Genomic DNA, 144,179 nt, shown 5'->3' with positions numbered 1-144,179 from the left:
ATTTACTGATCCTAGTATTGTATGTGGCAAGGTTTTAAGCTGATTTTATATCAAAATAAACAGAATTGAACTGAACAGTGCAATGCTCCCATCTTTATTTTATTTTGTTCTGTTCAGTTAATGTATTTCTGCATTGATCTTTCAGTACCCCTAGACATGGTTTAAATTTTCCTTTGATTTCTTGGATCTAATGAAATAGATTTTTTTTTTGTTCTTTTTGTTCTCTCTTCTTTCTCTACACTGGTTATTATAATAGTTCTGTTTGTTTCTGTGTGCAAGTTGCTGAGACTCTGCTTCTAGACCTGATTCTATTTCTGTCACTTTTTACTTTTGCTTCTCATCTATCTTTAGTTATTTTAAGAGTTTCATCAGTCATCTATTAAGGCTCCATCTAGCTTCTGATAACATCCAAACTGTGGCATTCTGCACCAATTGGAGTTTCCAAACCGATTTTAAGGGGAGACCAATGTACATTGCATCACAGTAGTCTAGTCATGATGTTATTGTAGCAGATGTGAGGACGATCTGGCTGCAACATCTGTCACCCCATTGATGAACTGAACAGTGTAATCAACCCATCGATCAACCGACCATCGTCAGGGTTGATTTGGCTGATCTGGCTAGCTAGGCAGGTGTCCCTTACCTCCCTCAGCACTCCATGTGCATCCCTCTCAAAGCTGCACACTCGGTGGAAGAGGATAACCATCCCAGATAGAAGGAGTGTACCATCTTCGGTCAAGGGTATATGATATTATTGTGGCATAGATCCAGTCAGATCAATGGTGTGAAGTTAAAGGGCAATATTTCAGGCTAGGCTGATTTGGAGGAGAGAACATAAGAGAAGCCATGCTGGATCAGGCAATGGCCCATCCAGTCCAACACTCTGTGTCACACAGTGGCCAAAAAACCAGGTGCCATCAAGAGGTCCATCAGTGGGGCCAGGACACTAGAAGCCCTCCCATTGTGCCCCCTCCAAGGACCAAGAATACAGAGCATCACTGCCCCAGACAGAGTTCCAACAATATGCTGTGGCTAATATATTTACATCGGTTCCATATGCTTATCCATTCCCCTCTTGAAGCTGTCTATGCTTGCAGCTGCCACCACCTCATGTGGCAGTGAATTCCATGTGTTAATCACCCTTTGAGTGAAGAAGTACTTCCTTTTATCAGTTCTAACCCAACTGCTCAGCAATTTAATTGAATGTCCATGAGTTCTCGTATTGTGAGAAAGGGAGAAAAGTACTTATTTCTCTGTCTTCTCTATCCCATGCATCTTTAGCTATTTTAAAAAAGCCTTTTTTGCAGCTTCTTTAACTTGCTTCTCTGGGTCCAGTATAACCCCATGGCTTTTAACTGGGTCAGCAAGGGTTAGCTGAACCCCATCAAAATTGGGGAGTACAATGCCCTTCAAGATCTCTGGCTTCCCAATCAGCATTATCTCTGTCTTTTCAAGTTGTTTCAATTTGTTCACCCTTAGCCAATTTACTACAGCAGCCAGGCAGTGATTTAGGACAAGAGAATTCAGATAAGCACAGGGCTTTTTTTTGAGCAGAAACTCACAGAAACACAGTTCCAGCCGGCTTGCCGTCAGAGGTTTGTCCTAATATGCAAATAAATTCCTGGATAACCATATCGAGAGCTGGGTGTCAGCTTGATATTGATGACAATAAATGCCAAAGCTACAAATTATTTGTCCTAAGGTCTTTACACAGAGATTGAAAAGCATGGAGGATAGAATTGCACTCTATGGAACTTCACAGGATAGACTCCACACTTATGACAATCAGGATCCAACACCAACCCTTTGAGTCTGATCCATGAGGAATGATTAGAACCAGTTCAGTGCTTTTCCCCTGATAACTATGCCCGCCTTTAAACACCTCAACAAGGTTATATGATCTACTTATCAAACACTGCAGATAAATCCAATAAGAGTCACAAAGAGGCATGGCCTCTGCCTACACTCAGATGAAGGTTATCAACTAAAGGTCGCAGAGCCATCTCATAGTCCAGCCTGAAGCCAGAATGGAAAGGGTCTAGAATTATGAGTTGTCCGAGAAGACCTAGAGTTGGCCCACTACTGCTCTCTCAATCACTTTGCCAAGAAAGGGCAGATTAGAAACCAGGTGATAATTGGCAGCATTATTTTTCTGTAAGGATGGTTTTTAAAGTTGCAGACAGATAACTGTCTCTTTGAGTGGCCAAGGGAAGGTGCCCTGAGCTAGTGACCGATTTATAATAGATTAGGAATAAGACCTGTTGTGAAGAAAAATACAATAGGCTCTAGAAAGAGGCTCTGGGCAACTCCCCCACCCCACCCATGCTGTCTTCCCACCCACACAAGTGAGGGCAGTCACTCACCCCCACCTCAAGGGGAGCTGATCTCTGCCATCTGGTTGCAGTTAAGTTGGCTGAAGCTTAATCCAACTAAAATGGAGGTCCTGTACTTGAGCCATGGGGGGTTAGACTCAGGCATCTGGCTCCCAACCCTGGACGGTGCACCTCTTATGCCGGTCTAGAAGGTGAAGAGCCTGGGAGTGATACTGGATGCCTCACTTTCCATGGAGGCCCAGATCACAGCAGTTGCTCAATCCACCTTTTACTATCTTCGGCAGATAAGACCACTAGCGCCCTACCTGTCCTCCCAGGACTTAGCTACAGCAATCCATGCAACAGTCACTTCCAGGTTGGACTACTGTAACTTGCTCTATGCAGGCTTGCCCTTGAGGCTGACCTGGAAACTCCAGCTGATGCAAAATGTGGCAGCATGGCTGGTAACTGCATTGCCTTTACGGGCAAGCATCCAGCCAGTGCTGCACCAACTGCACCGACTACCAATAGAGTACCAGATCCATTACAAGATTCTGGTCTTAACATTTAAAGCCTTACGTGGCCTGGGACCGACATACCTGCGGGACCACCTCTCCTCATATGCACCCCAGAGATCACTGTGTTCCGCTTCACAGCATCTTCTGATTGTCCCTGGCCTGAAGGATGTTCGACTTGCCTTGACCAGGGCCAGGGCCTTTTCAGCCTTGGCCCTGGCCTGGTGAAATCAGCTCCCTGTGGAGATCCAGGCCCTACCTGATTTGATGCCATTTTGTAGGGCCTGCAAGACGGAGCTATTCTGCCGGGCCTTTGGTTGAGGCAGCAGATGTCCTTATTTCCATCTGCATGGCATCCCTTACCTGCCATGATGCTATATTATCTTATCTATTATCTATATTATCTTAATCTATTATTCCATCTCTGGGCCCACTGCTGAACTGATATATAGAATGCGCCCAAAGTAAACTGCTGCTTGTGACATATATGTTATTTGTTTTATTGTATTTTATGGTTTTAGCTTGTAGTTTTAATTATTTTAACTTTTGTTGTTATCCGCCTTGAGCCCGCTCATGGGAAATGGTGGAATACAAATTAACAAAAATAAATAAATAAATCTGAAGAGCAGTTGTAATTCTGAGTGATCTCCAATCTTCACCTGGAGATTGGCAACAATGGTTCCCCAGGAGGAAATGGCTGGTTTGGAGGGTGGAGTCTATGGTATTGTGCCCATCTGAGGTCCCACTCCTCCTCAAACCCACCCTCTCCAGGCTCCACCCATAAAATCTCTAGAAATTTCCCAACCTGGAGTTGGCAACTGCTAAGTCACACTGGCTGTCATAGGGTGGCTGCTGCTGAACAGGAGCAAGCAGCCAGGCCTAGTTAAGTCATGCCAGTCAGGTGGCATCAAGTCACCCAGAGGGTGCTGCCAGGCCTAGGGTAGCCAACCTCCCAGTGGAACCTGACGATCTCCTGAGATCACAACTGAACTCCAGATAACAGATTTCTCTCCCCCTAATGAAAATAACTGCTTTGGAGGGTGGACTCTATGGCATTATATTCAGTTGAGGGCTCTCCCTTTACTGACCAAAGCAACTTTGTTTGCCTAGCAACAGCCACTGGCTAGCAGTTTTCCCAGTGGTCCTTGTCTGTTCTGGGGCTAGGCTTAGGGGAGGAGGAAGGGAAGGAGTGACAGGAAAGCTCCCACCACCATGGGCTCCACCAAGGGGATTGATCAGTCCTTAGTTTTTATGTAAGGACCATACAGTCAATGCCAGCAATAGTAAGCACTGAAAATCTCCAGAAGTTAAAGGACTCATGGATAATAATAGCCACACCGCCCCCTCAGCCTAGTACAGAGCTAGTGGAGGGCTGCGTAACCAGGGAGTGTTAACTGGGACATAATAAATAAAAAAAAATATTTAATAAAATTTTTATTTATATCCCGCCCTCCCCGCCGAAGCGGGCTCAGAGTGGCTAGCAGCATATTCATATAATTATACAAAGGTTTAAAATCACATTAATTTTAAAACATTTCAATTTAAACCGAATACAAATACAAATAAATACAAATAAATTCCAGGTGCTAGTTCTGTTCATAAGATAATGGTGACAGAAGTCACCCAACATCAGTCACCCAGCCGGCAAAGGCCATCCTGAAAAGGCTCCGCAGGGCTCGCACTTCTTCCGGGAGCTGGTTCCATGTAGGGTTGTCAACTTCCAGGTGGCATCTGGAGATCTCTTGCTATTATAATTGTTCTCCAGATGACAAAGATCAGTTCCCCTGGAGAAAATGGCTGCTTTGGAGGATGGATTCTATGGCATTATATCCTTCTGAGGTCTCCTCTCCAGACCCCTCCCTCTTCAGGTTCCGCCCCCAAAATCTCCAGATATTTCCTAATCCAGAGCTGGCAATTCTATGGGACAGCTGCACCACATCATTTTCTTGCAGCCATGGTGTCCTATGTGAGCCATGTCATTTCCAAAAAATGCTTAGGAAAAACAAAAGCCACATCCTTCTGACTGTGTTTTGAGTGGGTGGGGAGAGGCTATGGAGGGTTAAATATATATCTTTCTAGATCTTGGCTTCATTGTAGCAAGAGGAGGAAAATTCTGGACAGAAAAACAATAACAGGGAGGTAGGAAGGGATTTTCAAACCTCTGCCCAGAAAATCATTCACTTCTTGCTTCCCACTGAGTGACATGTTATTTGGCTTTTGTCTTCTTCTAGGGAGTGCAATGTTTCCTTTTTAAATTCATCATTGGTTTAAGAGAATAAGCCAGATCACGTCTTGTCTTTTACAGTCATTGATAATCGCCATTAAAATGGCTTCCACAAACAAGAATTCTTCAATTCCTGTCCTTGAAGAAAAAGCCCACAGTAGCCTTAATGAGTTGTATTTGTTTAACCTGCCGTACTTTTCCCTGTCTGTGACCTTTTTCAGATTTTGGCTGGTCATTACTGGCACAAGTTTTAGCCCACATCAGCCTGTATTGATCATTAAACTGAATTTCTCAGAAGTTCTTCAGGTGTCTGAGATGCAGCCAACAGCTTTGACAATGCTAGAGCTCTGGATTTCTTCTCAAAACAGTTACTCATTCCCCTTTACTTTTTCAGACCATGTTGCCAGCATCCCCATACTTTCCTCTCTGGTAACTGACAGGTAATTGCCCCCCCATTCGGAATAAAGAGACATACAACAAGATTGGTATAAAGGGCCACTTTATTAAATGCTGGCAAGGGGTGAAAAACGTGGGGCCAGGATGGGCCAGGGGTCAAAACCAAGACCACCTCCCCAACCTGAAACCGGGCGAGCCACAGGCCCCGGGATTGAGCCGACCCAACGGCTCAAAACCGGCCGGCCAGGCACAGATCCAGTCCACCTGAGCTCCACCCTCCCCGTGCCGTACAGCCTGGGCTGTGGACCACTCCCTAATGACTGGATCACCAGGCTTCCCTGGAGCCAACCTTGCGCCGTACAGCATAGGTTCCCCAGGTAGGCCCTGCACCCCCAAAGGTGCGTTGCCATGTGCGCTCACCGAAATGCCCCCAATAGAACATGTCCCCAAGGGTAAACCTGCCAGTGACCTAATTATAGCACCGCCAAAACCAATTGCCAGCGCACCTCCCGCAGTGTAAGGTAGGCAAAAACACTCCCAAACCGGCCAATCGCTTGGAGGCGAAAAATTCCTACCTGGCCCCGCAATGGCGACCAGCCTGTGCCTACACTGCATGAAGGGCGGGCGGGCGGGCCAACAAAACCTTTTCAAACTGCGCCACAAGGGGACGGGCCAGCCTATAAAAGGCTGCCCGCCCCCCAGCAGCTGGGTAAAACCATTGTCTCCCATCCTGCAGGGGAGGCAATGGACGGCCCCCAGCCTAAGGCGGCTGATGGGCCGCTCGGCTGGGCAGTGCCGAATTGCCCCCCCATTCGGAATAAAGAGACATACAACAAGATTGGTATAAAGGGCCACTTTATTAAATGCTGGCAAGGGGTGAAAAACGTGGGGCCAGGATGGGCCAGGGGTCAAAACCAAGACCACCTCCCCAACCTGAAACCGGGCGAGCCACAGGCCCCGGGATTGAGCCGACCCAACGGCTCAAAACCGGCCGGCCAGGCACAGATCCAGTCCACCTGAGCTCCACCCTCCCCGTGCCGTACAGCCTGGGCTGTGGACCACTCCCTAATGACTGGATCACCAGGCTTCCCTGGAGCCAACCTTGCGCCGTACAGCATAGGTTCCCCAGGTAGGCCCTGCACCCCCAAAGGTGCGTTGCCATGTGCGCTCACCGAAATGCCCCCAATAGAACATGTCCCCAAGGGTAAACCTGCCAAGGACAGCGCCAAGCCTCTGCTTAGGCGACTGACCCCCCACAAGCCAGGACATGCTCTAACCCTCGCCTGAGGTCGGCCAAAAAGACCTCATTGCCCTTCTTAGACAAGTGGACCCCATCCGGCCTGTACAGTTCGGCACGTTTGGCCTTGATATAAGGATGCGTGACGTACTTTCCCAAACCCGCCTCCATGGCGACACGCAAGGCTCTGTTAGCCTTCATCCTAGCCCGCTCCAGGCCCTCCGGGTCCCATGCCGCCCGCCACACCCGGCGCGGCAACATGGCCGACCACAGGACGAGGACGCCAGGCCACCTGCGTTTTATCAAGGTGATATCATCCCGGGCCTGAATTGATAGGGCCTTACCCTTTACTAGGCCCAGATCATTCTCCCCCAGGTGAATCACCAAGATATGGGGGGGCAGGCCCCTCCTCTCCTTGAACAAAAGTGAGAGGAGTCCTGACCACCTCATTCCACGCCGGCCTTGCCACTCAATCGTGGCCTGCTCACTCAGGCCCAACTGAGGTCCTCCTGGCATCCGACGTGCCTGATGTGCCACCCAGAAGACAATACTATGGCCGCAAATGAGGATCCTCCTCCTTTCCCGGCCAGCCACAGCACCTAAGAAGAAACAGTAAATTCAACAATATTAATAACCAACATAACTAAAAAACGCTAAGAATACTTACGGAACCAGGGGACGAATGTAAGACTTGAAGGCCCGGGACCTCCAACGGCCCACCCGGCGAATAGCATCGCCCTCATATCCCATAGCCGCGGCGGTAGAAGCCGCACCTATGCGGAAGGAGTGGGTACCAAACCGCACCCCCCCAAGTCCTAGCTGCTTTAACGCCCGTGAAGTGACGGCCCAAAACTGAAACCGGGAAAGCGGGGTGAAGTCTTCATGGCAGAATAACAAGCCGTTAGACCTCCCCCTCCTGTCCAAATATAACTCCAGAGCCCGGACGGGGCATAACTCCTCATCCACACAAGGGCCCAAGGTGATAACGTTCCCCCTCTGTTTCTGGTCTGTTTTGGACATACGAACCCGGATGACAGCCTGCCCCCCAACCAAACTAACATCGCCCACCATCAGGGCCTTACCGGAAACGTCGTTGCGCGAGCAGGCCACCAACTCTGAGACCCTCAATGCTCCGAAAAATGCGGTTAACGCCGCTGCATGAAAAAGTGCCTGCTCGAAATTGGACCCACAAATTGCTGGCCATGTGGCCTGCAGACCCCGCAAGATCGATGGGGATATTGGGACCCGATTGTCAACCTGACGGCCCGCCTCGCGGGCCCACCCCTCTAACATTTTGGCAATACGAAAGTCCTTGGTAAACTCAGGGTGCCCCCTGGACCTGCTAGCAAATGCCAATCCAGCCAATTGGCCCTTGATAGACTTAACAGACAGGCCACGTTCCTTCTGAAACACACAATATTGTAGCAACTGCTCAACTGGGGCCGGCCAACACGCCTCTAGCCCGGCACCTGCTCTGAACATGGAAAACTGCTTCGCCGCCCGGTCATATGCCCTCCTTGTACTGGGTGCAACCGAGAGTTGAATGGCCCGTGTCACTTCTTCCCTCCAATTCGCCACAGCTCCACGGGCATTGGCACAGGACAACTGTCGGCCTCCGGGGCGAGTTGGCGGAACCGCTCCATCTGTTGGCGAGACAGGGCGTCCGCCACTCCGTTATTAGACCCGGGAACGTGCCGGGCGGCAAAAAGCACATTCAGTTCAAGGCAGCGCAACGTGAAACGCCTAACCAAACCCATAACAGGGGGGGACCTAGACGTGAGGTTATTGACAACATGCACCACCGCCATGTTGTCGCACCAGAAGTGCACTGTATGGTTCGCCAAGTCCCTACCCCAGATGAAAACAGCTACAACGATCGGAAAAAACTCCAAAAAAGCTAGGTTGCGGATCAGATCGGAGGAACGCCATTCAGCCGGCCACGGTTCTGCACACCACTGGCCCCGGAAATAAACTCCAAACCCAGTGGAGCCCGCAGCGTCCGAAACAATCTGCAGTTCGGCTTCAAGCAACAAGACCTCGCGCCAGAAAGATGTCCCGTTGTAGCGGAGAAGGAAAGACTCCCACACCTCCAGATCCTCGCGCATGCGCCTAGTTACGCGCGTAACATGGTGAGGCGAGCGCAACGCGGTCATGCCTTCGCAAAATTGCCTCAAAAAGGCTCGACCGGGGGCAACCACCTTACATGCAAAGTTCAAGTGGCCAACCAGCTGCTGCAGCTCGACCAATGAAACTTTCCTCCTGCCCTTCATGGCAGTCACCATTTTCCGCATGTTACTCAGCTTGTCCGGGGGGAGTCTCGACGCCTGTTGCCTGGTGTCCAATTCTATACCTAAAAAGGTTAACACCGTCGAAGGGCCCTCTGTTTTCTCCGGAGCCAAGGGCACGCCCAAGTCCGCCGCTAACCGCTCAAACGACCGCAACAAGTAGGCGCATTGGCCTGAACCCGCGGGGCCCACAAACAAAAAATCATCAAGATAATGCGCCGTGTCGCGCAAGCCCGTCCTGAATTGCAGTGCCCACTCCAAAAATGAACTAAAACGCTCGAAGGCGGAACAAGATACGGAACATCCCATGGGGAGGGCCCTATCCATATAAAAACTACCCTCGAAACAAAAACCCAACAATTCAAAGTCCTCAGGGTGCACAGGCAGCAAGCGGAAGGCAGACTTAATGTCACATTTGGCAACCTCCGCGCCAGGCCCACAATGCCGCACTATACGAACTGCCCGATCGAAGGATGTGTACCTAACGGAACACAGCTCGTCGGGGATGGCATCATTAACCGACTGGCCTCTCGGGTATGACAAATGATGTATCAGCCGGTACTCCCCCTTAGCCTTCTTGGGTACCACCCCTAACGGGGAAACCCTCAAATTAGGCACTGGTGGCTCGGCAAAGGGGCCCAGGACCCGGCCCTCTGCACATTCCTTCTGAATCTTGTTCCGCACCACGTGTTCCAAACCCCTAATTGACCTTAAATTGGAACACATAAAGGGGGTGCGAGGACCTTGGTATGGGATCCGAAAACCGAATTCAAAACCTTCCAACAAATAACGCTTATCCTCCAAACTTGGATAACAACGCAAAAGTTCAGTGAGAACCGCTATCCTGATGGGGCTGGGGCCCTTTTCCAGGCGGCTGATTGGGGCCCCCAGGTCTCTTGAAGCCCCCCCTCTGCTTTGACTTGCTACATGCCGTGAAGGCATGCGGACCTCCGCACACTGGGCATTCGTGCCGGTACCTACAGAACTTCCGAGAGCACGCCCCCTGGGAGGTAAACTCCCAACAAAGCAGCCGAGGTTGAACCGACTGCCCCGCGGGCGCGCGGGTACCGGCAGGGTGACTGGATTTCTGGACGATGTGGCCGCTGTCAGATCTCTCACCTGCGTTAGGCTTAGCAGGAGCCATAAGCTGTAACCAGAGCTGTTGGCTGATCTGATCCCACGGTAGATTGGGATTCACAGCGGCCCTCATCCGGAAGGCCTCGTCATACTGGAGCCATGCCCCACCCACAAAATCACTGTAGGCGCGATAAATAATATCGCAGTATTGAAACAGCGGGGCCGCACGCCAGGGCTGAGCCCTGGCAATCACTCCCGCGTAAATCAAAAACCCTGGCAACCAATTAGACCAGGTCCGATCAATTTTTCTTTTTCTAAGCTTCTCTTTGTCCTTTTCGTCCATTTCCTCCTTCGGTTTTTTCTCCAACTCCCTAAAAAGTAGACTAAAAACGTCCACGTACTCGCCTTTCAGTATCTTCTCTCTAGTCGCCGCCGTAAGGTGATCACCTAGCGGTAAGGCCGAGTCGCCAAAGGGAATGGCATGGAAAGGAACTGAAGCGTAGGCCGAAGATGGATGGGCGGGAAACCCCAACCCTCCCCACTGTTGAGCGTGCCACGGGAATGCGGGTGACCAAACCGTCGTGGAGCCCCAGGGAAGGGCGCCACCGCCTGGGGGGGCCAAAACACCCCCAGCAACATTGGGTTGGCCCCCAACTGTGGCTGACGATGCGCCAGCAGACACAGAACCTGTTTGTCCCGGCATTCCGGGCAGGAGGGGAGGCCACACCACCTGCGACTGTTGACCCAAAGGGGGACCCCCCACAGGGCATTGGAAGGCCGGCGCTTGGGCTGCCACAGTTGAACCCATCCCTGGTCCTACCACCGGGCCCCAAGGGCCCCAGGGCCACCCTCCACCCCGAGGCTGCAATGAACACCTACCTTCCTGCTGATGTGGGACAACCGCCACCTCCTCGGGCTCCTGCCCTTGTTCCTCTTCCGGTGTCACCTGGTCTGACGTCTCACTGCTCCCGGCACCCTGTAGGGCAGATAAACGAGCCAGGACCTCCTTTTGAAATGCAATGGTCGCCGCTCTGCCGCCGCCCGTTAAGCCTGACACACGCCTTGATGGGCCCGCAACGCCCCTCTCACCCTCCAATGCCGCCAAACTCTCCAGAATAGCCAGGCGCGTGCTGGCATCATCCCAATCCTCACTAGGGGGCTCAGCCGGAACTGGCCGCTTTGCAGGCTTTTTAGCCGGCTGCTTCCCCTTTGAGGGGCCCTGGCCCTTCTTTGGCGCCATCTCTCAAAAACAAATCACTACCCCGCCCCAACTTCGTTTAACGTGGGGCTGTGAAACTCCCTTGGATCAAGCAATCTGACCCCCCAAACTCCTCCAGTTGAAAGCCCAAAGCCCTAAAGGCAGTCTTATATATTCAGACTGCAGCAGCTCTCCAGGGTCTCGAACTGAGGCTCTTTAAAAATTTTTTTTTTTTTTATATGCCTACCCTTCAAAGCCAGAGACACCGGGGACCAAACTGTAACCCTCTGACCTCAGGCAATGCTCTACTTTGAGCCCCCGTCCCTCCCTTCCAGTCAAGCCCAACAATAGCAGCCCACTGCCTCTTCCCAGACCGTGCTTAACCCGGCTGCTACAGGTGGCGGGGGGGGGGGGGGAGTGAAGCAGGGTAAAAACAAGAGGCCTCCAAATAAGAGGGGGGGGGCGCCAAGGCCGACAAAGCCCCGAATCCGCACCGCCCGGCCCCAATACTCCCTGGACAGATCCGCGCGGCGCTCCCGCAGCCGCCGAAGGCAACGCCGCCGATCAGCTGGCTTCCCCTTCTGCTCCCGGCCCGCCGCGTCACTCAGGGCCGCGCCCAGTAACACACGCCGCAGGCCCAGGAGGCGAGCGCTGCGCCGCTCCGAGCCTCGTCCACCCCGAAAACGTCGCGGCAGGCTCCTCGAGCGATCCACCGACGTCCCAGGCCTATGCTGCCGCTTAGGAAGCTGCCCGCTCTCCGTCAGCCGGCAAGGCCCCGACTACAGACGCGCCCAGCCACGCACGCTCGTGGCTGCACCAACAAAACCTTTTCAAACTGCGCCACAAGGGGACGGGCCAGCCTATAAAAGGCTGCCCGCCCCCCAGCAGCTGGGTAAAACCATTGTCTCCCATCCTGCAGGGGAGGCAATGGACGGCCCCCAGCCTAAGGCGGCTGATGGGCCGCTCGGCTGGGCAGTGCCGAATTGTTTTAAAAACTGATTTATACAATCAAAGCCTATTGTTATTCATTTACATCCTGTCTTTTTTCACCACTGAAAGCAAGGCAGAATACTTACAGTTTTTCAAGGGCTCCTATCCAGATAGGAGCAGAAGCAGATCTGCTTAATTTCAAGCAAGGCAGCACCATATCATAAATATGGCCTATCCCTAATTACAACAGGATCAACATGCCTCCCCCCCACACACACACACAAAAAATGTGCTGTTGACCTAGGATTTCTTTTTGCGGGGGGTGAAATTCTCAACAAGTTCAAATGTTTGCTCTTGAACATATTTAAAGTTGATTTTTGAAAAAATTAAGAGTACTGGTTTTAGTTACCTTTAAATACTGCAATGTTATTGATGCAGGTAATCTAATCATCCATTTTTACAGGGAAGGGATTTGTGCCTGAAGGACTACCTTCTTTTGTGCTAATCCTATCACTACCCTTCCTCAGCTATGCAGCCTCACCCCAAATCAGAGGTGGTGGCTGCTATTAAAATTGAAGGTGTCTAGTGTTCTAATCCCAGATCTCCAGTGACTCATTTCATTTCTCCCTCTGAGAGTACAACCAATGTTGGCCAGAACAATGCAGATTTACAAGTATAGGTGAACCATCCCTAAATACCTAGTCTGGTCTTAAACTGAATAAACAGATTACAAACTGAATGGTAACAGTACATCCCTTCATCTCTGGCTATAGAAAGCTAGTAGTAAGTATAACTCCTAGACCAAAGGTGTCAAACTCATTTGTTATGAGGGCTGGATCTGGCATAAATGACACCTTGTTGGGCCAGGCCATGTGAGTCATAAAATGTAATACTAGCTAGTGGTGATATAAACTTTATAAAGAACCCAGACAAACACAACTCCAATGTTAGAATGGGTTCGAAGACACAGTAGAAGCAGTCAAAAGAGAGGAAACAAAGATAGGGTTAGTGGAGGTTAGTAGAGGATGGGTTCTGGAGAACTGGGGAGAGAACAAGACCTCCTAAACTCATCATGTCACTGCCATATTAGTTCACCCACATTAGCATACCCAGGGCTTTTTTGGTAGAAAAAGCCCAACTGGAACTCATTTGCATATTAGGTCACACACACCCTGATGGCAACATTGTTGCAGGAATTCATTTGCATATTAGGCCACCACCATCACCCCCGACACCAAGCCAGCTGGAATTGCATTCCTGTGCGTTCCTGCTCGAAAAAGCCTTGAGCATACCATCAGGATACATTTTGGGGTGTTTATATACCTAGTTTTGCCCATGCTCCATGTGTCTTGCTGGGCACTCAGAAGCTGCACCCCTGGTTTATACCAGGTCCTTTGCACAGGGTAGCCTAACTGGTTGTTCTCCATGTGTCTCCTTATCCCAATTTCAGGCTTGACCAAGCCTCCAGATAGGTAACATATCACCCATACCTCCCTTCCCACTCTCTCTCACCCACTAACTACTTCTATTCCAATATCTTGTGAGTATGTGAATCAATCTGTGTGTATATTTAAATTGTATTATTTTTCTACAATAAACTCTATTCTGTTTTATAATTGGTCTGGTTATTGACTCCAATAAAGGGTCCAGCAGGGATAAATCTCTGTAAATAGAGATAACAGGTCCCGCTCTATCTCACCTCTTGTTCAAGTTCTGCCTTTGTCACTAAATTCCCCACTCAAAGATCAAAGGCAATATATAATAATTCTGTCATGGATAACACTTCTACCAACTATCCATCTCCCCACTGACTTCCATTTTAAAATTTGCCATTGGCCCTCAATAATTTACCATTAGCCCAATGGCAGGCCTTTTTCAAGCTGTGAAGAGAGATTCAGATAGAACTCAGTTTACAGTTGTGAATTCAGCTGCTGAGGCTCAAGATTATTTGTACAGCTCTGTTTCCCTGAAGCATTCTGATGCTGGCATTGTAACATCAGCATCTGGTAGGGCTGCCAAGCCCCTGGGTCAGGCGGAGTTTCCCCTGCTCTGGAGGTTCCCAACCCGCCAGCCCACTTTGGGCCGACGGGGAAGCTCCCCCAACATCGCTGGCACAATGACATCCCCCAGAAGTGACTTCATCACGCTGGCGATACCACACATTGGCCGCTCTAGGCGTTTCCAGGAAAACTCTATAATTTCCCCGGAACAATAGGTACCATAGAGTTTTAACTTCCCAAATTGCTAGAGCATCCAGGAAAACCATAGAGTTTTCCCAGAAATGCCTAGAACAGCCAGCGCACGGCAGCGACATGATGATGTCACTTCCGGGTGATATCATTGCATCGCGCGCACGTCCCCCAACGGAGGCCGCAGGGAACTTGGCAACCCTAGCATTGGAAAAACTGGGACCAATCTCTGGTCAGTATGGCAGATATTCTGAAGAGATGTCCACTTCCCATCCACATGTACCTAAATGTTTCCTCCCCCCCCCACCCACCCCAGGATGGAAGACTTTCCAGGGACACTTCATCAAAAGTATTGGAAACCAAGTCACCATTCAGTTTTTCTATGACTTATTATTTCATAGCCCATTCATACTGGGCCCCAATTAACTGTATGGTGAGCTTCCAGGGCAAGAGGGCCACCAGTGACCAGGGAGCATATACTCTTTTAACCCTAAAACATAATAGTTTAGACCTGGATCCTCCTCCACATTCTCCTAACTAGACCATGGCTCCTTGGGGCTTTCATCAAGGCTCACTTCTAAGAAAGGTCTCTGCAATTCCCAGGTGTATAGAACAAGGGTTTGTGCCAACCTGAGGTGGCTTTGGCATATCTAGATGACAACAGCAGAAAGCTTTTACTATAGAAGCCACCATCAGAGCAGGCACTGTCAAAGGAGAAGGACACATGATCTGGAACAATAAATCTACAGATAACAAAGCAAAAAATCATGTTAGATTAATTGACTTTATACATTTGATACTGTTTTGTTCCCAGTTTTAATCACGTTGGTGAGGAAATGCCACAAATATTAAAATAAAATAACTTTTCAAGTGGCAGACGGTTTCACTCAGAACAATAAATCATTTAACACAATTATGATTGACAGCCTGATGGTGTGTGGTGGTCCAAACTTGTTGGGGTGCAGAGGGCATACAGTTTTACCAGTTCCTTATTCAAATCTGCTTTGAAATTCACTTTTGAGCAGTTGGCACAAGAACTACAGTTTGGACCAGAACATAGCATATGTCCTGGAAAAAACAGTCCCATGAACATGGAGGTATATGATGTGATGGTCCAACCCTAATCTCAGTGTGCACAGGGCATGCAATTGTTCCAGTTTCTTATTCAAATCTGCTTTGAAATAAAGGTATTTTGGTGGTACCCCAAACAGAAGCTTGTGGTGCCAGAACCAGTATTTGGACAGGGCACCATTGTATGTCTTCTTACAGGGGACAAACTCTGGAGTGCGGGGATGTGTCATTTGGGATGGTCGTGGTTTATAGATTGTTTTGGGATGCAGCCTGGCACTCGCGTCTGTGATTGTCCTGGGGCACCCCACTTTAGAGCAGCTGCCATGAGAACTGCAGTTTAGACCAGAAAACACCATATCTCCCCTAAAAGGGGAGAGTCTCCTGAATGTGGGGGTGTATGATTTATAGTGGTCCAGAACTTATTTTGAGATTCAGAGCTTTTTAAACTCTCAATTTATTTTGGCAGCATTCATGAATAAATCACGAATAAGGAACTGAGAAACAATTTCATCCTCCGGTCAAAACACCACATTTTCTTTGTTCTTAAGCCTCAAGTAGAACTGCAGTGGTTTCTATCCCTTGGCAGATAAAACAGATAAAAGAAGCAGATAAAAGGAAGAACTCTTCATCCAAAGAGTAATTAACTTGTGAAATTCACTGCCGCAGGAAACAGTGGTGGCTACAAGCATAGACAGTTTCAAGAGAGGATTGGAGAAACATATGGCGCAGATGTCCATTCATTTATATTACCCACAAGATATAAATGGAATATAATGTCTGGGGCAGTGATGCTCTGTATTCTTGGTGACTGGGGGGGGGCAACAGTGGGAGGACTTCTGGAATTCTGGCCCCACTGGCGGTCCTCCTGATGGCACCTGGTTTTTGGCCACTGCAACTAACATGTTGGACTGGATGGGCCTTTGGCCAACATGGCTTCGCTTACATTCTTATGTTTATATTATCTCTTATTCCCACAAAGGGCAAATTAATGTTCAGTTCACATGATCTATTGGAAGGAAGCTGTGGACAGGACATCTCTTTCTTCTTCTGATTCTTCCTTAACTAATTCCAATGGATTTCCTGCTGGACAATGGGAAGGATATCAGCTCCTTTTGTTTGCAAAGAAGCCAGTCTTCCTTTCCTTCCCTGACATATCCATTTCCAATTCTTGAAAGCAAGAACTGCAGAATGAAAACCAACTGGAACAAGCAGAAGTAAGTCTCATGGATGCCTGGCTGTCCTCTTGGTAAGAACTAGGATAGGGCAAATAAACCTTAAGTGAACCCTCTGTCTGTGCAACATGGGACTACCCTGTTTCAAGCTGGCTCTGACCTGTGGTTTAGTTTATCCAGAGGAACTGTTGCTGTATGGAGATCAGTTGTAATCTCAGGAGATTACAACTGGAGATTGGCAACCCCAATATTCACTATTGTTCTCTTCAGCATTTGAAGAATCTGCTCAGCCCTCCAGGAGAATTTAGCCCTGGCAATTCTGGTGAATTTAGTCCCTCTGTTATTGCAGTCAGTTTGGCAAATCACAGGTCAGGCCCTAACTCCCTTTCCCTTTCCAGGCACCTGGGCTTTTCTTCTCACCATAACAGCAGCAGCAGCAGTGCACAAGTACCTGTTTTTTCCAGACTACAAGTCCCACAATTCTTGGGACTGTATTCCTAAAAACTAACAGTAATACTTCATCTCCTGCAGGTTATTTATCTCAAAATAATAATGCTTTCCTAGAACTCACCCTCAAAGAGTTCCAGTACCCCACTCTCAAATTTCAGTGAGTCTTTCTACTCTAATATATACATCAGAATTTACCATTAACAATTATAAAAGCTGAGTGAAGCAGTGTAGGAAAAAGCTGGCTTTAAAAGCATTCTATCAAAAGTACCCAATACATATGAAGGAAAATATATATGTCCAGGGCTTTTTTGGTAGAAAAAAAGGCCAACAGGAATTCATTTGTATATTAGGCCACACACCCTGAGATCACCATTGTTTCACATAGGGCTTTTTTGTAGAAAAAGGCCAACAGGAATTCATTTGCATATTAGGCCAAACCGCACCCCCCCCCCCCCCGATGCCAAGCCAGCCGGAACTGCATTCCTGTGCGTTCCTGCTCAAAAAAAGCCCTGTATATGTCAAAATAGCCATCCTAATTTTAAAATGTGCTGGAATCATTTATACCTTGTGGATCTTAATATCTCCTCAAAAGTTAAAAATATGTTTGTTTTCTGCTGCTTTGAATAGCATCGAAAGGAGATGACCCACAATTATGTTATGACTCTGAAAGCAGGTTACAGATAACAGCCATCCAGCCAAGTTTTTAGGTGCCCCTGTAATTTATTTGCCTGACTACTCAGCCAAAAAAAAAGGAGATAAAAAGAGACAAGATACTGCACATCAGCAGAAGCAGAAACAAACAACAGGACTAAGGAAAAGAGAGGAGGTCTAGAATGAGAGACGGAACTCTTCCAAGGTAAATAGAAATTATTTTGTGCCAGACATAGAAATGCTAGGTTTGACTAGTAATCTCAACAATGTTTAACACATTCCAATGACTCTGCCTCCTCTTTATTAACATGCCCCATCACATACATGTCCTGGTGAAAATAGAGATGTGTTTGTAATACCCCAGTTATCATACTAGGAAGCAAACCTCCCAGCATAAACACTATTATACCTGGTCAAAGACCACACTGACAAAATTTTAACAAGGCATCCTCAAAAGGTAAAAATAGGGACAGTTTGGACACATTATGGAAAGAGCAAGTATCCTTGGTAAATAGGCACCACATGGGAGGTATGCTATCACGAATCCTTACAGGTGGCCAATAAGGCCCCATTAATTGTACCATCAAGTCCACACAACAAAATAATGGTACATCCATTGTGGTGATTAAAGTTTTAGAAGAAGGTGATGGTGGTGGTGGTGATGGTGGTGGTGGTGATGGTGGTGGTGGTGATGGTGATGATGACATTGGATTTATATCCCGCCCTCCACTCCGAATCTCAGAGTGGTTCACAATCTCCTTCATCTTCCTCCCCCACAACAGACACCCTGTGAGGTGGGTGGGGCTGAGAGGACTCTCACAGCAGCTGCCCTTTCAAGGACAGTCTCTGCCAGAACTATGGCTGACCCAAGGCCATTCCAGCAGGTGCAAGTGGAGGAGTGGGGAATCAAATCTGGTTCTCCCACATAAGAGTTCGCACACTTAACCACTACACCAAACTGGCTCTCTTAGAATGTGTTGACTATCCCGGGAAGCAGAATTATATAAACAAAGGTACATTTATTTTACTTACTTCATCTATAGTCCGGTTTTCTCACTGAGGCTCATAATATTTTTAAAAATCAAACAGCATAAGACATCCAATAAAAATGCGACTGAACTTGTACCCAGTCAACTAGTGCTAGTACCTTTTTGAACCTGTGGATACCTTTGGAATTCTGATGTAGCATGGTGGGCACAGCTACAAAATGGTTGCCATAGGAGGCTGCTGCAGCATCATACAGTGAAGATCCTTGTGCCATGGAGGCAACTGCTGTCAAAGCAACATTTAAAAAAAAATCTACACAGCCAACCATATCTTCAAAGGCCTGTCAGAAGCCTTGCTAATCAGAAACCTTTACTTGGCCCCACCCACTTTCTGAAAACACTTGATGGGTGCCAGAAAAGCTGTCGAAGGGCATCACATTGTCAATGGGCACCACATTGGAGACCCCTAATTTAGGAAATCAATTGATAAAGTTTTTTTTTCCTGGACTATACCTCTTCAGAGCATGTGGGAGAAAGAAACTCATTACTGAATGTGAAACAATTCACTGCACACTGAAAAATAACATGCAAAAAACCCACACTGAATATCTTTACAAGCAAAGATTTTTTTTTTTCCCTGGAGGAAGCATTCAAACACATGACACCTTACTGGCTCCCTAAATGCTCAGGTCAAGAATAAGCCCCCTCCCCTTGATTGTGTTGATTGTATGCATTATCCCACAGGATGTATGAGAATTCCCATGCCAGCATGGAAGGCCCCTTGTCGGAGACCTTTTGTATAGGGCACAGTGATTCAGGAAACAGCTGACACAGAGACCCAGGCATTTCCTTGTAATGAATTTGCTTATGTGAGAAAAATAGGATTGAATGAGGAGGCTAAGATGAGAGTTTCTCTCCCTACCCTCACGTGAGACTCTTGATTTAAAGGTGACAACGCGGGCTGTAGAACAATGATTCAGAATTGATAATTTCTGCCATTTAGTGGCCAGACTGTAGGAGCGCTTTTAAAGAAGATGATTCATATTCTGATATGGGTAGTTTTAATGATGATTTCATTTTTATTTGGGTTCTGCTTCTTGGTTGTTTTGAACTTGCTCTGGAACATCTCAATCAATTATTCCATCAGTCAATAAAGTCAATAAAGTGAACCTTGCATGACAGACTTCCAAATTGCCAAGTGGTGTCTTGCAAACAGTAATATGTTCCTTGAATCCCAACCAGCTGCTTCCAAATCCTAACCTGTAGCCAAGCAGGTGGCTCAATCCAAAGTGATGCCAAAACCATTTGGTGTGATATCTCTGGCTCAATCACCTTTCCACCCTTCCCTTCACACCTGTTCTACTGCACAAAGTGAATCACAGAGATAGTCCTGTCCTGGAAACTGTGTCATATGGATTTGATGTTATTTTTCCTGGTGCCCCTTGGCATAGTAAAATCAGGAATTTAATTCTTTACTGAGTACAAACCTTGAGTGAACATGATTCATTCCACTTCTTTTTTCTTTGTAGCACTGATTGATCAGAAGACCATATTTTAAATCCAAATTACATACGTTCAAGAAAACCAGATAACACCACCATGTGAAACAGCATCCTCAGTACACTAGCCTGGTCTGAAATGGAACTAAGTATAACAGAAAAAGAGCACCTTTCTCTCCCAGGATATTCAAAAAGGTTGCCTGTTCATCCAACCCAAAGGATTGAATGAGGTGAGGTCCTCCTTCCTCCATTCAGTCTTTTGGGGGGTTTTGGTTTTGTTCTGTGCCGGCCAGAGACTTTTTTTCTTACCACCAAGTCACAGCCAACTTATGATGTGTCCATAGGATTTTCAAGGCAAGAGATGTTCAGAGGTGGTTTACCATTGCTTGTCTCTGCTTTCAAACCCTGGACTTCCTTGCTGGTGTCCCATCCAAATATTGACCAGGGCTAACCCTGCTAAGCTTCGGAGATCTGACAAGCTCAGGCTAGCCTGGACTATCCAGGTAAGGGAAGAGACTTGTTTACTCAGTTGTAATGCAAAACCATGGAGGGAAATAGTCCTCAGACATCAAGAGTGGAGAGGGAAGTGACAGGGCAAAATGGAGGCAGTGTAGTAATATGGTACTCAAGAGAAGCACATCACATAACTTAAGGCAGCAACTTAAGTAAGGATACAGGACACACACCATGCTACCTCCTATGCAAAGACACAAAAATCTAATGTTACGATCTGACCGATGTAATTTTAAATGAGTATTTCATTTGCATACTACAAATAATAAGTTTTATCAAATCAAAGTACTAACAATAACCCCTATAAAGAAAATGAAAAATGAAAACAAATGTTTAGTTATCATTGTGACTGAAGGAGAATCTAGCACATTACCTGACACATAACCAAGAAAAGCCTCAAAATATTCAGGCTGAGCCACAGTCTCCCTTTTGGCAATTGCTGCTTCTTTTGGCAAGCTCAGCTAGCTGTGCTCACTGAGCAGGAAGTCCTCCCCTTTTAAAGCAGCAGTGCAACTTGGGTGGCTACAGCTATCCATCTAGAAAGGGGAGGTGGCTCTTGACAACATGGGAGGTGGGTCTTGACTTTCAGAGGGATAATGCACTTTATTGAGGCCTGTTTGTTTGTTTATGTGATCTGCTTAATTACCCTGTTTCAGCTTAGGTCAGGCTTTGGGTGATATACATCAGTTATGTATGGAGTTGGCCCATAATTGAAGCATCTTTTTGCCAATATAGGGAGCTCTCGCAGATTTTCAAATGATTTTTTTTGTGGCAAAGTGCTGCTTAGCACTAGCCAATCACAGCTTGTCTACCACATCTGTCAAGACAGAGTATCTTGGCAGTCCCCAGTGGTACAAGCAGTGGTGAAAGTCTAGAACTAGAGAGAGAGAGCAGGACAGTTTCTGGTCATTCTGCTGAAGCTTCATGACTGCTACAGTCATTCCTCCCTGTCCAACTTCATGCTTCTCTAGGTAGAAAAGCCAGATGCATTGTGTCTGTTTAGCATTTTTGTCTTCTGTTCCTATGCTGGTTATAGTCAACGCTCCCAACTAGGTACTAATAGCCTCATGTGCCTCTGTAGGGTCAGCTAGTGGTAGTACAGGCCACCTGCCATCTTCACAGTTGAGATAATTCTCCCTCTTCAGAAACTACACATAGTCCCATTGGTAAAAAAAAAAAAAAAACCAATAGTAGTACCTATTATTAGGACCCACCAAAAATATTGCAAACACAAGATCTCAGATCAGGGATACCTTCTATTCCCTCCACAGTGTATTTGTTTTCCCTTTTAATGCATTGAATCAACTCATGTAGAGCTGGGTACACAATATTAAGCCTGATGTTCTGTCCAAATTGATATATCTATAACAAAAGTTATCACACTGGCCAGACAGCAGCTTTGCAGAAACAAGCTGTAAAACTTTCCTAATGAAACTAACTTTCAAAAGCAAAACAAAATGAACCAGCATATCAAAATGGCTATTTACGAAGAAGGGAGAAGATCTATCCCTTTCTAGTGCACATTGCTTGCCCTTTCCTGCCCACTGCAAGCTTAATTTAACCAGACTGCTACTTAATCAAGCACTCGATTTTTGGTGATGTCTATCTCAAACACAAGAGCCTGTTGCCAAAAGATTATCGATCATAGCAACACTTGTCAGTCATCCTTTACCAATGAAGTGAATATTGATCAGAACCTCGCTAATTCACACCCCCACTGGACTGTGCATTGGTAATCACATTTAAATTGCTCCCCAACTGTCAGCAGATATTTTAAAATGAGACTTTTGCTGTCAGTTGCAGATAAGAGTCAAAGGAAGATGAAGGGGTATTTGTTTTTATAAAATACATTGCTGCCATATTAATTCATTCATTAGATTTTCAATCTACCTTTTCTCAAGGAGCTCAGGGTATAGCATACAGGGTTTCCCTATCCTCTGTCATTATCCTTACAGCAACCCTATGAGGTATACTTTGCCTGAAAGATTACCTATTAAAATTTGCCTTATGATCACTATAGGCATAAGACATTCTTGGCTTCTCCCTGCCAAAATGGCTTAGTGTTTCCTTTGCCTATACCATAGGGCAGGGCTGTACCACAAATGCCACCAACAGTTAATGCTGGAGGCTGCTTTCTTATTTTGCCAAATCCCCATATAGATAGTTGCGGAGGCAAGTGGGGAGACCTAAGCCCAGCAGTTTATTGACTGAGCACGAGTACATGTTATCCTAACCCCATGTATGCAGAAGAGCAGTTTCTTCTCGCTTTTCATTCAGACTCCAATTTCCAAAGCCTTCACAGATTATTTTACATAAATCCCAAACTAACTGGCATGGTGCCAATAACTGTTCCTGTTTAGAACTCTGGCCCAAACAAATTCCTTGTTAAATTCCTTCACCACTGCAGCCCCAAAAGGGCTTTTGCCAGTGAAGTGCTGTCCAGCAGCCCAGCCTTATGCACGGAATCTCCATTCCCTGCTTTCTCCAAACCACCTACCAACAGCATTCTTCAAAGGAGATATAATATGATCTCACATTCCAATTGTTCTTTTTCCAATTCTTATTTTCCTTGCCTCCAGTACTTCTATTTCTGACCTCTTTTTCTCTCCCTTCTGGCATTTGTTCCTGATGCTGCTGAATTCAGTCCTGGATGTATCCCAACAGTCAAAAAGCCATTGGAGGTGATTTCCTGGGATGCGGCCAAACCTTCTGGGCATAACCAGAAATTTTTATTTTATAGAATGCAATGCAATAAGATTGCATGGGCTTCATATTTAGCAGAACAAGATCACATTGAACATCTACGGGTAAAAATAGTTTTCAAATTAAATTTTACTTGTTAAACAATCTAGCACACTACATGTCATGACTCTTTGCTTCTTTTTCACATGGAATTCTTCCTGGCTAAACTAAATATTATCACTGTATATCTTTCATAAAACACTTAAGGTTGATACCCAACGACCCTATGAGGCTAGGTCAGCATCATTCCTGATTTACTAATGGGGGACTATGAACTGTACAGAACCAATAGAACAACGTGACTAACGTGCTGATTATAAACCAGAGAGCCTGAGGTTCAAAACAAATTAACCTCACTTTGTAACCTTGCTGCAGTCTCTCTCTCAGGCTTGTTGTGAAGATAAAATTGGAACAAGGAGACTCTCAAACAAGATTCTTCAGCTAGTGGACCATGGTGGGGGATAGCTAGGAAAGTAGAGAACAATCCAATGAAAGAATTGTCATGAAGAGTTTTCTTGGCACCTAAAATTTCTATAAGTCTATCTGCATCAGCTTCCTCTCTTTTCTCATGAATCTTTTATCCTCTGATATTGGACAAAAGGATACATATGCAGCTTGGCCGTACTCGGAGGTAAACTTTACTGAGTTCAATAGTCATTACTCCCAAGTAGGTATATATAGGATTGCAGTCTATGTTTGCATCCACATTATGGTGTTAAATATATATTGTATGTATCTGTAACTCATTTAGTTCATGCCAGGCAAGGTCATTATTTATTTACATCATTTATGTCCTGCATTTCCCCCCAATGGGGTCCAAATGCATCTTGCACTATTCTCCTCTCCTCCATTTTAACCTATGGAGGTAGTTTAGGCTGAAAGTGCATGACTAGCCCATGGCAAAGTGGGGGTTTGAACCAAGGTCTTCTAGATCTGACCTGGCCCTCGAATCATTATACCTGTAGAACCAGTTCCTTCTCATGTAATCTGCACATTGCATTAAATATATTATTTACTATCATAAATAAGAATAGGTCACAGTTGCTTATATAAGGAAACTAAAAAGGCCAAACCCACATCATCAGCAGTAAAAATTATCTCAGTCACCTTCACCCACACGTAAACCAGCCCTATTTCTTTGTCAAGAGATAATTTTGATTGGTTTGATTTAGTAAAAAAGTGCTGAACAGAGAATGTGAGCAGCAGCCATGCAAACAGACTGTGAATTGCATAGGATTTACAATGCAGATTTAAAATGCTTTCTGTGTTCGTTTAGCATGGGGAGATGTGGCTTTTCCTGGACTAGGATAATTTCCAGTTCTAAATGCTGTGGTAAAAGCAGGATGAAAACTTCATGTAAAAGTCATCTCTAACATTATCCAAAGGAATGGATGGCACATCTGTACTAAATCTGATTTCTTCCTTGGTTGCCAAGCACCTTGGTTGGATGCAGTTGCTTCTAATGTTCCATCTGGAGCCTGAGCCAGAACTTTTGTTTCCTGAATTATAATTACAGAGTCTTGAAAGTTCACCTAAAAGGAAGAATGGCAGAGAAATCTTAATGTAATGCCAGGGATGAGTTAGAGTGCCCTGAAACTTAAAAGTTCATTTATCCTAGCCAGGGTAGAGGAGTTCTTCGGAAGGTGAAGATTTCATCCAAACTCAAGTCATTGCTGATGTGAAGAGAGCAGCAGGAAATATTTATGACACTTTATTAAACCTTGGCTTGAACACTCATTTGAATGAGAAAAGCAACAAAAACAGCTGCCAAAATCCCTGTACCTCAGACTTATACAAACAGCTTCATGATTTTAAAAACATCCAGCTGCATCTCAGGAATGCCAACAAAAGCCTATGCCATTTCATAGAATATTAAAAGGTTTGCCACAAAATTACCTAGAGAATTTCTAGATGGTTACCGTGGCTCCCCATCACTAGCAGCAGCAAAATGCTTGCAAAAGATCACTTTTGGTGGCATGTTGCCTGGAGCAGGATGTAAGTGGAACTGTTGACTTTCCAGTTCTGTCGTATTTCATTGCTTTTTTCATGACATCACCAGGTACTATGTGTAGGGCCTGATTCCCCAGCAAGAAGTTGTAGTCTTCCACTTAGATACAGACTAACCGGTTCAGTAGATCAGTACAAATGGGACTTTATCTTTCCCCTGCTCGACACAGGACATAGTGATACTAATCCAGATTTCTATAAAGCGGTTCAAATTGCAAAATTAGGCATTGGCTTGCATCATCAGTATCCATAGATTTGTTCAGAATTGTTATTCTCCCCACGAAGTAGCTGGCAGACAATGGATTGGCATGAAAATGTCTTTGGCAGAAGCCCATGAGAACACAGTCTGCTTTCTGCAATTTAAATGCTGAGCTGGTGTTCATCAAAGGGGATTTAGTATTTGAAAAGCAAAAAATGCTTTCAATGATTAATTGTGACAGTTGTTGGAATTAGAAATACAAAGTTAATAATTTGGTTGGTGACCCCACACAAAAAGTTACTTTTCTCTGGATCCACAAGCCTATTTGCATGGGTGCACCAGCTGTTTCTCTGTTCACTATGGTGTAAAATAAAATGAATCACACACCCCCAAAAAATCCACTTGCCAATCTTGATTGTGGCCTTTATGGTGCTGCTTCGGTGCAATTTTAAAAACCTTGGCAATTTTATTCCTGGGAATAGTGATTGTAGCCATGATCCCACACAGCCAAAGAAAACTGGTTGTGAGACAATATCTGCTCTTGCCAGAAGGCAACATTATTGCTGAAGCTGTCAGGTCACCCATGTCTTGTCATCTGGCTACAGTTTCATTTCCTGCACTTATTGCAAGTTCTCTGGGGAAAGCAACCAAGTCAGTGCTTGTGGGCCCAGGGGGAAGAGGAGAGTAAAGTTGAGGACGGAAGAACACAGAAATACAGTAAAACAGGTTTTGGAGAAAATTTGTCCACCACTTTTATTGAGTTCAATTGCAGGAACACTGGTGCAGCATGGGGATGGATCCTGCATTGGCCGACCTGCCTGCCACCTAATATGCCCCCACTGGCCTGCCTGCTGGGGAAAACCATGGAGTGGCAAGCCCCAGGATCCACGAGGGCACAGGCCACTCACGGCTTCTGGATCTCTAAAAAACAACAGGAAGCCACAGGGGAAATTGGAGGGAGCTGAAGGTCAAAATGTACCCGCATAACAACTGTTGGGGAATCGATTGCTTGAGCCAGGAAAAAAACAGAAGCCTAGGGGTGGAGCAACTGCTAGTGAGGAATCACTCTATGCTTAGAATATACTGGACATTCCAGCAACTCTTTAGCAAAGGACTGAGTAAAATGTCTAATTGTTTGTGTTGTAACTTACTGGATGAATCCCTTAAACATAAGCTTTGGGCATGTTCAATCATTTGGTCTTTCTGGGGAGGAAATTAATACTCATTAATTTTGTATTAGAATGTTTGTTGCTTTTTGAGGATTCTTATGTATTTTTAAACATTCTGCCTATCTCTTGGAGCCTAACTGATGGTCAATGAAAATGGACAATACGTGCCCTTATGTGACATCCCTTCTGCACTCACACAGAGTGCCTGCCATCCATGCAAACCTCCCTCTCAGGTTATTGGTTACAAGTAGATCAGAACATCACTAGCTGCCCTCCTTGTCTCTTTTGAAATACAGAGCAGAGGGCACAAACCTAAAAAAATCCAGTTTAGTTTGGGGTGGTCATTTTTCTCTCTGGGCCGAGAACAGGCAGGTAGGGGAAGTCAGCTTAATCGCTTTTAAGCCTCACCTCAGCTACCAGAAATGCTAATAGGTCTAGCTAGAGACAATAGAATGGGTCAGTCCTCCCACCCGCAGCAGGAAACAGAGATTTGGAAGTATTAAGTACTAGAAGGACTTCGGGAAGGGTCTGCCCTGCTGTTTAAAACCAGCCTTTTCCCACACAGATTTTGATGGGTAGGGTAAAGCAGAATCAGTTTTTAAGGGGGATTTATAAAGAAGTTTTTGATGGAATTAATGGGATCACAGAGAGTACACAAAAACACCTTTTGGGGAGAACCCCATGAAGTTGGAGCCAGTGTTATCTTGTCAGTATCAGGGTAGGGACATAAGAACTATAAAAATTTAATGAAAAAATGATCTTAAGAGGACCTGAAAGCCATTTTTAAAACTTCAAATCCATGTCCTTTGGAAAACAATCAAGCAAATATTCCAGGTATTCCTTAATGCACCAATTCCTCCTCCAATCAATGGTATAAACCAATGGTCAGTGAAATTTTATTTGGCTCCAGAAGCAAAAAAAAGACTTTGATTTAGAAGTTCCATATAAAGGATTTTTTTATTTTATTTTTATTTATTTTATTCGATTTATATCCCGCCCTACCCCACCGAGGTGGGCTCAGGGCGGCTTACAACAGTAAAAGCTAACACAAATTGGTTTAAATATGATTAAAATTATACAATAAAAACATAAAAACCTAAAAATACATAAAACTCACATCGGTATACACTATGCTACATTTTCCTTAAATCAGTCCTTCAATTTCCAATATTCAGTAATCTGATGTTTGAGATTTAGTATTCGGCATTCTGATCACAATAAATTATATGCCAACCGGAAGAGGGTTGTTTTACAGGCCCTGCGGAACTGCTCCAGGTTCCGCAGGGCCCTCACCTCCTCCGGGAGCTGATTCCACCAACAGGGGGCTGCAATCGAGAAGGCCCTGTCCCTGGTCGCTTTCAGACGGGCCTCCTTTGGCCCAGGGATTACAAGGAGGTTCTGAGACCCCGACCTCAGCACTCTCTGGGGAACATGTGGGGAGAGACGGTCCCTAAGGTAGGCAGGTCCCAGACCATAAAGGGCTTTAAAGGTCATAACCAGCACCTTGTACCGAACTCGGTATGTTATTGGCAGCCAGTGCAGTCCCCGAAGCCCCGGCTGAATTGGGGATTAAGTCCCCAATGAGCATTGGTGCTAATCTTTTGCAAGCGTTTTTGTGGCCCCAGCTATTGGGGGAGGGGGGGAGGTCAGCCTGGCATGTACCCCCACCAGCATTGAATAAAACAGGCATACACAAGATTTGGATGAGTGTGGAATTAAATGACAACTTTATTGGTTACAGCTGTAAGAAGCATTGGCACAGCATGGGTCCCCCGGATCCACAGCAATGGCTGTCCCAGCACCAGTCAGTGTACACATCCCCCCCAGCCTGCCAGCTTGGGTGGGAGAACCAAGGGATGGCAAGTTGCTGGAGTCCACACAGACAATCACCTCTAAGTGGTCTCCCCTGCCTTCTGAGCATGAAGGTGTACGCTGGTAGTCCCAGAGCTGGTCTGCTCCCATAAAACCCTCATGCCAAGACCCCTTAAGGGGGATCCCCAGATCCAGGAAAGTGGCATGCAGGCCAATTTCCTAAAACAGATCTGGCCCCATGCTGATACTGTCAAAAGTGGTGACAAGTAATAAAGCATCAAAATAGCAATAAGCATAAGCAACATGACTAGCAACCTTAAACCACAAGCCAGAAAATTCACTGCACCCTGATATTCATATTATAATCTCCCCAAGCACTGGGTGGGATAAGTGAGCAAACAGATTGGGAGGCCATACAAAGGATGGAGGCCAGGGAGCATGGCGGGACCCCTCCCCTGGATACAAATTGGACCTTGCTATAGGCCCTTTGGGGAGGGGGCAATTTTCCCCACTGCTCCTGCAGCCCAGCCACTTCTGTAGCTGGCTCCCACCTTCTCCAAGGTAGCTCAACCCATGGCTGCTCCCAACTGGCTCTCCCCCCACCCATTGCCCTGCACCACAAAAAGAGAGCCATGGGTAAGTCAGGCCCTCCCCACACTTAGAAAAATCATCACCTTGAGAAAGAGTATCAATCTTATCATAGATTGTTTTTAAAGGTATCTGCAGTTAAGAAGGTTTGAGATGCCAGGAGTTTCTCTCTATGACAGCAAATCTTTTTCTTCCTCGGGAAAAGCACCTGAGATAAAACTTAAATTTGTGGCTAGAGCAGAAAAGTTACTTTGTGGTCCATTCCTTTTTGGAACAGGGCACTCATTGCTAAGATCAAAGGACTGGTTTTTTATTTTGACATCAAATTCCACAAATTTATCCTACTTAGGTAATCTGTTTTCCTGCTCATTTTTATAAGTTTTACGAGTATTAGTTATTACTGACAATTATATTAATGTTTGCTTTCACTATAGAATGAAAATTAATTAAACTAAGTGGCTAAACAAGTGCCTTGAATAAATAAGACCCGCCTTCCCCTGCATAAAGACTCAGAAAAACCCACAAGCTGAGCCAGATGACACACCTAATTAGAAAGCAAATCAAAAACACTGAGGCAATTACCCCTGCCTAAAGAGGATGGAGATAAGGTGTACTAATAAATAAAAACAGAGGAAGAAATAAAATAAAAATAAAGTAGTGTCTTTTCCTCAAGGTTCCTTTAACAAACAAGAACAAGAACAGCGACTTTGCCAAAAAAAAGGGGAGGGCTGGAAAAACTTCCCATCTTCTCCTATGATTCCTATCACACCCAGCTGTGCTCAGCATCTTAGGCCTATCAAAGTCAGCCTCTTCCAAATAAAGTTAAAAGCTAGAGGTTGAAAGCTAAAAGAGCCACAGCCCAGCAAAACACAGAGGGATAAAGTAAAAGAAAAAAGAAAGAGAAATGTGGAAGGGAAAAGAAAAAACAACACTTGACAACCACACCACCACCCAGCTTGCTGTTTCTTCTCACTTATTAAAACCCTTACTTCTCCCCTCCTCCAATCTCCTAAAATGGAGAACGGAGGAAGTTAAAACCACAATGAATCTAAAATATTGAGACTAAAACTAAAATAAACAGGAACAAAACAAAACAACTCCCTCCTGGAAGAGCACTGCCCTCAAATGTCTGATCCCACTCTTCCTGCTGTTTTCCCAAATTGCAGTGGCTGTGGGGAGGGGGGGTTATTTGCCCCATTTTGAAGTTGCATATGCATGGAATACAGCACATGTAGTGACAGAATGGGACAAATAACTCCCCCTTGTACTGTTTCAGCTTGGCACTTGCGGAAAAACAGGAGCCTCTCCCCTAAATCAGCACTGTCCCGAGCAGAATCATACCTCTGCCGTCCTTTAAAAAACAATTCCAAGCTCTACCCGAATCATTTTAAAACCACAATATGTTGCTCTGCTCCAGAAGACTATAAATCCTAGATAAAAGAAGGCTGAAAAAAGAATGCAGAGTAGAAAACAGACTGAGAAAAAAGGAACTGAAGGAATGATGGAGAAGGACACTTGAGGAAAGAAGCACAGGAGGCAGAGAATTAAGGAAAAAGAGGGCTAATCAGAAAGGAACTTCAAGAGGGGTGGTAGGTAAGGAGGGAAGAGTACTGTGTGGCTGGTAACAGCAAGGTGTCTAAAGGAAGTGGGACAAGGTAGGAAGTGTGCTAATAGGCAGGAACCTGGAGGACCAGTGGGTATGGAAGGCATGGAGATGGAGAAGCCAGGGGAAAAGCAGGATTTCAATAAAGCTATTACAGGAGGAGCTGTTCACTCTTGACATGAAAGAAATGAAAAGCAAGGGAAATTTGGAGGGATGGAGAGTGAGGAGCAAAGAACCAAGGGAACAATGTGGTTGTGAAAGCTAGATGCTAACTGGAGAATTCTGCCAGTTGTGGAATCTGCTGTCATTGCAGCATTGTGATCTGGCAATGCTAAGCAGGCAAACAATGGATAAAATCAGGGTGGTGGATGAGTAACACAGGAGTGACAATTATAGCCTGTCATGTCCTTGAAAACTCTGGTTTTTCGCAATTCCAGAAAAGTCACGTCTGCAAAAAGGCAGGTTCTGAGTTTTTGGGCCAACTTGTTGGTCACAGTTGTTGCACAGCTTAAAGACAATGAGTTGACTTCAGCAAACTGAGAAGGGGGGGAAAGGCTTCCATCTGCATCTTGTAAAATTATACCTGGGTATTTGTTTTTCAGTGACTTAGTGATCATGTGATCTACCTATCTCTCTCACAGACCCTAACAAGTTAAGAGACAGAGCACAGCTGTATTTAACACCTTGTTCACCTGTCTCCTTTATGTTTTCATTTCAAAGCTGATGATTATATCTTGGTATTCCATTCCATGATTCCAGTCTTAATGTTTCAAAGAAACAAATAGAGGACAAGAGTTACAGGATGTGTTCACACTACACTAAATAATGTGTTTTGCAACTGGATTTTGCTATTCCTACACAGTGAAAATCCAGTTGCAAAATGCATTATTTAGTGTAGTATGAATGAACCCACAGCCTTTCTCTCTTGAAGAAAAGTGAACCTGCAGAAGCAGGATGTGTTATTTCTTTAATAAATGAATTAAAATAGGCATGGGGGAGATGATGGTGTATTTGCAATACAGCAACTACAAGCCATAGCTGATGAAGAGATTATTTCACCTTACAGTACACCATGTGTTAAACTACATGGGTCCCCCCCCCCACAGAACTTATTCACCTGTGGATGGGAATGCCGCCCTGAGCCTGCCTCGGCAGGGAGGGCGGGATATAAATAAAAGTTTATTATTATTATTATTATTATTATTATTATTATTAAACATTTCTGTGCAGTGCTTAACAATGACTTTGCACATTCCCAGGCCAAATCCTTCATAAGTACCAAAGAACAATTAGTAAAATGCATTTTTGCAAGCAACTTAAAGACATTAGCAATTTGTTTCCAGACCAGTTAGCTGACCTGAACAATAATGGTTGTAATCATGTCAGGCTACGTGGGGTTCGCTTTTTCAGTGCTTCCTCATGAAAAACACATCACGCGTAAAAAATATTAGCAAATTATGGAGAAGTTAGCCTGACCTGACTAGCCCAGGCTAGCCCAATCTCATCAACTCTCAGAAGTTAAACAGGATCAGACCTGGTCAATATTTGGATGGGAGACCACCCAGAAAGTCCAGGGTCATGGCACAGATGCAGGCAATGGCAAGCCACCTCTCTTGCCTTGAAAACTCTATGGGGTTGCCTGGAAAGCAGAAAAAAAGAGAAAAAACTGGCTGTCACTGGAAAGCAGGAAAAAGAGAGGAGTTTAGGCCAAACTCTGTCATGCTACTTTTAACAGGAAAGAATTCAAACACATAATTTATCCACCTCCCCCCAACATCCTGATGTGGTATTGTCTGAACAAAATCATATTATTTGATACTCCAAGTGTATAAACTGTCTTTTGATCACTGGAGAATTGTGCCTAGAATTATGCTGAGTGAAGGAGCAAATCTTTGAGGCAAATCTTCCATTCATATCTAGTATGAGGCCCAAAATACCATCCAGTCCAGTCTTGAGCATTCTTTTACAGTGGTATGTTTTGTTTGTCCCATCCTTATTTTTCTGCTTTTTAAGACCAGGTGAAAATTCATATAGTGAATTATTCTGGTGCCCCATCTTCATATATCATATAACAAGTCATATGATATAACACACCCATTTAAGAGATGGGGAAATGCATTCTGTGAATGGTTCATATATGTAATTTGTTGCATGAGTGTACAAACAGCATTCTGTGAAATACTCAAATTCTGCCTGTCAGCACTTTTTTCCTAGAAAAATCCCAGCAGGATTCATTTGCATATTAGGCCACAAACCCCCAAATCACCATTGTTTCATAGCAGGAATCATTTGCATACTAGGCCACACCTCCTGACACCAAACCAGCTGGAACTGCATTCCTGTGTGTTCCTGTTATAAAAAAAAAGCCCTGCTGCTTGTCCTTACATGCTAAATGCATTCCCTCAGAACTGCCCAAGATCGGGGGGCTTTCATACATGCTAAATAATGTAGTTTCAATCTGCTTCAGCAACCACTTGCAAGTGAATTTTGCCATTTAACACAATAAAATCCAGTTGCAAAGTGGATTGAAAGTGCATTATTTAGTATATGTGAAAGCATACATGATAAGTGAATATGTTTGATAAAAGATCTGTAGTGCTGATCATGGGTAGACTGTACGCATTTTTCACCTTAACAGATGAAAAGTAGCGGGTCAGACACTATAGTGATTCCACCATAGCTCTTTTATTAGCAAAAACCCAACTGAAAATACACACACAGCTAGCCGCAACTATATACACAGAAACTCCACCCAAATCACACCTCCAGCAATAAACAATCCAATAGAAAAATAGGTGCTCAGAACCCTCATTCAAATGGGTATTACCTAATTGGCTGGCTCAGCAAGGGCAGCCACTCTGAGTGTAGCTGCAAGGAGCCTCTCAAACCATGGGTTTCATTCAAATAGATATTACTTGATTGGCTGGCTCAGCAAGGGTGGCCAATCTGAATGCCGCTGCCTCTCCAACAAAGGGTCTTCATTTGAAGCTCCCAGTACATTACAACAGGGGACAACCATTTGGAAGAAAATTGATTATTAATGTTACACGGTTAAAATTGGATTTTAGAGGCACATTCTCAAAGATCTTTGAGTAATGGAATAGATTCCTGATTTCTTCACTTTCCTGATTTCTTAAGAGTGAGGCAACAAGCAGAATCCAGTGGTAAACTCTCCTATGTGAATCTAATTTGTTCAGTTCAATAGGATATATCCAGTGCTTTCAGGAAACTTCTGAAGGCTAATTAGGATATTTATTTCTGAAGCTGGGATGAGCTATGATTTAAATTGGATTTTCTTCTGCACTCAAATTAGCCGTGCTAATCTTGTTATGATGAGGATTTAGGAATCATAAAAGCAAAATCCTTGGTATCATCTCTGTCATTCTAAAGAAGAAAAACAGAACTACAAGGAAATGGATGAACAATGGCTCCATACAGGGATTAAAGATTCAAGATTATTGGTGAAAATGACAATCTAATCCAGTGTTGAACTCCACCACTTGGGTGGAGGACATTTCCAAAAATCCCTCATTTGCATACAATGATATAATAAAATGCCTAAAATCACAATGCTGTGGTTTGCTGTTTTCAACTCTGTTTCCTGGGGTTCCGACCGCAGTTGTCCACAATTATCCCCTGATATCCTAGCTGAAATCTGCAAACTAATCCTTTCTTTAAAACTAATGTATAGTGAACAAATCCTAGGTAGCTGCAACCAGTTTTCCATTGCAAATGTCATTTTTAAAGGCCAAGTCCCCTAGAAATTCTGGCTAACATGCTAAAGGTCAAGTTCCAATGCGATTATGTACATACAGGCAAGCCTGGATTAGCCATTAAGTGAAGTAGAAAAGACTTAAATCTAGGTTTCATTGTTCCAGTCATTCTACCTGAACACAGAAAATGCTCCTACTCCACGTATTGATCTATATGCCTTTCACAGAGCTTGTAGTAAGTTAGAAAAACAACAGCCACCATATTTGTAGCTTGTAACAAAATGTAGAATACTAGTATAATATCGTGGCTAAAAGACAGAGCTTAACATTACAATATTCCAGTTGGAAGCTCACCTCTGGAGGCATTAGGCAAGTCACTCTGAGGGAGATAGGAGACAAAGATGGATGTTTGGTCGAGGCCTCAAGCTCAAAGGAGGCCTTAAATTTAGCCACTTTTTAAAATTGAGGGGCATTTAATAAGTTTCTCAGTTAATTTTTGTGCTAATCATTTCCCTCCCCCAGTTGTAATTATTTTCATTATTTTCATTCAGAGCTGCCAGAGCTCCACATAATTCCTGGAAATGGCAGGAGAGCTCCCACTGGCAGCCCTCTTTCCCAACTGCAGCTTGCTGGGCTGAGGGAAGGCAGAATGGGGGGGAATCAGTGATGCTGATAGCATACAGATGTCAATTCTGGTGCAACCTAGAAGTGATGTCAGTACATTACCTGTGATGTCATTGGAAAAGGGGGCCCCCTCATGTAAACCTCCTGCTGGCAACCCTACTAGGAGCCCCAGATCTCTCTGGACCTGTCAAAGGGCCTGGTCTCTCTTAACCTCAGCCCCACTCACAGAAATATAAGGGGAAATAATATTAGCTGTAATGGGAACACCTGACAATTTAGGGTTTCCAGGACAGCAGAGTCAAGTCCTAGCACTGGTAAAAAAAAATTAAAAGGTCATAGAAAGGATAATTTACAGATGTAAAGAGGCAAACAGGTCATCAATGTGACTTGCTAAGCTGAGCTAAAGAAATGCTGAAACACCCTTTCATAAATATCTGGAAGCAGGAGAAAAGAAAAGTTAAGAAATCTGTGCTATATGAGGATCTGTTGTGGGTTCACCAGGGCTCAGATAGTGAGGATGCCTCAGGAGAAGAGGAGCCATGTCTAGTCAGCCTTGAGTTAACAGAAGCTGACCAATAGGAAAATGAGCGGCAGGCTTATCAGGATTCATAGCCAACGGTTGGTGCAGATAGGCTTGCCAGTCCCCAGGTCCAGGTGGGGGATCCTCTGGTTTTGCAGGCTGCTCCCTGCTGCCAGCCAGCTGGCCGGCAAGGGGAAGACCAGCCCCAACAGCCACGATGTGTCTTTAGATCCCAGGCAGAATTAGAAGCTTGAAAACTGTGTCTGTTCTGGAAGGTGTGTGTGTGTGTCTTTAAATGAAGCTGCAGGGGGTGGGGCAAGGAGGCAGAGCCACATGTGTGTCACGGCTGGGGCCGGGTCAGGGAAAGTCCAGGGGCAGTCCGAGGTCTGTAGCCAGTAAGCAGGAGGGTCCGAGGCGCCAAATCCGAATCACTGTACAAGTATCGCAGGTCTGAGGTCCAGAAGCCGAGGTCAGGGAGTCCAGAAGTCACAAGCCAAAGTCAGGGAGTCCAGAAACCAAAGTCAAGCCGGAGTGGATGCTAGAGCGTCAGGGAGATGACTAGTTGCTTCCACAAAGCCTCCTCCCAAAGCCTACAGCTATATAGCCCTCTGCTGGCTGTTGCCCATTTGGGCTAATTGCTGGCTCAGAGAGGCAGCCAGGATCCTGTTGCAACTCAAGCATCCTTGCTCTTAGAAGGGCCAGAATCCTCTCAAAACTCAGGGCTCAGGGAGCGTCTTGCTTGTGAGCATGCCGCCCTCCTCCGATCCCTGAGGTCCTGACGGAGGCGGTCACGCACACGCGCCACCCGAGAGGGCGAGGCAGGGGGGCTGGGATCTTCTCCAGCAGGAGGCAGGGGCACTGGTGCAGGTGGCAGGGGCACAGTTTCTCCTGCAGGCTCAACTTCCTCTGCAGGATCCCCAGCACCCATGACACATGTGTGAGAGAGCCCAGTCCCTCTGTTCCTTTTGCAACTTTCAGAAGTTGTTCAGGATAGTAAAGAGATAGTTAAAAAAAAAGGATAGTAAAGAGTTAACTTGAACTTGATTATGGGATAGAGGAAAACTCCACCCCCTAGACTTCTCTCTCCTTAAGTTGGTTGAAATACGGCAGATTGTTACATTCAGCAGCTCTGGTGAGTAAAGCTATCTACACCATTGCCCACAGGGAGATCATAAAAATATGGGCGAGCAAACTGTTTATTTTGGCTGCTTTGTGAGTGTGTTTCCACTTTCATTTAGCGTGTGTGTGTTCACTTTCATTTAGCAGCTGCTGGGGAACAAAAATGGGGGGGGGAGGAGGAAATTAAGATTGTATTCAGGGGAACTGCACTGCTGTATTTTTATTATATATTTATTTGGAATGTGAAAGCCTCCTGGCTCCACCCACAAAGTCCCCAGATATTTCCTGAGTTGGACCTGCCAATCCTAAGTGCAGAGCGACCAGTCTGATTCAGCAGATGGACCTCAGTAGGCCATTCCCAGCCCATCAGTATCACCCGCACCCTTAGAGTGCCACAGATGGAGGCTGAGAACAGAGCTACAGATAAGACAGCAAAATGCACCCCTCCTGGCCTGCTGCCAGCTGCTTGCTGATAACAAAGATGAATAGTTGCAGGATTGCTTCTGTACAGCTGGCTTCAAGCATGAACCTTAGGCATGGGCTTATAAAAGCTAACCAATAAAGGCTGTTAGGTGTGGATGCAATGAATATGATAGATGCTAAGCCACTTACTCCACTTTGCCTGACTTCTGGACCCCTGACCTTGGACTGAATGACCCTGCCTTACCTGACTTCTGGATCTCTGGCCTTGGACTTGCTTTGCAGACTTATGGACCCCCAACTTTGGACTGAATGACCCTGCCTTGCTTGACTTCTGGCACCTGATATTTGGAGCCTGCAAACCAGTACAGGGTCTTTTGCGTGAATGTCTGGAAAATTTAGGGGATAACTTAATACAAAGTAAGCATTTAGAATAGAAATTGTTGATTAAAGCAACATGCAAAAATAATCTGGTGGAAGATGGAACAGGAGTGGTTAGGAGTTGTTAAAAACCCTGCTTAAGCCTTTGCTTCACAAGTACCCTTGGAAGCATGCTTGTCTTGGGCAAAATGTAGTCAGAAAATGTACAGAAAAGACAGCTGTAAGAAGATGGTGCAATTGAACTTTTGACCTACCTATTGAAAGCAATACCAACATTTTTCTTTAAAAGTGAACCATTTAACCAATGGAAGCTCAAAGCAATTCTAAGAGAGGGAAGCTGAGAGAATATGATATTCCCACAAACCTTCCAACAAGCACTAGCTTCTTCCTTGCTGTCCCTGAGAAGACCAGATATAATCAATACCTATGAGCTTCAGCTGGTATGCTTAGTTCCTACCGGTGAGATAATACAATATGTTTTGTATGCTTTTACTTGCTTGTTGATGTTGCTAGTGTAGTGACCTGCTGTGCTTAGATAAACTAATTTGAGTTTAACTTGGCTTGTGCATGGTTGGTCTTGCTCTCTCTAGAATTCTGAAAAGAACCTGCAGCTGTGGCCTATTAAGCAGAGCTGAACTAAGTGCAATATGGCCTACTTTACAAGTACACTGCAGGATCACATCAAGATAATGTACGTGAAGCCCTTCTCATACTTTAACACACTATAGAAATGTAAAATATTATTTAGTTCTAGTAGCTAGCATAGCATTTTTGATAAGACATCTTTAGCCTGCCTTTTTCCTAAAAAGGAGAGAACAATTAAAAAAAAACCCAACTAAAACAATTAAAAATTACATAGAGATGCATAGGCTATTCTACCATACAAGAGTAGCTGCTGAAAAAGCTCTAGAGTAGGAAGATGTTTATCTAATCTGGCACGAAAAGTCAGATGAACAAAGCTGCTGCCTGGGAGTGTAACAGAAGAGGCAGCCCTGAGAATATGCAGAATGCAGACCATCAAGGTCTTTGTTGGTCTTAACCGCGCCTTGAATTGGGCCCAGAAACAAACAGGTAACCATAGCAATTATTTCAAACAATGAGAGTAAAAGAATAATTCTTACTATAGAGAGAAATAATTGGTAGATTTTCACAGGTATCACTATTAGGACCAATGCTATTTGATTTATTCATAATTATCTGGAATCTTGGGTAAGTAGCAAAGCAGCCAAGTTTGCAGCTGACAGCAAATCATTCAGGATGGTGAAACCTACAGCAGATTTTGTAGAAGGATCTTTCCAAATTACATGAGTGGGTGTCAACTTGATGAAAATGTCAACTCAGCTTCTGATAAATTGTGGGGAAAGTAAATGCTATGCTAGGTGTAATTAGGATAGGGGAAATGAAGTATCATAAAGCAGTAGGGGAAATGAAGTATCATAAAGCTGTTGTTTAGACCTATGATGTGGCCATATTTGGAATTGTGTACAGTTCTCATTGCAATTCCTCAAAAAGGTTCTTGTGGTGTTGCATAAAGCTCAACTAGAACAAAAGTTAGGAGAAACAATCCCTTGGTTCCAGTACTTTCAGGTTCGCAACATGCTACTATCCAGATTTCTTTGATAACAATACCCACCCTCTCACGAAATTTGAATTAATTTTACAAAAAAGAGAGGAGCCTATCTCTGGTTTATTGTCTAAGCTCAACAAACTTTTGTTGGCTGACAGTAAGGTGAAGTTGGCAACCTGTCAAAAGAAGTGGCACAAAGATGCGCAAGAAAGGATAAAAGAAGAAGATTGGCAACAAGTCTGGAGCAACCCTGGTTATGCATCCAAAATATTCAATATTAAATTTCAGTCAATAAAATTGGCCTCTAGGTGGTATTATACACCATCACAGCTACACAAAATGAAGTGGTTGCCATCCCCGCATTGCTGGAAAGAGTGTGGAGAGATTGGGGATTTCATACATACTTGGTGGTCTTGTCCCACAGTTAATAGATTCTGGAGAGATATTGTTCATGAAATTAGCACGATCACTCCCATCGTTGCCTGAAGCCATTCTCCTAGGTTGGTGGCCAGAAAAACTGCAAAATAAAATCTCAATTTTGGTGTAGTGGTTAAGTGCGTGAAGTCTTACCTGGGAGAACCAGGTTTGATTCCCCACTCCTCCACTTGCACCTGCTGAAATGGCATTGGGTTAGCCATAGCTCTGGCAGAGGTTGTCTTTGAAAGGGCAGCTGCTGTGAGAGCCCTCTCAGCTCTACCCACCTCACAGGGTGTCTGTTGTGGGGGGAGAAGATATGGAAGATTGTAAGCCGCTGTGAGTCTCTGATTCAGAGAGAAGGGCGGGGTATAAATCTGCAATTCTTCTTCTTTAATGGAAAGATTTGCACTATTATTAGCAGTGGCAAAGTTGGCCCTTGCAAAACATTGGAAGAACTGCACGATGCCCTCAGTCAATGACTGGAGAATCCGGCTCCAGGACTATTTTATACTTGGAAAAATATCCTCTTACAGTTCTTCAGCGCACACACCCAAATCCCAGGAAGCCTTTGTGAAGCTATGGTTTCCTATTGTTACATACCTCTCTGACCTTGACATTTTGGCAAAAACCAAATTTTATCATAATCTGATATTTTTCTAAAAGCAGTGATACTCCTTTACTATTGCATTTTGGCTTTATTGTGTATATTTTTGTTTGTTTGTTTGTTTCCCCCCTTCCTTTTCTGGGTAGTTCACCCTGTGCATTCCATGCTTTCTACAAGCTGAGCTCTTTTGAACTTGTCAGTATGTATTCTCTATGTAGGGAGTTTATTTTGCATCTTTTTATTTTGATCATATTGTCTTGTTGTATCTACCTCTTGAACTTCGCCTGTCTGAATCTGATCCTCAGATAATGGTATAGATGTGTTATTATAGGTTTTGTCTGGGGGGGATGGGCAATTTAAAGGGTTAAGATTTTGTGAATATTTGACTGCACTTGTTATATATCATTTTTAAACGTTTAATTTTAAAAAGAGAATAATAAAAAAAAGTTTTTTGTAAAGGGCAACCAAATGATGAAGGGGTTGAAATACCTTTGCTTCAAGGAAAAAGGAATTTGTGGGTGGTTCATTTACAGAAAGGACCACTATGGCTGCAATCCTAAGAATATTTTCCCAGGGAATTAATAAAGTGGAGCTTTCCTTTGAGTAGACCTGTTTAGGAGTATTCCCTTTGTGAGAATGAGAGGTTTGTAAAAGTATGGTAGGATGGTGCAAGTGGATACTTTTTTCCCTCTTCTCCCATAATAATATTGTTATGAATTCAGGTTCCTCTAATGCTAAAATTATACAAGTTTATTTGCTGGAATGGGTAGCCCTCAGTTTCATTAGTGAAATAGTAGCAGTTTTAATGTGATACACAACCTGAGAAAAGTCAGACCAGAGACAGCAAAGCATTTACTAGTTGTCACCTTTTCTCTGCTAGAATATCTTGCTTTCCTCTTGAAGGAACCAAGAGCCCAAATTGCCCCAATACCAAACTGTGAGGACTGAAGCCAGCAAACTTCAGGTCAGTAACTGAGAATATTATTGGCTAATGGTTTTGGTGGAGGGAACTCAAAAGCAAACCCCAGAATTGTTATGGTGGAAACACCCACGCTGCAATCAGATAAAAAGGGCATACAACCATGTGCCTTTTATCATCTAGTCCTAGAACACTTGTGGGGAGTGAGCCTTAGTAAACTCATACAATTAGTAGCAGAATGCAGATGTATCTTTGCAGGATTCTTGCTGTTCCAAACAACACTGTCTTCTGGAGCTGAGCTGAGCTACTTGCTGAATGCCCAGAGTGTACTGGTGTTTCTTAAGACTTCTAGGCACTGCTCCAAGGTCTCCAATGACAACTGGCACAATGGTCAACTTCTTCTTGAGAGCCAGATTGGTGAAGTGTTTAAGAGTGGTAGACTCTCATCTGGAAAACCAGATTCCCCACTCCTCCAAATGAAGCTGCTGGGCTACCTTGGGTCAGTCACAGTTCTCTCAGAGCTGTCCTCTCAAGAGCAGTTCTCAAAAGAACTCTTTCAGCCCCACCTACCTGACAAGGTGTCTGTTGTGGGAAGAGGAAGGGAAGGAGATTGTAAGCCACTCTGAGACTTCAAGTGAAAGGTAAGTTATAAATCCAAACCTCCTCCTCCTCCTCACAAAGGTGCTCTAACTCTATTCATAGGTCTTGGTATTTCTCCTGTTTCTTTCTTTCCTATTTTGCTTTCTGTTGGGATTGCATTGTCAGTGATCTAAACCCTATTTCTTATTTTTGCTATAATTGTGATATCCGGGGTGTTATGCTCTAGGTGTTTGTTTGTTTGTAATTGGAAGTCCCAAAGAGTCTTTGTTTCATCGGTCTCCATTGATCTTGTCTGGTTTGGGCTCCCATGAATTTGGCTGTGTGGCTGATGGTAAGCTGTACTTGCAAAGATTCCAGTGCAATATAGCTGCAAGTAACTCTGACATTTTTTATACTTGTTTGAACAATTTTACTTCAGGCACTGACCATGTGTTTGACTGTTTCATCCTTTTTCTTGCAAAATCGACATTTGCTGTCATCACTGGTCTTCTGAATCTTGGCTTTTATACTATTTATTTTGAGTGTCTGCTCTTGTGCTGCTAGAATGAGTCCTTCTGTTTCTTTGTGCAGCTAGAATGAGTCCTTTCGTTTCTTAAAGTGCCCATTTTGGAGCCACTTCCAGGTATTGTCACTATCAGCTGTGTTCTCTGTCTTTCAAATATTGCCCGTGCGAGTGTTTTTCTTTCCAGTTGTCAAAGTGAGTTTTGATTGCAAACTTTTTGTAATCTTCTTTGGTTTCCATAACCTTGTATACTTCAACTGGAAGCTTCTCTTTGCTGACTGCAGTTAAGCTGTTGCAATCATTTGTGGCTGGCCACACCTCTTCTGGCAGCCATTTTGCTCCAGCCATTTTGTTGCTGCACCCACAATGCTGTGTTAGAATTCCAGATGTGCCTGCAGCCTCAAAAAGATGGGGGATTCCAGGTTTAGCCATTCCAGCTCTCATAATGTATTACACTATGTATTATCTTCTCAGTTGCATTTATTTTAACAACAGAGCAATTGACAACAGAAGCAGTTTGAACAAAGATTTCCAGATCACACTAAAATGTGTATTGTAGCAAAGAAATATGTAATGTTAAATCTAAATTTAGCTTTTCGGTCTACCTTATAAATTTTGGAACATATTTAAATCTACAATTATCTCTTCAGTGGTTGCTCCCAGACTAGACAATTAATTTGGAACAATCATAATTTGTTCACTCAGTAGCTTCTGCAAACCCAGAGGGCATCATTGCTAATCTTTCACCCTTCAGTATTTTTCATGCTCTTCTATTTTTTTTTTTCTGACCTGGTTTGTGTCACAGTATAATTGTCATAGTGACAACTAGCAAAGTGCTACTGAGGCATCACAGGATTACTGTTCCTTTACTGTGTAACCTTTCCCCCTTTTAAAATAACTGTTGTCACTTTAATTATTAACTTCCTATTTACTTGCTGTCAGGATGCTACAGGACTGATGCTGAAATAGACAAGAGGGGGTCTTGGTCAGGCCAGGTGCCACCTCCCCCACCTCACTTGGTGCAGGTCTCAGGCAGGCAGGGCGCCACTTTCCCTGCCTCGTTTCATGTGTGCTTCAGGTGCATTGGGTTCCTTCTCCCCTGCCTTACCTCTGTTGGCCTGGGCATTGCCTCCCCTGCCTTTCACTTCACTTGGGTAGATTCAGCTCAGCCCTTCTCTGTCATAGGACTGGCTCAACCCAGATGAAGCATCCCAGTTCTGTAAATGGCTATCCACTAGGTTTGCCAAGTCCAATTCAAGAAATATCTGGGGACTTTGGGGGTGGAGCCAGGAGCAAGGGTGTGACAAGCATAATTGAACTTCAAGGGAGTTCTGGCCATCCCTTCCCTCCATAGGAAATAATGAAGGATAGGGGCACCTTCTTTTGAGGCTCATAGAATTGGACCCCTTGGTCCAATATTTTTGAAACTTGGGGGGCATTTTGGGGAGAGGTACTGGATGCTATGCTGCAAATCTGGTGCCTCTACCTCAAAAAACAGCCCCCCCCCAGAGCCCCAGATACCCGCGGATCAATTTCCTATGAGAATAAGTCTCCATAGGATATAATAGAGTTCCCTCCCCTTCCTCAGTTTTCTCTCTCTCACTCACACACACACTTAACTGTTTCTGGTGCAAGTGGGCAGCCGTGTTGGTCTGAAGCAGAACAAAGCAGAAGTCTCTGGTGCCTCCACAATGAGGTCTGGAAAGTACAGGGGCTACGCTGCTCTTTTACACACACACTCATTGTCCGAAGTGAAAGCAAAACAAACGCAGGGGCTGCATTCTGAGGTCTGCTGTTTCTAACCCTTCCCCATGAAGTACTTCCTGCTCCAGTTTAAAGGCACGCGCACATTTTAAAACCAGACCTGTTTGCAGGCCCTGCCCAAGGTCTAAAGGTACATGGCGGCTGTGAGGGGAGAAGCTTCCCCCGCCGGCCAGCTGGCTAGGGACAAGGGAAGCCTGCAAAACTGGGGAATCCCCCGCTGGGACCTGGGGATTGGGAAGCCTGCTATCCACCCTGTCTGTGAAGTAAATTAGGCTGAGAATGTGTAACTGGTCCAAGATCACAGCAGACTGGGGATTTGTGAGCTTAGTCTGAAACTCTAACCACAACCGCACTGAGCCTATTTGGGGAGGGCGGGATACAAGTGCAATAAATAAATAAATAAACCTAGCACCCGCTTTCATGGTGTGGCTGGTGTTTAACAGTAGGAAGCACCTGGGCCTGGGTGAGTCAGGCATGTTGGATGGTAGCAAGTCACCTGATGGTTGTTGCTAGCCCTTTTCCTATAAGTCTTTCTTCAAAAGCCAAAACAGGCCCAACCCCCCTCCCTTGGTCTTTTACTGAAGGAAAACAAGCCTAGAATGCTGACAAAACTGTTGTGTTTGCCTAACAAAGACTAAGGGCATTTGTTTGTTAACAATACAGGTGACCTTTTTATCATTTGGGGTTTTTTTCTAACACCCCCCCCCCTCCCCGATTTTGTTTTGTTTTTACATTTCAGATTTTTCTGTTAACATGGAGCTTTTTCAAGTTTGTGGAAAGAACTGTCTTGTTAATTCATAGCTCCAGTCTCCAGATTTAATTATCCTCAGATTTGGTGATGTTGAGAATAAGCTGTATTTATATGGAGGGTGTGGGTGGGTGTAGTACAATGAAGAACTACTGTTTTAATTTTGTTTCCGGTTGACTGTGGGGAAAGTAATGTTTTATCAGTGTTGTAGTGTCTTAGTGCAGTAGTATATGTCCTCTTTAAGTATTTTCTTTCCTCAAAGACACTTTCATTTGTACGGTTGTAAAATAATTCCCCAGATTCATATCTTCTGTTCAAAGTTGTTTAAAATGGATTCCTCTAAGCCAGAGGATGCAGCGTGGCATCCACCAACACCTTTCCTAGGGTCCACCAAGTGCTTTTAGAAGTGGATGTGATCAGATGGGGGCTTTGCCCAGAGAGGGTTCTGATCGGCTACTGAAGTTTTGAGTAACTGCAGATTTTTAAAACATTGCTTTGGCAGCAACTGTCATCACAGCACAAGGATCTTCATTGCGTGACTAAAAGTACACTCTGTGTATGCAAGATAAGAAATTTAAAATGTTATTTTAAAAGACATTGTTAACCAGAACTTTTGCCTGAAATGGTAAAGATCTACTGTTAGAGTTATGCACAGCCTCACTCCCTGACATTATGTGGTTGTTTCTACCTCCTGCAGCAGCCGTTATGTAGTTGCACCCACCACTCTGTGTCTGAATTCCAAAGGTGCCCACAGACTCCAAAGGCTGGGGACTTCTGTTCTAAGCTGTGGAATAGACCCTCAGCTACTGAACATGTTCAAACTTACAAAACAAATAAAAGGGAAACAGAAAAATCATACATTTTTCTTTTATGATGCTTAAAAAGGATATTATCTATATTCCTTTTTCTTTTAGTCATCTTTCTCTAGCAAATTTCCCCCCAAAACTGATAGGAGACCTCATAGGAATCTGAATTTTCACTTCTCAGTCTCCTACAGCGTGTCTTTGAAATGCAAATTTAACTTCTCACAATCAGTCTTTAGAGGCATTTTGTTAACCTTTTCCCCCAGTAACCATTCTTATTTATATCTGAAAGTAAGAGAAGGGCAAGGCCCTTAGTGGCAGAGAAACATAAAGGTAATACCTATCTGTTGCTTATTTTCCTCCTAAGGAACCAATAAAGCTACCCATAATTTGTGCCTCATTTAGACTTTTGCATCCTGAAGTATCTGCCCCCCCCCCAATTTGTTTTTAGAATTAATGTTCCAATTGTATGCAGGGAGGGACTTCTCTTTGGGGGATGGTAGGGAAGGGGGCAAGTTTATTTTGCCAAGAGCAACCACTCCTGCATGCCACTGAAGAAATGATGTAGATCAAAGGATGCATTAGTGGGTTTGTTCTGCACCACTTCTGCAGGAAGGTATCTAAAGTCCAGAACAAACTTTGTATTCCCAAGAAACTTGTATTTAGAAGTCCTTATGCTTATTATGAACTGTCTGAAAAGCTGGAAGGCAGCACAGAAGAACAGAATGCAAGCAAACAAAAAAGTCTTTAATAGCAAAACAAGCCTTTCAATCTCTTTTATCCAGCCACAAAATTGTCACTGATTTAGATTGGGAGGATTTAACTCTGTTGGTTCTTTTGTACCAGGGCTTTTTTTTTTTGTAGCAGAAACTTCTTTGCATAGTAGGCCACACACCCTGATGTAGCCAATCCTCCTGGAGCTTTCAGTAGGTCCTGTACTAAGAGCCCTGTAAGCTCTTGGAGGATTGGCTACATCAGGGGTGTGTGGCCTAGTATGCAAAGGAGTTCCTTCTAAAAAAACCCAAAACCCTGCTTTGAACATTTCTGAAGTTATAAAGTAACCCAGTATTTGGCTCAAATACCTTATATTCTAATAGCAAAGTCAGTAGGCTTGCCAGCCCCAAGGTCCCGGTGGCTGGCAGGGATGGGGGAGAGGGAAGCCCTGCCCTAACAACCATGATGTGCCTTTCCATTTCAGCAGGTTTAGAAACTTTGCAAACTGCTTGTGTTTTGGAAGGTGTGTGTGTGCCTTTAAATCTCTGTGAGACTAAAACTGGGGGGGGGGCAGCAGGCAGAGCCATGTGGCTCTTCCCAGTGAGTGTGTGAGAGAGGAAGAGAGTGTCCAGTCCCTCTGTTTTGCATTCCTTTCAGAAGTCATTTGCACAGTAAAAGGGATTGGAAAGAGTTAACTGGAACCTGATTATCTCTCTCTCTCTCGGCTTGGCTTCGCGAACGAAGATTTAAGAAGGGTGCAATAGTCCACGTCTGCTGCAGGCTCGCTGGTGGCTGACAAGACCAATGTGGGACAGGCACGTCCGGCCACAGCGGCTGCAGGGAAAAGTCTGATTTAGGGTTGGTCCTGTAGCAGTGCGATTCTTCCTCAATCTCCTTTTGTCCTCAAGACCAGCTATGCGTGTGTTCTCAAAGGAAGAGACAGCCTGGTGGATGGTGTGCCTCCATGCTTTGCGATCTGAGGCTAGGTCAGACCACTGGTGATGGTTGATGTGACAGGTGCTAAGGGATTTCTTCAAGGAGTCCTTGTACCTCTTCTTTGGTGCCCCTCTATTTCGATGGCCGGTGGAGAGTTCGCCATACAGGGCAATCTTGGGAAGGCGGTGGTTTTCCATCCTAGAAATATGCCCTGCCCAGCACAGCTGCGTCTTCAACAGCAGTGCCTCGATGCTGGTAACCTCTGCCCGCTTGAGGACTTCAGTGTTGGTCACAAAGTCACTCCAGTGGATGTTGAGGATGGTGCGAAGGCAGCGCTGATGAAAGCGCTCAAGGAGTCGCAGGTGATGACGGTATAAAACCCACGATTCGGAGCCGTAGATGAGGGTTGTCATCACAACCGCTTTGTAAACATTGATCTTTGTGCCTTTTTTCAGATGCTTGTTGCTCCACACTCTTTTGTGCAGTCGGCCAAATGCACGGTTTGCCTTTGCCAGCCTGTTGTCAATCTCCTTGTCGATCTTGGCATCTGAGGAGATGATGCACCCCAGGTAGCTGAACTGCTGGACTGTCTTCAGAACTGATTCACCCACAGTGATGCAGGGAGGGTGATAATCTTCCTGGGGTGCAGGCTGGTGGAGAACTTCTGTCTTCTTCAGACTAACTTCTAGGCCGAATAGCTTGGCAGCCTCTGCAAAGCAGGACGTCATATGCTGCAGAGCTGATACCGAGTGGGAGACGAGTGCAGCATCATCAGCAAACAGTAGCTCTCGGATGAGTTTTTCCATTGTCTTGGAGTGTGCCTTTAGTCGCCTCAGGTTGAACAGGCTGCCATCGGTGCGATAGCGGATGTAGACACCATCGTCCTCATCTAGATCTACTGCGGCTCTTTGAAGCATCATGCTAAAGAAGATCGTAAAGAGAGTTGGCGCGAGAACGCAGCCTTGCTTTACACCTGTGCCTATTGGGAAGGGCTCCGAGAGGTCGTTGCAGTGTCTGACTTAGCCTCGCTGGTCTTCGTGTAGCTGGATGATCATGCTGAGGAACCTTGGGGGACATCCTAAACGTTCCAAGATTTGCCACAGGCCTTTCCTGCTAACGGTATCGAAAGCTTTGGTAAGGTCGACAAAAGTCACATACAGACCCTTGTTCTGTTCCCTGCATTTCTCTTGGAGCTGCCTGAGAACAAATACCATGTCGGTGGTGCTCCTGTTAGCTCTGAAGCCGCACTGGCTCTCTGGGAGGAGTTCTTCTGCAATGGTGGGCACCAGTCTGTTCAGGAGTATTCTGGCAAGGATTTTGCCTGCGATGGAGAGCAGGGTTATCCCCCGGTAGTTGGAGCAGTCTGACTTTTCCCCTTTGTTCTTGTATAGGGTGATGATGATTGCATCGCGAAAGTCCTGTGGTAATTTGCCTTGTTCCCAGCAGGTGACAAGTACTTTGTGAAGTGAGCTATGTAGTACTGTGCCCCCATGTTTCCAGATCTCTGGTGGAATTCCATCAACTCCTGCTGCCTTGCCACTTTTCAGTTGCTTGATGGCTTTAACAGTCTCTTCTAGGGTGGGGATCTCATCCAACTCTGTTTTCACCGGTTGAAGTGGGGTGAGGTGGATTGCTGAATCTTGAACTACGCGGTTGGCACTGAAGAGAAGCTGAAAATACTCCGACCACCGGTTCAGTATGGATGCCTTGTCTGTGAGGAGCACTTGGCCGTCTGCACTATGCAAGGGACTCTGAGCCTGATATGATGGACCATATACTGCCTTCAGGGCTTCGTAGAACCCTCTTAAATCACCAGTGTCTGCACACAGCTGGGTTCTCTCTGCGAGCTTGGTCCACCACTCGTTCTGAATGTCTCGAAGCTTGCGCTGGAGGTTGCTACATGCAGCGCGAAAGGTTGCTTTTTTCCCAGGACAGGAGGGCTGAGCAAGATGTGCTTGGTAGGCAGATCTCTTTTTTGCCAGTAATTCTTGGATCTCTTGATTGTTCTCATCAAACCAGTCCTTGTTCTTCCTTGTGGAGAACCCGAGGACTTCTTCAGAGATCTGCAGGACGGTAGTTTTTAGGTGTTCCCAGAGTGCTTCTGGAGAAGGGTCTGTGGGGCAACTGAGGTCCTCAATTCTTGACTGGAGTTTTGCCTGGAAGGCAGCTTTAACTTCGGCTGACTGAAGGCTGCCAACCTGAAACTTCCTCCGAGGGATACCTCCTCTCCTGGGTGTGGGTTTAAAGTGAAGACGGAGATTGCAGCGTACAAGACGATGATCCGTATGACATTCTGCGCTGGGCATTACTCGGGTGTGTAAGACATCTCGAAGGTCTCTCTGGCGCACCAGAATGTAGTCGATAAGGTGCCAATGCTTGGACCGCGGGTGCATCCAGGTTGCCTTCAGACTGTTCTTCTGCTGGAAGATAGTGTTGGTGATGGTGAGCTGGTGCTCCATGCAGAATTCTAGCAGGAGGCGCCCGTTGTCATTGCAGTTGCCAATGCCGTGTTTGCCAAGTACTCCTTTCCAGGCTTCCGAGTCTTTACCTACTCTGGCATTGAAGTCGCCAAGGATGATCACCTTGTCCTCTGTAGGGGTCTTCCGTACGAGGTTGCGTAGATCAGCATAGAACTTGTTCTTTTCTGCAGGATCTGCTTGAAGGGTTGGGGCATACACACTGAAGAGTGTTGCATGCTGCTTGTTTTGAAGTGGGAGGCGCATGGACATGATGCGATCTGAGTGACCTGTTGGAAGGTTTTCGAGTTTGGAGGCAATGGAGTTCCTGACCATGAAGCCAACGCCAGAAAGGCGGCTCTCAGCCTTTGACTTACCCGACCAGTAGAGGGTATAGCCAGCAACCTGATTATAGGATGGAGGAAAACTCCACCCCCTAGACTGCTCTGCTCATTAGGGTTTGTAGAGTCTTTTGGGATCAAGTGCCGTGTTCTACTGGAGAAAGTTTTCCTTCCAGATGTTTCGTTCTCAGCTGCGGAGAACATCCTCAGTGGCGTTGCAGCCGGAGCAGGCGCTCAGACCTTCTTGGCTGCTGTGCATTGAGTGGGGCCCAGTCTTTTATTTTCTGCTCTGCTCAGTCTTTCATTTTCCTGTGTTACTCTGAAGAAGTTGGTTGAAATACAGCAGGTTGCTACATCTAGCAATTCCCATGAGTAAATTGCCCCAGTGAGATCACAAAAGAATGGATTTGCATTTTGGCTGCTTTGTGAGTGTATGTGTTCACTTTCATTTAGTGAAAGTGCAACTGCTGAGGAATCCTTTGAAGCCAAAAAAAAGGGAGGAAATGAAGACTATATTCAAGGGAACTGCAGTGCTGCATTTTTATTATTTATTTGGAATGGGAAAGTCTCCCTGCTCCACCCCCAAAGTCTTCAGCTATTTCCTGAGTTGGACCTCGCAACTCTTTAGGCCAGCCAGTCTTTTGGATAAATCAGATATTTCTACAAACCTGAAATGGGCCCCAGGTTTGCAGGAAAATGTAAAACCTAAAAAAAAATTAAGGCAAAAATGATACAAGGAGCAACTGTAGCTATCAGCAACAGATTCCCTCAGTGGTTGTTGCTGGCAACCATAGTATTGCAGGCTGCATTTATGAAACAAAAAAGGCGAGGGCAGAGCCCTTTCCAGACCTATTTTGGCCTCTGAGGGAGGACTCATCAGGGCCAGGCTTGATTAAGGTTGCTAGCTTGAGGTTGGGAAAATCCTAGAGATTTTGTGGGGGAGCCTTAGGAGGGCAGGGTTTGGGAAAGGGAGAGACCTAGGCTTGCCAATCCCCAGGTCCCAGCAGGGGATCCCTTAGTTTTGCAGGCTCCTCCCCACCCCAACAGCCACCATGTGCCTTTCCATCTCCAAAGGCTTAGAAAAAGCTTGGGAACTTGGAAAGTGTGTGTGCCTTTAAATCTAAGTAGGAGCAAGGCTGAATGGGGGCAGGGCAAGCTAACGGAGCCATGTTGCTGTTCCCAATGGGTCTGTGAAGCTGTGAGAAAGGAAGAGAACCCAGTCCCTCCATTTGTTTTACATTCATTCAGAAGTCATTTGCATAGTAAAGAGTAAACTGGAATCTTTTATTTCCTGTGTTAAGTCTGAAGAAGTTGGTAGATATACAGCAGGTGGTTACATTCAGCAATTCCAATGAGTAAATTGCCCCAATAAGATCAAAAAAGTGTGTGCTTCAAACTGTGTTTTATTTTGGCTGCTTTGTGTGTATGGGTCACTTTTATTTAGTGGAAGTGCAGCCAGCTGCTGGGGGGACAAGGAAAGAAAAAAATCAGGGGAACTGCATTGCTGTATTTTTATTTATTTAATTTAGGGAATGGGGAAGTCTCCTGGCTCCACCCCCAAAGTCCCCAGGTGTTTTCTTAGTTGGATCTGGCAACCCTAGAGAGAGCTCCAGCAGATATTATGCCATAGAGCCCACCCTCCAAAGCTGTCATTTTCTCCAGGGGTACAGATCTCTGCATCTAGTTCAGATGTAATTCTGGGAGATCTTCAGGTCCCACAAAGTGGTTGGAAGCTTTAGGCTTGGAAGCAACTTCTGGTGACTTGATACCACCTGCATGATTCAACTAGGCTTGACTGCTTGCTACTGTTCAACAGCAGCCACTCTATGAAAGCCAGTGTGGTATAGCAGTTAGAGCTTCAGAGTAGGATCTGGGAGACCCATCTTACTGTGGGAGCTCACTGGGTGATTTTGGAGCAGTCGCATACTTTCAGCCTAACCTACCTCACAAGGTTGTTGTGTCGATAAAAAGAACAGAATAATGTAAACTGCTTTGGTCCCCACTGTGGTGAAAGGTGGGGAAATAAATGAAACAAATAAATTATAAATATAACTGAAGATGGGAGGCAGATATAAGGTAGGTTGGTGAATGACTAAGGAGATAATGAGGGAGGGAAATGATAGGGCGAGGGGTGTTTTTTGCCAGGAAGATAGAAAGAAGAAAGAGTGTTGTGAGGGGGATGCAGAGGAGAGTGAAGGTTACTACAAGTCCTTAAGGGCTCCCTGACATCTAAATAGGCTTGGTCGAGTAACTGTTACCACACAACTGGGCCACAGTTTTTCTAGATACAGGCTGCATGGGAGTGGGGAAGCTGAACACAAAGTGGCAGATAAAGGTTGGCTGGCTGCTGGGTGAGAAGGGCACAGGGTTGCCAACTCCATCTTGGGAAATGCCTACAGATTAGGGGGTGGAGTTTGAGAACGTGAGGGAACTCATTCAGGTGTAATGGCATAGACTCCACCCTCCAAAGCACCATTTCCTTCAGGAAATTAGGATTGCCAACTGCCAGGTGGGGGCTAGAGATTATCTGGAATTACAGCTGGAGAAAATTGTTGCTTTGGAGGGTGTATTCTATGGCATTATACCATGCTGAGGTCATTTCCCCCCAAACCTCACCTTCCCAACGCTCCACCCCTAAATCTCCAGGAATTTCCCAACCTGGAGCTGGCAACGAAAGCACATTAACCAAAGGTTACTGTGACCAAAATTGCTATGAAACAATAACACATGTAATATAACGTGGGCAGGCAAAAGTTACAAAGTCTAAATAATTACAAATTTTCATACAAAATTCATAGTAATAAGTCCATCTGGATGTGGGCAATCCTAGAAGCAAAGAAGAAATCAGGAAAAGGGGAGAGGCCATGGAAAGGGAAAGAGGAAATAGTGGAGGAAGGGGAAATTAGTTGTCTTCTGCAAATACTTGGGGGTTCCCACTTGTGTAGATACTCTAGCAAAGTCAGCCAAATCTTAGGACAGTTAAATCGAATGATTGGAGCCATGAACGGGCAAAACAGATCTTTCAATAAAACTGAAAAGGCCCACAGAAAAATCTGATATCTTTTGTTAAAAACCAAAAACATTGAGTGCTTCAAAAAACAACAACCCTGAAAATGGTAAAGGGAGCTCCTGTAGCTTTAAGCAACAGATTCCCTCAGTGTCTGTTGCTAGGCAATTACAACACTGAAGGTGTCCTGGTTCGGGCCAGCACGTAGGCAAGAGGCAGTCCAGAAATGGTTCAGGGTCAAAGCACAGCTAGTCAAAAGTCCCAGTGTCAAATTAGAAGGGCAAATTCAAAGAGCAAAAGCCAGGTCGCAGTACACAGAAGTCTAAAGCACACAAAATTATGCACATGTTGCTCCAAGCTGGCTTTTCCTTTTGGTGGCTGCTTTTATTAAGACTCATTCAAGGCCAAGTACAACTCCTCTGTGGCTGAGCAGCCTATAGGTCTATCAGCCTTGATTCTGCAGTGATGCATTTCACAAGCAGAGTTTGCCCAATGTTGGGCTGCAAACTGTGCAGTGTGGCACTGTTCCTGAACCTCCCTTTGGGTCATCTCCTCTGCCATTCCAAAGACTCTGGCATCTCCAGGGCTGAGGCTGGTGGCTGCAGGGCCTCTGCTTTGGCTCCCAATCCCAGACTGCAGGACTGAGGGTGTGGCACACTGACTGCAGGCTGAAACTCCTCCTGTGCACCTGATGGAGTCTTCGCCTTGTTTAGTGGGTCTTCCTGCAGAAGTGAAGGGCTGGGGCCAGCTTCCTCCATCTCTTCCTCATCCAAAGTGTTGGCAGGCAGACTTATGACACAAGGCTGGGTTTCAGTGAGTAAAAAGGCAGGGGGAGAGGGCAGTGTCCTTTCCAAACCTATGTTGGCCTTTGAGAGAGGACTCACTGGGGCCAGGCCTGCCTGGATTGCCAGCTCCAGGTTGGGAAATTCCTGGATATTTTGTGGTGGAGTCTGAGGAGGGCAGGGTTTGGGGAGGGGAGGGGAGGGGAGAGACCTCAGCAGAATATAATGCCATAGAGACCACCATCAAAGCAGCCATTTTCTCTAGGGGGAGAGACCCTTGTTGTCTGAAGTTCAGTTGTTATTCCATGAGATTTCCAGGTTTGACCTGGAGGATGGCAACCCTAGGCCTCGCACCAAGCTTCATGTGACTTGACACTACTCAGTAAGACTCAACTAGGTCTGGCGGCTTGCTACTTTCACCTTGTGAAAGTCAGCGTAATGTAGTGGTTAAAGCTTCAGAATATGATCTGGAAGAACCAGGTTTGAATTCCCATCTTACTGTGAAAGCTCACTGGGTGATTTTGGACAATTCACACAGAAGTCAGCCTAACCTACCACACAGAGTTGTTGTGAGAATAAAAAGGAGGAAAGGAAAATAATGTAAGCTACTTTGTTCGCAACTGGGGAGAAAAGTTAAGTAAATGATAAAGATAGCTGAAGATGGGAGGCAGATAAAAGGTAGGTTGGTGAATGACCGAGGAGGTAAGCAAGGCAGGAAAAGGGGAGAGGATATGTGAGTTGCCAGGAGGGTGGAAAGAAGAAATAGTGTGGGGAAGGGAGTACAAGGGAAAGTGGGGCACTACCTCACAAGGCCCTGAGGGTTCCCCATAATGCAAATAGGCTTGCCCAGTGGTCACACAACTGGGCCACAGTATTCTTAGCTAGATTGTTGTTTTTTTTTGAGGGGAGGGGAGCTTAATACAAAGATAAAGGTAGGTTGGCTGTTAGGTGGGAGGTAGACAGAGTTGCCAGCTCCAGGTTAGGAAATTTGGGGGCTGGAGCCTGAAGAGAGTGGGGTTGAGGAAAGGAGGGGTCTCATAATGGCAGAGACACTTCTTCCCAAGCAGCCATTTCCTCCAGGGTAACTAGCATTGCCAGCCTGGGGAGTGGGGTGGGGATCACCCAGGATTATAACTGCTCTCCAGATGACAGAGATCAGCTCACCTCCAGAAAATGGCATCTTTGGAGAGTGGCCTCTATGGCATTACACCCTACTAAGGTTGTTCCATTCCCCAACCTCACCCTCCCAAGGCTTCACCCCCAAATTTCCAGGAATTTCCTTGCCTGAAGCTGGCAACCCAAAATGAATTTATCTCTGTAGTTGACACAGCCATTGTGATTCCAGATCTCCAGGTAAGAGAGGAGGAAGCAGGAAAAGATGAAAGGCTTTGGGGGCTTTCAGGAAAGGGAAAGAGGAAACAGTGGAGGAGAAAATGTGGTGCTTCTTCAAGTGCTTGTGGGTTCTGGCTTGTGTAATAAGAATTCCACCGCCAGCTGGACAGATTCCAAAGCCACCGGGTGCATGCAGTTCATCCATCTTCTAAGGGAGGCACACATTAGAAACTTAGAAATATGTTCAGGCATGAGAGCCAGAAACTTGCTTTTCTTCAAAGCAAAGTTGAATCAGCAGAATTCTTGGGTTGAGTTTTCTAATGCTGGATTTTAATTAATATCTTTCCGTGTTTTTCTTTTATTATTTTCATTTCGCAAGCTGCCTCAGGCAGGCTCCCGGAGAGGCAGCATAAAATGTTCGGAATAAATGAAATAAATGACTAAATCTGGAGCTCTCGGGAGGTTTTCCAGATGTAAGTGGGGGGCAGCGGCGGGAAGGCTCGCCGGGTCGTCCAACAGCCGGAGCTAAGATTTCTGGCTGGATTATTTCGGTGGCTGGCTAGCCTTTCTCCCATATGTTAGTCAGTAGGCAACTTGGCGCTGTTTGGGGAGGCTGAGCGTTTTCTTCCGAGTTCTCCCTCCCCGCCGTCTAGGGACGTCGCGCAGCCTCTCGCTCTCTGCCCCGGAGCCGCCAGGACACTTCGGCAGCTCGATGGGACTGACGACGAGGAAAGGTTCTCAAGAAAGCAGCAGCGGCGAGTTCCGGAGATCGTGAGCTGGTTCTGCCAGGCTCTGGCCCCGCCGCCGCCGCCACTGCCCTAAGCCCGGAGTGGGGAGGAGGAGGGGAGGTGAGGCTGGCGCCTCTTCTCCTCCCGCCCCCCCCCCCCAGGCCGAGCAGATCCATCCAGCCGTCACTGCCTGCCGGGGGAGGGCACATCGGGAGAGGCGATCTGGCAAAGGTGCAGCCAGCCGGCACGCCTCGATTCGTCTCGCCGCACTCGGGAGCGCCGCTCTTCGCTGGCACAGGGCAGCTGCCAGCCCGCGCCGCTTCGCTTGCCCTACCTGGCCCACCTGCCGCTGCCCCCTCCCCGCCCGGCGGGCCTCCTTCCTCCCCCCGCTCCCGCAGCTCGGATCGTGGCCCCGGCCCGGCTGGCCATGCTGGGGATCCGCCGCGACCGGCTGCTTCTCCTGCTGCTGCTCGCGGCGCTGCTGAGCGCCGACGTCTACTTCCACCTCTGGCCCCAAGTGCGGCAGCGGCTGGCCGGCGACGAAGCGGGCCAGGCGGGGGGCTGCTCCTGCCCGGTAGAAGCCGCTGCGGGCTCCCGCCTCCAGCCGCCGCCGCCGCCGCCAGGCAGCACGGAGAAGAACCGGGCGGAGGAAAGCAGCCCGGCTTGCGGCTCCAAGCTGAGGAGGCTCTTCGCACACCCCCTCTACAGCGCCCCCCAGCGGTCGGCCGAGATGCTGCTCAGCAGGCAGGAGACGCTGCGCTATTACCGCCGGAAAGTAGCCCGCTGGAACAGGTGCGACCTGTCGGGAGCCACGTCAAAGCCGCCGGTGGGGGTGGTGGTTGGGGGGGGGGCGTGCTCCACAGGGTATCCCAGGGAGGGAGATCTGCGAGCAAACAGCTGTTCGGTCGTCGCTGTTTGGCTCTCACAGTCCATAAATTGAAACTTCTGTGGGTGTTTCCACAACCATGAGGGCTAGAAACTTGCTCATTTTGTGCAAAAGTGAAATACCATTTTATCTGAGCGAAGTCAGAATATTTAATGGAATTTTATATATATTAACTTGGTTAATATATATAAATAATTAATATATTTCTGTCGTGAGGGCTCTTTTTACTTGGATTTTTTGTGCTTTTTTAAATAAAAAATCACTTCTAGCTACACTTAAGCCTTCTGTAGCTCAGGAGCTGGATTCTTCAGGCTGCAGTTCTATGGCCACTTAGCTAGAAGGTCCATTCATTGAACATAGCAGACCCCCACATCACCTCTCACCATCCTTAAGTGTAAGAAAGTGTTTCTATTGAGTCCACTTTTTAGGTCCAAGTAGTCCTACTATCTACTCCGACTGGCAGCAGCTCTCCAAGGTGTCAGGCAAGGTTTCCGAGCCCTGGAACTTGACCTTTTCTGCATGCTTGACTTACTCCTGTTTTTCTTGGCACTCGGTCCACAAGTATTGCACTGGGTTTGGGCACAGTTCTTCTGCATGTCTGCCCTCCCTGTGCATTTTTCACACTTGTGGAGTCAGCACAAGAATGCATGTGTAAATCAGGGGATAAATTAAAACAGGACAGGGCCAGACCTGATCCGGGGGAGGGGGGGTGCGGTGCAGAAAAGTCCTTTTCTTTTTTAGGTTAGAAAAGGCTTTACTGGCTGTTGTTAGAGGCAGAAGAGCAGGTCATGTTGTTTTGTTGTTGTTTTTCTGGGGTCATTTGGCAACCTACCAACACTCTAGAAAGGTATGGATGAGAAATAAGTTGTCATTATGTTGGGGTTTATGGCAAAGATTTCTTTATTTAGGTATTTTATACCATGCTACTCTCTCCAATTAAATGAAAAGTAATGTAGAATGTCATGCTAACATCCTCCATCTTATCCTCACAACGGGAGTGCTGTGAGGTAAATTAAGCTGAGAGAAAGTGACTAATCCAAGATCAGCCAGTGAGCTGCCTTGGCAGTGTGGGGATCTGAAGCTGAGTCTCCCAGATCCTATAAAACTGATTCTCCTCAGAGACATCTGGGAACTGGCCTCTCTTTTTCTTGACAGCTATCTCCCAAGTGCTGCTTCATTGTGGTGTTTTCTACACAGGGACAAAATAGTGCTGCTTCCCCACTGCAGTTGCTGATGTAGTGCACTAGCAGTGGGGCTTCATGTGGCAGGTTTCCCCACAATTTCCCTGCCACAGTCTCCCAGGACCAGCAGCCTGCACCACCATGGATTTTCAGGGTTTTAAAAATCAGCATTTGATTTCAGTGTCTTTATGACGTTATAACAGGCTTGTGTGTCGAGTTCAGCTTTCATCTTTAAAAAGGAAGTCTGTTGCATCTTTTGTTACAAAGATATAAGGGGAAAGGGCTAGAGACTTCCTTTTTAAAAATGAAAGCTGGCATTCAGAGAACACAGATTTACACACACAGATTATTATATCTCCATAAAGATATTCAATTGCTTATTTTAAAAAAAACAGTGGAGGGCAGAAGTGGCTGCTGCAGGGGCAGAGGAAATGGTTGCTATGTATGTGAGATGGGGAGGATATAGACTGGCCCCCATTCAGGCATTGTTATCATCTTTCCCAAAACTTTACAGCAAAGCAGGTTTGGGGAAACCTAGGACAACTCAGGTGCACAAATGTGGCCCAATGCTGTGGGAAACCAAGAAAAATCCACTTCTCAACAGCTTTGAACTTAGGACCAAAAAAAAACTGGTGGGGGCAGCCTTTGGGACTGTGATTTTGATGGTGGAATTTATGATCACCCACAAGATGTGATTGAGTTGTCTAGGGAAAGCAAGGCTCAGTTGCTGAGGTTCAAACGCAGGTGCCTGGATTGGAATGAGTTCTACCTTAAGGACAACCCAGCTCCAGGAAATAATCACCTAAGTCTCTATCTAGTCAAAACTCAGGTCTACTGTAACAACATTTACAACAAAAATAGCAGCTCTTATTGTCAGCCAAGATTTCTTTCAAGTTCCCATCTCTAAACAATCACAAAAATGCTTACCTGAGTGAGCAGCATAAGAAAGGTAGCTAGAAACAAAAGATCATTAAGATAATATAAACAATCAAGCATTATAAAACCTGCTGATACAATCAACAGTATAAACAACCATCCATCAGAACAATGTCCTCTAAAGAATTTGGGACCGGAAGAAAAACAAAAACCAATTACACATAGCAAATCAGTCCAAAACCTGAGTGAATAAGAATTATTTGAACTGGCTTCTTGAGGGGCAAAGAGAGGAAGTTCTGTAGGTGACATGTCACTACGAGAAAAGGCTTTGCCTTGCCTCTAGAAGTGGGAACAGATTCTCTGCAAAAGATCTTAATTGCTGGACAGGCTCATAAGATCAAACAGTCCTTTAAAAATCCTGTGCCTGGACAATTTAAGGTTTAAGCAGTAAAATTCTTTGCAGGTTTACTATTTTATTTATTTATTTATTTATTTTATGATTTGTATCCCGCCCTTCCCACAGAGTTGGCTCAGGGCGGCTCACAACAGACAATAAAACAAAATTTGAATTAACATTTACATATATACGCAATTAAAATAGTCAAAACATTTAAAACCTTAAAACCATAAAACCTTAAAACATCAAATCTTATAACAGTATAATTAGCAAGAGTCTAGTAAGCTACATTTGTTTCCCAACTCAGTTAGGTGTAAACTAGCCAGAAGCGGGTTGTCTTACAGGCCCTGCGGAACTGAATACTACAGTTTGTTGACATAAAGTTTGCACTTTGAATTGTGCCCATCAGTAAAAAAGCAACCTATACCCCATTCTTTCATTTAGTCTGTTCAGATAATATAGTCCATTTATACATTTCCAGCAGCACACACTGATCTAAACATACTTAATGCTGCATAATGTGAACTGGGGTTGCTGAACAAAAATCCCATATGCTTCTTTCATACAGTAATTTACTTCCATACAGTAATTTACTTAGAAACAACCAGACCTTCTCAAAGATCCTTGACATATAAACACAAAAAAGTGAGATGTAATTTGATTTATTTAAAGTTTAACAAATGCTTTTGTAGCCCCCTTCCTTGAGCTTGAGGCCAGGGTCAGATCTAGACTTTTTTGCTCCCTAGGCAAGGCTATTTGCACACACCCCAACCCACACACACACTGATAATCAGCTTTCAAAAACAGATTCATAGTGTCATGAGGAGGAGGAGATGATGAAGAGGAGCTGGAAGGGTTAACAGACTTGGAAGAGTTGCCAGCCAGTTCCTCAGCTGAACAAACAGCAGCTGGCCCATCAATCATTCTCCAGGCACCAATGTCAGCTGTTGACGATCAATCTCCTCCAAGCTCTCCTCCTCCCATCTCAAGAATTCGAAGCAGGCTCCGGAAAGAACTTTCAGAGCAAAGACATGAGGCATGCTTCAGATCTCTCAGCCCTGAGTTCTAGCAGAGTCACTGCCACCCAGGGAGCAGGCTGATTGAGACTCCCATATAGCTCCCACCCAGGACCTGGTAACCTTGTGGAAGCAATGTCTATTCTTTGGCTTGCATCTACGCTCCTTCCTGATCCTGACCTGCTTGATTTCCTTGGCACCCTGACCTTTTTGTCAGCCATGCGGGTTCAATGACGAGTCGAAATTCATACAAAGACTACGTTTATTGATAGACCGATACTTTTGGTGTAACAGGTTCTTGAGAATAATGCTGCCAATACATTGATACAATACTTTTAAGGCTTACTTCAAAAGGATTCCAAGAGATGGGGGTGCGGGGTAGCACTCACACATAAACTATCATAAATGTCTACGTTCCCATAGCGTTATCAGGACTTCGTCCTTGCTTTCCCCAGATGTCTCGTACTCCCGTACAGGAATGTATGGGAAGGTGCTGATTACTTAGTTTCAGTTCCCACTGCTTCTAATTTTAAGCCATAAAGCAAGACGGGGAAGGGAAAGAATAACAAAGCTAACAAAATTGGATCCTCCATGATACTTCACAGACCAGGTTTAGGCAGGACCCTATAACAATCAATTATCAATGGAATTTCTCCATGCTTGACACTTTTGGCTTTGGACATTTTCAGATTCCGGTTTGTGATTCTACATTGGTGACTTGGCTCCTGCTTGACTTCCTGGACCAGGCCCATAGCTACGAGGGGGCCTGTGGGGGCACAGCCCTCCCATTTCTGGATGAGGCCCCCTAACTTTGGGGCCCACCAGCCCCCAGGGCCTCTAGTCTCCTTCCCGCTGCCCTCCCTTCCCTGACACCCAAATCCTATGCAGGGGTGGGTGGCAGAAGCATGCCCCAGCCAGTTAAAGCACCCACCAATTAGCTGATCCACAAGCCCTTTAACTGGCATGGAAGGCTGGGACTGCTTCTGCTGCCCGTCAGCCCACGCACGCTATTTGAGTGACAGGGAAGGGAGGGCTTGTAAGCCTCAGGGGCTTGTAAACCTCTCAGCCCTCAGACTCCTGAGAATTAGGAGGAGGAAGACCAGAGCACAGCAGCTTGGGGCCTGGAACTACAGTACAGGCCTGTCCAGGTCCTTGACCCAGAGAAAGGAAAACTTTAAAAAATATATATGCTCCTTCCCCATGGGAAGAACAAACCTTTGGGAATAAAAATTAAAATTAAAAAAGGAGGAAAAAACTATTCAAACTAACATGTGAATGGACGCCAAGGAGTCCAAATCCCAGAAAGAGGTAGGTAACAGGATTGGGTCCACAAGCAATGGATCCCAAGATGCTAAAAGCCCACCCTAACCTAGGGTCACCAGGTCTCTCCTAGCATACAGTGACATCTCCATGTTGCTGCCCACGTGACCGAGAAGTGACATCATGTCATAGCAGAGCTCTGGTATTTGGGCAAAAAAACTCTGTGGTAAATTTGGCTTCTACCATAGAGTTTTTGCCCAAATACCAGAGCATAACCCTGATTCCTGGATGTGATGATCTAGATCATGTGGGCAGTGATGTAGACACATTGCTGTATGTAGGATGCATCTCTTTTTCTGGGTGTGTTCCCTCCTGCCAGCCAGCTGATTGACAGAAAGGAGGTGGGACCTGTCAGCGTGGGAGCCCCACCTCTATTGGAGGATCTGGCAAGGTCTTCTACTGAGGGATCTGGGGGACCCTCACCTGAGATCTTTATACCTTTTGCTTGATCAGGGGTGTTACCAGGTTGGTTTTCACACCTGTAGGCTGGAGAAAGAGGTGTGGACATGTAAGTTCCCCTCTTTTGTTGTTTACTTTGGCACCCAAGGGACCAAATGTCCTTTTCCTATATCATCTTTCCAGTATCCCAAAACAATACATCAGGTTCTTCTTATATTCATAAGACTGGTCTTCTTGTTTGTCAGAGTTGCAGGTGTATTCATGAGTCTTCAGGCTCAGTCAGCAATCAGCAGTGTATTCTGAGGCTTTCCAGTGTTTCAGGCTGGGGTTCAAGGAAAAATACTCTCTCTTGAATAACATGATTGTGCGTGCTAAAGCAGGGGGAGGCGATCTTTTCCCCTTATGTGTGAAACCCAGTCCTGGGCAATCTGGTTCTCATGACATCTCAGCTGCTGCTTAGCTTAGCTTAGTTGTCAAAGTTAATATTCCAGTCAAGTTAATATCCCAGTTTCTGGGCTCCTTCAGCTGATTCCACAGAGTTTCCCAAAGCCATGGATGCATTTGCACAAAATACAATCAAATATCCAGCAATTAATGCTTTTCTTCACCCCTTGATATCATGTAGGGTCAAACATCATTGGAGTTCTCTTAAGGAAGGGATCTTCTATCGTAAACTTGGACAAGTTTTAGGGAAGCTTGGGCAAGTTGCCCCCCTTAACAAAAGCTTTATCTCAACACTACAAGGTGCTTTCTGCTACTTGTGGTTAGATGTTCCTCATGGAATGCACACCAAGCACTCAGTCACTGCAGTCACTCCAAAATCACAATTTTTGATGGCAGACTACGCAGTCAGGCTCTGAAATGCATTTTATTCAAAGATGGAGGCTGTAACTAAGCCAACTCAGGGCCAAAAAGGTACCAGATTAACAATAGATACAAGGTCCCTATCACTAGAAGCTTTAGTGGCAAAGTTCTAAAAAGACAAAATAGCTTCTAAAAAATGAATAGTACAAACTGTTCTGACCTGCTGTGCAGAGCAAGTGTCACAGTATGCTTTTTTCAAATGCAGCTATCTCTTTATTCCTCTTACTGCAAGAGATTTTGACAGAGCCAGAATATTGTCAGTACTACAATGTGGTGCTCTTAAGTGTAAAAGGAAGAATGTCCCTAATCTGTACAGAGATTAATATCAAAACTGAAGGAAGAAATTAAATTCAAACCAAAGCCAGGGGCTTGTATTGATGTCGTTTAAGGTGTGCGTGAATCCACTATACAATTAAGGTTGCAGCAGTCATTAATTTTTTGGAGGTAGTATTCATTAGCCTGCCTGCCAACACATAACCCACACTAATAATTTGTGACCTAAAAGTAGCATTGCCAAAAAAATTGGAGAGAAAAAAAAGCCCAATAGAGTCTTAATAGGCTGTTAGTTACAGGTGCTGTTATTTGCCTCCATGCCATAAAAGCTTCAGCTGTCTATTTCCACACAATAAGCCTCTGTTAAAAGGACAAGGTATTTTTTTTCTCTAGGCCAGTTGACAACTCTTCCTGAAAGAAAGATTTGACTTTTGTAAGCTCCCCTTCCTGGTCACCTGAGGAAGAATCTTCCTTGCCACAAGTGGCCAAGTAAGGTAGCTAGCTGTAAAACATAACACAGTAAAGAGGGACAATTGAACAGGGTATAATATATGTGAAATGCATGAGGAGTTATGTAAATGACAAGGATGATTAAATATCCATTTGTATATTTTGATTTAGGACCAAGCTCATATTACCTGTGTAGACTGCTTCCAGGATGTGCTTCTCCCAGGTCTCATGCATTCCTTGACCAGCAGCCCATTGAATCGACACACAGAATGACTCAAACCACTTTTACTTGGGAAGCCAGTCTTGCTGACTGCTCTGGCCACATTCTGAAGTTTGCAAGAACTACAGCTGCAGGCTTTTAAAATGCCTATTGGACAGAAATTTAATGAGGGGCAGGTGAAAGCTGTATTGGGGAGAGAGTGTTCAGCAAGTGTGTCCTTTCTAAATGCAGCAACAGAGCTTGTTTGGCAACTTACCTGCACTCTAGAAACCTAACAGTCACTTTTATCTTGCAGGAAAAGTCAAGCTGAAAGTCATGGTACCTTTATCACTAACTTGCCACAGTGTCTAATTTGTTCTCAGCTTCTATTAGGTACAGCTGACGTGTCACACACAAATGCACATAAATGTAGAAACAAGAGCAGATGCAAGATCTGGTCCACAGATCAATGAGACCTTGTTACCTTGCTCTGGTTCAATGGCAAAAGTGTATTTCTCTGTAAACCACTGAGATGTGATTAGAGAGAGAAAAAAGCCTGTCAGTTATTCAACAGGACCAGTGCCTGAAATTACTGGAGTACTACTTCTAGAGAAGTCCTAGGGTCTTCCATGTAACCTCCTGATTATCAGGTTTCCTGAGATTCATACCCCAAGACAGGGTAGGAGCAGTGCCGGATTAAACCCTGTGGAGGCCCCTAGGCAGTATTAATCTTGGGGGCCCCCTTGCAAATTATCTCAGAGTCGGAGCCCCCACCCCACCACCAACAGCCTGCAGGCACCTTCTTGAAAGTCCCTTTAGCAAAGCTGAAGTGGAGAGGCAGAGAGAGGCAAACTTGGTGATACCACCAGCAGCAGCCACACCAGGCAAGTTGGGCAAAGAGTGGCTCAGTTGCTGGTTGCACCTGCAGGCTGGGAGGACTGCGAGCAGAAGAAAACCAGGGGGGAAAGCTGGCCCGGGGCCCCTAAAGGTGTGGGGGCCCATAGGCCAGTCCCTACTTGGCCTAATTGTTAATCCAGCCCTGGGTAGGAGGGCAAGATCAGGAGTGGTGGCTCTACCTGGAGGGTCAGGAGAAGATTCAGGCACAACATTTTAAAAAGATTTGCACCTTCCACTCTCTGGAGACATATCACTTCTGGGGAGGTGTTTGAGGGACTACCTGCTGCCACAAGAACCTGTCTGCCAACAAAGATTTTTTTGCTGAGGCCATTCACTGTGTGTCCTCATTCTCAAGAATTAAAACAGAATCAGTTTTAAAAATCAACAGCAACAAAACCCAAATGTTCAAATCTTTAAGGACTATTAACACCAGCAATAAAATAAAATAAAAAAAATCAGCAACAATATCCTCACATACCCAGTCCTAAAACTAATAAAATTATGAAGATGAGATACAAGACAAGAGAGAAGACCTTGTTAGGGATGCCGGTCCCCTGGTCTATGGTAACCATAGAGTTTTATCCAAAATGCTAGAGCATCCATGTGCAACGTGTCCAGTGTGATGGTAATGTCTCTTGAATCTTTAGTTCTTCAGGATTGGGCACACAGTGCACAGCCTCAGCAGAAACTGCCAGGCAGGTTCCTATGGAAGCAGGTACTCCCACAAAAACCCTGGTCCCACAAAGACCACTTAGGGGTTTCGTGATTTTATAAAGTCAGCACATGTGTCCAGGGATGACAATGCAATTCTTTTGGAACTGACAAAAATGAGTTCTCAGTGGCTCATACCAGTTAGCAATTTCTGTGCTGTGTTTTAGTCTAACTGAAGTGTCTAAAGACTTTTCAAACATAGCCTTAGGATGAGATACTGCAAGAATCTAGTCTGGACAAGAGAATGAGCAACTGTAGCCAGATCCTGTTTGAGCAAATTGGCTCCTCTACTGAACCTGGCCACAACATAGGCTTGCCAGATCCCTCCTGGCAACTGGCAAGGGATGGGAGGGGGGAACTTACCAGCAGAAAGGAGAAGGCCTAGGCCTTGTAGACAGCATGGCACAGGAAGAGATGTCATCACACCAGCAATGCTCTGGTATTTGGGCAAAAACTCTGTTAAAACTGGCTTTTACCATAGAGTTTTTGCCCAGATACCACGGTGTCACTCAGATGTTGCTTCACTTCCTGTGCCACACTGGCCTAGGCCCTCTCCTTTTTGCTGGTAAGTCGCTCTCACCAACCAGATGATTAATGACTTGGGGTAGGGCCAGGTGGCAGGGTACCCCCACCTCCTTTGGGAGGAGGGGTCTGGCAACCCTAACACAGCAGAGGCTGACCTGGTACCCCAAGCAACAAATCTGCTTCTTCAAGGAAATCGCAGACCTTCAATTCCTCCATCCCTGATGCTTGACAGAAGGAGCGCAGGTCTCCAAGAGTAAACGATTCCTCAAAATATTTTAACTCTTGAAAATTATCTGCCTTACACATTAAGGCCTATGTGGTATAGCGATTAGAATGCTTGACTAGGATTCCAGAAGACCCAAAGTTCAAATCCCTTCTCGATCACTGAAGTTTGCTGAGTAATATTAGGCCAGTCAGTCCTTCTCAGGGTAATCCACCTCACAGAGTTGTTGGGAGGATAAAATAGGAGGAGGAGGATATAAGCTAGTTTGGGTTCCATTGTGGAGAATGATGGGGTATAAAGGAAATTAATAAAATCATAAAGCAATTAAGAAACAGATAAGCAAATGCAAAATGTGCTAAATGCTTCAAATGTACCTCTCTAGTTAAACTGAAGCACTCACAAAAACATCTGGAACCCACAAGAAGGGATATCCTAAAGGAAGGTGATTTGGAGCAGAACAGATGGCAGAAGAAGTTTTTAACATACACAGAGAGAGAGAGAGAGAGACACACACACACAGGCATTGCTCCTTGCTCAAAATGATGCCTTCTCCAAGTTATTTTACTTTACAAAACCCAACAGTGTTTAGGGCTTCATTGCACAAATTTCTTTTTCACTTGTAGTTTGCTCCCAACAAATAACATTTTGACTACTTTGATAAGCCAGTCTGGTTAGAGTGTTAAACTAGAACCCAGATGACCCAGGTTTGAATTCTTGTTTGAATTCTTACTCTGTCATGAAACTCACTGAGTTACATTGAGCCAGTAATTCACCCTCTCGCTCAGCCTAATCTACCTCACAACTAAATATCTGAATTGGTCTAAAGCAGGGGTGTTGAACTAATTTGTTATGAGGGCTGGATCTGACATAAATGAGACCTCGTTGGGCTAGGCCATGTGTGTCATAAAATGTAATGTCAGGTAGCAGAGATACACTTTATAAAGGATACAGATAAACATAATTAAAGTTTTTTTTAAAAAAAATTTAAAACATGCTTAAAAGATTAGCACTTTTGCAATATTTTATTTATCTCTGATAACTGACACCTCTTGCTCTGAATTATTGCATCAAAATCTGGAGACAATGTCTGTGCTGTAGCAATCGAGTATGTTGCTCAGTTGTATATCTGTAAGTTACAAGCCTACTTTTGATTTACTGATGTTCATTACAGAAATTTCATGGTCAATGCTTTGAGCCTAAAACCCAGAGTAAAATATGAAATGGCTGGGCATTGTGAGCTTTTGTACATAAGTTGCTTCATGTGCTGGTCAGTCAGTGGAGAAAATAGAGGCTTTGATTGAAAATAGAGCTTGATTGAGCAAGACTGGCAAAGCAAGCTGTGATGCAGAAAGAAGCAAGAGAGGGGAAAAGAAGCAGACAACACTGAGTTGCTCGCAGGCCTGATAGAAGTCCTCTGAGAGGCTGATCCATCCCATGGGCCACATGTTTGTCACCCCAGCCTAAAGCAACAGAGAGAGAGAGCTCAGACATCTGTATATTCTACTTTATACCCTACAGTAGTCCCAAATATAACGATTTTGATGGTCATTAACTTATAAGGAAAAGGGTATAGAGTCTTGAAAACTTGATTGGAATCCACCCTCTATCTGAAAGACCTTCTCTTAATCTCTAATGCACAGGGAAACTGTATTGGACACTGAGAATAATACCAGATCTGTGCCCTGGACCAAATTAGCCCTGGTTGATGATGGTGTTACTTGGGTGTGACGCCTTCAGAAAGTACATAGGCATCCTCTGCCTTCATCCAATCACTTCTAAGAAATCCTAAACTAAACCCTCTGGACTCAAAATGCCTCTCAGTAGGCTTTCAAAAGTTACAGCTACATACAGAGAAAAGAGAAAGCGCGCTGGCAAGGACTTAAGGTATTTAATACCAGGAGCAGCTGTGGAAGTTTTTTTGAGAAAAGAAAGTGTGAGCAGGAATAGGCAAAGAGTTAAACCAGCGCATCTGAACTGAATGCATTTAGGAGAGCAAATGTCCTGGAGAACACTAATTAACCAATTAGACTTGGGTAACAAGAACCACCCAGCCAGTGAGTAGAGATGGTTTGCCAGTGATGAATTATACTCCCTGTGTCAGAAAGCTTGTTTTCTTCCTCCCAGGCTAATTGGGTTAACTCAGGCTTGTAGAAGTCAGCACTGCTGAGTTCCAACAAATAAATTATTTTAAAAACAAGAAAAGGGGATCAGCACTCCTTTAGAGACTGATGTACAAGCATCCACAGCCAGAAAAGTAACAACAGTGTGCCTGGAAGAGGGTTCTGTGCCAGTGAGAGCACATACAAAACAGGAGTGTATTTTTAGAGCAGCAGAAGTCTTTTGGCTGCTTGATACAGGACTGGCTTTGGCTCAGGGCTCTCTCCAGAATCCTGATTTCTATACCAGCCATTTGTGCACTCCTATGGAGCCTGTTTTACACTTAGCTCCCATGCAACTAAAGACGAACTGTTGTACTTGGGCAGCTGTTGGACTTATTTCTGGTACATTTTTCCCAATTAAATACTACCTGGCTCAAGATTGCCATCTTTTCTCTTAACAGACTAACCTGCATGGCAGAGCATGGCAGAGCAGAAAACTAATAAGTGCAATTTTCCTTAGCAGAAGGATACAATAAGGGTGAAGTTGTACATACTGAATTTCACTCTGATATGTAACAGTTAGATAGGGAGCTTTGGCCAGGAAAAAAAGGTTGCTGTTCTAGCGTAGCCAAACTAGCCATCATTTATGACCAAACAGAGGCAGGGAACTAAATAGAGGTATGTCCTGTCCCTTTAAGCTTTTCTTGGAGGTAAATAACATGATCTGGTGTTCGCAAAAGAGCAAACAGATTAAAGGGGCAGCTCCAGGGACCAATTTAAAAGACAACAACCATAGCTGGATCTTATTAGGTAAGTTGTTTCTTAGCATAGAAAGATGGCAGCGGAGAAGACTTTGCTTGTGGACCATGTTTGGCTTCTGTAAGCCGGATGCGTCTGGGAGCCCTGCCAAGAATGAAAGAGTTGGCAATAGATTCCCCAACAAATTAATATCAGACTGTCCAGAAAACAAATTGTACAAATAATTAAGTGAAGCAGAAGGAACATGTCATAACAAAAGAGCAATATATTAGGTAACCCCCTTATTAATTTCAGTTTGGAGCCAAAAGCCTTCTTCCTTTGGCATCCTGGTACTTCCAGTAGTGGAATGGCCGCTTCTCTTAGTGTAGGATGGATAATCTTTGCTGATCCCCCTCCTACTGCAGAACCCCACTTCACCCTCACTTTTGCTTATGAGGTTCCCCGGCCCCAAGGAACAGAATTTGGGGGGAACCAAACTGCAGTGGGAAGGGGAGGGTGGCCAGCTTTATTCAGAAAGCAACATCCAGCTCATGGTACTCTATCTTTTTGAATATGGGAAATGAATCTCCAGATTTGAAAAATGAAGATGCTGCATAATTTGATTTGTGACATTTTTGACATTTTCCGCTTCCACAGAAGTGGAGTTATGAAAGGCATCATTAGAACTAAGACACTGTGATGCAAAGGAGGACAGGGTTTCTATGCTTTAAACAACTGGGAATTTTGGCAAGTTCAGTTGACATTCAATGGTCAAAGAAGCCGTAGGGGCTGAAATTCTTTTTGCAGTTAAGGATGATAGAGGAGCTCCATCTTCCTTGGCATCAAATTGTTCTCTTCAGAAATACTGAAGGAATTATGCACAGTGAAACCAATCCGCAGTGTTTCAGATTGCCCTGAAATAAATTAAACCAAGCCTTTGCCCAGGGAAATGTCTTCATTGTGGAGTTCACATAGCCTTGTGGAGTTCACATATGGTTCATCAGGCAAGGTGCTTGAAGCACAAACTATGGTATACTTAATCACAATAAGAGCTAGGGAAATATTCAAGGCCAGACAAGTAGCAAGCGTTTAAGCAGTATGAGGTTATGCTGGAGTTCTTGCAAATGGATATTGATTTAGAATTTGCAGAGCAACTAATATAGGCCAATATATTATGCTGTTATCTGACCAGACTGCAAGAAACAAGTCAGCATGCATAACTGTTACAACAGATCCTTTAAGCATCCAAGGGCCAAAATCAATGGTTATCTCTTTGCAAACTGCATCTTTCTTGACCTCTCAATGAATATTGGTTGTGTTTGGTGAATGTATGTAATGCTGCCTCCATGAATTTAATTCCAAACACTTTATATAACATTTCAAACACTTTATTTAATGTTTACCACTGAATTGTGCCCAAGTTCTAACACAGGGGTGGGGAACCTCTGTCCCAAGGGCCATATACAGCCCTTGAGGTCACTTGGTGTGGCCCTTGGGGATTGCTGGGCTGAACCAAACCACGTGGCAGCCTCCCTGGGGCCTGGCTGGCCAGCGAGGATCATGGGGCCCAGCCGCACTGTGCAGCAGCCTCCCCAGGGCCAAGCAGGGATCACAGGGCCCAGATGTACTGTGCGGCAGCCTCCCTGGGGCCTGGCTGGCCAGCCAAAATTGCTGCAGGGCCTGGAAAAGTTACTGTCACAGTTCAGCTCACACTTGATTATCCTAGATGGTGTGACCTAATATGTTAATGAGTGTGTGACCTAATATGCTAATATTAGGGGATGTGGTATAATATGCTAATGAGTTCCTGCTGGGCTTTTTCTACAAGGCAGCAGGCCAGGTGTGTGTGTGTATGTGTGTGCCAGATTAGGCTCTCCCCACATGACTTCAAATAGAAAAACAATTATCTGCATTAATTTTGCTGGCCTGAATCATTCTTCCACTGCGGAGCAGTGTTTTTTAAGTTTATAATTTTTATGGCCCGCGAATGATGTTATAAATATCCAAATAGCCCTTGGCAAAAAAAAGGTTCCCCACCCCTGCTCTAAGGCTTCTACTATGTTGCCCTGAGGATGAGACTTTTATGTTATATTAATATATGAATCCACGTTTTAATAAAACAAAATAGAACTTTATTTGTATATAAAGTGTATTGGTTTCAGGATCTAGAACTCCTTATAATTTCAGTAGCTAAAACAGTGGAAATTAATAACTAGCAGCTGAGGTGCCACACTCATTCATTACCACTCCTCACTCCTTCTTTCTCTACACTACAGAATGCACTTTGACCAGTATTTATTTTATTTTTTATTTTGTTTAATCTTCCTCTCTTAAACTCAAGTTTCTGTGAGCTTCTTTCTCTCACACTTTTATAATACTTTAACAGTATTAGGGTGGACTCTCTTTAGCCACTAATATGCCCTCTTAGTAGTCTCTTCTTTAGAAACTTTAAAGCCTTTCACAGTATATAGGTTTCTAACCAGAAGACTGTGGTTTCAGACTCTATAGACCACAGCTGACATGCAACGCTAGTGACACTCTGCTGAGAGTTGACCGAGTTCTCCCTCTGTCTCTCCACACACATTTCTTAGCTCCACCCACACATTCTCAGTCACCAACCAATCACCTCACTCACTTATTCTCCCTCTTTCACCCCCCCCCCCTTTCTCTACAGCAACATACCAACAATTAAAGAAACACACATATGAATTCAAATAATTACAGTACAATTTAAAATAAATGTAGATATTTTTGATGCCTTGACCTGGATGGCTGAGGCTAGTATTTGGATGAGAGACCTGGTTAGTATTTTGCCCCCCCCCCAGTCGGAATGAAGAGACAGACACAAAGTGTTGGGTATAAAACCGGGCCGCTTTATTAAATAACTTATAACCAATAACTGGCAGGGATGGGACCTAAACAGGACAAGCCCTGGGGTCACCCCCTGACCCCGCCTTATCCAAAGGGCGAGCCACCCTGCCCCCAGCACAAGCCCGCCGTATTCGGGTTGTAGCTGAGCGGCCAGGCCCCCAGCCATTCTCCACCTGGGCTAGCATCAACCCCCCATGGAAAGATCCACCCAGGTGAGGCTCCCCGTGATCTGCATTCCCTGCACTGAGCCGTGTAGCCCATCTGCGGTTCATACAGACCACCCGCACCAACGGTGCTAGGCCATAGGTGCTCCCCTGAAAACACTGTGGCCAAAACATCCTCCAGCCTGCGACCGAATTAAAACTCCTACCACTGAAACCTAACACTACCAGGCAGTACAAGGTAGGCGAAAAACAACTCCACATGGGCCAATTATGTGAAGGTGAAAAAATTCCTACCTGGCCCCTAATAAGGCGACCGGTTAAAACCTGTACTGCCAAAGGGAGGGCGGGCGGGCAGAGAGCCCAAAAGAACTGCGACGTTCTGGGCAGGGCCGGGGCTTATATAGCCCCGACGCCACGCCCAGATCAAGACCTGGATATGCCGGGCCAAGCGTTCTGTTGCTCCCTCCTTCCGAGGGGGCAAAGACGGCCCCCAGCCTGAACGCCGGCAATGCCGGCTTGGCTGGGAAGGGGCCGGACCTAATTGGGAGACCACTAAGAAAGTCCAGGCATGCTATGTAGATGCAGACAATGGCAAACTACCTCTGAATGTACATCTGAATATGCCTTGAACACCCTAAGGGGGCACTTTACACCACTACCATTTTTTGAAATATAAAGGTTAGTATTTACATAGTTTTCTACCTACGGTACTTATCAGTAAAGTAAAAATAACATTGACACAAAGGTTAACAAATAGGAAAATGGATGTGCCTGTTTGTGAGGTATCACATTTGAATGGAGGGAGAGAAATGAGTCTTTGTAGCTACTCCTTCCTCCTATGTATGCATGCAGTGCTCACAAGATTCCTCCTACATATGGAAAGAATGCTTGCAAGATCTGTCCACAGGGAGCATATGTACAGATAGAACATATAGGCAAGAAGTTGTAACTTGCCAGTTATATACATGTTGGCATCAGAGCACACATTTTGTTATATAGGAAGTGGCAGAGAGGCGTATGGAACCTAAGACTTGCTCCTTTATTCCATGGCCTATAAAACTTAACATGCTGCATCACTGTGAGAATTGACCCTATGTTGTATTAGGGGAGGCAAGAGAGGGACAAAGTGGAGGAATTCATGAGTCACTTGGTCTTATAGTTGTATAACTCCCAGGCATTCCACAGAAGAAAGGCTAGGTTCCATTCCTGGAGATGTTTTTCTCTTTTTGTTTTGTAACACAAAGAACTTGGCAATCAGAACTTGTGCTTTTAGAGGGTGGGCTGCATCTGTGGAACACTGGGATTCCAAAACAGAAACAGACATTCCTAGACCATGTGCACAGGTTCCCTAAGGGGAACTGGATCACACAGTGGATACAATGGCATTGTCCATTACACTGGTTTTCCCTGAAGTAACATCATGCTGCATGCAATATCAGCGTTCCTTTTTTAAAAAAATTATCCCACTGCTGCTTAGAGTGGTGGCAGGCAACAAGGGCTGCTGTTGGGGGAAGTAGGGTGGCATGGGATGCTACTATATATGGCCAGATAATCTATGATTGTCATAGTTGCCATGTTATAATATTTTTTCCGGGGAGGCAGTCCGTGAGTGCATTACAGAGACAATTGGTTCTTGTTTTATATAATTCCATCAATCCCCAGGGCACAGAACTGCATGTATAACAACATCTCTTTTTCGGTCCCCCTCTGTTTATCTAACCTTTTTTGGAGGGGAGGGTTACAATTCTTATTTACTACTTTTCTTTTACCCAGGCAAAGTGTTTGCATGACTTAGAGTTGCATCTTGTTCTTTTCGGGGAAATATTGATTATTATCTAGCCACTTTGGAATGGGATATATGGCACTCATAAAGCCAGGGGCTGTTCAGAAAACTTAAACAGACTGCACTAACACTAAATTTGTCTCTCTGCCTGAGTGCCAAAATGCAAATAGAACGTTAGGAGCGCAAGGACATTTTCTTTCTGTACTAAATCCAGTTGACTTAATGAACAAGTTGACATTTGGCTTCTTTTTCTCCCCTCCCCCCAAACATCCTGGGTAAGAAGGCAAAGATTGAATGTTAACCCAGAATTTGGGATGTGTTGCTTAGTAATGTTAATGGATCCAGGCCCAATTTTGCATCTGCAATAATGATTCCAAAACTGGATGAGGTTAGGCGTCATCGGTGTGTTACAAAAAAGCATGTAGATTGATCTCCAGAATACTATGCCTCTGGGTATTGATGATCATTCAGGACAAGATGTCAAATGAGAATGATACAAAAGGATGTTTTTCCACATTGGATCAGCATAGGCTTCCCAACCCTCCCGCCCTGGCGGGGGACCCCAGGATTTCCAGCCTCTTCCCCCGCTCCCCCAAAAAATGGAAGCGGGGGGAGAGGGGGGAAACGGCGCCAAGGAGCGTGGCCCGGTGAGTGGCAGGGGCAGCGGGACCGCAGCGATTGTCCTGGGCTGGTTGCCCTCTGGCCGCTTTTGGCCTTGCTCCTCCCCCTTCGGCAGCTCCCGCGGGGAGGAGGGGGCGTCTGGGCCGGGCTGGGCTCCAAGCCCCCTTCGGCCGCAGCTGACCGGGCCGGCTGCGAGACGTGATGCGCAGAGCGTCTTTCCCATTCGGGGCTGGGCTGGTGGGGGCCCGGGGAAAGGCGTTCCTGTCCTCGGCGAGAAGCACTGCGGCACGCCCCCTCGGGCTTCCAGGGGAAGAGCTGGCGATGCGGCACGAGGAGGAGGCGGCGACCATCTGCATGTGCTCAGAGGAGGTACTGCGCTCGGGGCTGGCTGCAGGGTCTGGGCCGGGGGGGGCGTCTGCGAGGCTCGAGGTTTAAACCCTTAGCAAGGATTGCGTGGGAGGCCATCCATGTGAAGGGCCCGCTGGCGAATAGAAACGGGAAAAGAGGCCTGGCAGAGGTTGCGGTTTTGCAAAAAGAACTTGCACGCTTCGCTAGGCGGGGAGGGAGAAATGAGGCTCCCCCCAGCCTTTTGCACGAATTGCACTTGAGGCATCCAGATATTTCCAACAGCAGCCTGGCCCGGGAGGAAGGAAGACTCGAGGAACGTGAAACTGGGAGTTGAAGAAGGTTGCCAATTCTCCCGCCGTAGATTGGGCTATTTTTTAATTGTCTCCCGTGCCAGTCACAGCTTTGGAGCTATGGTGGCCCTTTAAAGTTGTCTGGACCGAGCACCGAAATGGCCAAAATCGACAAGAGCTAGCCCAGGGGTGGCCAAACTTGATGAACTTAAGAGCCACATAGAATAAATGTCAGATGTCTGAGAGTCTCAAGACATGAACGTCAGATGTTCAAGAGTCACAAGATGAGGGAGGAAGGGAGGAAGAAAAACAGATGGGAAAGGAAAAGAGAGGTGGAAAGAAAGCAGCTTTAACTTTAAATGCATTCTCCAAGTCAGCTGTCAGGGCAGTGAAAGCTTCAAGAGCCACAAAATATGTGTAAAAGAGCCACATGTGGCTCTAGGGTTGCCAATCCCCAGGTGGGGGCAGGGGATCCTCCGGTTTGGAGGCCCTCCCCCTTCTTCAGTGTCGTCAGAAAGCGGGCGGAGGGGAGGGAAATGTCTTCTGGGAACTCTATTATTCTCTATGGAGATTTATTCCCATAGAAAATCATGGAGAATTGATCCACGAGTATCTGGGGCTCTGGGGGGGCTGTATTTTGGGATAGAGGCACCAAATTTTCAGTATAGCAGCTAGTGCCTCTCCCCAAAATACCCTCCAAGTTTCAAAAAGATTGGACCAGGGGGTCCAATTCTATGAATTTCAGAAGGAGGTGCCTATGGAAGGAAGGCATTGAAAAGGTGTGCCGTCCCTTTAAATGTGATGGCCAGAACTCCCTTTGGAGTTTAATTATGCTTGTCACTGCCTTGATCTTGGCTACACCCCTAATGTCTCCTGGCTCCACCCCCAAAGTCTCCTGGCTCCACCCCCAAAGTCCCCAGATATTTCTTGAATTGGACTTGGCAACCCTAGGCCAGGAGCATGGCGAGCCGCAAATCCGGGCCCTTCTAGGACCTGGCCTTGCGGCTCGCCACGCCTCCGGCCCGCCTCCACCCCCCCTCCTCCGCTTCCACCCCAGAGGCGGAGTGGGCGAGGCCGCCGCGCCGCTGCCGCCTCTTCTCCGCTCGCCGTGGCTGAGCCCATCTCGGAGGAGCAGCCCTGGCGAGCGGAGAAGAGGCGGCAGCTGCGGGGCGGCTCGCCACGCTCCCGGGCGCCGTTTCCCTTCCCAGCTCCACCCCAGTGTCTCCTGGCTCCACCCCCAAAGTCTCCTGGCTCCACCCCCAAAGTCCCCAGATATTTCTGGGGTTCGACTTGGCAACCCTAGGTCAGCAATATGTCGTTTCCTTATTGCTAGTACAGCAGCCAATACAGTGCAGTGACAATGGGAGTTCCGCATGACAGGCTCACCATAGATTCTCTGATCCATTCTCCCACGGTGGCTGTACCCCACTCCCTATACAACCAGGACATTTCAGTTTTTTTAATGAAAAACTGAATAGTGGTATACTACTGTAATATCAATATATGTCTGAATTCTCTGGGATTTCTGGATTCCCAGCTTCCAACAAACCAGATGTTGAAATTTCAGAGACCCCATTACACTTATTGTAACTTTTTAAAAAAGTGGCAGGGGGAGGAAATGGCCACTGTGGGTAAGATGGCCACTATGTGGGTAAAACTGAAAAAAAAAAAACCCAAACTTTCTCAGTCAAATGGCAGTCTTTCAGGCATTACTGCAATTTCTCCTAAAATGTCACAACAAAGCAGGTTTGGGAAAGTTAGGGGAAAGCCACTTAGGAGGTGCATGAAGTTGTGGAGAGACAGGGAGGAAAAAATACTTCTCTGAAGGGTTGAACCCTGGCAAATAACCTATGGGGAAATGGCCCAGATTATGAAGTAGGGGAGAAAAACAGAATAATCCAGAATACTATTGAGGCAATTTAAGGCTCAGGGAAGGCAATACCCAAACATCAGTTCTGCATGTTTGGTCATGAGCATACTTTGGCAATTTCATTTCACGCTACCAATAAACCTTATATATGTCACTTTTCTATACATTTGGCAACAAAGGTAAAATTGGCAAAGCTCATTCACAATACTTTGAGAAGCTCTTAGGCAAACAAAGTGAAGTTGTGCTCCTCCTATCCAGCTCTGGTTTCCCCCAAAGTGACCTCATGCTGCAAGCAATATCAGTGTTCTTTTTTTAAAAAAATCTCCCACTGCTGCTCAGAGTGCTGGCAGACAACAAGGGCCGCTGGTAGGAGGAGCAGGATGGCATGAGATGCTACTGTATATGGCCAGGTAATGTACAGTTGTCATGGTCACCATGTTATAATGTTTTTCTGGGGAGGCAGACCTTAGTTTTCATGATTCTTAATGGGGTTTGTGAGCTAAAAAAAAGCCAAGGAACCGCTGGGATATGGTGCTGTTTTCTTTGCTGAACTGTTTTCACGAAATCCTTATTGCAGAATTGGAACCCAAGTCCTAGCATTCAAAGTCCATTGCTATCCATTACCGCACATTAGCTCTGTGGAATTGGACCTGGATCTATCAATGTCTTTGGGTTTGTGGGGGCAATTTTTGCCAGTTCTCTCTCCCCCTGCAGACCTCCATGTTGCACCCCACACTATTGCTAAAAGTCTTTTGAACCCCACCCCCCCAGTAGAATTGGGGAAAACCAATGGGCTGCAGCAGTGGCCGACTGGGTCTAAAAATATTGGTTGCCAGGAGACATTGGGGGCCCAGCTGCAACTATAAGGTTATCATTTCATTTTTGTAAATGAAATAAAATTTTCAAAAAATACAGGGCTATGATCACACACACTAAATAATCCACTTTTAATGCACTTTCCAACTGGATTTTGCCAGTTCACACAGTAAAGTCTAGGTGGAAAGTGCACTGAACGTGGATTGAAAGTACATTATTTAATGTGGGTGATCACAGCCCAGAAGTGGAAAAAGATTCAATTAAATCTTTTGTGAAATATATATTTTTAGTAATTACAGTGTACATATATTGTACATATCACTGGCAGTATACAGTAGATACTGAATGTAAATACAGACAGTATTTTCTCCAAGAAAGCTGATCTCTGCCAGCTAGAGATCAGTTGTAAAAGTGGGAGATCCCGGATTAAAAGTAAAAGGATTTACTTATAAATATAGAACATTTGCAGATGATATAATGTTTATAAATGAAAATCCCATATAAGTAACACCTTTGTTGTTAGTTAAAATACAAGGATATGGAGAACTGGCAGGACTTTATATTAATAAAGAAAAATCAAAACTTCTATGTAAAAATATGCAAGTAAATAAGCAAAAGGAACTGCAGAAACTAAAGGGTTGTGAAGTTACCTCTAAGGTAAAATATTTGGGTGTGGCGATAACAATGAAGAATATTGATTTGTTTAAAAATAATTATGAGAAGCTATGGCGTAAAATTGGTGAAGATATGATAAAATGGAATAAATTTAATTTGTCATTGCTGGGCAGAATAGCTGCAATTAAAATGAATATTCTGCCAAGAATAATGTATTTGTTTCAAACTATTCCGATTGTAAAAGACAGTAAACAATTTAATAGATGGCAAAGGAAAATCTCAGAGTTTGTGTGGGCTGGGAAGAAACCAAGGATCAAAATGAAAATTTTAACAGATGCAAAAGAGAGAGGAGGATTCCAATTACCAGATTTAAAATTATATCATGAAACAGTTTGTTTAGTGTGGATAAAAGAATGGGTGATGCTGTTAAACAAAAAACTCTTAGCGTTGGAAGGTCATGGAAATAAATTTGGCTGGCACGCTTATATGTATTATGGGGGAAAAAAGATGGATGGTTTTTTTTCTCACCATTATATAAGAAACAATTTGTTAAATGCATGGATGAAATATAAGAAATATGGTGATGAGAGAAAGCCATTATGGATAGTGCCAGCAGAAGTAATAAAAATAACAGCTGAGAAGGGTGAAGAAAAGTGGTTGTCATATAATCAATTATTAAAAATACAAAGTGGCAAAATAGAATTGAAAACTGCTGAAGAGCTGAATAATAAATATGATTGGTTCCAAATGCAACAAATAAAGAGTTTGGTGGAAAAGGATATTAAAACTGAAGGAATAAGAAAAGAGCAAACATAAATGGAAAAAGTTCTGCTTGGAGATAATGAAAAATTAATTTCAAAACTATATAAATTACTTTTAAAATGGTCTACAGAAGAAGTAGTGAAATCTCAAATGATTAAGTGGGCAATTAATGTAAATAAAGAAATACAGATGGAAACTTGGGAATATTTGTGGAAGAATTCTATTAAGCTTTCAACATGTCATAGTATTAAAGAGAATTGTTTTAAAATGATGTATAGATGGTATATGACTTCTAAAAAGTTGGCAAAGATGAACAATAAGATGCCAGATAGATGTTGGAAATGTAAAAAACATGAAGGTTCATCTACCATATGTGGTGGACTTGTGAAAGAGCAAAAAAGTATTGGCAGATGATTTAACAAGAAATTTCTAGGATCTTGGGATATGAATTTAAGAAAGTTGCAGAGACTTTTCTGTTGGGATTACAAATGGAAAAATTTCCAAAAGAAGATAGAACTATAATTTGGTACTTGCTTTCAGCTGCTAGGACATTGTATGCGCAGTTGTGGAAGCAAGAAAAAATAACAGAGAAATGGGATTGGATTGTAAAAGTTATGACATGGAGTGAAATGGACAAATTAACAAGAACTTTAAGAGACTATGATTTAGAAGTTTTTAAGATGGAGTGGGAAAAGTTCAGAAGATATGTAGAAAAAGAGTGGAAAATAAAAGGACATTGGACAATTTTTGATAATGATTAAGTATTAGAAGGCAGAAGGATATTAATTTTTGTTTTTATTAGTTAAGGGTACCTTTAAATATTAGTATTTTAAGTAAATAACACCGGCGGGGGTCAAGTAACGGGGGGAGGGGTGGTTAGAAAGTAATATATGGGATAGATAAAAAGGAATTATTAATGATGCAAGAAATAGATATTGTTACCATATGTTACTAAATAAATTTGTTTTAAAAAGCTAAAAGTGGAAGATCCCCAGGCCCCACCTGGAGGCTGGCAACAATAATAAAACGTAAATTTTAGTTGCATTTTAGAGTAATAATACTGGAACTTCTATTATATTTTCAAGCTACTAAAAGGTCATTAACATTTTAAACGTATTGTCTAAGGGGTCCACTTCATCAGTGGCTAGGGTTGCCAAGTCCAATTAAAGAAAAATCTGGGAACTTCGGGAGCGGAGCCAGGAGACTTTGGGGGTGGAGCCAGGAACAAGTGTGTGACAAGCATAATTGAACTCCAAGGGAGTTCTGGCCATCACATTTAAAGGGACAGCACACCTTTTTAAATGCCTTTCTTCCATAGGAAATAATTAAGGATAGGGGCACCATCTTTTGGGGCTCATAGAATTGAACCCTCTGGTCCAATTGTTTTGAAACTTGGGGGTTATTTTGGGGAGAGGCACTAGATGTTATACGAACAATTTGGTGCCTCTACCTCAAAAAATAGCCCCCCCCCGAGCCCCCAATACCCACGGATCAATTTCCTATTATTCCCTATGGGAATCGTTCTCCATAGGGAATAATAGAGTGCCCAGTAGACATTTCCCTCCCCCCCCACGCTTTCTAAAGTGGGGAAGGGCCTCCATACCAGGGAATCCCCTGCCCCCTCCCTCTCTCACACACACAAATACTTACTTGGTCTTCTTCCAGCAGAACTTTGCTTGCTGTGAAAACGAAAGCAAAAGAAAGGGAGGGGCCGTTCTCCATAGAAACTGTTACTGACCCTTTCCCATGAAGCCCTTCCTGTTTCCTGTGCAGCCTTAAAGGGGCACACATTTTAAAAACTGTTTGCAGGTTTCTAAACCTGCAGGAGCTCTACAGCGACATGATGCCTACATGTATGTTCTCTCCCCTCCCCCCGATTCCAGATTTTTGGAGAGCGGGGGAGGAGGCTGCAAACCCAAGGGTCCCCTGTCAGGGCGGGGGGGTTGGGAAGCCTATCAGTGGCCCACAGGGCCCACTTGCCATCAGGCAAGCTACACCCTGGCCAGTCCGCCACTGGGCTGCAGCCAGAATGGAAAGGTGGGAAAGTCCCATTCCACAAGTTTTGGTCAGCTCAAGAGACTTTGCATCAAACCTCTTATTTATTATTCAGTACATACAAACCATCACTTCTTCAGTGAAAGATCTGGCTACTTTTATTTATTTATTTAGATTTTTAAAAACTGCCCTTCCCTGCTTGCGCGGGACTCAGGGCCGTTTGCAATAATTAGATTAAATACAATATAAAGGAAAACCATAAAAAACAATATTTAAAATATTCAGAGCATATAACACTTTAAAACAAGATGGCAGTACTAGCATTCAGTCATGAGGCCTGAGGGGAGATTGCCAGGCAGATGTAAAGAACCATCGCTTGCCTCAACCAAAGGCCTGGTGAAACTTTTCTGCCTTACATGTAGAAATAATAATAAAGCAGGTGGGGCATGGATGTCACTGTGGCAAGGTCAGGGCAAGACAGATGGGGACCAGTTGTCTGACTTGACACAGTTGGAAAAATGCCCGCCAGACAACAATGGTGATCTGGGCCTCCATAGATAAAGTTGTGTCCTGATGACAGCTGCCTTGTCAGAGGTACCCTGTCAAGGGCTGGGAGTTGGCTCCCCAATCCCAAGTCACTCCCCCCCAGCCACAGAATCTCTGTTATAGTTGGATTCAACTTCAACCAGCTTTGCTTCAGACATCCCACTATGGCCTCCAAACCCTTGGAGGCTGAGAAATACTCCTTCACATCCTTCACAGCCAACTCATAGACTTTCATAAACATCCTATACGATGCTCTCGCTGCTTCGTCATGAGTTCACCACCACATTCGCTGTAGCCATCTCAACTCCCATTTCATCTCTCTGAGTTCCATTGTATACTAGGGGAACAATTTAGTGCAGAAATGGGGCGGGTATGTGTGTGTGGGGGGGGTGATCTCATCTATGGCTTCAGAGAGATGGGAATTCTAGTTCTCTACCATCATATCTAATGAGTCACTGGAGGGGATTGGATCCCACAGGGCATTCTGGAATCCAATCAGATCCATAAATCTCTGTGGATGAGCATAAATCCACTTGTTGCCTAGATAGGGGATGGGTGGGATATCCATCCAGGCCTTTAAGGAAAAGTGATCTGAACATGGCACTCTGTCCTTATCCACCAGATTAATATTTATACCCTTGCCAAAAATAAAGTCTAACATATGGCCTGCCTGATGTGTGGGACCTGGTACAATCTGGGAGAGTCCTAGTGCTTCCATGGATGACACCAAGTCTGAAGCCTGCATGGAGTCTACAGTGTTGACATGGGCATTGAAGTTCTGATAATTATTAGTCTCAGAACCTCCAAAACCCAGCACTACCCACTCCAGCTGGCTCAGCAAGCTATCTGCTGGTGAGCTAGGCAAACAGTACACCAGCCAGCCAACCAAACTCTCCTCAGAGTCCCAGACTAGGCCAACATAATCAATGCCAGTGATTGTTGGAACAGGAAGTACTCTAAAGGTGAAATCCTCTCAGATTATAGCCACCCCTCCCCCCTGCCCCATAGTTTGTGACTGATGAAGGGCCAAAAAAACTGGAGAGGTTAGTTCTTTCAAGGCAACTGTCTTGCCCTCCTGAGTCCAGGTTTCTGTCACACATGCCATGTCAACGGTTATATAACTGCACAGTGTCACGGTCTTATTATTGATAGACCTGGCATTAAACAAAAGCAGTGACGAAGGCAGGTATTTCTTCCTAGCCCTCTCACCTATGTGTCTCAAGATGGGATGGATGTTGGAAGGGGACCAAGCATGCTTTCTATGAAGGGTGCTGAAATTCATTATATCATGTTTTGGCAGAAGTATTTGAATGTATATACAAGTTACCAAAAAGCATTTGAAAGTCATGGAATTGAACACCTTTGATATCTCAGCTGAAGTGGGAACACTCTTCTTAATAGTATAGCAAGCTCATACCAATAAGCCCTGGATTTCTTTTTTTCTGAGACAAACGAATTCACTGTGTATATTCTACAAATGCCATCTTGCATAGAAACAATGTAAAACTTTCCTGAAGTCAGAAATGGCTGCTAAGTGGGAGGGAAAAGTAGGTGAACTCTGCAAACTGTCAGATCCTTCTGCTGACAGATCAGTTAGTTAGATTAGATGAAATTATTTTTCTCTCTTCTGCTCTGTCTAGAAATGGAGTTCTTATAATAAACTTATATATTAGTTTTCAGATATAAAGAGGTTCCTTTTTTGTTGCTGTTGTTTTTCCTGCACACACAGTGTGACCAAACAGGTTCTGTTGTGTTAAAGCCTAGGGCAGTCTGCTAACTGTAATTGCTAACAGCAATTAGATGTGTTTACAGTGGTGAAGATTTTTATTGTTGTTTCCAGCTTCTTATCCTGCCACACTCTTCTGTGACTTTGGAGAATTCATGGTGTATGCATCATGTGAGAAGTGTGAATATATAGCTCCTCCCCCATTCTACCTCTCACACACATCATGAATTCCCAAAAATCAACAGTGGGGAAGAAGGAAATAGAGCATAAATTTCTGGACTGGATTTGTTTTCATTTCAAAATATTCGTTTTCATTTCTTTTGGTATGTATTCATTGATTTCAGTGGAAAACAGTCCCAATGAGCACCTGTAATGTTTTTTATTTCCATTCATTAGATGACATTTTCACTGCACCCCCATACAGTGAATGCTGCTTCACAATTGGAATGCAGGTGCATTATGTGTTCTATGACCTTAAAACATTATTTTCGTTTGGGCTTCACAATCAACACAGTAATGCAAGTTCCGTACTGGGAATGTAAGTCAGAAATGGCTGCTAAGTGCTAAGCCATTCAGAATGTAATGTCTAGTATTACATTCCCAGTATTACATACTGGGAATGTAATACTAGACACATTCTGAAAGGAGTCTGTGAGCCAAAAAAGGTAAAGAACCACTGTGACAGGGTGTTAGTATTTGGACCCAGACTATGATGTCAAAGAGAGGGGGCTCCAGCCTTATTCCCGCACAATTTCCAGACCCATTGGGGATCCCATGTGCACTGATGGTGGTAAACTAGCTCTCAGGACAGTTTAAGTTTAGGAAAATGGCATGGGGAGGAAGGCTTAACTCCCTCTCCTTGTGTTAGGGTTGCCAACTCCAGATTTGGAAATTCCTTGCATTACTGTGTTGATTGTGAGGCCCAAAGGAAAATAATGATTTGCGAAGAACCTAGAGAAGGGAGGGTTGGGAAGGGGAAGCACCTTCATGGGGTGTAATGCCATACAGTCCACCCTCCAAAGCAGCCCATTCCTCCAAAAGAACTGATCTCTGTAGTTGGGAGATCAGTTTTAATTCCAGGAGATCTCCCCATCTGAAGATCTCCCCACCTTGTATACTATGGTACAAATCTAAATTGTACCTTTATGCTAAGTTCCCAGCGCAGAATTTGTAATACACCTTGGATCACACAGAAAAACATAGTAGTTAGACCTCCAACAATCCAGAAAAGTTTGGGCATGTACCAGCAGAGGCTATCTTGCCAGTTGCTATACTCAATTCCACTGAATGTACAGATTCCAAAACCACTTGAAAAATGACTTGTTTTGAATTGTGAAGAAATCATTACTACAAACATATGCATGCTTAACTCAAGAGGAAAACAAATAGTGCAAGCAGGACAAATTTGATTTTTAAAAAATGTGTTATTTGCTCGAAAAAGCTTTATTGATTCTTGCTATCTGGAGCTCTAGACTGATCCTCCAACGGTAGATTTTTCTGCAGCTGTAAAACTAATTTGTTCTTTGCTTTATGTAGTCTGGCAGCTTGCTGATTGGTCATTTTTCTGTATAGCTGATCACACTAAGCTGTCTTTACCTGAGTCAGATCATGGGTCAATCACAGTCAGTAGTCTCTGCTTTGACCAGCAACAGCTTTCCATGGTCTTTCACACCATCTACCACCTTAATAATAATAAAATTTTATTTATATCCCGCCCTCCCCCGCCAAAGCAGGCTCAGGGCGGCTAACAACACCTTATCCTTAAAAACAAAACAAAAAAAACAACCCCCCCCCCACACACACACACACACCAACCTAGAGATGGTGAGGATTGAACCTGAGACCTTCACCATTGAACTGTTGCACCATTTAATCTCCAGTTTACAATAGAAAGTCGACATTGTGTTTTTGGGACACAGCATTTGTGACCTGAGGGTTTGCTTTGGAACATAAGGGGATGGTTCCAACACAGGTTGGCAGCATTTAAAAGGGTTAGACTGTTAAATGGAGACTGTTTCAGACAAAATAACTCAATTTCACAGGAAGGGTTGCAAATTCTTGGCTGGAAAATTCCTGGAGATTTTGAAGTCAAGTGTGGGGAGGGTGGAGTTTGGGGAGGGGCCTCAGCAGTGTATAAAATCATAGAACCCACCCTCCAAAACAGCCATATTTTTCAGGGGAACTTATTTCTGTGCACTGATGGTGGTAAACTAGCTCTCAGGACAGTTTAAGTTTGGGAAAATGGCATGGGGAGGAAGGCTTAACTCCCTCTCCTTGTGTTCGGCTTCTGGAGATCAGTTACAGTTCAGGGGAGGTGAGTCTTCAGGCCTTATCTGGAGGTTGGCAACCCACAGAAATTTCATTTACTCCACAGTATGTGGTCACATACTCTGGAACATGTTAGCAAAACTACTGTGAGGTTCTTTGAAAATAAATGGTAGATAACTTCTTTTATGGCTTCGTCTTTCTATTTCCTGTTTTCTACACTGATAGCTGGCCATTAGAAGCAGAGGACTGCCTTTATTTTTCATGTGGATGTTCAAATCATTATTTTGCCTGGCAAGACTCAGAAGACTGTAAATGAGGAAGACATGAAAATTGTGTATTTGGTTTGAGGGCTGAGGCAAACAAAAAGGCACCATGTAATTTAGGCCACTTTACTTTGTCAATACCATCCTGCCCATTTGGGGAATGAAGCTGCATGTTAGAGCTTTGTCAATACAGGCCCATTGTACTTTTGTGGATCCAATGGCTAAGAAACCATCAACCTAAGGCCACAAAATAAAAATAAACTGAGAATTTCAGCTATATTGTTAACAATGTATTGCTGTACATATTCATTGTTTAAAAAGACAGGCAAGATCATACCAAGTAAATTGTTGAGAAATTGCAACATGCCCCCAGTGATAAGAGGAAAGAAAGACAAAGAAAGTTGGTCTACTGAGAAGTGAATCCCATTTTATTTAATGGGGCTTACTTCCAGGAAAGTGAGTTTAGGTTTGCAGGCCATCTCTCTGTCTCTCCACCCCCCTCATTTAACCTGAGAAAAAGCTTACCAAGAGCCCAGGAATTTATTTTAAAATACTGGAATCAGGCCAAAAATATGTGGAAAATAATAATACAGCTGAAAGCACTTTTGAGCATGTCAAAAGCATACTGGGAGCAGGGCCTCCCACAGGCAGTATGGGGGGCATAATTCAGGGGGCCTAAGTCACGCTGCAGTACTGCAGTCGGAGCCCTCTGCTCACGACCTGAGTTCAGTTTTCAAAAGTTTTAATTTGTTTCAGAAAAGTTTAGAAAATAGGGAACAGAAAAAGGGAGGGGTAAAAGCACAATACATTCTGGGCTTTTTTTATAAAATACTTTCCAAAATCAAAAGGATAGTTCTACCATATTTCCTTAATATATGTTCTCTCTTGTTATTAAGAGACAGACCCATGGTGATAGCTGGAAATATGATGAAAATTTTAAGAGAGGTTCCTTGGCCAGTGAGACAAAAAAGGAGAGAATATCAAGCACTAACAGAGTTTCTGAGAGGAAGAGAGATACCCTACATGTGGCTAATGGCAGAAGGCCTTCTTTTTACGTACCAGGAGACTAGATATAGGATCAACTCCATTTTTAAAGCTCAGAATTTTTTGGAAAGTATAAAGAAGAAAGAAAGCAAAGAAAAGGATGACGAAGAGCAGCAAGAAGATATTGTGCTGAAATGGAGTCTTGGCACTGCTGGAAGCAGGTATTAGCTTCCCAAAGTGGATTCTATGGTCAAGGCTGAAAACCGCATGGCCTGGATAGCTCCTAACAGCGCGCTTTCTTCCGCTCCAAGATAGAGATGGTGTTTGCCCGAAGCGACTGGAAACCATCCGTTCTCCTTGCTGGCGCTCTTCCAGGGACACGGAGCGCTGCTTTAGCGTTGTGGCTGTTTGTATTCATAAGTCCTTTCCATTCTGGTAGACAAACCCACGTCCTTCTGGCAGATGTGTGAGAGCTCTGTCTCCAGGCATCTGACGGGTGACTACAATGTTCTGGAAATTAGGGGCATTTCCTTACGCTGGTGCTTGCACAGGGGACTTCTTTTACCTTTAAGTCACCGGGATGGCCCCTGAAACCAGGTTCATGCTGTATTCATGGGATGCATTTTTTTCTAATGCAGTTCTGACTGAAGCCACTGTGGGTACAGCGGAGGCAAAGCACAGCTAAAGAGCTCAGCCTTTCTGCAAAGTTTACCAGGAGGCTGATCAGATCCTGCTAAACCCATCAGCCAAGCCAGTGGAGGAAGGAAAGACCAGCCAGGACAAGTTGTAGTCAATGCCAGGATGCAGCCTCCTAACAAGGTCTATGAGTTCCTCTTTCCTTTAGCCAGCTCTAGCAAAGGGGCAACCCTGTTAATGTGTGAAAGCAAAAAAACAAACAAACCCCAAAACCTTTGTTGTCTTTTCCTACATTTCTCTAACTCAAGGGTAACCAAACTTGCTTAACATATGAGCCACATAAAATAAACATCAGACATTTGAGAGCTGCAAGACATGAATGTCAGATTTAGAAGGAAGGAAGATAGGCAAATGCATGGGGGGAGGGGAGAGAGGTGGAAAGAAAGCAATTTTAAATGCATTCTCCAAGTTGCTGGCTGGCTTGGCAAAGTGATTTAAAGAGAGAAATGCCTTCTTCAAGCTGGCTTGGAGTGGTGGGGGCTTTGAGAGCCACACAATATGTATGAAAAAGCCACATGTGGCTCCCAAACCAGAGTTTAGCCACCTCTGCTCTAACTCTTTTCTACATCTCCTCCTTCACTTTGCTGTCTTGTTTTCCTGATCTGCCATTCATCTATCCCCACTTCCAATTCGTCTATCCCCCAACCCTTATTTTTCAGTTTCAACTTCTCACCCATCCAGGTTGGGAACTTAATAGTAGTATAGGAGCAAACTTTTGTTAATATGGACTAGGGTTACCAGGTCCAACTCATGAAATATCTGGGGACTTGTGGGGTGGAACCAGAAGCAATGTTGTGTCAAGCACAATTGAACTCTGAAGGGAGTTCTGGCCATCACATTTAAAGGGACCACACTCCTTTTAAATGTTTTCCATCCACTGGGAAATAATGGATAGAGACACCTTCTTTTGGGGCTCATAGAACTGGAACCCCCAGTCCCATCTTTTTGAAATTTGGAGGGGGGGTTGAGGAGAAGCACCAGATACTATGCTGAAAATTGGTGCCTCTACCTCAAAAAATAACTTTCCCAGATCCTCAGATACCCATGGATCAATTCTCCATTATACCATGTTTTGTTATGATATTTGGTTTGGATCAGGGTCATGTGAGGAGGCCCATATGGAATCTTTGTCTGGGGACCTGTAAGGAAGAGATCAGCTCAGAGCCAGCTGATAAGTTAAAGCAAGCGACTGACCTACGTTTTGCCAGGAACTTTCCGATTTTTAGTTTGCCAGAGCTGCTGAGTCATCCCAATTAACAGCTGGGCTGGAGGAGGCAAAGGAAGTCATTGGGTCAACTCTTTTTCTCAGCTTCCAAGATAAAGAGAGGAAGAAAAAAGGCTTTGATTATCCCTCATGTCTGGTGGATGCAAGAAGTCCTCCTGCCTTTCCAGTCTGGATTTTTTTGCTTTTTAACTTATTTGTTGTTGTTTGTAAACTTCTAAAGACACTCCAGTTTTTGCTGCCTGACAAGCACAGGCATGTGAGCCTTCTTGGTATCAATAAAGAGCCTTTACCTGATGTATGAGTGAAGTGTGCACCTTTGAACCAGGCTACAAGCAAGTGACCTACAGCCAGGAATCTTACAGGACCCAAGGTGGCTCTCAGCAGCCCTTACTGGAAGATTTGTAAATGGATCTCCTGAAATTGTTTTATTATTAAATAATTATTTGGGTGGGCAGGCATGTTTGTATCAGGACTGTAGGACAAGGAAAGAGGTTTAGCTTGTTCCTTTCCAGGGGTCATTTTGTAGTAAAAGAGGTGCCAGAGCTCATTTGCATATGCCACACACCCCTGACTTCACCGGAAGTTGTACTAAATTATATCAGCTCAGCATCTCCTTTAAAATGCTTCTTGAATTATAATTGTCATAATAAAACCTTACTCCCATCATACTTTTAAAATTCTTCTATGTGGCCACAGTGGCATGATGAAGATTTCCATCTGTCTGCTTTATATGTTTTAGTTATTTTCCCATTTTTTGGTGGGGAAAAATATTAGAAAGTTTGTCAAATCTTAAGAGTTCAGCAAGATTCTCACAGGGGGTTTGAACAGTGGAGACCAGAAGCAAGATTTGGGGGGGGGGGGGGTTAAGAAAGAAAGAGCACAATAAAATTTAGAGGTTCTGCTCCTGTGAGCTCCTGCCCAAAATGAGGCCTGTTCCTTTTAATCAAGACATTTTCTTAATTTCAAATACCCCCACTGCAGTTACTATTTGTGCCACTGTGAGAAATGTACAGATTATTTGATGTTCCCTCACTGAGGTAAATAGAAGCTCCAGTTGGTGGCTGCTTATTGGCTGAGTGGTGGAGAGTCAAAAGGTTAATCCCATCCTGTTTCCTAATCCCATCATAGCTCCAAAGCAAATTGCCCCGAGCAGCTTTTATTTGCCAGCCAGCAAAAATGCTTAGGTGACCCATTCACAACTCAACCAGCATCTTGTCTAGTATAAATGACCACTCCATAACCAGCTTCCCACATGTCTGGATTGAAGGGAAAGCTTCTAGGTCAGAGTATGATTTCTGGGTGGGTTTGAACACTTTCCCTTTTTACAGGTAAGGACCGTTAATCACTATGCTAAACACACAGAGTGTTTCTGTGGAGTAATTATCTTGCAGTTCCTCATTACAGTGCCTGCATAATGTCAATAACCTGTGGTGCTGAAATCATGGTGGAACAATGATCACATGATAAACTGCAGTAATTACACTACTGAGAACCCTTAGAGTAGACATGTACAATGTACAAGGCACAATACAACTAATATTGCTTTCTGACTCCAATTTATGCATGTATTAATAATACTGAATTGGAGTTTGCAATTACTATGTAGGACAGGGCTGGGCATCTCCCAGGCAATTTGTAGCACTGGGGCTTGACTCCCACAAGTTCACACTGGGCTCATCAGTCAGTTGTTTATTCAGACCTTCATCCATACAGTACATGGAAGTGATTAGCAGCACTCTTCCAGCCTCATGGCTCACACGTTCCCCTGCTACTCCATCAGCTACTGTGACCACCCCACCCCAGCATCTGGCTGCTGCTTTTATGCCTCACCTTAACAAGCACCTTGACTTGGCTGACCTGCTGCCCCACCACCTTGGCCTGTCTCCAGGGTCCTTAGCCCTCACCTTCTCCATTTGGAGCTTGCCTTTCCTTTCCTGAGCAGACTTCTCAGAGCTAAAGAAAATGACATCACAAAAAGCTTGAAACTGGTTTGTGTGGCAGCTTGGCAAGCAGACTCTTCTGTCTTTTAAGATCAAAGGATTCATATAATAAGTACACTTTGTGGGTTTCAAAAGCCACTGGAAAATCATGAGGCACTGAATTTTCCCAAACCATAATAGTCTGTCAACCTTTTGCAAGCCCTTTTGCAGTGGTAAGGTAAGTGACACCAGCCTGTCCCTGTCACATTATGCTTTTGTAAAAGGTTGACAGACTATTATGGTTTGGGAAAAAAATCAGTGCCTCATGATTTTCCAGTGGCTTTTGAAATCCACAAAGTTTCCTTATTATATGAATCCTCTCATCTTAAAAGATGGAAGAGCCTGCTTGCCACACCAACCAGTTTCAGACTTTTCATGATGTGATTTTCTCTAGCATTTGTTTATCTTGTACATGCTGGATTTCTTCATCCTTCTCATTTTATGACTGGCAAAACTTCTAGTGAGCAAGTCAAACATGCATTTTTCTACAGGGGACAACAAAAAGGCTGACAAACTCCAAAGGCTGGCAAACCATCAGCCCATTACTCTTAAAGATGTTGACCTGGGTCATAAAGTTGGCAGGCACGGCTGATGGAAAGTATTAGCAGTTAGCAATAATGATTAAAATTGTTTTTAAAATACAGAAAAAATTGCTTTCAGCAATGAATTCTTCAGTTTTTCATTTTAGATGCAGGACTTGACAGAATCAAATCTGATCCAAAATGAAAAAGGCCTGCGCAATGGCCTTTATGTACTTGTGAAGCCATTATAACTGCTCTGGGCCTTGGTCTTTAGGCCTAACTACTGTAGCCTTGAAGGGACAAATCATGCATTCCTTGACACCTTACTTGGCATGCAGAAGGTTCCAGGTCTCCAGCATCTCCAGTTAAAAGGATCAGATAGTCAGTGATGTTAAAGACTTAAGTCTTAGACCCTCGACAGCCACTGCTAGTCTGAGTAGACAATATTGTCCTTGACAAAAGCACTTGTTACTGTGTGTTCAGGTGACCTGGTGGTCTCAGTGAGGCTGCTGAGAGACCAGAGAAATGGAATTCACAAAACACCCAAGTATCCTAGATCAACTATATTTGTGTGGTGCAGTTCATTAACTCAATGGAACCTGAGTCTTCAAGGATAAATCAGGCTCTCTTCATAATCCTCATCACCTCTGGTGAACTTTTCCATTCAATTAGACCAGGTGGCAGCAGGAGGAAGGGTCTGCTTGTGGCAACTCCTTTGTACCAATGATGACATCCTTACCAGAGAACACTAGATGGTGATGATCCATCACCAGGGAACCAACCTGCTGCAAAACAGCTGTCCTGGTTGTTTTTGGGTTGTCTGCCTGCTTCCCCCCCCCCCCCCAAAAAAGGAAATTCAGCTTTCTGCCATGGCAAGTTTTCTTTAATTTATTCTTACAAATAAGTTACATTTTATTAATTTTATTTGTGTTGTACATGTAGGTATTGGGCACACTGGGTTCTTGATTACACACAGAGAGTCTACCTGCTTACAGTTGGCACATGTGTAGTCTGCAGTAGAAGTTAATGACAAACTGGGCATAGGAATGGAACCATGGCTATGATCCAGCTTTTCTGTACTCATGCTGACTATATGGACTTGCTATACATATAGTCCTTCAATTTTCCCCAGGGCCAAACTGGAAGCAGGGTTGCCAACAACATGGAGAATATGTTCTTTTCCTTTAGTAGAGGTTTAATGTGTGGAAATGGGCAGCTGAAGTTTCATGGAGTGGGGTAAAGTAATATCACATGATAAGCAACAACTCACTGAGCCTTTATCAAAGGGACGGGACACTTTCTCTTCAGGCTGTTTTGGCAACCCTAACTGGAAGTGACACTAGTGTTCTGTACTCTATCACAGGGTTCCCAACCCCTGGGCCACATACCGGTATTGATCCATGGTTTGTTAACAACCGGGCCGCAGAATGAGGCAGAGACCTTCACCTACTCCTCATTTAAAGACCCCCATGGGAGGCAGGGATGGGGTGGGGGCAGCCTGGGGCAGCAAAAACCCTAGCATCCCCACCCCCACCACTCCGTGAAAAAATTGTCTTCCACAAAACCGGTCCCTGGTGCCAAAAAGGTTGGGGGCCACTGCTCTATCAAGTGAAAAGAATTTTATCCACAGATTAGCCTCCATTTAGGAACACTTCCTTAAACTGGGGCCCAAACTACATGCAATGCCAGAGTTTGATTATTAGAATTTTCTGTGTGTAATTTGGCCCTGAAAAGCAGCCGGAGGAGATAGATTAGGCTTTTCAGTCCCCAGTTCCCACTGAAGGATCCCCTGATTTTACATGTTCCTCCCTGCTGCCAGCCAGTTGGCTGGTGGGGGAAGTTGCGCTCCAACAGCCACCATATGCCTTGGCAGGCTTAGGAGATGCTTGTAACTGTTTGTGTTTTGGAATGTGTGTGTACCTTTAAATCTCAGCAATAGGAAAGTAGGGGGTGGGGCGATCAGGCAAGCCATGAGAGTATGAAACTGTGAGAAAGGCAGAGAGCAGAGTTCCTCTCTTTGCATTCACTTCAGATGTCCTTTCTACAGTAAAATTGATAGGAAAGAGTTAGCTGGAACCTGATTATGGGATGGAGGAAAACTCCACCCCCTTGGCTGCTTTCCTTTCCTGTTCCTGTCTGAAGAAGCTGGTTGAAATACAACAGATTGTTACATTCAGCAACTCCTGTGGGTAAATTGCCCCAGTGAGATCACAACAAGTGTTAGCTTGCAAACTGTTTATTTTGGCTGCTCTGTGTGTGTGTGTCCCTTTAAAAAGTCATGCTTGGAAATGCTTCCAAAGCCTGATAAGGGAATTTGTGGGGGTATAACAAATTTTACTTTCATTTAGTAGACGTGCAGCCGCCAGGGTAGGCAAAAAAAAGAGAGGAGGAAATGAAGACTGTATTCAGGGGAATTGCTGTATTTATTTATTTAGGAAATGGGAAATTCTCCTGGCTCCACCCTCAAAGTCCTCAGATATTTCCTGAGTCAGACCTGGCAGCCCTAAGGCAGATATGGATCAGATCTGTTGTGCTGTGAAATAGAGATTATTTTCCTCCGATAATGCCTTTCCTAGTTGGAAATTCCCCCTCCACTGCTGCTTTAAGCCTCAGTAGAGAGAAAAAAAGATTGGGTCTCTGTCTTTTTTCTATCTCAATGCTTACCAAATTTGAAAGCATTTTTGAAGCATGGAAATCCTCCCCTTCTCCAGCGCTACAACTCTGACCCATTCCCTCCCACCTTGGCAGCTTTTTAGGATCAAATTATGCATTTAGAATATGGTCATATTAGGGTTGTCAGCTCCAGGGTGGGAAATACATGTAGATTTGTGGGTGAACCCTGGGAAGGAAGAGTATTATGTCACAAAGTCCACCCTCCAAAACATCACTTTTCTCCAGTAAAATCCATCTCTGTCGTCTGGAGATCAGTTGTAATTGCAGGAGATCTCCAGGCTCCACCTGGAGATTGGTAACACTAGGTCACATAGTTTGGTCCCAGTTTTAAGTTATTACCCTTGACTGGAGACCTGTCTGTTGAAGACAACATTTTCACATGATAGCTTTTCATGTGAAACTGAATTGACTTTACTTGAGGGGAAGGAGTATGTTTGAAGCTCTTTTTGTAACTCTGGACTTACCATGTTTTCATTTCATATTTCAGGAGACACAAAATTTACAGAGAGGAGCGCAACCTCACCTTGGACTCACTGATACAGCTCAAACAGGAAGCAAGCTGGCTGCAGTTCCACCTGGGAATCAATCGCAATGCATTGTACCCACAGTCCAGCCCTGCTGTTGACCAGCTTCTCCAGGACATGCCACATTTCAGCACCATTAGCGCTGGTAAGTTGGTGCTCTGAACAGCTACCACAAGCCATAGATTGGCTGTGGTCGTTTTCGCACTCACCTCCAGCCGGCGCGACCCCCCTCTTCACCGCGCAGGATCTGCGCGGATTTCCCACTAAATGCCGCGGAGCAGCCTTTTGCGCCGGAAACTAAGAGATGCTTGTATCCCATGGAAAATTTCTGCTAACTGAACAGTTTAGCACTTTTTTTAACTTTTAACCCAGTTTAATTTTTTTTTGCCAGTTTCCCTGTCCTACTGCAGATCTCCAACTCTCCCCTTAAACTGTTCCTGATATTCTCTGTCCCCCAGGAGCAATATTTCAGGGGTCATTTTGGGCTGTAAGGCAGAGGAGAGATGTGGATGTCCCATTCCACTGATAGAAATCTCTTCTGTCAGCAGAGGTTTACTGTAGGATCCAGGCCAAATCTTCTCCCAACAAAACTTGGCAAGGGTAATTAAAGAGATTCCTAGTTTGTCTCATAAACCTAAGCCTGCAAGATTCCCTGAATAAATGGAAATGACTGTTGAATAGTTCATCGGTTGTGCTGATATGTCCTTAGTTTTGCTCCTTGTAGTGCTGAATCACTTTTGCTGTTACATAAATTTAAAGGTGTCTCATTTTCAGCAAAATATCATGGTCAATGCTTTGAGCCTAAAACCCAGGGGAAAACATGAAATGGCTGGGCATTGTGAGCTTTTGTACATATGTTGCTTCAAGTGCTGGTCTGCCAATGGATAAAATAGAGGCTTTGCTCTGTAGTTCCTGTGCAGTTGAGCAAGTCTGGCAAAGCAAGCTGTGATGCAGAAGGAAGCAAGAGAGAGAGAAGGAAGCAGATGACAGTGAGTTGCTCCTGGGCCTAATAGGAGCCCTCTGGCTGCATGTTTGACACCCCTGGGCTAGATGGCAATACTGATTCTATGACTCACTATGAATTTAGGCAGACAGTGACAGGGAGGGAAGGAAGGGATGAACCAGTAATTGGTTCTTGTGGCCCTTTCTATATGCCCAGGGTAATGCCAATCACCACTTTGGGGTCAGAAAGGCATTTTCCTCCAGACTAATTTGGCACAGGAATCCTGGAGTTTTTTTGTTTTCCTCTGTGGGGGAGATAGCTGTGAATTTTCTGCATCGTGCAGGGTGTTGGACTAGATGAACTTTGGCGTTCCTTCCAGCGCTTTGCTCCTATTTATTTATTTTACGAAATTTATACCCTCCATTTCTGTTCTTACAAGGGGTCATCAAGCTGGCTAACTAAAATATACATAATAAAATCACATTTTAAAAGCCCTTAAAACCAATCCCTCCAAAACACAAAAACAAAACAGCATTAAAACAATTAAAATCAGAGCTAAGATACACAGAAAGACAAAAAAAACCCAATTAAAACAGGGATAGGAAGGAGGGATAACTGAGGGAATGGCACACAAAAGAAAAAAGACTTTACCTGCTGGTAGAGGACCGTAACACAAGAGGACAGACAAAAAAATCTCCCCAGGTAGGGGGTTCCAGAAGGACTTCTCCTGGGTTGCCACCTGCCTAATCTCAGAAAGAGGAGGCACCTGAAATGGGACCTTCGAAGATGACCAAAGTTGTCAGGTAGATTCATAAGGAAGTAGGTGGTCCTTCAGATATCTTGGTCCCAAGCCACATAGGGCTTTAAAAGTCAACACCAGCACTTTGAATTGTTTCTGGGAACAAACCAAGAGCCAGTGTAGATGGGTCAAGACTGGAGTGATATGGTCCCTACTTTAGTCAATATCCTGGCTACAGTATTCTGTACCAATTGAAGTTTCCCAACACATCTCAAGAGCAGTTCTATGTAGAGTGCTTTGTAGTAATCTAATCTAGATGTGACCACCACAACAGCCAGATCTGTTCTGCCCAGGAAATGTCATAGGTGGCTAACTGAATGAAGCTGGTAAAAGACACTCCTATCCACAGTTGCCACCAGCTTTTCAAGCACAGGGCTTGGGTTCAGGAGCATCCCCAGATGACAGACCTGTTCCTTCAAGGGGAGTGCAGCCTCATCCAGAACAGGTGACTTTTAAAATTTCAGGTCAGGCCTTCTGCACACCAGTAACACTTCCAACTTGTCAGTATTAAGCTTCAGTTTATTAGTCAATACCAAATCCAAAATTGCTTCCAGGCACTTTCCAAGAAAATGTCCATATTCCAAGAAAATGTCCATATTCAAGGATTTCACTGGTTTTCTTTTCATTTCAGATTACAGTCAGGACGAGAAAGCGTTGCTAGGTGTTTGTGACTGCACACAAAGTAAGTGAATGTACTTATTTCTATTGCATGTCTTGCTTTGTGCACTGGATTGCAAACCTCCAGGTGGGGCCTGGAGATTACCTGGCATTGCAGCTGATCTCCAGATAACAAAGGGGTTTTAATCAAACAGTTTTAGTTATTAACTCTGCCATTGCTACTTCTGGGCCTTTGTTTGCATTTTGCCCAGTCCCAAACATTTAAATATAAATCTGCTACATTTTCCTTTCCTCCGTTATCACAGGGACATTTATTTTGAAGGTTTTGTATTGTGGTTCATTAGTATATTTATACAAATCCAAGCTTGGTTAGTAATGGACAAATTCAGAATGTCATAGATCTGTTGACAATACATAAAAATCAACCCAACTGATTGGATTAAGAGCACCCAGCTGTGACCCAGAGAGATTTGTGGGCGGGGGGGAAATAATTCCTCATCACTCATGCCGCAGTTGTGAGAAATGGCTGAGCCATGGAGCTATATGAGTTCCTTCATGATCAACTGAATCTTGGCTATTAATACATCACTATACAACATGTACAAAAAGGTAGAATTTTTGGAAGTCTATTTTTGACTGCAGGTGTGAATCTCTTTCATTTCTCAGTCGTAAAACCCAGTGGAGTGCATTTGAAAATTGTTCTACGGTTTCAGGACTTTGGGAAAGCTATGTTCAAGCCTATGAGGTAAGTTTATATTTACCTATGGTGTGATTCTGTATGATTTATAACCAAACGTGTATCCAATGCCCTGCAAGTGGCACAAATTTGTAGAATGGATACGACACAGTGGGAGGACTATCAGATGATCAGTAGAAAACAGTAGCAGGACTTTACTCACTGAGTTGTGGAGGAACAACTGGAAAAAATGATAGTTTTAAATGATGGTTTTATTTAAGAATGTTCAATTATTAATTATATTTCTCAATATCTGAGCAGCTTTGGGTTAGGCAAACATCTGCTTTTTCAGAACTGAAGCGCGGAGTTAAGGTTAATGTACAGTGACTGAAGGCCAGAATTGCTCAGTGTTGCATTTCCTTACTTTTTGGAGTTTAGATTTTCATATTCTCATGCTTTTATCTGTTCTTTGTGAAGGTTCTTTTGCTATTAAATTCTATATAATGTAGTTGCTGGTATATTGTTTATTTTAACACATTTTGACTTATTCAGTTGAGCTGAAAGTGTTAAGATACTTCCCAGTTTGTTGAAACCCTAACATGTATGTATGCCAAAGCACTGCAACAAGAAAATCTGAAAGGGGACATTTATACACATCTTCCTCAAAGCTGGGGTTTCAAAATATACCTTCAAAATGGCTAATGTACTTCCAGGCTGCCCAGAAAGCTGAAATTTGGAACACATGTAATCCAAGACACAGTAAAATAAAAATGGGATGCTATGAACACATCTATCAAACCTGAGGTGTAACATTTCCTTATAATAGAGACTAGCACTCCTGAAAATAGGGAACCAACCCTGGCAAACAGTTTGAGTAGGCTACTTCTATTGCCTTTTTATTTGGACTGGGGGGAGCTGCTGACACTTCACTAGGTGGTAGAACCATTAACAGTGATGGTGACCAGTAGAAAACAGGAGATTATGGGAGGTAGTGGAAGGTAAATATGAGCCCCCACACTTCTTGAGGGGGAAAATGTTACAAACACAAATGTGAGCAGACTTCGGAGGATGGTGGAAGACAGGAGGGCCTGGCATGACTTTGTCCATGGAGTCGCAAAGTCGGACTCGACCGTGCGACTGAACAACAACAACTACATCCTGATGCACTAGCATCTGCCCTACCTCTTCTCAGACTATCTTCCAGCTGCCCTGGACTATGGCCTAAGAAACAGTTGCCATTTCCCTAAGGAGGAGAGAGAAAAGAGGAAGAAAGGTCTGAGAGTGAACTGTCACCAGGAACAGGCTAGTGAACTGAAAGGGCATCAGAGGGGTTTGGAGAATTAGGAGCAACTCACTACATGTTGCTAGTTGTTGAAATTAGGGTTGCCAACTCTGAGTTAGGAAATAACTGGTAATTTGGGGTAGAGCAGGGTTGCTAGGCCCAGCTTGGCAACCAGCAAGAGATGGGAGGTGGGGACATGGGGAGTAATCAGCAATGGCATAATGTCACTTCCAGGAAAAACCTGAATGTTTTGTCACATCTTTCTAGAAACCAGGACTTTGGTGATCCCTAGAGAGGCATGATGTCATGGCCAGGTTTTCTCCAGAAGCAACACCATGCAATCAACCTGGCTGCCATTTTACATATTTATTCTCCTGCCACTCTGATCTAGGGACTGGCACCCCTTAGATGGAGTCTGGGGAGGAGAGGGACCTCACTGGGGTATAACGTCATACCGTCCATCCTCCAACATAGCTATATCTTCCAGGGAACTGATCCCTAATTCTGGGATTGGAGGATGATTACAAAGAAACCGTGAAATAATAAACACAATTCATACAAAATTCAACTATTCTGAACCCACAAGGGCTGAGCTGAAAGCGCTAGTCCTCTGACACCTTCAGCACACCTCAATTCTTATTTGCACAGGAAAGTTGCTAATTTGTATTCTTACCATTGGAACAGGAAATGCTTCAGAAGAGTTTACAAAGCATCACTTTTATGATTGCCTGGAGCACCTATCTGGAAATTCTTGCTTCTATCACAGGTGGTTGCCTGGCTTGGAATCTCCCAAAATTTTGTGATTAACTTCAGGCCTCATGGGACGCAGTTTAGGGTTGTGCAAAATTAAAAAATCAGGAAAATTTGGATTCAGTGGTATTCCAGGCTTTAAAATTTGGAGGGGGTGCAAATATCTCCTAATAGCAGAATTGGTAGCTGAATCTGATTCAGGGGATATTCAGCTATTCCCGACTATATGGCCCCATTATGGGCCATTGAAGTCAATGACAAAATAAGGTATAATGAATTGTGGCTGATGGGAGGTTGAGGTAGAGGATTCAAATTTGCAGGGCAGCTACAGGAGTCTCTCCCCCCCACAGAATCCCCAAGTTTCAAAAAGATTGGACCAGGAGGTCCAATTCTAGGGGCAACCAAATAGTCCCTATGATGGGAAAAAAGCAGTGGGAAAAGTGATTGTGGGGGGAAGGGATTTGAGTTAGAGGCACCAAATTTGCATGGCTACTTCTGGTGCCTCTTCCACACAGAACCTCCAAGTTTCAAAAAGATTGAACCAAGGAGTCTGATTCTAGGAGCACCCAAAGAGGGTGCCCCCATCTCACCATTATATCTTATGGACCATTGAAGTCCTGTAACACTGCACTGTACGAAAGAAAATTCTGGAAATTCTTGGGTTTTAAAAGAAGCTTCTGGGAAATCAAGGCTGCTCAAGGGAGGACCTTAACTTACATGGCAGTAAGTAAGAATATCACCTCTAGTCTTCTTTTAAACGCAAGTAGCTTGGGAACCTACCACTGCACCATACTTATTCTAGTTCTTGGTTCTAGCAAGGTACATACCTGAAAAAAGAAGCATCCCTATCTATCATAACAAAGCCGAGAGGCCAGTCACTGCTAAAATAGTCCAGACACAGGAACCCACAGGACTTAATAGAGTTCTTGGCTTCCTATCTCAGTGGACATAATAACTTGTTAAGCTCTTAAGTTTCCCCAGAATTCATACTCTTTTGGTTTCAAAAGTGCCATTGGTCTCAAACTTAGTTGTCAGGCATGTTCTTAATAGGGGTACGTATACCCTTGTGGCCTGGGTATACCCAAAAATGAATTATCACAAATCCAAAAACAAGATTCATAAAGCTGAGCAACCTGTTTTACTGGTCCAATCATTTTGGAAGTTGGGAGTTCTGTGGGAGAGAGGCACCAGAAGCAGCCCTGCAGATTTGGTGCCTCTCACTCAAACCCCTCCCCCCACACACACACAATCACTTTTCCCACTATAATTACAGGGGGGAAATTGACTGTTTTTTCCCCATCATAGGCATTATTTGATTGTCCCTAGAATTGGACACCCTGGTCCAATCGTTTTGAAATTTGGTGGTTCTGTGGGGGAGAGTCTTCTGGAACTGCCCTACAAATTTGGAGCCTCTACCTCAAACCCCCTCCCCCCCAGCAGCAATTCCTTATACCTATTTTGTCATTGATCTCAATGGCCCATAGGATATAATGGAGCCGAATACCCGCTGAATTTTGGCAGCTATTTGTGGCTGCTGTATTTGGCAGCTGAATCAGATCAGGGAATCTAATTCAGCTCTATGTGGCCTGAATACAGCCAAATCAGCTGTTTTGGGGGGTTGTATTCAGTTTGGCTGAACCAAATGCACACCCCTAGTTAGCAGTGCCTCCCCTGTTGCCCCCTGCATGGTAGTCATTTTATTCAGATGCTTGCTACCTGTTTCCAAATTGTGAAAGTGCCCACAAGTTTAGCAAGACTGAGGACACAAAGAAGCTTTATATTCTTCACACCTGTGTTGTTCGTGAGCCCTACTGTCTCTGTAGCACACAACATCTAAGAGAAATTGTTTGCAAGTATACATATAGTTTTATCTGCTGAGTTCAGGTTTCACCAGACCTGTTTGGTTCAAGTACTGGGATCGATAGAGGGCTCCAGTTGTTTCATATTCCACCTTGCTTTTAAAGCTGTATAGTGCACATAATGAGCCCCTTGACACCATGGTCACATCATTACCTAATGGTGAAGAATATTCGAAGAAATTTGGTGGGAATAACTGTGATCTATTACCTGAGAAATAATCCAGAATTTGCTAGTTTTAATGCCAATACAGGTCTATGGTATGGTATGGTATGGTAATTTGCTAGTTCCTTGTAGCAGTCCAACTACAGCAGCTTTCACACGCGTTCAGTAATGCAGTTGGGCAATAATTTCCAAATGGATTTTCCCATTTCAATAACCTGGGCCAATGGAGGTCATTTGCTTTAATCCACTGATGCTCAGAGGCTTGGGAGCAACATATGGCTTCCTTATACCATTCCGCAATGCAGCATCCACACCATGTTTCAGGAAAGTGGACAAGGCCCTTGACCAGAGGGGTCTGTGGTTCGCAGGTGATTCAAAGCATGAAACTGGTTGGAGAAACAGGTAAGCTATGAGCCATCCTGAGGTGCAGGCCTCATACTAGAGATGGAAGTAAAAGTAGCTCTTTTGGTTGATGATCACTGTGAATGTGACTCTCTGTGAGCCACAGAGTGGGTATCCCTGCTTTAACTGTTAGGTGAATGGAAATGGACTAAAGGATGGAAATCGGCTTATTATGCCATTATAAATATATTGTAATGATTTCAGTGGCTTATTCTTTTCCCTTTTTGGTTAAGTAACCTTTATCTTTCTTGCAGACAGAAACGAGGAGAGGAGACTCCAGAAGACTTTTTCTATTTTGTTGACTTTCAGAGACACAATGCAGAAATAGCTGCTTTCCACCTTGACAGGTAATTCACAGGACACTGGCTTGAAACCTGAGTTAGGTGAGAAGTGCAGCACTCACAGAAAGGAACTTCTTGAACTTATACATCCCACTACAACTCACCACAAGCATCCATTCTGTCCGCAGCAGTCAGAGGGCCCCTGGAACAAAATGCTGGCAAACTTGAAATTTGCAGTGAGATGGCAAAACTGCTGAAGATTTATTTATTTAATTATTTAATTAATCGGTTTTTAGCCCACCCTTCCTGTAGAACAGGCTCAGAGTGAGTTACATCATAAAAGCAATCAACAGTTAAAACCAATTAAAATATATAAAATCTAAAATTACAGAATAACGATAGAGATTAAAATGGCAAATTCTGTCTCACAAACATGGTCCAGCAGGTCCTACAGTACTGAGATGGAATGAAATGAAAGGGGGGAGGGAAATAGCAAGTGACCAGTTCCTCAGCTGAAAGCCTGGCGAAAGAGCTCTGTTTTACAGGCCCTGTGGAATTGCAGTAAATCCCGCAAGGCCAGGATCTCCAGGGAGAGCTCATTCCACCAGGCCTCATTGAGGCCAGACAGATGTCTCTGGGGCCAGGTATCACTAAAAGGTGTTGGGTCACCGATTGTAAAGACCTAAGGGGCTCATACAGGGAGAGGCAGTCCCAAAGGTATGCTGGCCTCTGGCTGTATAGGGACTTAAAGGTAAGTACCAGCACCTTGAGCCAGATCCAGTACTCAATAGGTAGCCAGTGCAGTGCACGCAGCATAGGATGGATCTGTGCCTGTACAGATGACGTCAACATCCATGCAACAGCATTCTGCACCAGCTGGAGTTTCTGGAGGAGAGTCAAGGGCAGCCCCATGTAGAGTGAGTTACAATAATCTAGCCTGGAAGTGATCATTGCATGGGGGACAAGATACAGGACCAACTGCCTGACCTGCCTTAGATGGAAAAAGGCCAAATGGTGGTAGATAACCTGGGCCTCCATAGACAGAAAGGCATCCAAGAATACCCCCAAGCTCTTCACCCTCGACGTGGGCATCAATGAAGCCCCATCAAAGTATGGGAGCCTGATCTCTGATTCCAGCCCCCCATAACCTAGGCACAGGACCTCCGTCTTCGATGGATTCAATTTCAGCCGACTCTGTTGCAACCAACCAGCTACAGCTTGCAGTGCCCTACACAGTTCCTCCAGGGCTGAATCCTGGTGGCCATCCATCAGCAGATAGAGCTGAGTGTCATCTGCATATTGATGAAACCCCAGCCCATATCTCTGGATAATCTGGGCAAGGGGGCACATGTAGATGTTAAATAACATCAGGAAAAGAATTGCTCTCTGTGGCACACCACATTGTAATGGGTGCCGCTGGGATAGTTCACCTCCAAACGCCACCCTCTGTCCTCAACCTTGGAGAAAGGAGACCAGCCATTGTAAGGCAAGCCCCCGTATCCCCACATTGGCAAGGCTGTGGGCCAACGCTTCATTATCAACTGTATCAAACACTGCTGACAGATCAAGAAGAATCAGCAGCACCGAACCGCCTCGATCCAGATGTCTCCGGAGATAATCCATCACGGTGACTAACACTGTCTCCGTCCCATGGGCAGGGTGAAAGCCAAGCTGGAAGGGATCCAGGACATCAGCGTCCTCCAAGAATGCCTGAAGCTGCGTTGCCACTGCCCCCGTTGCTCAGGAATGGCAAGTTCGAGACTGGGTGGGTCCAAAGATGGTTTCTTCAGAAGAGGCTGGACCACTGCCTCCTTTAAGGCCCCTGGGAATGCCCCTGTTGAGAGGGGCAGCTTGCCTTCTGCAAGTGCAAGAGGAGCTTAGAATTTATGCCTGTTTCTTCACCCCTTCCTTAGTTGTACAGCTGGCAGCTACCCTTGTTGCATCTTCAGACAGGCAAAATAATATTTATGCTGCTCAAATCCCCATGAGCAGAAAAGATATCATTAGGTTTGCAAACTTCCAGGTAGCAATTGGGGATCGCTTGGAATTACAAATGATCTTCAGGCAGTAGCAATCAGTTCACCAGGAGAAAATGGTTGCTTTGAAGGTGGGCTGTATGGCATTAGACCCTAGTGAAGTCCCTCTCCTCCCCAAACCCCACCTTTCTCAGACTGTACCCCCAAAATCTCCCAACTCAGAGCTGGTAACCCTAGTTGCCATTTTTTTTTGGGGGGGGGGGGAGACATGAATCCAGATTTCACAGGTATCTTGAAAAATATGTTGGGAGCTGTCTAAAGCAAGAATTTCTGGGAGGTGGGGCAGTAACTGTTTCAAAGGCCATCAGTATGAATACTGATGGAAACTCAGAGTAGCTGATAACACAGTCTTCTGTTTTGTAGTCAGAGGAAACTGCAGGAACTGATGACATCTTCAGACCAGCAGTATCTGAGGTTCATTCACTATTTCTAATTGGGAGCGCCATACAGAAGAGCGTCTTCCTTTTATACATGACCCAGAGGGAAAGTCTACATCAATCTAAATTCCGCTTCCGCACCTTGTCACTCACACCTCTGTGTTCTCTGGAGGGGAGGAGGAGAAAGTAACTTGCAAACTACTAACATGTGGCTGTATGGTTACTCTTCGTTAAGAAAAGGTTATTTCACCCGGCTGAGGGAATATAGTGGAGGAGGGGAGAATCTGCAAACCTGTGTAAGCAACCCACACTGGAAGAGAGAGCGAAGAAAGACGGCGCTGGCCAGAGAGAAGCTGTCACAAAAGCAGGAAGAGCTTCCACAGTTGTTATCCAGCACGGTAGGGTCAAGCTGTACACCTGAAACTCAGGAACGTACAGGCCATAGGGAGGAATGGCATTTTGACTACTTGCTTTGAGTACAAAAGAGTCTAAAGGTAGCACTATCCCTGCAAGGACCATTCAGATTTTTAAAATCATCACTAGTTTGTGTTCATAGTCTTATCCACAGAGCTGCCAATATGCATTTTGACTCTAAGGGAGGGAACCTAGACAAAACCACATCCAAAGACCTATTCAGAGAGGGATCTTGTACCTGCAGGTTGTCATAGTCAGATCCCTGTTCTTCAGAACTCATTTGAGCTCTGGTGAGCTCTGAGATCCATTCCTTATCACTTGCTACATTACAGTTTTTACTTGGTATACAAGAATGGTTGCCAAGGGGCAACCTGAAAATCTGTCTTCTTTAAATCCATCAGTGCTGCAGGAGATAAGCTACTTGCCAGTTCATCCTTCACCCTCAAGCCCTGCATTTATCCCAGGGCCACTGAGGGGTGTTGGTGAGGTACTGCCGGTGAGTTGGTGAGGTAGGCAGCTGCCTAGGGTGTTTGGAGGAAGCGCGGCCTCTTCTTGCACCAGGGCAGGCAGCAGCGCTCCACTAAATGACCCCAGACTGGCCTCCCCATTGAACCAAGTCCTTTCCAGCAGTGTCAGGGCACCTGCATGAAGAGATCAGCTGAGGCTGAGCAGGGCAGCAGTTTGGGCCCTTTCTGTTCTCCATTGTCATCGGAGGTCAGGCACTTCCCCTCCTGCCTGGCCAATCAGAACGCTGCTCAGGGTTGCATGCTCCTCCTCTGCACGCCAAGGTGAGTGCCAACTCCTCTTCTGCTGGGCCTGCTGCTGCTAGTCTCTCACCCAGGTGCATGGCCTTGTGGCTTGTGGCAGGGCTGCCTGCTGCTTGGCAGTGCCCTAGCTTGAGCGGGAGGGGATGCCAGCCCACCAGTGGTGGGGGGCGTGGTCACCCAGTCTGTTCTTGCTGCCAGTCATCTTCAGGATTTGGTTGGCCCGGTGCGAGGCAAATGAAGGGGGGCACAGAAGCTTGCTGTTCAGCCTACTCTGTGGGGGCTGAGGCCGATCCTCAGCATGGAAGTTGGGGGCAGTGGGGGCCTTGCTTCAGATGCCAAAAACCCTGGCACCAGCCCTGATTTGTCTATCCTCCTTCCTGCTGTATAAGCAGGACCCTCTCCATATGAGCCACCATACAGCAAGTAGTTAGTCTACAGAATTATCTAATACATTTTTATCCTCGAGCGCAGAGTGACATATCGAGTTCTCCATTCTATCCTTGTAACAACACTGTGAAGTAAGTGTGAATGGCCCCATCCAATTAATTTCACTGTAACATGGGGCTAGGAACCCAGATTTCTCATCTCCAGCATTCTCTCCCCTACACCAACCACACTGTGTGAGGAAATGATACAGAGGCATTGCTGAGACCTTGTCTGCTAATATACTGTGGGACTTAATGATACTTCCCATTGGAGAATGTGTCTATAATAATCCTAAGGACAAGGATCTTTCACACCTTCATATTTCCAAAAAACATGACAGGCAAATTATTCCCCTGAATTACATTATTAGATGGTTTAAACTAGGGATTGCCCTAGGTAGTTTCCACATGGAAGTTTTGTCCTGGTTTGGCATCCAAATTGGATCATCCACATGACATTGTCCCCTAATCATCCACTTGCTGGGAATTCAGAGCAACTAGCAGATTGTGCTAACAGACTGTTATATTGCTATAAAGTCCTCTGTTTGGGGGCAGCAATTTAAGTGTGGGGAAAACTGTCATGTGGGTGTGGATGCAGTGAGAGCTGCACAGATAATCACAGCGGTGTGGAAGCAGCCCCTAGAGAGCAGACAAAATTGTTATGACAGTTTAATTCACATTTTTATCTCAAAGCCCTGTGTGTGCTCAACAGCTCTAGTAAATAAAACTCTCTGGTTTCTTTATCTAAAAGGGGATATTACTTCTTTTTAAAAATGCAGTTATCAAACATGCTCTAATAGTGTAGACATATGTTCCTCCTTTGAAAAGCCTGCCCTTTGTTCCAGCTCATCACAGCTCCCTAGACCCTAATTAACGCATGCCCCTGATTTCCAACACCAAAGCTCTGGAGTGACTCATTTTCATACAGTTTGATCAGGCAACCTCAGAAGCTAGATCAGGCCTGCATAACTTGTGACACAGCAAATCAAAACAATGCACTGGCTTTGGGTGGTAGCCTACCACCCATGTTTACTGCCTGCCTCAGAGGTCCCAAACAGGGCTTAATGAATGGCTGTTTTTTGCTTGGCATGTTAAAAGTTGTGCAGGCCAGAGCTAGATCCAAGGCATTTTGTGTTTTCCAGTTCCATCTGTCCTGGGGGCCTTTTTCTGCCAGCATTACTCAGCCTGCCTGGCGGTTACTGACTCACCAACCAATAATGTTTTGTTTTGCTGACAAACAGCACCAAGTCCCAGAGCGCCATTTGCAATGTTTGCAGTATGAATCAGCCTAGACAGCAGCAGCAGCATCTCCCATTTCAAAGTATCTTCCAATCTTCCGCAGGTTGGATGGGGCTCTTGCTAGTACTGCAAATCACAGAGAATGGGTGCAGTGCTGAGGATTACAGTGATGGAAGCAAACCAAGATACAGAACACTGAAGCCATATTGGATGGGTTGGGACCCGCAGATGAGTTATGCATTCTCAGTAGTCCTTATAAAAGTGGAAATTAATTAAAATTAATCCTGGCCATCTTGCTTGCACTAAGTGAAAGCAGTAGTATCCCTACTGTCTTTTCTGTGTGCACAAGTCCTGATGCCATTTCAAAAGCAAAATGTGATAATATATTGCATTGTTCAGTGTGCATGTTATTTCACTAAAAACTTTATTAATGTGTAATACTTAGCTTCAACTGTTGTGCTACTGCTTGTGGAAGATGAATTGTGCTAAGTAAATTTTCTTTCGGGTTATGCATCCCTGAATCCAAAACCATGTTAATACATGCATGACTGTGAGGGACACCAAGACAGAGATGCTGGTAGGCTGGCCAGCAGGGGAAGCCCCACCCCCACAGCCACCATGTGCCTTTAGATCTCCACAGGTTTAAAAACCTACAAACACCTTGTGTTTTAAAATGTGCATTTGTGCACCTTTAAATTTGAATAGGAAGTGAAAGCTGCATTGGGAGGGTTCAGCAGCAGAGCCACCTGTGTGGGTGAGAGAGAGTGAAAGTGTAGTCCCTCTGCTTGCTTTCATATCAGATGTCTTTGTACAGGAACCAGAGCCAGTAAGTGTGTGTGTGTGTGAGTGAGTGAGAGAGCGAGAGAGAGAGAGAGAGAGAGCAAGAGCACAGTCTCTGTGCTTGTTTTGGATTCGTTTCAGACATCTTTGTGTAGTAACCTGTTTATGGGATGGAGGAAAACTCCACCTCTCTCTCTTTTCATTTGCCTGTGTTAGTCCAAAGAAGTTAGTTGGAAATAAAGCAGCTCCAGTGAGATCATAAAAATGTGTGCTTGCAAACTCTGCTTATTTTGGTTGCTTTATTAGTGTGTTTTCACTTTCATTTACTGGAATTGCTGCTGCTTTTGGGAACATGGAAATGAAGACTGTCCAGGGAAATTGCACTGCTGTATCTTTATTTATTTTAGGGAATTGGAAAGTCTGGCTCCACCCCCAGAGTCCCCAGATATTTTCTGAGTTGGACTTGGCAACCCTAGATACTGGTCATATGGAGTGTAACCTATTACAGAGAGGGATCCTCCAGCTTTCATAGCTGGTAGCAGAGGAAATTTCAGAGACAGATGATTGCCCTACAAGAATTTTTTAAAAGCTGCACAAGCTAGGGGTCTCGCCTCTACAGCACTGTAAAAGTTCCTGCTCTCGTTTGTGTTGGATCACCTGAGTTGTATCACTCCTACTGGAACTGTGACCCTAAATGACCTGTCTACCCCCAACATCAGTTGCAGAAATGCAACACATGATGGATGAACACTGAGGTAAAATTAAAGTATGGGACCTACACTGAATCCATTAGGCATGCATTCTCCTCTTCCAGTATCTATATGCAAAGTAAGGCACAGTCTCCCTCCTTTTAATCCTGGAATCTTTATAGCAGGTGTCCCCACGTTGCGGCCTGCAGGCTGTGGCCCCCGACCTTGCATGGCTCCCTCCAGCCCGTTTGTTTGCTGCTGTTACCTACAAAGCATTCTTCCTCAGACCCACACTATTCTTGTTGCAAAAGGCACCATCTGTTGCTGTTCTTCCTGTCCCTTTCTTGGGAAAAACAATAGCAACATTGTCTCTTCTGATCTCCAGGGTTCCTTCTGTAAGCCCCCTCATGGTGTTATCTTCCAAACTAGCATTTTAGGTGCTTTGCTTGCCAGAAAAGCTCCGGTAATTGTACTGCTACTGCTCAGCTTTTTCACTACCCCTCCCCATGCATTACCATGTTGAAGGTTATATGTGTGTGTAAGGAAGATGTGGGAATAGTACAGGAGATATCTGGCCAGCTTTTGCAAAAGGCTGGCATTTTTACAACAAAGGGCTGGTATTTGGTGAAGGGGGAGGAAGGATACAAAATGTTTTGCATACTGAACATTTCTAGAGGCTCCACCCATCAAGGCTCCTCCAAAAGGCTTTCAAGGTTACTAGTGAGGTTGCTGCTGCAGCAGGCAAAAGCAGTCTTCCTTCCTCAACAAGAGCTGATTGCTCTGAGTACTTGCCTTGCTTGCTTCTACCTCTCATCCCCCACCCACTCCAGCCAGGAGTCTTCACATGCATCTGTGATTGCAAGAGGCAGTAAGTGGCCCCTTGGGTTGAGACGGAAGGAGTACTCTCTTAACAAGGAAGTTTATGGGATTTCCCCTTCCCCATGGGAAGGAGAGCAAGACGTTTTGCATCAGTGCTTAGTTCTTGTGGCCCTTTATTACATGCACAGAGAAATGGTGATTGACACTTTGGGGTCAGTCGGCAATTTTTCTCCAGGTCAGTTTGGCAAGAGATCCTGGAGGTTTTCCTTCCATCTTCTGGGCATGGAGCAGGGGTCACTGGGGATGCATGTGGAGGGGAGGTATATCTGAAGTTCCTGCATTGTACAGGAGGTTGAACTAGATGATCCCTGGAGATACCTTCCAACTCTATGATTCAATGATCTTCCTCCAAGTTCTCCTCCCCCCCCCCCACAGCTACCATTTTACTTCTCATGACTGAGACTTGGTTGGCAGGCAGCAATGTGTATGCGCACCCTTGCATATCATTTGAACTTGATGGCATATCCTCTACTTCAGGTGGGAGGCTGCCCTTTCATGTGCTCTTTCTGTCTATCTGCTCATTTTTGGAGGATCCCCAATTTTTAAAGTATCAGCATGTGTACATTTAAACCTCAAGGCAGTGTGTTTATTAAGAAATAAATCTCATAGTATTCTGCCATCTGGTAGGTCAGATTCATAATCATTTTTAAAAATATTCTTCCTAACCTGTGCATATGGCCCAGTACACCTGAGAATTGTAATGGATTGAGAGGCAGGATCCTTTGCCATGGTCAAAATGAAAATCCCCAGCTGCTGCAGCTAGAGTGGGGTGGATTTGATGGGAAAGAGGTTAGGCTCCCTAAAACTACTTCTCATATTTTTTTTTATTCATGGATTATATTGCAACTGCTACTTTGTTAAAAATTCTGTAAGAAGATCTCTGCAAAAGAAAGTGCTATTTCAAAGGCATAAAAAATTGCAGATGAACACTGTGTCTTTAATGACAAATGGACTACTGAGTACTTCTTTGTTTTTAGGATAAAGCAGTTTGCCTGATATGTCTTGAAACTGTCTCAGCATTAAAGGTGTGCAGTATTAAAAGGCACTTTGAATCTTTTCACAAGAGCTACTCAATATATCAAGGTGCAAGTGAACAAGATAAAGGCTCTTTTAAAAAATCAATGTTTTTGCAACAAAGTAATTTTAGAAAGCATGTTGAGAAGAACCTGTCCTCTGTGAGGGTCAGTTATCATGTTGATAAATGTATTGCTGAGAGTCGTAGATCATTCACTGATGGTGACTTCGTTTAAAAGTGCATGGTTAAAGTAAGGGAGGAAATGTGCCCTGATAAGGTATCTTGTGTTAGTTGTGTCAGTTTATCTGCATCTACAATTATGAGGCATGTTGAAAAACGAGGGAAAAAGTTGCATATGTCACTGATAGTCAAGTAAAAAGTTTTGATTTTTTTTCTTTAGCATTAGATGAGAGCAATGACATTATAGACACTGCTCAACTACTCTTTTTTAGTAATTTTTAATCAGGAAGATAGATTCTGACATCATCATCATCATCATCATCATCATTATTATTTACATTTATTGATTGCCCAATCCCTGCCACAACAGGGCTCTGGGTAATGTACAACATATTTAAAACAATTTCAGGTGTACAATATGATAAAAATTTAGAAAGAAACATAATTAAATTAGTACAGTATAAAAATAGATGGTGAATAATATTCCCATTCAGGTTGTAGACTGCTGGTGTCATGAGCCCTGACGAGGAGGAGCTGAAAGGGTTAACAGACCTGGAAGAGTTGCCAGCCAGTTCCTCAGCTGAACAAACAGCAGCTGGCCCATCAATCACTCTCCAGGCACCAGTGTCAGCTGTTGATGATCAATCTCCTCCCATCTCAAGAGTTCGAAGCAGGCTCCGGAAAGAACTTTCAGAGCGAAGACATGAGGCACGCCAATGCTTCAGATCTCTCAGCCCTGAGTTCTAGCAGAGTCACTGCCACCCACAGAGCAGGCTGATTGAGACTCCCATATAGCTCCCACCCAGGACCAGGTAACCTTGTGGAAGCAACAAGTCTATTCTCTGGCTTGCATCCACGCTCCTTCCTGATCCTGACCTGCTTGATTTCCTTGGCACCCTGACCTTGTGGCTTTTGGACATTGACTTCTGATTCCGGGTTGTGATTCTGCATTGGTGACTTGGCTCTTGCTTGACTTCCTGGACTTGGACCTTGGACTGGCTTTGGACTCCTGCTTGCCTGCACCCTGAGAATGTAATAGCTGGCTTTGCAGGCGGGGAAGAGGGAGCAAGTGAGTTGAATAAACAAACAGGACACCAGTTTGAGATGGAACCATTGCTGTCCTCAATCAGAAGCCTGGTAGAACATCCTTGTGGAACTGTATACAGACCTGATGGAATTTGGCAGAGAGTTCTACCAGGTTGAGGCCAAGACCAAAAAGAACCTGGCCCTCGTTGAGGACAGCCAGACATTTCTGGGGCCAGCAACCACCTATGCTGCAAGCTCAGCACCCTCCCAGGGATACATTGGTCCTATAGATACGTAGACTTCAGAATTACTTAAGAGCTGTGTGCACTGCAGAGTTTGAAAGGCACGGCAGTTGCAGAAAACATATTCTTGAAAGTGTGCAAATCAGTAGAAAAGCATCACAATTGACGGTGCAAGAAATATGGTAGGAAGTAAAACTGGTGCAGTGAAGAGATGCTGAAATTAAACAATGCACTTCCCATGTAATTTCATTGCATCATCCATCAGCAAGCCTTGTGTAGTAAGATTCTTCAGTGATAAAGTATTGTGCATATTGTTGTACCAAGCATTAGTTAAGTCAGGCATCATGGCCTTACTCATCAGTTTCAAAATGTTATCGCAGAGATAGATGCAGAGTATGGAGATATATAGCACCATGCAGAAGTCAGGTGGCTTTGCTGAGGCAAAACCTTCAAACATTTTTCAGTCTTCAAGGAGACTTTTCATTCTTCATGAAGAAAGGAAAAGGTCAAGTAGTACTTTCTGACCCTGGATGGATTTTTGATTTGTCTTTCTTAACTTCACAGAGCATCTGAACACACTGAATCTAAGGTTGCATGGAAAAGAAAAACTTGTGTGTGGCATGCATTCTGAAGTTTTTGAAGTAAAACTAAATATTTTTGTCAAGCAAGTTAGTGAACTTAACTTTTCAAACTTCTCATGCTGCAACAGACTAAAATTTGAGGACAGGAATTTACAATTCAGTGTTGAAAACATATTAAAGTACTGAACCTATTGCAGATGGAATTCCAGAATGGATTAAATGATTGCCAGAAGCATGAAAAGGAAATAAGATTGTTTCAGAAGATGCAAGTAACTTTTTTCAGATGGAACTAACTGATTTGCAAGCCAGTGATCATCTCAGAGACATTGACATATAAAAGTCATTTAGATGTCTATTCTTGTCTACCAGATATATTTATTAACCTAAAGAAATTGACTGTAGCCATGTTCACATTCTTTGGCACCTCGTACATCTGTGAAGAAAATTTTTCTAAGTTGAAAATTGTGAAATCCAAGTGTAAGCCAAGACCTATGAACATTTATATGACATTTTAAAACTGTCACAAACCTTTATTTGGATATTATTGCCTTGGCTAACAGAAAACAAGCCACAAAAATCACAATGACTAAGTAGGCATGTGTAGGTAGATAAAAGGATTCCACAGTGAACTATTGTTCCAGTTTCTGAACTATTCTTCTTCTTCTTCTTCACAATGGATTATGTTCAAGTTAACATTTCTTCATTGACCTCTGAATGTTTATGTTTGATCTAAATAGGTAGGTTAATAACTTTGTTACATTTTAAGATGTGACCCTCCTTAGGGAATGGGTGCTCTAATGAAGCCCTCAAGTGACAGAAGGTTGAAGACCCATGCCTTATAGTATAATAAGGCATTGGTAGGGTTGTCAGGTCCTCCCAGACTGCTGGTGGAGGGATGAGGGGTTAGGGTTACCAGATCCAGGTTAAGAAACTCCTGGTGATTTGGTTATGGAGTCTGGGGAGGACAGGGATCTCAGTTGGTATAATGCCTTAGAGTCCACCCACCAAAGTGTCCATTTTGTCCATAGGAACTGATCTTTACTTCAGCTGTAATTCCAAGGAATCTCCAGGTCCCATCTGGAAGCTGGCAACCCTAGGGGCTACTAGCTTCAGTTATTTGTTCTGTATTTACGTGCAACTGAGAACTTCTTCTTGGTCTTGTATTAAGGAAACAGAACCATTTTCTTTATTGCTGTGAATCTTAAAGTACTGGAAGCAAAAGAGGGCTAATCTTTATCTTGGCCAATTTACCAGGAGCCTGAGTTGGGTCCTTCAGTGCAGAGTATTTGGCATAATGTTAATTGTATGGCTTGTGTAAAAGCAAGCTAAGCAACAATGCAGATTTGGTGCAGTAATACAACTCTGACCCTTCTGCTTCCTGTTAGGCAGGCAATCATTATTTACGATTCACTTACCACATAAACCAATGCTGCATTCAAACAGTCAGTGTTTCACTACATCTACACAAAGCAACATGGGTCAGTTTAAACTGCCGTAAACTTTAAACAATCCGGTGCAAGACATGGGATAGGTAAATTCTCCAGATAGGAAATGACAAACAAAGGCTACACAGTTGTGGAAACAGTGCAACTGTTTCTATAGAATTATGTTGCTGTGGAATTATTGATTTATGAAGTTATCTGGAAAACTGCTGGGGGGGAGGGGGGATGGTTCAAAAATGTTTTTAAAAACCACTTACCTAGTCCCAGGTTGTCCTTACCTATCCCTCTTACATCCAGTATATGAAAACACCCAACTGGCTACAGCTGAAAGCAGTCTGCCTCTTGTTCATTTGATGTAGCAAAAGTGATGTAACCATAAAACACACTGGAAAATGCAGTAAGAGACAACAATGACATCTCAGTGGATGGTCCCACTGGGAGCCTTGGTTAGAATGTACTAAATATATGGAATAAATTGACCAGATTTGGCTTAGGAAGGGAGCAATGTTAAGTAGGTGCATTTAGAAATAAGTTCCATTTTATTCAATGGGACTTACTCCAAGGAAAATGTTCTTAAGATTGTAGTCAAAGTGTTACATTTTAAAAGGAGCTGAACTCATTTTCTGTGGGTTAATGAAATTGATCTTTTTCTTTTGTTTACTCTGAGATATATTTTCCTTGATCAACATAGTTCTGTAATTCTAATCGATTCCCCATCTTTTCTCTACCCCTGTCCCCCCCCCCCCCAGAATACTGGATTTCCGTCGTGTCCCTCCAGTGGTGGGGAGATTGATTAACATTACAAAGGAAATTTTAGAGGTTACTAAGAATGAAATCTTACAAAGTGTCTTTTTTGTTTCACCTGGTAAGTCATTATATGCAGAAAGAGAAAATATGCATGACATACACTTCTCCTGATGCTGCAGTGTAAGGGCTACTTTGAAGAGATGGAACTTTTGTGTAGAAAAAGGAAGTGAACAAACCACACATATTCATCTTTTGTGCTGGAAAGCCCTGATGAAATCCCTGCTTCCCACACAACAGCGAGCATGCAGCAAATGTAGACATGCATTTTCTGTACATGTTATAGTCCACACAGACTGTGTGCTTTTAGCCTACAATGGGGAGCTACCTATGCAGGAAATTGGTCCCATTTGAAGTGTCCCTCCTATGCTACAAAACAGGATGTGAGATAATGATCCCCATGAGGCTTGCCTTGCTTCCTGGTATATACATTTATCAGTGATGAATGGGAACACTGCTATTGTTAAATGCTTAAAACTCATGAGTCATTCATGGATAACTGTGGCTGTGGTCAGACGGGCAGTTTGGCCCGATATAGTTGCTGTTCCTTTATGGATTAAATGGACTTGGTCACACAGCCACAACTGATGCCCATTTCCCAGTTTTACTCACCCCATTGAATGACAAGTTGGATGTGGAGTAAACAGCCATCAGAGAAAGTCTGGTGCTTACAGATGTCTGCCCGTTCATCCTGTGTTTCCAAATGTCTGAACTCCTTTCTTGCAAAGTCAAGCCATTTCGGAAGTCTGAACCTTCTCTTCAATTCCCACCTCCTGTTTTTCTTTGTGTTATGTGTGCATAAGCACATAATTGCCCCTAGTGTAGTCATTCACTATGGCCAAGTAGTTATTCTGGCTCAGGAGTCCCCAAGGGAGTTGTTTTTGAGCAACAGATCCCCCCCCCAACCCCTCTCCCCTGTTTCTGCATCAAAGTTTCTTTTTGAGCGCATCCCAAGATTGACACAAGGGTAAATGTATTGATGTCAATGGGACTACTTTCATTTAGATTTGCACACACCCCAATGTATTCAGAGGAAAAGCGGCAAAAGGAAGGAGGCTGAGAGGAGTTGGAGTACTTGGCAGAGGGATTGTGGAGCTGTCAAAAAGGAGCTGGAGCTTCAGATACATTACTTATGTACAGGGTCAAAAGACAAAAAAAGAGGATGGCACATGGTGAAGCTGGTTCAGGGTGGGATGTCTGACCAAAACTTCCCACAGCTATTTAAACCACTGCAAACAGAGGTGCAACCATATCATTCCAAGCCTCCAGTGTGACCACAGCCTGTGTTTCATAAAGATGAAAAAGGAGTAGGCATCTAAAATACTACCTCATAGTTTTCTAAGCTTATGGTATAATTTAAATTCTTCGCACCTTGTGGTCCTAAGAAAGTAATCCTTAGTTAACAATTTAAAAGCTGATCTTGTGATTTTACTAAAAAATATTCACATTACAAAAGTTGTGTATCTTTTCCTCTTACTCATACATCCTGCTTTTTCCATAGCTAGCAATGTGTGTTTCTTTGCCAAGTGTCCTTACATGTGCAAGACAGAATATGCTGTATGTGGGAACCCTCATCTGCTTGAAGGATCTCTTTCTGCTTTCCTGCCATCCCTCAACCTGGCTCCAAGAATCTCCATCCCAAACCCATGGATCCGATCCTACACCTTTGCTGGAAAAGAGGAGTAAGTGGGTAAATGAACCTCTCTCTTTGCTTACTACTATGCAAATTGTATAGCACGCTGCTTACTTTCTACATGTTTGGCTCATACGCTGGGTTTTGATCCTCTCAGAAGACATACATAGGTCACTATTCTTTCAATTTTACAGCCAACAGAGTAGAGCTCAAAGAAGAAAGATTGAAACCTAGGTCTCCCAAACTTCTGCATAGGATTAGACCACAGAGTAATAGCCCACAGTCTGTGAGTCAGGAGGACCCCCAGATATGTAACTTCCTGATTCACTGCTACCTTCCTGTACTCTTTGCCTGCACAATCCAAGAGGTAGAGAGCATCAGTGTATATGAGAGAGGGCATGACCCACTAGTCCGCTCCCTTCTAAATCCCACAAAATCTCACTATCCCCGGGCCAAAAGAAGCCCGTTTGAAAGCCACCAGAGAAAGGGCTTTCTCCGTTATGGCCCCCGTATGGTGGAATCAGCTGCCGGAAGAGGTGAGGGCCCTGCGGGACTTGGCACAGTTCCGCAGGGCCTGTAAGACGACCCTCTTCCGGCTAGCCTATACTTAGCTAGGATGACAACTCGATGTAACTGGCCAGCCATCTGTTTACAGGAAATTGAAATATTTTGTTTTTAAGGTTTTAACTTTTTAAATATTTGTTTTATACTTGAAATTGTTTAAATTTTATGTTTGATTAATTGTTGGAAGCCGCCCTGAGCCATTCGTGGGAAGGGCGGGATATAAATCTCGAATAAATAAATAAATAAATAAATAAATAAATAAATAAATAAAAATAGTATTCAGGTAGAATTTTGCACCACTGAAACTTATCTGCTGTTCCCTTCCTGGTTGCAGTTTGAATCATTGAAAGGGAGCTCCATAAGTGTGCACATATGAGGTTAATTACACACACACACACCTGCTAACTCTAACCTGGTCAGCCAATTTGGTCTGTTTGTGGACAGAACTGGTGCCAGATGCCCTAGGCCCCAGCCCCACCAGACCCAGGAAGCTAAGGACTGGGTGACGACCTGTGCACTCCTTGGAGCCCACTGAAGGAGGAAGAAGATCTGCTACTACTGATGTCACCCCATACTGATGCCACCCCAGCCCGAAAATCTGTACCAGCTGGGCAAGGGGGCAAATGTTAAACAGCATCAGGGAGAGTATTTCTCCCTGAGGGGACCCCACACAACAAGGGGTGCCTAGTAGATACCCTTTCCCCTAGTACCACTTTCTGTCCCTGAATTTGGAGAAATGAGGTAAGCCACTTCAAGACTACCCCACGGACTGTGTCAGCGAGGCAGTGGGTCAAAAGACTGTGATTTATCTGGTAAATGTATTCCTCCCTGTGACCTGTTAAGTGAGACCTAATTTTAAGGACAGAAAATATTCCCAATTTACTTAAGAAACACAATAGTTCCTTGGGGCAAGAATCCTACAGTTTGTACATGTAATCATCTGATCATGAACTGTCTGTAAATGCCCCAGCATGGTGTAGTGGTTAAAAGCAGCAGACTCCAATGTGGAGAACCAGGTTTGATTCCCCACTCCTCCACCTGAAGCCTGTGGGTGACCTTGGGCCAGTCAACAGTTCTCTCAGAATTCTCTCAGCCCTGCCTACTTCACAAGGTGCTTGTTGTAGGGAGGAGTAGGGAATGTGATTGTAAGCCACTTTGAGAGTCCTTAGGGGTATAGAAAAGCAGGGTACAGAAATGCAGAAAACCTTCTTCATCTTCATCATCCCTGAATATCAATTTTGTATGAAAATAACGATTGACAGCAATTTTTGCAATCATGGCACTGAGAAACTGGCAACTCCATTAGCATGCCTCATTTTAACTACTTATTAATGAGGCAGAACAAAGCATAAGGTGGTGTGTATTAGAACAGGTTTAAGATGGTGGGAACAGGCAGATTGCTTTGATGTAAAGCCTGATGAACAAGAAACCAAATTCGACAGCTCTTTGGGCTTTTCACATCCCCCTGGCAGTTCTTGGCAAAGGACAGATTGATACTATTGGATGTGTCAGTTGTAAAACTGCCTCTGCATGGAAGAGAACAACAAGCCAATAAACTATTCCAGAAAAAATATGCCTCCTCCTCAGAAACAGGGATAAACATAGCACCAGATTTCAATCACTTCCCAAAACCGAGAACGTACTTGGTAGAATAGCAACATCAGCATTTACTTCTGTGATATTTCTTGCAGATGGGAAGTGAATCCACTTTATTGCAACACAGTGAAGGAGGTTTACCCTTATAGCAGCGGCAGCCGGCTACTCAATATCATTGACATGGCAGTATTTGACTTCTTAATAGGTAAGTGGAAGCAGCCTAATAACAAACTAATTGATTTGACAAACTTTCTCAAGGCTGTCGGGTTGAGTCTAGCTGACTGTGGGAAACTCTACAACAGTAGGAAAATATCTTGTTTTGTTGCTAGGTGTTATGGAAATAGTAAAAGCCACACAAAGAAGAGTAGGAGTCCAAGCAAATAATTCAAATAGGCAGGACTTCCGCTGGAGACAAATCTTAATATTTCCGCTGCCTTTCTGTGGCACTTGTCCTTTCCCTGTCCCCTTATGTGCTGCAACCTTCCTTTGAAACATGAAGGCCCTCATGCTAAACATATGCTGTTGGTCAGTGGAAAATATTCAGGTCAGTCATGCTGTCACTGCATGATCCTGGGCGAGCCACATTCTCTCAGACTTTGTTCCACCTAGAGAAGAATAACGGATGAGATCTATTCTTTACCAGTAATAGTTGCCTTCCTTACAGGGTTGTTTGTGAAGTTCCTTGAGAAGTTATGGAAAGTTCTAATTTATTCAAGGCATCCCCAAGAGGGATGCACAGTGGTTTATGAAAACACCAAAATGCAAGTTTCAAACAACAAGCACTACCACAACTCCACCAAATACCCTAAACCACATACTGGGTGGATTATGGATCCAGTGGACCAGCTCACACAAAACCACAGGATAGGGCCAACAGTCTTGTGCTCTCTGATCACACCCAGGCTAAATACCTACAAACAGAAGAGAACAAAACATAGTCCAGGTCTTACCAGGCTGCTAAATATTATAGTATTCTTCCTGTGTTTAATCTAAATCCACCCCATATTAGACACTTTTAAGTCCCACTGATTTAAATGGAAAAGCTAAATACGTTTTAAACTATCTTTGTTGGCTCAGAGCGCTGAAAAATAAACTGTAGCTGGATCATGCCCTTTGGGAGCTACATGAGCAATGCACAGGCATAAAGAACGGTACTCTTTCTGGAATAGCAGATCACTGCTAATATCAGGGAATCTACCGATTTTATATTTCTGAAGAGAACATATAATTGTAACTGCTACAGCAGTTGTGTGCTGATAGTAATTAAATGTGGTCTTCAACACATATGTACGCATGCATCTTCCATATGGAACTGGAAAAAATCTGCATATGCTCAGCAACATAGATTTCTTTACTGCCTATTCTCTTACTAAACAATTATTCCTTACTGAGAACAGCCATTCCTAATTGACAACAGGCAAGCTATCCTTACTTATAAGCTTCCATGTGCTGTAGTATTTAAAGGTATAGCAACATTGTATTGATGGCCAAGACCATGCTGCCCTCCGAGTGTCAATTAAAGCAAAGTTCTCCTCACAAGACTACACATCCTGTTTCCTTGGCTGTGCCAGAATCCTTAGAGAGTTCAGAACTCAAGTGTTCAGATAGAAGGTCCTGCTCACTTGCCATAGTGAATTATAACCTCTCTGGTAATGGTGACTTTCCTGGCTGATTCTAGAACAGCAACAACATCTTAACCACAAATTCAGCGTTGCCAGAAGCAACAAGAACAAAACAGACATTTTAGCCCATAGTCTCAGAGTACCAGTCGACAATAGAGACATGATAAATGTTAAAGCACATGATATATAACCAAAAGATTAAAGTCTTCTGTAGATTATATTATGTTGCATTGAAGTGCATATAAGGAGGAGTGCATATAGGAGGAGCGTGTCTCAGCATGCTAGCCTCACCCTAGTATGCTCACCAGAGTCTAAGTGTGTAGATTCTGCCCTGCGTTCAGGAATGTTTAAAAATGCAGCATTCCTAATCACAGGGACAGAGCCTACATGTGTGGGGTCCATGCTTATGAGCTGGCAATTGCACTCCTTCCCTATGTGCATTGATTTCAACACACAGCCTGTTATTCATAGAGGATTGTCAACACAAGTACATCTTCACACTACTCAAACACCAGCGCCCTCCAAAGCATAACACAGCTGACTTAAGGGAGTAGCATATTCAACAACACTGTAATAGCAGCATCAGACTAACACATTTTAATCCAAGCAGCTCAGAGCAGCATACACGTTTCTCTCTCCCCCTTCCCCCTTTCTGTTCTCACAACCACCATGAGATGTAAGGTCAGGCTGAAAGAGAATGCTGGCTCAAATTTACTCATTGAGCTTCATGGTGATGGGCCATGGTTCAGAGGTAGGACATCATCTTTGCTTGCACAAGTTCCAAGTCTAAATCCTCAGCATCTCCAGTTAAAGGAATTAGGTACAGGGCTGGATCTAGGGAGGGCAGAGGGGGGTGCTTGCCCTGGGCGCCAATAGAGGGGGTGCACCACATTGGGTATTGGGTCCATTGTATTTTATGGGATCACAAGATAGAATGGCCCAAAAGGGGGCATCATTTTTTAATCCCCCCCCCTCAAAAAACATGTAGATCTGGTCCTAAGTGATGGGAAGGACCTCAGCCTGAGACCCTGGAGAGCTGCTGCCAGTCAGACAAAACTGAGAGCCAGTTTGGTGTAGTGGTTAAGTGTGCTGACTCTTATCTGGGAGAACCGGGTTTGATTCCCCACTCCTCCACTTGCACCTGCTGGCATGGCCTTGGGTCAGCCATAGCTCTGGCAGAGGTTGTCCTTGAAAGGGCAGCTGCTGTTATAGCCCTCTCCAGCCCCACCCACCTCACAGGGTGTCTGATGTGTGGGAGGAAGGTAAATGAGATTGTGAGCTGCTCTGAGACTCTTCGGAGTGGAGGCCGGGATATAAATCCAATATCTTCATCTTCTTCTGACTTTAATAGACCAGTGCTCTGAGTCAGGATAAGGCATGTGTGTTCATGTGAGTGAACGTGGATTTGAACCTAAATCCATCTAAAACTCTAACCACTACACCATGCAGGTATGGTAAATACCCATTAACACACACTAAACCAATCGTGAAGCTCTGAACATCCAGCCTATGGGAAGAATCCCATGAAACTTAAATACTTGCAGTAAAGCATTTTGATCAGTTAGTGGGTCCAAATAAAAAAAAATATTACCCCACTATTTGTATGTGTCTTGATCTATGAGATCAAAAACTGGTATTGATATCCCTTGAATACTGCATGCCTCATGAGAAAAACCCCAAGTGAGGTTGGTTGGATTCATTCTCAGGCACAACTACTGAATTTCATTTTCTCTTTTGAAAGGCAACATGGACCGTCATCATTATGAGATGTTCACAAAGTTTGGGGATGATGGCTTTTTGCTTCACCTAGACAACGCAAGAGGGTAAAGCAATTGTTGAACTACCTTTAGACCCTGGGAATTGATGGCAAGAATTAGGGAGTTTTGAAGGCATGGTCTTCCCTGAATCACATAAATATGCCATTTGCTATCAGGTGAGCAGAAACAGATTTAGGACTAAGAGAGAGAGAGATGTTGACTTGGGCTAAAACTTCTACTAAAATCAATGTATTGTAGGCAGGCATCACAAGGAAAAGGACTGAATCTGGAGATGGGCATGAACCAGGAAAATGGTGGCTTGTGTTGGTTTGTGGTTTGATTGGTTGAACTGGTGGTTCATGTTGGTTCAGGAGGTATAGAACAGCCCCCTCACAAGCTAAAGAAGCCAAACTCAGTGGAAGTCTTTAGCAGGCTCTCCTTCATCCACCTTCCAAGTTTGGTGAAGATTGGATTTGGAGTGTCCAAGTTATAGGCCCCCAAAACGGGTGCCCCACAGAAAGCACAGTTTCAGCTCTCACAACTAACTCTTCTTTGTGCTGCAAAATGAAAACAGCTGAGTCAGGATGTCTGCTCTCATAGAGCAGAATGGAAGCTCCATGATGAGCTGCCAGTCAAGCTATGGATAACTGCTATAGGTGTTTCTAGGGCTCCCAGAAGTCCACCCCCACCGTTGTCTAGGAATTGATTGAATTGGTGCCAGGCTATCTTGAAAAAATGAACTACAAAAACAAACCACCAAGGAAAAAAAGCAGTTCATTTTCCAGTTTGGGTATGGCAGACCTAACCTGATTCCTCACTAACCTTGCTCCGTGTCTCTCCGGAGCAAGCTAGCGATTTCACACCAGCTGCTCTGTGCCGCCATTTTGTGCCTGGGCAACCCACAATTTGCTGCACCGCAGCTTAAAATGGGGGCATGGAGCAGCTGGTGCAAAATTGCTAGCTTGCTCCAGAGAGAAACAAGCCTGGCATGTAGCAAGGTTAGTGTGAAATCAGCCCTAAACAAACCTGTTCAAAATGAACCATGAACCAGCTTGGTTCGTGCTTGAACCATAGTTTGTTTTTTGGCTCATGCCCATCCCTAATTGAAACCTATAGGTTTTTTTTACCAGGGAATTCTGGGAGCTGTAATTGTGTGGTGGAGGGAATTGAGATCTCTAATGGGAATTCTGTGCATATTCACTACACTACAATTCCCAGGATTCTTTGATAACTGAACACATAGTGAGAAATCCTCAATTATAGGTCCTCCATAGAATGTAAGTACTATGACAAAAATCTCTTGACATTTTCTTATACTTTCTACTAAAATTTCTCGATTGCAGTTCATTGAGATTTAAAAAAATGTAACACATGCTCACAGAACAAGTTTTGAGGGATTTCTTTCTCTCATCAGGGACTGGTATTGATAGAGACAAGATAAGTGGTGTGATGTGTAATATTTCCCTGATATGATTCAGCCATACCTAACACACCACCACCCTGTCGGTTGCTCAGTGACTAGGGGAGGGGTCCTCATGAAGCTACTGATTTACAAGCAATTCCAACCCAATCCTTCTTTGTTTGTGGTACTGTAAGATCTGTAATTTGACTGGGGAGCAAGTATGGATGAAGGGGAGTAGATCGATCCTCCTTGTGTCAAGGAGGGGAGTCCTGTCCCACTCAAGTTTATATTTCTTTTATTTATTTATATTCTCAGGTACCATCTAATTAGTCAAACCATACATGGTTAAGTCACTGATTCCATTGACCTCTGATGATCTCTGAAACACTGATTCAATTGACCTGTGATAACTTCTGAAACACTTTTTCTGAATTTGTTGGTATACCATTGGTATACCTTTCCATTTGTGTTTACAATTGTTTCTTGTTATTATAGATTTGGGAAACACTCCCATGATGAAATCTCCATACTGGCTCCGCTCATACAGTGCTGCCTGTAAGTACATGTTGTTCTGAGGGCCATCAACACATTACATTTCCTTCACACTCTTCCCAGCTCTGTGTAATAAGATGTGTGTTGAAAGGACTATGATGGGAACTTAGTTATCAGGCATGCGCAGGCCAATTTGGGTCAGAAATATGGTGCATGGGCTTAACCCTCAAATGGCCCAGAAGGGACATTACTATTTGCCTACTGGGGAAACCATATATATTGATGAGTAGCTTAAGTTTCTACAAAAGGACAAGTAGTGGCTCCTGGGGCCATTCAGTTCAAGAAAATGATGTGGGATAAGAGGTTTAAGCACTCTCTCAATCAGGTTGCAGTCCTGATCCAAATCAGCCCATGTGCTTGACAATTACGTTCCCATCACAGAACTGCACATCTAATTGCAGGGATCAGGGAGGACACAAGGAAGCTGCAGATTATTGCCATGAGGACACAAGGAAAACATAACTTGTAGGTCACCCCTCATTCTCATTACATTAACTGGACGATTAAATTATTGGTCTGTGAACAATAACAAGCCAGAGAGCATCAGATTCACTGATGATGAGGGGATGAATCACCCATGCAAGTACAAGTCAGAAACTACACCCTGCAAAGATTAGTGTGATGTGTCCAAAACTGGACCTGAGAACTATTATCTACCTCTTGCCCAATGATTGCCTGAAAATTTAAGATACAAAACCTGCAACTTATGGGTATGGAAAGCAGTCCAGGGACTACAGAACAAGCAGGCACCTTGTGATGCCATTGAGGCTACAGCTGCTCACCGTGGTGGTGCCACTGAACAGTCCCCACTAATCAGATCCCAGTTTGCCATTAAAGGCTCAACACAACAGATGCTATCAAAATATTACTGCTTTCCAGATATCAAGGCACTAAAAGGTCACCCAGACAACACAGGCCAGTACAGTAATACAAGAAGGTTGTTACCTCTCTGGTCCTACAGTCGTGGACACTAGCCCAGTCCATAGCACATAGGCATCAACAGGGCTATTTTGTAGCAGGGGCTCCTTTGTATATTAGGCCACACATCCCTGATGTAGCCAATCCTCTAAGAGCTTACAGGGCTCTTAGTTCAGGAGGATTGGCTACATTAGGGGTATGTGGCCCAACATGCCAAAGGAGTTCCTGCTACAAAAAAAGCCCTGGGCATCAATGACTCCTTGAAAGTCTCTGTACTTCCATGAACTACCAGACAGCCATATAGGGCTCATCCAACAGCCTGGCTGCCATTGCTTTGAGGCTCTATGTAGGCATTCCCAAACTGGATTCAATCAATCTATTTCATTAGCTACTGTCTGGTATGAGATTTCTCATGGAGGATCATGATCATAATAAAAGACAGGAAAGATGTAAGAGTGCCCTTGCATATCTTGGTCAAAGTCAAATCTCCAAACCCATTTGTAGATCCAGTTGTTACTGATCTTGCACTACAGCTAGGAAGCATTAGTGATGTGCACTTGGAATGCAACTGATCAAAAGCCATTCCTTTGACTTTTCGATCCAAATAGACTAGGCCTGATCTGGCCAGTCTTCTGGTAGCAGCACAGCAGTTGAGATACTGTGGGTGCAGACAGTTTCCATTTCTCTGTTGTGGGGAGGAGGAAAAGGGCAGTGATGGCAGTGGGTGATTGGCAGATAGGTGCCTGGCAGAACACTTAGCTCATTTTCACACCACATCATATAGTCTGACGAATCACACTGGTAGCTCATAGACAACTTAGCCTTGCAGAGTGAAGGCCTAGCTTCTGCCTTCCCAACAGTAAAACTACAAGGTCAGGCAAGAGAAAGATCAGATCCTTCTATGTGATAGGACCTGTCTAAAAGCAGTCCATGTCTGTGTGTCTATCTGTGATGCCTGAATCTGCAGCTAAAGCAGGAAGGGTCAATGTTTAATTATCTTCTATAATATAATAAAACACCCTTCACCTTGGCAAAACTGAGCAACCTGATTGGTTGGGACTGTGGTGCATCAACCTTTGGTCCGTCAAACTATCAATCAAGAGTTCTTGCATGCCATTGGTTGAGTCCGCTTCTCTCTCCCGTCTGAGTGGCTGTTGCTAGCCAGCAAAGCTGATTCTGTCAGTAAAAGGCAACCAACCTTAGTTCTGGCAGTTATTGGCTCTCTCTAAACCTCCCATTGGCTGAGCCACCTGATACATTGATTGACATAGGAGAGAAAGAAACCCTTCCCCCAATTGGCTGAGGGAGGAGGGAAACAGCCATAGAAAGGCTTCCCTTGATTGGCTGAGGACTCCCTATCCTTCTCTGAAAAAGGGAAAAATGGCATCCTGTGGCAACAGACCAGAGAGAGAGATACAGAGGGAAAATGAGACAGAGAGATTGAAGTCCTGTGTTTATGACCAACAACGTTATCAGAGAGAGACTGTTGGTCTGAAAGATATCGCTAAAGGCCTCTGAGGCAGAACTCATTGGGACCAGTCCTGATTACATCTGCCAGTTCCAAGTTGGTTGGAAAGTCCTGGAGATTTTGTGGTGGAGTTGGAGGAGGGCATAGGAGTCAGGGCTTCAGAGCAGGGTCTGCCAAACACAGCTTCTTACTGGGTAATAATATTTTTTATTTTATAAATAATATACAACATGAAAAGAAAGAAAACAACAACATCAACACAATAACAATAACAATTGTGCAAACACAAACACTAAAACAAAAACAAGGACAATAAATGAAAAGTACAAATAAACAAGTAAACAAACAATTTGGAGGAAGGGAACTTTGATCTGATTCTAATACTATATTCATCTATCAATTTCATCAATCCTTCTTCTTCATCACCCCTCTCCCTTGTAATGACTATTCCTACATATTCAACCAATCATATGCGGGCTGCCATACTTCTTTACACTGGTTTAACTTTACTTCCGCCAATTTTGTAGAGAGAAAGTCCATTTCAGCTATTTCCAGCAGTTTCTGCACTAATTCTTTCTTAGGTATTTGTGGTGTCTTCCAATACCTTGCATATACAATTCTCGCAGCTGTAGTTGCATGAACCAAGAATTTAGCTTGTACCTTAGAAATAGGGGTTTGGCATATACTCAAGAGATAAAATTCAGGTAAATGTTTTATATTTATTTTAAGTATTTTTTGTAACCAGATGTGTACTTGAGGTCCAATAGCTTCTTGCCTTTTCACATTGCCACCACATATGATAAAACAAACCAATTGTATTCTGACACTTCCAACATCTGTTCAGGATGTTCCGGTATATCTTAGAAAGCTTCTCAGGGGTAATGTACCATCTATAAATCATCTTGTATATATTTTCTTTGAGAGGATCTGGTCATTTTTATGTTCGTCTTCCATAGCTTCTCCCAGTCTGCTAATACAATCTCATGGCCTATATTCTGCATCCATTTAACCATTCTTTCTTTAACAATTTCTTCTTGCATTCTTATCCCTAGGAGTAAACTGTATATTTTTGCAATCAATTTCTCTTCCATACCAGTCCATATTTGATCTAAATCATTCATTTTTCTTTCAAATCCCAAAATCTTGTCCTGCACAAACCTTGACTGAATTTGTGTCTTAGTCCATCAATCCAACTGCAAGTGCATCTTCAAATTCCCGTGGTTATACAGTAATGTGTGATAAGTAAGAATTTCATCTCAGTTCAGCAGGTTAAGGTGTACCAAAGCTTCTAGTGGGGGCAACCACCTCAGCACCTTGTTAAAGAATTGTGGTTTTATCCATTGCCAGGCTTTATATAGTGTTTCCTAATTTCATGTCTGGTAAACAATTTTTTGAGGGGGGTTGGTACCACATATAAAAATGTCATCTTCACTGGAGGTCCGCACCTTCTATAACCAATGTCTTTTTATTTGGTAGTGTGACCCAGTCTTTAAGCCATTCCAATGTACAGGCTCTGTGGTACAACTGCCAGTCTGGGAGGCCGAGACCCCCTCTCTGCTTGGCGTCCTGTAGAACTTTCAATTTGATTCTAGGTTTCTTGTTCTGCCAAATAAATTTACAGACTAAAGTATTTAGCTGCCGAAAAAAGGTTTCTGGAAGGACTATGGGAATCATTTGAAACAAGGATCTTGGGAGAACATTCATTTTAATAGTCACAATTCTTCCTAAAAGTGATAAAAGTATATCTCTCCATCTCTCGAAATCCTTTTTAATCTCATTTAAGAGTTTATCATAATTATCAGTTTTCAATTTTCTAATTCCTGCCGTAATATAAATACCTAAATATTTCAACTTTTTCTCATATCCAAAGCCTGATTTGTTTTCCAGTTCTTTAATTTGTTCTTTTGTCATATTCTTTGCCAAAAACATAGTTTTCTTAGTTAATTTTCAGACCAGCGACTTGACCATATTGAATCAATTTTCTTTTAAGTGTTTCAATTGAAGAATTCAGATTGTCCAAAATAAACACCACACATCTGCAAAAGCCTGTACTTTATAATGTCCCCCTTATATTTTTAGTCCCTTAATCTCGGAGTCTTCACGTATGGATTGAATCAAATATTCCAGTTATAACACAAACAACAATGGAGACAAGGGGCACCCTTGTCTAGTACCTTGTTGAAAATTTATTGGCTTCATCAATGTTCCATTGATGTGTACTCTTGCTATTTGTTTCATGTAGATGGCTTGAACCATGCATTTAAAATATGACCCAGACTCAATCTTATCCAAACATTTTAACATAAAGCTCCAGTTAACGTTATCAAAAGCTTTTTCTGCGTCAAGAAAAACACAAGCAACTTGTTTATCTGGGTGATCGTGATAATATTCCAAGATGTTTAAAATATTTCTTACATTCTGCCTCATTTGTCTCTTTGGTAAAAACCCTCTATTACCTTTAACAATACTTTAAGCTTTTGTGCTAGAATGGCGGCAAAAATTTTATAATCAGTATTCAAAAGTGTATTGGTCTATAATTTCTTATATCCGTAGGGTCAGATCCCTCTTTATGGATCAAAGATATCATGGCCTCATTCCATGAATCCGGGACTTCAGCTGTATTTTCTATGCCTTCTATCACTTTTTTTATATGGGAGCAAGAGTTCTTCTGAGAAAGTTTTATAAAATTCCGCTGGTAGACCATCCAAGCCTGGAGCCTTATTATTTTTCTGTGTTCCTATCGTATTAACAAATAGCTTTGTATCTAAAATCTCTTTTGATTTTGGAGGGATTTTCTTCACCTTGGTTCTCTCAATGTATTCTTCTTGTTTTTTCTCCAAAATTTCTTGTTCCGCACATAATTCTTGGTAGAATTTTCTATTTGTTCCATTTGTTCCCTTTCCTGGGTTTCAACCAGATTTCCATTCTTAAAACACTATCATCCTTTCTCTTTCTTTTATTAAACTATAAGCCAACCATCTACCAGTTTTATTGGCATTTTCAAAAAAGTTTTGCTTGGCCCATCTTAATTTTTTCTCTAATTCTTCACTTAATAACAGATTCATCTGATGTTGGAGATTTTGAATTTTAATTCTGATTTCCTCATTGCTGTTGGTCTTCCATTTCTTTTCTTGAGTTCCTAAATTTTCTATCAACTGCTTATAGGCTTGTGTTCTTTCTCTGTTTCTCCTGGAGGAGTACCGTATCAAAATTTCCCTGAAAAAGGCTTTAAACGCATCCCAAATTATTTGAATTGAAGTATCTTTCTTCAGATTTTTCTCAAAAAACATTTTAATTTAATCTTTGGCTTCTCTCAGAAAGACCTCCCTTCAAAAATTGATGATTTAAAGTCCATCGGGGTCTGTTTCTATAGCTTGTCAGTAACCTGTATTGGACTATGATCTGCAAAGGAGTGAGGTAAGATTGTTGCGTCTTCAAGATTAAGAGACATAGTAGATGAAATCCAGCACATGTCAGTCCTTGACCACGAGTCATGAGCTTGGAAATAAAAGGTGAAGTCCTGAGATTTAATATTTCGTGTTCTCCAAGCATCTATTAGTCTTAGTTCTTCTACCAATTTAAAAAAGGTTTTAGGAAGTTGGTTTCAACATTTTTCTTTCTTTGTCTTTTCCCCCAGTTTCTGATCTAATTCCGAGTCAAATACTGCATTGAAATCATCTATGATACATAATTCTTGATAGTCCATAAAAGCAATCTGATGTATCATTTTAAAAACACTCTCTTGTTTTTCATTTGGAGCGTAGATATTAGCTAAAAGCGATATTTTTCCATTATGTGTGATTTCAACCAGAAGCATTCTACTGTCTTCTGCTGCATACAACAGCTGGGACTCAATCTTTCCCTTTATGTAAGTTGCGACTCCCCTCTTTTTTACTTGGTCTGACGCCGAGTACAATTTACCTAGCTTTTTATGTTGTAGATGTTTTACATCCTTCTGTGTAATATGTGTCTCTTGCAGACATATAACATCAGCTTGTAATTTTTTCAGTTGCAAGAAAGTCTTTTTCCTTTTCTGAGGTCCATTCAAGCCATTCATATTAACCGACACTATTTTTAGTCCATCTCTGTCCATTATTCCTCCTGGTTATTACTATCTGGTATCCTTTCTTTAGCTTTTTGAGTTTGGGATCTCATTTTGATCTTATCTCTCTTTTTTTATTTTGTTGCCCCCTATCATGTTTCTGACTGCCCTCTTCTTCTTCATATTCACGCCCTTCTTCTTCTGAGTTCGAGGATTGTCTGTCTTCCTCTATGTGATGATTCAAAAATTCTTGCGCCTTATATGTTGAATTCAAATTGAACCTTTTGTCTTGAAAAGTAAAAAGGACGCCTTCCGGTGTTTGCCGTCTAAACTGAATATCATTTTCAATCAACCAAGTTGTTAATTTCTTGTATTTGTTTCTTCTCTGCCTCATGTTCCAGGGTACTTCTTTCAAAATTTTAATTTTGCTTTCCTTCCAAACTAAGTCCACTCCTCTTATTGCTTTCAAAATGGCTTCACAAGTTGAAACTTTTGTAAATTTAATGTGGATTTCCCTCGACAGATTAAATTTCCTAGTATAGGATGAAGCAACACTTCTGGTCCAGTCGATCTCATGTTTAATGTCCTTTAATACCGCCTCTACACTTGAGGCTAAGAATTCATTTATTTTCTTTTGTATATCTTCTCCCTTTTCCTCTGGGACATTCTGAAATCTTAAAATGTAGGCTGCTTTCTCCATTTCCAATTTAACTGTTCTGTCATCAATCTCTTTACATTTATCTTCCCAGCCTTGCAGCATGTCAGACATCGATTTCATTTTTCCCTCCAATTCTTCCATTTTTGCTAATACTTTATAGGTTTTGTTGAGTGTTAATCAATAATTGCTTTTGACACTCATGTTTTCATTAGTTTTCCTTAGTTCCTCTTTAAGCTCCACCTTGATGCCCTCTAATGTATCCTGGGGTTTTTTAAGCCTGCCATCATCATATTCTGTAGTTTTTCAATAGCATCTTGGTTTATTGCTGTGGCTACTGACTTAGGTATCCCAGGCGAGGCTCCTTGACCAACTTTTTTAATCTTAGGGTCTAGGGTTTTTTCCCCCATTTTGCTTAACCTTCTCTGTCTGGGTCTTAATATATAATTGCTCTATATACTGTACGCTGTACAGTACACTTTAATACACTCACTCTAAAATCACCACAAATCTATAAAGCTTAAATATTTGTATCACTTCTATAAACACATACCCACTTTACCCACTCTAATCAGTCAAAATCAAATCTATTCAAATTATACCTTCTATTTACTTTCAATTCATTCACGGGTACCCTCTAATCAATTTCCCAAATTATACCCCACAATTAATTACATCAATCACTGTCCAGAATCAATATCTATTTTTCTCTGATAAATCATTAACCAGTATCTATTGTTACTATTAAATCATTGATGCAGACTATGCTTAATTCATTTAACACAGTATAGTTTAAATTAATTGATTTCAAAACATTTTACCACCTTTAATAACACTTAAGATTGAGTGTTCCTGTTTCTACTTCCGCCTCCCAGGCAGCAAGTTTAGATTCTAGAGCATCCCCAAGAAAGTTTGTCCTTTCTACTTCCTTCTTCCTGCTTCTTCCCACAAACCCCCGCGGCACCATCCATATAACTCACCACCAATGAATAAGTTCAGTTAATGGATTTCATGCCACCCCTTCTTGGTCCAGTCAACAGCCCAAGTCAACTAATTTACGCTCCAACGGTCCCCCCAGTCCACTCCTATCCGCTACAAACAAGAAGCTGCACACCCTTTCTTCAGCGAAGAGACAGCTAAGAACCGCCTCTTCCCCCTTTTGTTTCACAAAAATGGCGACTTTCTCTTCACTTCTCTCCTCGCCTCCTCCTCAACATTTCACTCACCACCTCCATGTTCCGCTCCACACGCCACTACTCTGTCTCGCCATCCTTCCGACTCTGTCCCACTTTGTTCCTTCCACACCACCACCACTGTCCCTCTGCCACTATCACCAAAGGCACCTCCGCCCGGGTCACTGCGTCTCACGCCACCACCATTACTCCACTACCACTATCACCAAAGCCGCCTCCAACACAGCCACAACGTCTCTCCTTCTCAAATCCTTCTTCTTGCCAAATCCTGCAACCCCACTCTGTCCACACCAACCAGCTCTTCTCTTCACTCTACACTTCCTCCTTCACATTCCACTCACCATATTCTATTCATCCCTTCTTCATACACCACTCTCCGTCCCGCTGTCTCTGCCCACCTCGCTCCTTCCACGTCGCCTTCACCGAGCTGCCTCGTGCACTACCACAACGTTTCTCCAACTCTCCAGCTCAACTCTGCTTCAACCTCAGCCCTCTCTTCAGTGCTATTTACATGAATGGTATGTTTCCTGCTATTTTATCCAGTAGTACTAAATCCATCCATTTCCCCTATTGGGACTAGTCTTGTTAGATGAAATTCTTATGTTCTCTATCCTCCAAGCTCCGGAGACCCAGTTGAGTCGTGAAAGCGCTTACTAGCATCGGCACGGATCAGATTAAAAGTTAGGAAAGGGGGACCTCCACTTCCCCTCCTTTGTTCAACCAACTCCCTTAGCTTCAGAGAGCCTTACCGATTCTATTTAGGGGGCAACCTTGACAGGGAGTCCCCTCTAAGGCTAGTAGTCAATGCACTCGCTGAGGAGTCTCAGGTCTGTGCACTGTGTCACTGCGCCACTTTCTGGAAGTCTCTCCCAAACACAGCTTCTTGCTGTGGGAGCTGACTGGGTGATTTAGGACCAGTCACAGACTTCCAGTCTAACATGCCTCACAGGGTTGTTGTTCAGATCAAGGGGGGGGAGAAGACTGATGTAAGCTGCTTTGATCACCCCCCACTGTGGAGAAAGACTGTCCTTTTTCTATGCAGAGGCTGCAGGGAGAGGGAAGGCAATGGGAAGCTGAAATCAGAGGGGCAGATAAAGGGAAGGGTTATCAACTCCAGGTTAGGAAATTCCTGGAGATTTAAGGAGTGGGGCCTGGAGAGTGTGAGGTTTGAGGAGGGGTAGGATCTCAGACATTTCCTCCTGGGGAACCACTCCTGCCAGTCTCCAGGTGAGCAGGTTGAAAGCCAACAGGCATCCACGCCAAAACCAGCCTCAGTACTTCAGTACCTGAAGTATTTATACAAAGCTTTTTTACTAATAAATAACAGTATACTATATAAAGTGCATACAATAGCCACACCCGAATATAAAATCCATATTTGTATGAGACACTTAATACATTCAAAACTGGAACTCCACGTTGTGGTGAAGTGAACCGTGGAAATAGAGTCCAACGCTCCAATCTTCTTGTAGCCAGTGTAAAGATCGAAAACAGCAAGGCACACGTCGCAACAGGAATGCGCGTAATGCCCTGTTTCACACGGGGCTTCTACAAGCTGTGTGAATGAGAAATTGAAATTCACTAGCACATTTTGTGATTACAGAAGCAACTGAATTAAAACAATTGATATTAACATACCTTCAAAAATATTCAAAGAATTCATATGGGAGACCCAAGCTCCAAACATTCTGCAGACAAACAACGGTAAAGAGTAACAATACATCATGCACTTATAAGTATCAGGTGTGATGCACTGTAACTCTTCTTAAAGTCATAGACAAGGTATCTACAGTAGCACATTTCATGTGTTAAAACCATACAAAAACAAAATAGTTATACATTTTACAGAGGATGAAAACATTACAAAAAGCACGACAGGTCCCAATCATTATTTAGCCCGTTAGGTATTAGAGAAGAGTTACAGTGTATCACACCTGATACTTATAAGTGCATGATGTATTGTTATTCTTTACCATTGTTTGTCTGCAGAATGTTTGGAGCTTGGTATGTTAATATCAATTGTGTTAATTCAATTGCTTCTGTAATCACAAAATGTGCTAGTGAATTTCGATTTCTCATTCATGCAGCTTGTAGAAGATGTATATGTATGCAATCGTTTCATTTTATCTTTTTTTTTTTAACCAATTTGCTCTGATATATACATCTATATATTTTATGCCAATAAAGGCTAACTTGACTTGACCAGGGCATTATGCACATCCCTGTTGCGACGTGTGCCTTGCTGTTTTCGATCTTTACAGTGGCTACAAGAAGATTGGAGCGCTGGACTCTATTTCCACGGTTGACTTCACCACAACCCGGAGTTACAGTTTTGAATGTATTAAGTGTCTGATACAAATATGAACTTTGTATTCGGGTGTGGCTATTGTACTTTATATAGTATACTGTTGTTTATTAGTAAAAAAGCTTTGTATAAATACTTCAAGTACTGAAGTACTGAGGCTGGTTTTGGCATGGATGCCTGTTGGCTTTCAACCTGCTCCAATTCCCACATTACTCTTTTTGGTTGCTAATCTCCAGGTGACGGCTGTAGATGACTCAGAATTACAACTGCTCTCTAGACGGCAGAGATCAGCTCTCCTTGAAGGGGGAAGGAGTTAAGGCCTCCACTTGGTGGGAAAGCAGCAAGGGGGGATACTCACACAGAGTCTCCTTCTACAGCCTGTTGCATTTTTTTCCACACGAGCCTTATTCCTAGCTAATTTTATAAAACCTAAAGATGCTAACAAAGGGAGACAAACCTTGCTCCACCCACCCCATCCTAGCCTAGCTGGTTAATTTTTTTTCCCCTCTGGAAGGGAGAATTTGAACGGTGTGTCAAGTGAAAATGCTTTCTCCTATCTCTGTAAAGTTTGAGTGAAGATCACTTCAATGAGAATTTAATTCCAATTGATGGAAATCTAAAGAGTTACCCACAAAATAAGCTGAACATTTTAACTGACAAAATGAGCTGACCTTAATAACATTTCCGTGCACATAGTTATTGGGCATCATCAGGTTACCTGACCAAACGAAAAGTTTTCTATGGGCTTCGTTGCAACTGATGCCAATCACAATACCAAGGATACATCCAGATGGAAGCACTTGTGTGCAGAAGCAAGTGACAGCAGAGTTATTTTTGGCCACAAAAGCACATCTGTCATGTGGATCACACAGTCTACACAGGTCTGATTGCAGCCACCTGCACTGAAAACTATCAGAAGCCACAGCAGGGGGCTGCTGCAGAATGAATAGTGATAGAGCAGTCACAAATGGCAAGTTTGGATGCTGGATTTTTGGAGACCACACTTTCCTTGATTGCATTTCCCGCTTCAGACCACCACCCCTAGAATCCAGGCTCAGTCTAAAATAAATCAATTTCCACCAGCTGCAGATCTGAAGAGATGTACATCATCACCCAGACCGAAGCTTATCCATGTTGGGAGGGTGGTGGAAAGGGCATCCGTGAATCTCAAACCCTGGAGCTGCTGTCTGTCCTTGCACCAACATCCAGAGAGTGTAGAAACCATGGAACTACATTCCCAATAGTTCCCAGTGTCCCATGGGGGATTCACAAGCCCAAAGTCCTGTAAAAGCAGTCCCAAGGAAGCCTCCTCTCCTCATACTGCACTCAGTTAAGTTTGGGAGAGGGCAGGGAGACTTCTGAAACGGGTGTGCTGAAAGCCTAAGGCTCTTTGAACCTTTGAAGGTGGAACTCAGATCACTTTCAAATACTTGGAGACTTTCTGGAAAATAATCCATCAAAAATTAATTTCCATAGCAGCTTGCAGTGGGTCTTCTCAGTGATCAGAATGACGCTCCGGGTGCATGTCTGACTTCAAGATTTGAATGCACATTCATTGCCTTTCCAACCTGCCATTTGTCATGGTTTAAGAGAATGGAGGCATTGCTATTGACCCCTGTCAAGAACATTCAGGTTTTAATCTTTTTCCAGAAGAAAGAAAAAAACTGAATATCATTGGTTAGATTTCTTTCCTCTGGAAGCATACAGAAGGGGCAAAGTTTGTTACAAACTACCTGAATCCTTCAAGAGTCTCCTTTACTCATTCCTATAAATCAAGAGCGGGCCATTTAAAGGGTTATTCATTCTCTGGGCTTTTACTTCTTTTTACCATGTCCAATTGATTCCATCATATTCCCCTCCCTTCTGTGTTTCTGAGCTACTTGATGTCAATAGCATCATCTCAGGCCACAGTTACAGTGAGCCTCCAGGGTGAGCTTCAAACACTGTTATTCACACCTTGTTAAGCTTCTAGTTTATAATTAGAGGGTTGCCAATAAATCCTTTAAGTGAACTCCAAGTCTGAGTGATTTAAACAGTCTCTTGCTCACACCTAGCCTGAAATAATTACCTTCTTTCAGCCACAAAGTTTTGTTTCCATCCTTTCCTCTCCAGTATATTAAATGCAGTCAAGATGGGCTTTGCAGCATACCTATTGGAGAAATCAAGCACCTGAACAAATAGGGGAACGATGTTATTTCTAAGAACATGTGGATTGAAATGTACTGTGCTACATCCTGGTTTTGTATATGATACTTGGTAGTCAGAGTCAGAACAAAACACATGCTGAAACCTCACACTTCTAAAAGCGTCACTCCAGAAAGTCCAAATAAAGGACTTGCAGTGTTTCCAAGAGATGACGACGCTTGGACTAGGGGTGTGTACATTCCATTATATCATAAAAGCAGAAAATTTTGTACACACAAAATGTGTACATCACAAAATGGAGCATGTAGAGCTTTTTAAAAAGTGTCTCCATAGCTTATGGTTGCAAATGCAGACTTGAAAGTAGGTGGTAACCATGAGTCTGGGGGAACAGTAATTAGAAGCCAGAAAATGCTTATATGTGGATATTGGGTAGTTATGGATTAGGAACACGATGTCCTGCACTGCTGCTTTTCAAAATTAAAAAGCTAATTGTAACTAGAAATGCCATTACTTCACACTGAATAGACCCAATAGGCAGGCATACTATGTCCAACATCCATGATAATCTGTGAGCCAAATGTTTGCTCTTTCACCTGTCCACTGTTTGACCTGAATAGCTGTCAAACAGTTTTGCAGCTGTGCAGAAGCTGTGGTGGTAGCTTTGTAGGGATTTGCATCTGCACAGCAGCATCATGAATAATTACATGAGATAGTGTTCATTCATAATTGCAAGCTGTTTGAAGTGCTCACTATTTACATGATTGGCAGCCAAGCACAATAACACAATAACTTGGAGAAACGTCGACTGCGGGGTGACATGATAGAGGTTTACAGGATTATGCATGGGATGGAGAAAGTAGAGAAAGAAGTCCTTTTCTCCCTTTCTCACAATACAAGAAGTCGTGGGCATTCAATGAAATTGCTGAGCAGTCAGGTTAGAACGGATAAAAGGAAGTACTTCTTCACCCAAAGGGTGATTAACATGTGGAATTCACTGCCACAGGAGGTGGTGGCGGCTACAAGCATAGCCAGCTTCAAGAGGGGATTGGATAAAAATATGGAGCAGAGGTCCATCAGTGGCTATTAGCCACTGTGTGTATATATGTGTGTGTGTGTGTATATATATATATATATGTCACTGTGTGTTGGACTGGATGGGCCATTGGCCTGATCCAACATGGCTTCTCTTATGTTCTTAACAAAGGTCTGCAGGGGAAGGGGAAAGTAGGCTTCTCATCAAGCTGCAAATGTGCATGCATAAGCTGTCAGGAAAGAGGAATCACTGAGGGCACACCAGATGAAACAAAAAAAATTCCTGCTGAATGACGGCAACAGAAGCAGACAGGGGTGCTTCTTTGGGATATATGGCACACTTTGTCTGAGCCCCTGCCTCTCTCCAGAAACAGTGGGGCATTTTAGCTGTCAATATTAAGCTTTGAAAAGGATGAAGTTTCAACAGGGTTTGCAATATATTTTATATTAATTACTATCATCCTTTAACCAGTCCTTAATAGGGGCGGTGGGGAATATTGAAATAATAGTGCTGGCAGAGATATTTAGCATTCATTAAAGCAACATGTAGATACTAAGCACCATCCTTACCTGGCAGTTTTAGTTAGTGGCTTGGATCCAGACTAGCACTTCCATGGGCACAAGAACTGTCTGCAGAGAACAATTTCCCCAAAACAGCCTTACTTCAGGTCTACTCGGTCCTGTACAGGTCTACTACTGAATTAGTTTTGCATTATATTATTCAACTACAAACAAACCCTACCCATGTTTTCTGAGGAGTGTTTCATCAGTTCCTCCTGCCTGCAGGCAGATCTGCACACTTTAGCACCCTACACTTCAGCCCCCTCATACTGTTCCTGGAGGCCTCCTTACAGACAGCATGGCAGCAGGAGACAGAAGTGACAGAAGATGTAGACAGGACCCCACCACCCTAATGTCTACATCTTCAACCAGCTATCTTAAGCATATGGGCAATGTATTCGCAAAATGGCAGTAGCATTCCCATATCATGTTCTCAAATCCAAGACACAGCTGCAGGAACACATGAAATAAAGACAGCACATTAAAAAAGGTTCAGAGTGTCATGCTATTATCACAGAACAGCACAGTCAAAAAGTTTGAATAGGTGGGTATGAAACAGAGGAGGTCCACAGTAGTAGTCATCATCAAGGGAAGATGTGTTTCTTTCAGATGCTTTCCTTCACACTACTGAAGGTTGTCCTGGAAGAAATCAGCTTTTGAATTCAGTGGGGGACTCCTGATGAAACACTGCTGTTATGGACTTTACAGTATTCTTGCACCCATTCCAAATACTTTTTTGCTATTTAAGGATACAGGATGCTACTGTCTTCATGTGTATTCCCACTATTGCATATAAATAACTAGCCCCCAGACACCTGGAATAAGGAGGGCTTCCCAGATCAGAGGTTTGGACTTAATTTGAGACACAGCACTCCCATCATTAAAAATTAAGCACTGGTCACATACCTTTAGGGCCATCAGCAGTCAGGAATCTATGTATTTTCAGAAATGCATCTCTCAACGTGGCCCTGGAAGAGTGTTACGCTCTAGCAATAAGAATCTTCTGGTAGTCCCTGGGCTGTGAGAGATCTGGTTGTCCTTGATGAGGGCCAAGGCCTTTTCTGCCCTGGCCCCCACCTGGTTGAACTCTCTGTCAGAGAATATTCATGCCCTACAAGATGTTCTGTCAGGCAACAACAGTCTGGCACTCTCACACTCCCATCTTCCCCCTTTTTTGTTCCCCATATGCCCTCCACGCAGCGGGTTTGCAGATACTGAAACAACTGCCATCTTGAATATAGGATGTAATAATTTGTTTGGGGAACTTACTTTTAATGTATTTTACTATTTTTATTTCTATTCGTATGTTATCTGATTCTTGATGTAAGCTGCCCTGAGCTCTGCTTTCAGGGAAGGGTGGCCAACAAAGTGAATGTGATAAAATAAATATATACTCTTTATGCATCCTTCCACCTTTGAGGGTCTAAGCCGGGAAGACAGTTATTTTTAGCTGATTCATGTGTCTTTTTCTCATCCAGAATAAAGAAGACAACATTATTACGGCTGCAGCTCTTAGCTCTGCCAGACTACCGACTCAGTGATGTTATGCGGGAATCTTTGCTTCAGGACCGCCTCACTCCTGTGCTCACAGAACCACATCTTCTGGCACTGGATAGGAGGTTACAGATAATCCTGAAGACTGTGAAGAAATGCATAGAGACCAATGGAGAAGACCTAGTTGTAGCTAACTTTGAGCCTTTAGAGCCACCTGCATTTGACAGAACATGATGATCACGTTTGAAACCCAAGCAGAAACAGGGACACGAACTTTGTTGATTATTCTCATATATCCAGGAAAATTGGATTGGCATGGGCAAGGTCTCTGGAAGGTCACAAGATATGAACTGAGCTACTGGGAGTGTAGTGGGAGCTGCAACTTTGGTACCTTCATCTCCACTACCAGTTTTCTTTGTGCCTGTACTGCAGGAGACTCCAAAATCCCAGTAGTATGTAACTGCAAACCATGCTGTTTGCATGCTGGTGTACGTAATGATCTGTTAAGGCCCCTGAAGTGCAATATTAGACCTACGGAAGCTTGAATAAGGCGGAAGTATGCTTAATGTACGTTGGCATACACACCTATCTCAAACTTTAGGAGAACATATGAAACTTAGCAACATCCATATTAAAACTAACAGGAGTGATAGACCCTGGCTGAAGACAGGCGCTCAAGAAATGGGATTTTTCTCCCAATTAAGAACATACAGAGAAGGTGTATCCAACATTTTTAAGCCTGCAGGCCCCTTTGGAATTCTGACACTGGATGGTGGGCATAACCACAAAATGGCTGCCACAGTAGGTGGATCCAACCACAAAATCTCAGGGAGTGAGGTCATGCATAACTCTAGTAATTCAACATTTCAAGCAGAAGCTCTGTTTAACCAACAATTATATAGTTAATATTTTCTTGCATACATGGCAGCTTATCTTCAGTCATAGGGCGAAGATCCTTGTGCTATGGTGGCAATGTCTTAACCAGATCCCCATGGCCAATCAGAAGTCCAGCTGGGCAAACGCCCCACAGATCCTGTCTATTTTATAAAAACAATTGACAGGCTCCAGGAGAGGTTCACATGGTGCCCAAGTTACTGAGGATAATAACGGGAAAGGTGATTTTATAGATATACCAGCTTCAAACCCCACATATTGATACTGAGAAATGTCTTTCATCCTAGGTTGTGATTCTCAAATTGGTTGACTATGTGCCTTTGGGTGGTTTCCAGCATCATAGTAAACAGGAAAATGCCAACGAAGGCATTCCCTACAGTGGTTGGCTGCAGTCCCTATACACTGCAACTGCCAAATGAAGAAGCAAAGTCTGCACACTGAGTGTGCTTATATAACAGGGGTGGCCAAACTTGCTTAACACAAGAGCCAGATAGAATAAACGTCATATTTTTGAGAGCCACAAGACATGAACGTCAGATGTTTGAGAGCTGCAAGATGAAGGAAGGGAGGATGGAAAGAAAGCAAATAGATGAGGGAGGAGGGAGAGGTGGAAAGAAAGCAACTCTAAATGCATTCTCCAAGCAAACCAACAGGGCAGTAGGCGCTTCGAGATCCACACAATATGTGTAAAAGCCACATGTGGCTCCCAAGCTGCAGTTTGGCCACCCCTATTATATAAGAAGGATTCATGCAGCCACTGGATCAATCATTAAGAGATTAAGCCACAACATATTACTCCCACAGTGGTCCAGAGAAAGATGACAGGACTGCTAACGGAAGGCAATGAAAAACATATTTGTTTAGAAATAAAAGTTTATGTCCAAGCTTGATTTTTAAGGACCTTTCTCTATTTGATAAAAAAAATGGTTATCTTTGGCTTCTGCAGTCTTACAAGGATCATCTACAGTTATTCATTGTTCCAGTGTAAGTGGGAGATTTGTGGAAAACACATGAATATGTTGCCTTATCCTAAAGTTCACAGCATTATAGGGAACCACAACAGACTTCCAAGAATCAAAGCGCAAATCAAGATGGGAAAAGCCAAATGATTTGATGAAAAGCCTTCCTCCCAAATGCTTGATGAGCCAGGGCTTGCCTTCACACTAGGTTATTTGGAGATGAGATATTAAGAATACCTAATTACGGTATATTAAAAAGTTCTGCAGTTTACATTTGTACAGAGACACTTTGAGAACCAGGACCAAGAAAGATCCCAAGATTGCTAGCCTGCTCTAAAGCATGCTGGCAAAATCAAGTGGTTATCTTCTACAGTGCAGGATAAACTTTAACAGTTCAAATGGTGGGAGTCACACTTTCAAATGCCCCCCATGTAAAATGAACACATCAGCTCAAGCTATTCCTGACAAAGGAAAGCTGGCATCATGAATATGGATCATTTAGAAGAAGAATTGCAGATTTCTACCCTGCCCTTCTCTCTGAATCAGAAACTCAGAGTGGCTTACAATCTCCTATATCTTTTCCCCCACAACAGACACCCTGTGAGGTGGGTGGGGCTGAGAGGGTTCTCACAGCGGCTGCCCTTTCAAGGACAACCTCTGCCAGAGCTATGGCTAACCCAAGGCCATTCCAGCAGGTGAGAGTGGAGGAGTAGGGAATCAATTTATTTGACCAGATGACCAGAACAGCTACTTCCTTCAAAAGAAACTTATCTCCTCAGCACAAAATGTTTTTGAAACATCTCAACAAACAATAGTACACACGAATTTTAAAAATGGCATTTTGCCATTTTCCCTCCCCTAACCCAGTGTATCAAACTTAAAATCCATGTAAATATGAATACAATCTGAACTAAAGTTACACATTTAAGATTTTCAAATTACAACTATTAGCACATTTATAATCTTTATGCAAACATTCCAGAATAAGCTCTTCTCAAGCTCAGCTACTGCCATAAGTCTTGGGACAGCATGGCAAAACTCTCATATAATCTACCCTGATGCAAACATTTGTACTGGGGTGGAAGCGCACAAACTCAGCTTTCCTGATTTGCTAGGTAGCATCCTGGACTAGTACAGGATATCCTTTGCTAGCCTGTTTGGAAGATTCCCCAGCAGAAAAGCATGACTGATGATTACCTCTGGCTGCATTTGTCTGTTCAGCATTACAAGTTCTATGGCTATTACTCATTTTCATCTAGGACAATTCCATACCTACATGGATTATAAAACAAGAATTTACTCTGACAGAGTTGTGATATAGCTCCTTCTACTGATGACTACCAAGCAGCACAGTTAGTAGTTCTTAAGATTTGCCTCATTCCAAGGATCACCCCATACATATTTTGTACAGACTGCACTGATGAAGAGATGTGTGAAACAAACACGCCTACATGTGATTCCAGTTTTGATACATCCTTCCCTTCCACATAGTCCTCACTTTAAAAATTCAAATTGCCTAGATGGTATCAAGTATTTAAACTGGTTTACAGGTAGAACCTATAAATAAATTATTGTCACTTGCAAAAAGATACTGATCTATAGGCCCAAATCTATTTAAATACTTGAGAACATGCAGGCATTTTACTTTTCTTAAAATTAAGATTCTAAAACAAATTTGGGCTGTTATGAAACTCACAAACCCACTAACCGACTATTGGCAGAGGAGGGATGGAAGAAGAAGATATTGGATTTATATCCCGCCCTCCACTCCGAAGAGTCTCAGAGCGGCTCACAATCTCCTTTACCTTCCTCCCCCACAACAGACACCCTGTGAGGTGGGTAGGGCTGGAGAGGGCTCTCACAGCAGCTGCCCTTTCAAGGACAACCTCTGCCAGAGCTATGGCTGACCCAAGGCCATCTCAGCAGGTGCAAGTGGAGGAGTGGGGAATCAAACCCGGTTCTCCCAGATAAGAGTCCGCACACTTAACCACTACACCAAACTGGCTCTCCAAACTGGCTTTAAAAGAAGCCCTTTTAAAAATATGACAGCTATATCCTGTTCTTGCACAGAGTTCCCAGCTATCTTCATACAGACCAGAACCTAGGTCTGAACATTCTCAGATAGCAACAATTCTACATCACCAGGTGTTCAGATTTTTCTACCTGGGACCAAATGATGGCTGTTAACCAAACAATGGTCTACATCTAATACACACAGAAAATAAGATTGAGAACATTCTAGAGTTACCCTACCATTATCAAACTAAAAAAAAAAAGGTTAAAAAAAAAGGTAAAGGTAGTC

General features: G+C 44.0%; 1 protein-coding gene across 1 annotated transcript; it reads left to right on the top strand.

The window, feature by feature from the left end:
- The first annotated feature begins 56,219 nt into the window (after positions 1–56,219).
- Positions 56,220–140,686, top strand: FAM20A (FAM20A golgi associated secretory pathway pseudokinase). The gene is made up of 11 exons (XM_060251972.1): positions 56,220–56,614; positions 94,380–94,561; positions 96,790–96,840; positions 97,443–97,521; positions 102,163–102,255; positions 115,031–115,146; positions 116,587–116,767; positions 118,974–119,083; positions 122,242–122,323; positions 124,155–124,214; positions 140,009–140,686. Exons 1-11 carry the CDS (start codon positions 56,250–56,252, stop codon positions 140,256–140,258), a joined length of 1,569 nt encoding a protein of 522 aa, XP_060107955.1. The 5' UTR covers positions 56,220–56,249; the 3' UTR covers positions 140,259–140,686.
- Positions 140,687–144,179: the final 3,493 nt, after the last annotated feature.

Source organism: Heteronotia binoei, chromosome 13 (genome assembly GCF_032191835.1).
Source record: "Heteronotia binoei isolate CCM8104 ecotype False Entrance Well chromosome 13, APGP_CSIRO_Hbin_v1, whole genome shotgun sequence".
NCBI lineage: Eukaryota > Metazoa > Chordata > Lepidosauria > Squamata > Gekkonidae > Heteronotia > Heteronotia binoei.
The sequence above is the reverse complement of the archived record's forward strand: the minus strand, read 5'-3'. Positions and strand labels throughout refer to the sequence as shown.

What these genes read in the sequence shown, in the direction of transcription:
- FAM20A (XM_060251972.1), top strand. Translation starts at nt 56,250, where the DNA reads ATGCTGGGGATCCGCCGCGACCGGCTGCTTCTCCTGCTGCTGCTCGCG. An exon ending in ACCTTTGCTGGAAAAGAGGA is followed by an intron (nt 116,768 to 118,973) that starts GTAAGTGGGTAA and finishes TATTTCTTGCAG; the next exon opens with ATGGGAAGTGAATCCACTTT. An exon ending in CACCTAGACAACGCAAGAGG is followed by an intron (nt 122,324 to 124,154) that starts GTAAAGCAATTG and finishes TTGTTATTATAG; the next exon opens with ATTTGGGAAACACTCCCATG.